The sequence below is a fragment of the Oncorhynchus clarkii genome, chromosome 4 (assembly GCF_045791955.1).
Source record: "Oncorhynchus clarkii lewisi isolate Uvic-CL-2024 chromosome 4, UVic_Ocla_1.0, whole genome shotgun sequence".
Classification (NCBI taxonomy): domain Eukaryota; kingdom Metazoa; phylum Chordata; class Actinopteri; order Salmoniformes; family Salmonidae; genus Oncorhynchus; species Oncorhynchus clarkii.
The window spans coordinates 70,963,450-71,107,628 of NC_092150.1; the positions used below are offsets into that span (position 1 = coordinate 70,963,450).

General features: G+C 42.5%; 5 protein-coding genes across 12 annotated transcripts in view; 3 read left to right on the top strand and 2 right to left on the bottom strand.

Moving 5' to 3' along the window:
* The first annotated feature begins 2,934 nt into the window (after positions 1-2,934).
* LOC139407820 (pro-opiomelanocortin B) lies at positions 2,935-4,723 on the top strand. The gene is made up of 3 exons (XM_071151685.1): positions 2,935-2,963; positions 3,828-3,960; positions 4,163-4,723. The coding sequence occupies exons 1-3, from the start codon at positions 2,935-2,937 to the stop codon at positions 4,721-4,723; spliced, it is 723 nt and encodes a 240-aa protein (XP_071007786.1).
* Positions 4,724-23,073: 18,350 nt separating this feature from the next.
* On the bottom strand, positions 23,074-83,913 carry LOC139407219 (EFR3 homolog Bb (S. cerevisiae)). 5 transcript variants are annotated; one of them, XM_071150794.1, is made up of 24 exons: positions 83,381-83,913; positions 82,574-82,723; positions 64,995-65,071; positions 62,538-62,665; positions 62,208-62,358; positions 57,516-57,637; positions 43,041-43,190; positions 39,269-39,403; positions 35,716-35,794; positions 35,219-35,354; positions 34,884-35,045; positions 34,575-34,686; positions 34,445-34,499; positions 34,118-34,290; positions 33,695-33,770; positions 33,407-33,568; positions 32,992-33,123; positions 32,832-32,899; positions 27,901-28,028; positions 27,475-27,566; positions 27,292-27,340; positions 27,017-27,123; positions 26,794-26,843; positions 23,074-26,073 (listed from the first exon to the last, which is right to left on the bottom strand). In XM_071150794.1, the coding sequence occupies exons 2-24, from the start codon at positions 82,578-82,580 to the stop codon at positions 25,968-25,970; spliced, it is 2,457 nt and encodes an 818-aa protein (XP_071006895.1). In that variant the 5' UTR covers positions 82,581-82,723; positions 83,381-83,913; the 3' UTR covers positions 23,074-25,967. The 5 variants fall into 5 exon arrangements, with proteins under 5 accessions (XP_071006895.1, XP_071006894.1, XP_071006896.1 ...); XM_071150793.1 differs by lacking the exons at positions 82,574-82,723; positions 83,381-83,913 and adding an exon at positions 81,126-81,404 and having other exon boundaries at positions 25,723-26,073; XM_071150795.1 differs by lacking the exons at positions 82,574-82,723; positions 83,381-83,913 and adding an exon at positions 77,750-77,812 and having other exon boundaries at positions 25,723-26,073.
* A 28,154-nt stretch (positions 83,914-112,067) lies between these two features.
* On the top strand, positions 112,068-125,491 carry LOC139407220 (poly (ADP-ribose) polymerase 1). The gene is made up of 21 exons (XM_071150798.1): positions 112,068-112,301; positions 113,827-113,989; positions 114,131-114,246; positions 114,482-114,696; positions 116,957-117,047; positions 117,219-117,335; positions 117,491-117,667; positions 118,180-118,336; positions 118,619-118,759; positions 118,906-119,145; positions 119,290-119,491; positions 119,699-119,894; positions 120,077-120,205; positions 120,344-120,550; positions 122,545-122,673; positions 122,772-122,870; positions 123,228-123,380; positions 123,616-123,743; positions 123,839-123,900; positions 124,032-124,149; positions 124,447-125,491. Exons 1-21 carry the CDS (start codon positions 112,179-112,181, stop codon positions 124,526-124,528), a joined length of 3,045 nt encoding a protein of 1,014 aa, XP_071006899.1. The 5' UTR covers positions 112,068-112,178; the 3' UTR covers positions 124,529-125,491.
* On the bottom strand, positions 114,933-115,868 carry LOC139407455 (adenosine receptor B1a). The gene has a single exon (XM_071151250.1). The coding sequence runs from the start codon at positions 115,866-115,868 to the stop codon at positions 114,933-114,935; it is 936 nt and encodes a 311-aa protein (XP_071007351.1).
* A 2,573-nt stretch (positions 125,492-128,064) lies between the features above and the next one.
* The window catches only part of LOC139407221 (lin-9 DREAM MuvB core complex component), a 16,446-nt gene continuing 331 nt past the window's right edge, over positions 128,065-144,179 (top strand). The window contains exons 1-15 of one of the 4 annotated variants that reach the window (XM_071150802.1): positions 128,065-128,150; positions 131,296-131,328; positions 133,347-133,432; positions 133,777-133,881; positions 134,128-134,258; positions 134,346-134,471; positions 134,760-134,917; positions 135,062-135,195; positions 135,468-135,593; positions 142,183-142,284; positions 142,371-142,451; positions 142,572-142,697; positions 143,001-143,183; positions 143,261-143,358; positions 143,517-144,179. The exon at positions 143,517-144,179 is cut by the window's right edge and continues 331 nt beyond it. In XM_071150802.1, the coding sequence (XP_071006903.1) occupies positions 128,123-128,150; positions 131,296-131,328; positions 133,347-133,432; positions 133,777-133,881; positions 134,128-134,258; positions 134,346-134,471; positions 134,760-134,917; positions 135,062-135,195; positions 135,468-135,593; positions 142,183-142,284; positions 142,371-142,451; positions 142,572-142,697; positions 143,001-143,183; positions 143,261-143,358; positions 143,517-143,622 (1,623 nt within the window). In that variant the 5' untranslated portion in view covers positions 128,065-128,122 and the 3' untranslated portion in view covers positions 143,623-144,179. Of the gene's footprint in view, positions 128,151-131,161; positions 131,329-133,346; positions 133,433-133,776; positions 133,882-134,127; positions 134,259-134,345; positions 134,472-134,759; positions 134,918-135,061; positions 135,196-135,467; positions 135,594-142,182; positions 142,285-142,370; positions 142,452-142,571; positions 142,698-143,000; positions 143,184-143,260; positions 143,359-143,516 lie in introns of those variants that run through there. The other 3 variants (XM_071150803.1, XM_071150800.1, XM_071150799.1) reach the window with 3 other exon arrangements.

Genomic DNA, 144,179 nt, shown 5'->3' on the forward strand with positions numbered 1-144,179 from the left:
GTCCGGGTTAGGGAGGGATTGGTCGGTAGGGATCTCCTTGTCTCATCGCGCACCAGCGACTCCTGTGGCGGGCCGGGCGCAGTGCGCGCTAGCCAAGGTTGCCAGGGGTGCGGCTGGCTTCCGGGTTGGATGCGCGCTGTGTTAAGAAGCAGTAAGGCTGGTTGGGTTGTGTATCGGAGGACGCATGACATTCAGCCTTCGTCTCTCCCGAGCCCGCACGGGAGTTGTAGCAATGAGACAAGATAGTAGCTACTACAACAATTGGATACCACAAAATTTGGGGAGAAAAAGGGGTAAAATTCAACAAAAAAAAGTACGTGGGCACCCCTTCAAATTAGTGGTTTTGGCTATTTCAGCCACACCGTTGCTAATAGGTGTATAAAATCGAGCACATAGCCATGCAATCTCCATAGACAAACATTGGCAGTAGAATGGCCCGTACTGAAGAGCTCAGTGACTTTCAACGTTGCACTGTCATAGGATGTCACCTTTCCAACAAGTTAGTTCGTTAAATTTCTGCCCAACTAGAGCTTCCCCGGTCAACTGTAAGTGCTGTTACTGTGAAGTGGCAATGTCTAAGAGCAACAGAGGCTCAGCCTCAAAGTGGTAGGACACACAAGCTCACAGAACGGGACCGCCGAGTGCTGAAGCTCGTAGCGCGTAAAAATCTTCTTTCCTCGTTTGCAACACTAACTACCAAGTTCCAAACTGCCTCTGGAAGCAACGTCAGCACAATAGCTGTTAGTCGGGAGCTTCATGAAATGGGTTTCCATGGACGAGCAGCAGCAAACAAGCCGGAGATCACCATGTTCAATACCAAGTTACGGCTAAAGTGGTGTAAAGCTCGGTGCCATTGGACTCTGAAGCAGCGGAAATGCGTTCTCTGGAGTGATGAAACACACTTCATCATCTGGCAGTTCGACGGACTAATCTGGGTTTGCCAGGATAATGCTACCTGAATTCATAGTGCCAACTGTAAAGTTTGGTGGAGGAGGAATAATGGTCTGGGGCTGTTTTTCATGGTTCGGGCTAGGCCCCTTAGTTCCAGTGAAGGGAAATCTTAATGCAACATCATACATACATTATACAAAGACATTCTAGAATATGCTGTGCTTCCAACGTTGTGGCAACAGTTTGGGGAAGGCCCATTCCTATTTCAGCATGACAATTCCCCCGTGCACAAAAGCGAGGACCATACAGAAATGGTATGTCGAGATCGGTGTGGAAGAATTGTTCCAACATCTAGATGTTCCAACATGTTCCAACTTCCCAGAAGAGTGGAGGCTGGTATAGCAGCAAAGGGGGGACCAACTCCATATTAATGCCCATTACTTTGGAATGAGATGTTCGACGAGCAGGTGTCCACATACGTTTGATCGTGTACTGTATCTCACTACACTGACACTCCAACACTCAAACACGCACACACACACGGGGACAAACACAAAACACACACACATGCATTTTGACACCACACACATGCACACACATGCGTTCACATTCTTCGCATACACTGTTGCTACTCTCTGATTATTATCTATGCATAGTCACGTTACCCCTACCTACATGTACATATTAAATTATTTACCTCAACTAACCCGTACCCCCACACATTGACTAGGTACAAGTACCCCTTGTATGATCATTTATTGGGGTATTTCAAAAAATTGTTACAGCTTTGAACCAGCAATCTGCTGTCTTACAGCCCTGATAGTCTGCTAAGCCACCAGGAGAGAGCTCATCTGTTTCATTCTGTACATAAAGCTGTTCAGTCACAGACACAGCAGGGGTTCAAACTGTGGAACCCAATTCCTACATTTGAATATAAAAATTGATTTTATCAAACAAAACTATGCCACATTTGATCTCTGGAACCCTCAGGATTACAAATCTGAGCAAGATTACTGAATGTAAGTACATTATGTACCTTCAGAGGTGAATGTATCAAACCAGTTGCCGTGATAAAAGTTTTTTGTTGTTGTACAGTCTCCTCAAACAATAGCATAGTATTTTTTCACTGTAACAGCTGCTGTAAATTAGACAATGCAAAATAAAATTAACAAGAATTTAAGCTATGTCTATGTCCTGGGAAATGTTATTTTTTACTTACAACGTCATGCTAATCACATTAGCGCACGTTAGCTCAACCATCCCACGGGGGGACACCGATCCCGTAGAGGTTTTAATCAAAGAATTATGTCTCATATTTACCTTTGCAATTGATATAGAAAAATAATTAATTCACAAGTATCCTCTCTTTCTTTCAAATCCCAATGTTTCCATTGGATTTCCCTTTGCATTGAAATCCTTAAATTAAGATTGAAATTATGGCTATAAGATTCCAACTATGTCTTACTCTTAGTACATATTCACATCTATTTACACCTCACCACAATCGATCAGGCAGTAATAAAAATGTTATATGATTTCTGAAATCAAGTTTGTAGGGAACTAAAAGTATTGTATATATAATTGATTGGTAGAGTAAGTAAATAATAAAGTGTACTTATTTTTCTAGATGTAGTTATCCTCTCTCTGCAAAGACAAACATCACAACCTGGAACTCTTAACATAACGCTGTAAACAGCTTTGTACTTGTGTTAGTTCCATCCTAGTGGTGTGGTGGATTCATTCCTGGGATAACACTCCAAAGATCCCAACTAAATGTTTTGGGAACTTTTAAATAACATTCTGATTAAGGCGAGACAAGTTTCCACAGACATAGATCTATTGAGTTTGTCAGAGAATTCCACAGCAGTAAGAATGCCATGATAAAACACTCAGTTACATTGTAACTCAATACTTTGTTCCTTTTTTCAGTCACTGATTTAGTATGTTCAGTAAAAGTATGTTGTATGTTTAGTAAAATGTGTTTCTTTATTATTTAAAGGCAACGCATTCCTGCCTTCATACAGTACCTGGTGTTAGTACAGTATGTTCGGAACATTCTTGCAAAATCAGAGGTATGTTAACATCCTACTACAAAGATTGTATAATCATCAACACAACTGGACAGATTTTGTGTTACTATAATTTTTGAGTGGAATGTTCTTAATAATATGTTCTGGGAACATTTACAGAACCAGTTATGGTGTGCTGGAATCTTTTTCTGAATGAAAATACATAATTGGATGTTCTAGGTTCTATTATAGAACACCTGGATGGTTATCAGTGATGGGATGACTGAGGTACAGCCACAAAGTTAAGGATATAGGGAGAAGGAGCAGTGGTTTGTCAACTTTAACTTGTGCTAACTTAAAGATAACAGGGGGCAATAGACTAGGGGAGATGTGTCACAAGGCCAGTGAAGGCTGCCTCCCATTCAGAGGCTTCCTTTGCACATCTTCCACAATATTTTATAGAAAATGTTCCAGTGTATGTGTGGGACAGGGGCATGAATGAGCTCCATATCTGTGTTGTGTGTGTGTGTTCACAAGGGCACTGATACATAGGAGCAACCGATAAACAAAGGTCAGCGAAGTCATCTTTGATAAGAATGTCTGAGCGTCACATACGTTGGGTGATAGAATTCCAATGGTATGGGTTCTAATCCATCCTTATAGTTTGCCCTTCACCAGTTTACCTGTGAATACTGCATTAATTCACTTTTGTGTCAGGGATTATTTCAGATTGATGCAGGACACGATTAAAGTTGATCAAGAGGAAGTAGAATTGCTGGTGAAATGACCACAAACTCAAGCCCTATTCCTCTATGCGCCTCATCATCTGCAGTCTATTTTCATGACGTGTTTCTGATCAGAATTAAATAATTGTACATGTCTTTGTCATTGGCTAATCCTCCCTGTGCCTCTGTGTGTCTTGTGCAGTGTTAGGTTGAATATGGTGTGTGCGCCCTGGCTGTTAGCGGTGGTGGTGGTGTGTGTGTGCAACCCCGGGGTGGGAGGGCAGTGCTGGGATAGCTCCCACTGCAAAGACCTCCCTTCAGAGGACAAGATACTGGTGAGTTAGAGTTAAAATCATCACCTTCATTCAGTAATCATCATCAAAATCAGTATAAGATTTAATCATCATCTATAGCAATTTTCATCAGTCACTATTCATGGATTGTTCTTTATCCCAACCATCCATATATCACTAAACACTGTTCCTGTCCATCCATTTGTATTGAACTCCTGTCTCCTGTTCTTCTTCCGTCTGGCAGGAGTGCATCCACCTGTTCAGGTCTGGGCTCCAGGACGAATCCCCAGAGCCCAGATCGGCTGCCCAGCAGTCCACTGAGGAGAGCCTCTCCCTGGGCATCCTATTGGCAGGCCTGACCTCTGGAGAGAGAGCCCTGGATGCTGACCCTGAGCCCCACAGCGACAAGAGACACTCCTACTCCATGGAGCACTTCCGCTGGGGCAAACCCATTGGGCACAAACGCCGCCCCATCAAAGTCTATGCCTCCAGTCTGGAAGGGGGGGACTCCTCCGAGGGCACCTTTCCCCTGCAGGCACGCAGGCAGCTGAGCAGCTGGGAGGACGAGATGGTGGGAGCTCTGGGGAACCAGGGGGCCAAGGCTCAGACCAAGGTAGTCCCCAGAACCCTCACTGTGACGGGGCTGCAAGATAAGAAAGATGGGTCCTATCGGATGGGTCACTTCCGCTGGGGCAGCCCAACCGCTATCAAGCGCTACGGTGGCTTCATGAAGCCATACACCCAGCAATCCCACAAGCCCCTGATCACGCTGCTCAAGCATGTCACCCTTAAGAACGAGCAGTAGAGGAGGGCAGCAGGAACAAGGGATAGAGGGGAGGGAGGGGAGGGATAGGATGAGTGTAGTAAAGAGGAAAAGATGAAAGATGAACTGAATGTTTTGTAGACCAGTGGCAACTGTTGAAAACTAAGGGTCGTATTTAATCTGTAGCCAAGTTTCCAGAGTAACACAAAAAAACAATTATAGCTCCGCAATATAAAACAATGAAACAACAAATAAGTCCCCAAAAAATGTCTTATATACATTTCAGACAAGATATGATATGTTACCTGTAAAAAAGATAAGGCAATGTTCCCATTCAAACAGCCCCTTATTTACAACTTATTTGCAGGTATGCCCTTTTATACATATCAGTGGGTAACTGGCAAATTGGGAGGGTAGGGTGTGCCGTTAGACAATCGAAGTGTTAATTAATTTACCTGCAAAGAAGCGGAGAACCATAATGTACACAGACCTGATACCTGTATTTTGGTTAGAGGGTCTGTGAAAATAAAGGAATCATGTCTAGGTCTTTAGGTGGGTTTTAAATTACCATGTTTTTTTTAACCCTTACCCCTTTCAGAATGACAAAAAAAGCTTGTACTGTATAAAAAGCTGGCATGGTAAAATAGTGTGATTTTTGTCTGTATATGAAAGGGATATTAGCATTGCCCTAGATAGCCCATAACGGTTTTGATTGAATAGGGCCATTGATAGCTGTAGAATACATTTATGGCCATGGCTTGAATGCTGTATGAGAAAGTATAAATTGAAGGAAGTACTTAGAAAGTCTTCGGTAACAGTGACCATACTGAATACTGTGTATAGATGACAGACTGAGGTAGGGAGTGGGGTATGAGAGAAGATCATTTCAAATGGAATACTATTTTTCCTCATTATTTTTATTGAGATAAATTGTACCATATTGTAAATGTATGTATTAAACAGATACTGCTTTGTGGCAAGCAACACAAATGACTTCCTTTTTTTGTACTGTACATTACGTTTATTTGAGGTCTACCAAACAAGCAACCAAGATAAAATCAATGGTGCTGTCAATATACAGGTATAGGCAGTGCTGATTTTAGCATGTACATTTTGGTGGGGCAAAAATAAACAAGTGGGGTGCATGCCAGCAAGGCCACAACACTAAACAATACAGTAATTGCACTATAACAGTGAAAACGGTGCCCACAAACTGTTCAGGCCTACATAAAGTTGTCCCAACAGCAGTCCCAACATCTTACCACTGCTACACCTGCCTTGTCTGGCAGCAAAACAGTATATTCAGCCTCATTGACTGCCTTTAAAAAAAATATAGCTGATATGGCTGACTTGCTTAAACAAATGTGGTTTCTACGAACAATTGAGATGTACAAACTATGATATAAGGGGACGACAAGTGGATAAGATGCAATCCGTAATTTCAATTAAGACATTAATGAGCGAGCTAGGATGTACGTAGTCAATATCACTATTTGTTTAGCACTATTGAAATGTACAGCGACAGAATTCAGAACATGGGCTGTTCTTACAGTGTTCTCCCTGTACACCAAGTATGAACCATAGGATAAATAAAGGGGGATAAGGATAAATATAAATAAATAAAGGGGGATAAGCAAACAATGAAAGCTCTTACAATATTACATCACTTATGCAGGAGCATACAATACATTTTTGGACTCAACTTGTTGTGCTGTGCTCACTTGAACAGGAAGGTGGCGTGGCGGTCCATCAAAGTCTGGCATTCTCAGAATTTATTGTGCTTTCAAAACAACTGGGAACTCGGAAAAAAAATAAGGTTGAATCATGATGACGTCATTGATCTTCAGGTCGCAGCTGTAGAAAGAGACCGGATTTACAATTCCGAGTTGGATGACCGTTCAAAACGTATTTTCCTAGTCAGAGCTTGTTTATTCCCGACTTCCCAGTTGTCTTGAACTCACTGAAGTCAAGTTTTCGCAGTTCCGAGTTAACAGTTGTTTTGAGCGCGGCACAAATCATGCTTCATTGACTTGGAAAAGAGCCCCTTAAGCCCAGATTTGGGACCACACAGCCATTCCACTGAATAGCAGGCTTGTGATTGCTTTACAATGCTTACAGTTTGCCACTGTCACTGTTTCCTTCCAAGCAATTAATTGTTGAATGTGAATGTTTATGTCCAATGGCTGAATACGTTTTATCTATCATTTCTCTTCATTATCTCTGTCACGTCTGCTCTCACTCTTCCCTCCCCTGGCGCTTGAGGGCGCCAGGCTGCCCTGCATCACGCACTCCTGTCATCAATTACGCACACCTGCCTTCCATCGTCACGCGCTTCAGAGATATTGGACTCACCTGGACTCACTTATCATCTGTTTATTACCTCCCCTGTATTTGTCAGTTTGCCTGCTCTGTTCCCTGCTGATGCATTGATTATTTTTTGTCTTTGTTTTCTTGTATGCTGACTCTGTTCCTGTCTCGTTGCATGTCCGTTCCTTATTAAATGTTTGACTCCCCGTACCTGCTTCGTCTCTCCAGCGTCAACTCATGTGACAATTTCTCTTCATATGACAAGGATTAAAAAGGATTTGCCAGTAGATTGTCGACTTGATTCATGATGATGACTGCTTGTCTCACTTGCTAGCTAAGATTTTGAAAGTATGATGTTGACATGATCAGTCCAATCAAAGCTACTTTACATATAACGTGATATGATGTGATTTTATCTGTGGCCAATGACCTTGAGTCTTATTGGATGGGCACTTCTAATGTAACTCTATGGCAGCACCTAAAGGGCTAGAATTTTCTAGCTCTACCCTTAGACTTGGCAGTGACATTGTGTCCCCATGAGTGACAGAACACTTAGCCAATCATGTCATAACGCTCCGTATTTTCTGCTGGCTTGCCCCACCACCACAGAAAGCACAGAGCTAGACTGAAACACCTGATTTATGGAGCTGCCTTACTCAAGAAAACAAAAAAGAGACAATGTTTGTATGCGGCTTTATTAATTCAATGATATGTACTTTTTCTTTTGCATTGATTGCAAACTGATATGTGACACACACTAACTTTCTCAGGCCTTTTATATACAGTGCCTTGCGAAAGTATTCGGCCCCCTTGAACTTTGCGACCTTTTGCCACATTTCAGGCTTCAAACATAAAGATATAAAACTATTTTTTTGTGATGAATCAACAACAAGTGGGACACAATCATGAAGTGGAACGACATTTATTGGATATTTCAAACTTTTTTAACAAATCAAAAACTGAAAAATTGGGCTTGCAAAATTATTCAGCCCCTTTACTTTCAGTGCAGCAAACTCTCTCCAGAAGTTCAGTGAGGATCTCTGAATGATCCAATGTTGACCTAAATGACTAATGATGATAAATACAATCCACCTGTGTGTAATCAAGTCTCTGTATAAATGCACCTGCACTGTGATAGTCTCAGAGGTCCGTTAAAAGCGCAGAGAGCATCATGAAGAACAAGGAACGCACCAGGCAGGTCCGAGATACTGTTGTGAAGAAGTTTAAAGCCGGATTTGGATACAAAAAGATTTCCCAAGCTTTAAACATCCCAAGGAGCACTGTGCAAGCGATAATATTGAAATGGAAGGAGTATCAGACCACTGAAAATCTACCAAGACCTGGCCGTCCCTCTAAACTTTCAGCTCGTACAAGGAGAAGACTGATCAGAGATGCAGCCAAGAGGCCCATGATCACTCTGGATGAACTATAGAGATCTACAGCTAAGGTGGGAGACTCTGTCCATAGGACAACAATCAGTCGTATATTGCACAAATCTGGCCTTTATGGAAGAGTGGCAAGAAGAAAGCCATATCTTAAAGATATCCATAAAAAGTGTTGTTTAAAGTTTGCCACAAGCCACCTGGGAGACACACCAAACATGTGGAAGAAGGTGCTCTGGTCAGATGAAACCAAAATTGAACTTTTTGGCAACAATGCAAAACGTTATGTTTGGCGTAAAAGCATCACAGCTCATCACCCTGAACACACCATCCCCACTGTCAAACATGGTGGTGGCAGCATCATGGTTTGGGCCTGCTTTTCTTCAGCAGGGATGGTTAAAATTGATGGGAAGATGGATGGAGCCAAATACAGAACCATTCTGGAAGAAAACCTGATGGAGTCTGCAAAAGACCTGAGACTGGGACGGAGATTTGTCTTCCAACAAGACAATGATCCAAAACATAAAGCAAAATCTACAATGGAATGGTTCGAAAATAAACATATCCCAGGTGTTAGAATGGCCAAGTCAAAGTCCAGACCTGAATCCAATCGAGAATCTGTGGAAAGAACTGAAAACTGCTGTTCACAAATGCTCTCCATCCAAGCTCACTGAGCTCGAGCTTTTTTGCAAGGAGGAATGGGAAAAAAATTCAGTCTCTCGATGTGCAAAACTGATAGAGACATACCCCAAGCGACTTACAGCTGTAATCGCAGCAAAAGGTGGCGCTACAAAGTATTAACTTAAGGGGGCTGAATAATTTTGCACGCCCAATTTTTCAGTTTTTGAATTGTTAAAAAAGTTGGAAATATCCAATAAATGTCGTTCCACTTCATGATTGTGTCCCATTTGTTGTTGATTCTTCACAAAAAAATACAGTTTTATATCTTTATGTTTGAAGCCTGAAATGTGGCAAAAGGTCGCAAAGTTCAAGGGGGCCGAATACTTTCGCAAGGCACTGTATACTGTACAGTTAGTGAAAGTCTAAACACCCCTTGCACAGTCTTCACATTTTGCTGTCTTAAAATTAAATCCAAAAATGTAATATTTTTTTTTCCTACTGATCTACACAACCTACTCCACATTTTCAAAGTCCTTATAAAAAAATATACAAAGTTTACCACACAAAAAATATCAGAAAAGGTATGATTTTATCCCAGCTACAACATTTTGTTCCTTAAAAGTTATGGGACTGTAATTTTTTTATTTCCCATTGTTTCTGGGAACGAAGCCATACAGTGCATTCGTAAAGTACTCAGACCCCTAGACTTTTTCCACATTTTGTACTGTTATATTTTTTTCCCCATCAACCTACACACCTACCCCATAATGACAAAGCAACAAAAAAAGCTGAAAAATATAATTTCCATAAGTATTCAGACCCTTTACTCAGTACTTTGTTGAAACACCTTTGACAGTGATTACAGCCTTGAGTCTTCTTGGGTATGACGCCACCAGAATGACACACCTGTGTTTAGGCAGTCCTCAAGCTCTGTCAGGTTGGACGGGGAGCGATGCTGCACAGCTATTTTCAGGTCTCTTTCCAGAGATGTTTGATCTGGATCATGTCCGGACTCTGGCTGGGCCACTCAAGGACATTCAGAGACTTATCCCGAAGCCACTCCTGCGTTGTCTTGGCAGTGTGCTTAGGGTTGTTGTCCTGTTGGAAGGTGAACCTTCGCCCCAGTCTGAGGTCCAGGTTTTCGTCAAGGATTTTTCTGTACTTTGGCCCGTTCATCATTGACTCGATCCTGACTAGTCTACCAGTCCCTGCCGCTGAAAAACATCCCCATAGGTGCCTTTTGGCAAACTCAAAGCGGGCTGTCATGTGCCTTTTACTGAGGAGTGGCTTCCATCTGGCCACTACCGTAAAGGCCAGATTGGTGGAGTGCTGCAGAGATGATTGTCCTTCTGGAAGGATCTCCCATCTCCACAGACGAACTCTAGAGCTCTGTCAGAGTGACCATCAGGTTCTTAATCACCTCCCTGACCAAGGCCCTTCTCCCTCGATTGCTCAGTTTGGCCGGGCGGCCAGCTCTAGGAAGTGTCTTGGTGGTTCCAAACTTCTTCCATTTAAGAATGATGGAGGCCACTGTGTTCTTGGGGACCTTAAATGCTGCAGAAATGTTTTGGTACCCTTCCCCAGATCTGTGCCTCGACACAATCCTGTCTCGGAGCTCTACAGATCATTCTTTCAACTTCATGGCTTGGTTTTTGTTCTGACATGCACACATCTGTCAACTGTGGGACCTTATATAGACAGGTGTGTACATTTCCAAATGATGTCCAATCAATTAAATTTACCACAGGTGGACTCCAATCAAATTGTAGAAACATCTCAAGAATTATCAATGGAAATAGGATACAGCTGAGCTCAATTTCGAGTCTCATAGCAAATGGTCTGAATACTTATGTAAATAAGTTATTTCAGTTTTTTATTTGTATTAAATTTACAAAAATGTCTAAAAACCTGTGTTCGCTTCATCATTATGGGGTAGTGCATGTAGATTGATGAGGAAATGTTTTAATTGAATCCATTTTAGAATAAGGCTGTAATGTAACAAAATGTGGAAAACGTCAAGGCCTCTGAATACTTATTAACGCTTGTTCGCTTGCCCGGTGCAAGTGAAAAAAACATTTACGTTGTCTGATGGACATTTACGTTGTCTGATGGACATTTACGTTGTCTGATGGACATTTACGTTGTCTGATGGACAAAAGCAACAATATTAAACAATTAGACTCCCCCGATCAGAATTGGATCAGTATCCTCCGAATGCAATGGGTTGCACACTGTTGTCCCAATCTCTGCAGAGCGCATCGGAGTATAATTATTGTAGGCCTGCATTGACAGGCTAAAGAAGCCTTTCAATCATGGAGTCGCAAGATGCGTTTTTGAAATAAAAGCCTAGTTTAGTTTGGTCAGCAATGAAGATCCTGGAAAAGTCATGGTGTGTGCCTCACCTGCGTGTGCCAGTGGGCCGTTGCCAGGGGAGGGAGAACGAGAGAGAGACATTGTGCTGCATGTAAAATAATTACAGTGGGGCAAAAAAGTATTTTGTCAGCCACCAATTGTGCAAGTTCTCCCACTTAAAAAGATGAGAGAGGCCTGTAATACACTTCAACTATGACAGACAAAATGAGAAAGAAAAATCCAGAAAATCACATTGTAGGATTTTTAATGAATTTATTTGCAAATTATGGTGAAAAATAAGTATTTGGTCAATAACAAAAGTTTATCTCAATACTTTGTTATATACCCTTTGTTGGCAATGACAGAGGTCAAACGTTTTCTGTAAGTCTTCACAACACACTGTTGCTGGTATTTTGGCCCATTCCTCCATGCAGATCTCCTCTAGAGCAGTGATGTTTTGGGGCTGTTGCTGGGCAGCACGGGCTTTCAACTCCCTCCAAAGATTTTCTATGGGGTTGAGATCTGGAGACTGGCTAGGCCACTCCAGGACCTTGAAATGCTTCTTACGAAGCCATTCCTTCGTTGCCCGTGCGGTGTGTTTGGGATCATTGTCATGCTGAAAGACCCAGCCATGTTTCATCTTCAATGCCCTTGCTGATGGAAGGAGGTTTTCACTCAAAATCTCACGATACATGGCCCCATTCATTCTTTCCTTTACACGGATCAGTCGTCCTGGTCCCTTTGCAGAAAAACAGCCCCAAAGCAGGATGTTTCCACCCCCATGCTTCACAGTAGGTATGGTGTTCTTTGGATGCAACGCAGCATTCTTTGTCCTCCAAACACGACGAGTTGAGTTTTTACCAAAAAGTTATATTTTGGTTTCATCTGACCATATGACATTCTCCCAATCTTCTTCTGGATCATCCAAATGCTCTCTAGCAAACTTCAGACGGGCCTGTACTGGCTTAAGCAGTGGGACACGTCTGGCACTGCAGGATTTGAGTCCCTGGCGGCGTAGTGTGTTACTGATGGTAGGCTTTGTTACTTTGGTCCCATCTCTCTGCAGGTCATTCACTAGGTCCCCCTGTGTGGTTCTGGGATTTTTGCTCACCGTTCTTGTGATCATTTTGACCCCACGGGGTGAGATCTTGCGTGGAGCCCCAGATTGAGGGAGATTATCAGTGGTCTTGTATGTCTTCCATTTCCTAATAATTGCTCCCGCAGTTGATTTCTTCAAACCAAGCTGCTTACCTATTGCAGATTCAGTCTTCCCAGCCTGGTGCAGGTCTACAATTTTGTTTCTGGTGTCCTTTGACAGCTCTTTGGTCTTGGCCATAGTGGAGTTTGGAGTGTGACTGTTTGAGGTTGTGGACAGGTGTATTTTATACTGATAACAAGTTCAAACAGGTGCCATTAATACAGGTAACGAGTGGAGGATAGAGGAGCCTCTTAAAGAACAAGTTACAGGTCTGTGAGAGCCATAAATCTTGCTTGTTTGTAGGTGACCAAATACTTATTTTCCACCATAATTTGCAAATAAATTTGTTAAAAATCCTACAATGTGATTTTCTGGATTGTTTTCTTCTCATTTTGTCTGTCATAGTCGAAGTGTACCTATGATGAAAATTACAGGCCTCTCTCATCTTTTTAAGTGGTTGAACTTGCACAATTGGTGGCTGACTAAGTACTTTTTTGCCCCACTGTATATACAACAAATCAAATCACATTTTATTTGCCACATGCGCCGAATACAACAGGTGTAGATAGACCTTAGTGAAATGCTTACTTACAAGCCCTTAACCAACAGTGATTAAAAATAGATAAGTAAAAAATTTAAAATTAAAGTAACAAATAATTCAACAGCAGCAGTAAAACAACAAGTGAGGCTATATACAGGTATATTGAGGTAATATGTACATGTAGGTAGAGTTAAAGTGAAAATGCATTATAAACAGAGAGTAGCAGCAGCGTAAAAGAGGGGTCTGGGTAGCCCTTTGATTAGCTGTTCAGGAGTTGTATGGCTTGGGGGTAGAAGCTGTTACGAAGCCTTTTGGTCCTAGACTTGGCACTCTGGTATTGCTTGCCGTGTGGTAGCAGAGAGAACAGTCTATGACTAGGGTGGCTGGAGTCTTTGACAACTTTAATGGCCTTCCTCTGACACCGCCTGGTATAGAGGTCCTGGATGGCAGGAAGCTTGGCCCCAGTGATGTACTGGGCCGCACGCACTACCTTCTGTAGTGCCTTGCGGTCGGAGGCCGAGCAGTTGCCATACCAGGCAGTGATGCAACCAGTGGTGCAGCTGTAGAACCTTTTGAGGATCTGAGGACCCATGCCAAATCTCTTCAGTCTCCTGAGGGGAAATAGGCTTTGTCGTGCCCTCTTCACGACTGTCTTGATGTGTTTGAACCATGATAGATTGTTGGTGATGTGGACACCAAGGAACTTGAAGCTCTCAACCTGTTCCACCATAGCCCCGTCAATGAGAATGGGGGCATGCTCGGTCCTCCTTTTCCTGTAGTTCACAATAATCTCCTTTGTCTTGATCACGTTGAGGGAGAGGTTGTTGTCCTGGCACGACACGGTCAGGTCTCTGACCTCCTCCCTATAGGCTGTCTCATCGTTGTCGGTGATCAGGCCTACCACTGTTGTGTCATTGGCAAACTTCATGATGGTGTTGGAGTCGTGCCTGGCCATGCAGTCATGAGTGAACAGGGACTACAGAAGGGGACTGAGCACGCACCCCTGAGAGGCCCCCGTGTTGAGGATCAGCATGGCAGATGTGTTGTTCCCTACCCTTACCACCTGGGGGCGGCCCGTTAGGAAGTCCAGGATCCAGTTGTAGAGGGAGTTGTTTAGTCCCAGGGTCCTTACCTTAGTGATAAGCTTTGAGGGCACTATGGTGTTGAACGCTGAGCTGTAGTCAATGAATAGCATTCTCACATAGGTGTTGTCCAGGTGGGAAAGGGCAGTGTGGAGTGCAATAGAGATTTCATCATCTGTGGATCTGTTGGGGCGGATGCAAATTGGAGTGGGTCTAGGGTTTCTGGGGTAATGGTGTTGATGTGAGCCATGACCAGCCTTTCAAAGCACTTCATGGCTACAGATGTGAGTGCTAAGGGTCAGTAGTCATTTAGGCAGGTTACCTAAGTGTTCTTGGGCACAGGGACTATGGTGGTCTGTATTACAGACTCAGTCAGGGACTGGTTGAAAATGTCACTGAAGACACTTGCCAGTTGGTCAGCGCATGCTCGGAGTATACGTCCTGGTAAGCCGTCTGGCCCTGCGGCCTTGTAAATGTTGACCTGTTTAAAGGTCTTACTCACATCGGCTACGGAGAGCGTGATCACACAGTCATCCGGAACAGCAAGTGCTCTCATGCATATTTTGGTGTTACTTGCCTCGAAGCGAGCATAGAAGTGATTTAGGTCGTCTGGTAGGTGTGTGTCACTGGGCAGCTCACGGCTGTGCTTCCCTTTGTATTGTGTAATTGTTTGCAAGCCCTGCCACATCCGATGAGCGTTGGAGCCGGTGTAGTACAATTCAATCTTAGTCCTATATTGATGCTTTGGCTGTTTGATGGTTTTTCAAAGGGTATAGCAGGATTTCTTATAAGCTTCCCTGATAGAGTCCTGCTCCGTGAAAGCGGCAGCTCTACCCTTTAGCTCATTGTGAATGTTGCCTGTAATCCATGGCTTCTGGTTCGTGTTTGCACGTACACTCACTGTGGGGACGACGTCATGGATGCACTTATTGATGAAGCCAGTGACTGATGTGGTGTACTCCTCAATGCCATCGGAAGAATCCTGGAACATTTTCCAGTCTGTGCTAGCAAAACAGTCCTGTAGCTGAGCATCTGCTTCATCTGACCACTTTCTTATTGACAGAGTCACTGGTGCTTCCTGCTTTAGTTTCTGCTTGTAAGCAGGAATCAGGAGTTTAGAATTATGGTCAGATTTGCCAAACAGAGGGCGAGGGAGAGCTTTGTACGCCTCTCTGTGTGTGGAGTAAAGGTGGTCGGTCTAGAGTTTTTTTTCCATCTAGTTACATATTTAACATGCTGGTAGAGATTAGGTAGAACGGATTTGAGTTTCCCTGCATTAAAGTCCCCGGCCACTCTGGATGAGTGTTTTCCTGTTTGATTATGGCCTTATACAGCTCATTAAGTGTGGTCTTAGTGCCAGCATCGGTCTGCAGTGGTATATAGACAGCTACGAAAAATATAGATGTAAACTCTCTTGGTAAATAGTGTGGTCTACAGTTTATCATGAGATACTTTACCTCAGGTGAGCAAAACCTCAATACTTCCTTAGATTTCATGCACCAGCTGTTGTTTACGAATATACATAGGCTGCCACCCCTTGTCTTACCAGAGGCCACTGTTCCATCCTGCTGAAAAATCTGTATGTTAATCATGTCGTCGTTCAGCCACGACTTGGTGAAACATAAGATATTACAGTTTTCAATGTCCCGTTGGTAGGATATACGTGCTCGTAGTTCGTCTATTTTATTATCGATTGATTGTACATTGGCTAATAGGACCGATGGTAAAGGTAGTTTACTCTCTCGGCGAAGCATTCTTACAGGGCACCTGGACCGTCATCCACGATATCTCCGTCTTTTCCTCCTGTCGGGCGTCAGGAAGTAAATCCTTCCCGTCCGACACGTTGAAGAAGAAGAATTCCTCCAGTACGGGGTGAGTAATCGCTGCCCTGATATCAAGAAGCTCTTTTAGGTCATAAGACACGGTGGCAGAAACATTATGCACAAAATAAGTTACAAATAACGCAAAGAAACATACACAATAGCACAATTGGTTACAGGATTGTAAAATGGAAGCCATCTCATTTGCCGCCATTATGCTCAGACTAACTAGATAGGCAATTCAAAACATAGTGCAGTTTGGCTGGTTCTCTCGCTAGTTAACTATTTAGCATGTATCAATGTCATTGTCATGTCCGATGTCCTAAAATAACTTTCTACTAGCACTCGTGTATATCTGCAAATGGCAGACACACAGTTGATACGGGTGCGCAGTTGATGAAACCAATGCTGCATACGCTGGTTGTAAAGCAGGCTCTTCACTTCTCAAAATTTGCTAGGATTCTCCTTTAATCAATACTATGTAATTCTGACAAAGTTAAAAAAACACAAATCTTAGAATAGCCTAATTGACAAGTAACTCCTATGCTTTAAAGATCTCCCTTGAACACTGAATATTTTAACCTTACAAATAGATAAACATATTAACTAGCTACCTTAGCCATTTGATCCCTGGTTTATTGAATAAGGGAATTGTTTTATAAAAAAAAAAAGTATTTGGTTGTAATTGTAATGTTGCAGGGTGTGCAGGCTTTTGATCTAGCCCTGCTCGAACACACAACAATGTAAAGAATCAGCTGCTCAACAAGACCTTGATAAGCTGACTGGTGACTTTGAGCAGGGTTGGATCAAAAGCCTGCCCACCTGGTAGCTTTCCAGATGGAAAGTTGACGGACGGTGTGTTTCATACAGTAGTCAATCAGTGCAGTATTTTACTTTGTAGGGGGTTAAATGCCTTGCTCAAGGTCACAACGGCAGGATACACTGTATAATACATGGGATCCGAGACTAGCAGCCTTCCATTGTCAATACCAGTGATAATAATGAATGTTATTTTGGGAAGTGTTTCCTTGCATCATACAACGCAATTTTCCATCACATGTTTGGCCCATGCTGTTACAGATTTAAATTGGGAACAAGTGACTTGAGCTTTCGGACAAGCCCTGCATAAGTTTCCTGACCGGTAAAACAGAATGTTTTTTAAACGTTATGAGAACGGAAGTGAACATGTCGCCAGTTCTGGAAACATACATGTTTTGGTTGCAGGGAAGTGTTTAAAACATGTTTTACTATGGTCTTCTGAAAGTTTTCCTGGGAGGTTTTATTAACGTTAAGGGAATAGAAATTATAGGTTATTTGAAGGTAATTCTGAGAACATGTTTCAATAATACTTTTAATAACACTGCTAGCTTAATTTAGGTTAACTGTTTTGAACTCCAAGCACATATACTGTAGGACACATGGGCTGCATTTACACAGGCATCCCAATTCTGATATTTATTTCACTAATTGGTCTTATGACCAATCAGATCAGCTCTAAAAAAAAATGTGAAAAGATCTGATGTGATTGGTCAAAAGACCAATTAGTTGAAAAAAGATCAGAATGGGCTGTCTGTATAAACGCGGCAAAGGAAATGAATTTGCTTAGGCATTAATCATGCAAACACATGTATTTTTTATTGTGGCATCAGTGAGGAAGTGAAGGAAACAAGCACTCATTAAGATCAGGTGTGGCCAATTAGTGGGCACGGCCAACACTCCACCCCTTTGCTATTATAACAGCCTCTACTCTTCTGGGAAGGCTTTCCACTAGATGTTGGAACATTGTTGCAGGGACTTGCTTCAATTTATCCACAAGAGCATTAGTGAAGTCTGGCACTGATGTTGGGCGATTAGGCCTGGCTCACAGTCAGCGTTCCAATTCATCCCAAAGGTGTTTGATGAGGTTGAGGTCATGGCTCTGTGCATGCCGGTCAAGTTCTTCCACAAAATCTTGACAAACCATTTCTGTAAGGACCTCGCTTTGTGCACAGGGGCATTGAGATGCTGAAACAAGAAAGGGCCTTCCCCCAAACTGTTGCCACAAAGTTGGAAGCACAGAATCGTCTTGACTGTCATTGTATGCTGTCGCGTTAAGATTTCCCTTCAATGGAACTAAGAGGCCTAGCCCAAAGCATGAAAAACAGTCCTAGACCATTATTCCTTCTCCACAAAACTTTACAGTTGCCAATATGCATTCGAGCAGGTAGCGTTCTCTTGGTATCCGCCAAACCGGACTGCCAGATGGTGAAGCGTGATTCAATGGCCGCGAGCTTTATACCACTCCAGTCAACGCTTGGCATTGTGCATGGTCACCTTAGGATTGTGTGCGGCAGCTCGGCCATGGAAGCCCATTTCATGAAGCTCCCGACAAAAAGTTATTGTGCTGACGTTGCTTACAGAGGCAGTTTGAAACTCTGTAGTGAGTGTTGCATCCGAGGACAGACGACACACACATTCAGCACTCGGCAGTCCCGTTCTGAGCTTGTGTGGCCTACCACTTCGTGGCTGAGCCGTTGCTGCTCCTAGACGTTTCCACTTCACAATAACAGCACTTATAGTTGACCAGGGCAGCACTAGCAGGGCAGAAACTTGACAAACTGACATGTTGGAAAGGTGGCATCCTATGACAATGCTATGTTGAATGTCACGGAGTTCTTCAGTAAGCCTATTATACTGCCAATGTTTTGCTATGGAGATTGCATGGCGGTGTGTTCGATTTTATACACCTGTCAACAACGGGTGTAGCTAAAATAGCCAAATCCACTAATTTGAAGGGGTGTCAACATACACTATATATACAAAAGCATGAATGTTATGTGTAAGCCTCACACCTATGAAACATATGGTTCTCAGAATGTTATGTGTAAGCCTCACACCTAAGAAACATGGTTCTCAGAATGTTATGTGTAAGCCTCACACCTAAGAAACATATGGTTCTCAGAATGTTATGTGTAAGCCTCACACCTAAGAAACATATGGTTCTCAGAATGTTATGTGTAAGCCTCACACCTAAGAAACATATGGTTCTCAGAATGTTATGTGTAAGCCTCACACCTAAGAAACATATGGTTCTCAGAATGTTATGTGTAAGCCTCACACCTAAGAAACATATGGTTCTCAGAATGTTATGTGTAAGCCTCACACCTAAGATAATTCTTAGCGGAAACACCTTTGGCTGGCATTACCACCAACTTGGCACAACTCAGGATCAGGAGTTTGAGGAAACCCCACCTGTCTTCTAAATAATTAACCCTGGTATAGTTTTATTTTTTAGAGAAAATGACAAAAAAATGTTTGCCAAAGACGTACCAGAATGGCTTTCCAATAGGTGTTGAGTGTTCCAATATTGCTTTCCATCAATGACTCCCAACCAAATTTACGGAGTCATTTTTACAAAAACAATAGGTATATGTTGCCCTAAGAGTTGTGCCAAGTTGGTCAAATCTTATTCAAAATGATTCACAGCTGTAATGGCTGCTGAAAGGGATTCTACTAAGTATTTACTCTGGGGTGTGAAGACCCTACGCAATCGAGATTTTTTTTTATTATTATTATTTTTTAAAAAGTTTAACATTCTCTATAATTGTTCTTTCACTTTGAAGATGTGAAGTAGGTTGTGTACATCAGAAGAAAAAAATCTAATTTAACAAATGTTTTGATTTCATTTTAAGGCAACAAAATGTGAAGACTGTGCTGCAAGAGTTGTGTAGACTTTCATCAGGCACTGTATTTCTCTTTTTCTCTGAAGCAGAGTACATTTTCACTAATGAGGTGAGAAGACCGTGTGCTGTACTGGTGGACAGTCTCTCATTCCTCAGAGACACATTCGTAATTATATTCTTAAATCCTTGGTCTTAAAAGTCATGCTTCACTCAGCTGTCAGATATACAGCAGGCTACCCAATAGAGCACTGTCCTACCCTCAGTGGGTATGGTAACACCCTTTAATGCTACAATATGCATTAGAGCTGCTGCCATCAGGATTACCTTTACAGATTCAGAAAGAAACAACATACCAGCATATTTTGGCGACGCCAACATTCGTAAAGTTAATTTATTCGACAACCAATCAAATGACAATCAGGATGAAAAAAAAAACAGCTGAACAGGACAAACATTCAGGATCAGGAGGATACAGTCAGTCAGTCAGTTAATGCTGCACAGTAGTGTTTTAATAACAATACAAACATCACATACTGCAGTCTATCAAACTATGGGAGAGAGAACACCTCACCTATAGTCTGACAATCAGTCACACACAACCGCATGCTGTTGTATTGTGATGGAAAAACCTACGACTGTTTGAAACACTGTAGCCTATTATACATAAATAATTCAATTTCACCTGGAAAAGCTGGGTGAAATCACAGGGGGACATTCTACCACAGTCCAGTCTCACTTCTGAGATGAGCTTTACTCAGAGATAGATAGAGGACTTATCTTTGTATCTGTGGCATTGTAGCATCTGTGACAGCATGGGCAGCACCATTTTGAAGTAGTCAATTTTCTTCATGGTTGTCTGATCCAATGAATTTGGAAGTTCCACCCAGTTGACTACATTCAAATGGTGGAAGCCCTCAACGTCACTGCCAATGCTAAGACGGTCTCTTCTTTTACTAATTGGCAATGAATTATGCTGATTTCTACTACGTAGCTCTGTCTGTTAAAATGTTGCTGTATGTACACCAACTGTGTGGGCGTCCGACTGTATTTGACAATATGTCTACTTCTTACGACATTGGTACTGAGAGACATGGTGCTTCTACAACAGCCATACTACATACAGTTCCATTAAAAAGTGTGTGTTTTTCTTATAATTTCAGCAATGAAGGTTTCTTTGAAACAGAACATCTTCAGTGCAATTGGCAAAGACTAAATTAAATGTTTCATGGAAATTTGATCAGGAAGAAACAGTAACATACATAAATTCAGCTAGATGGTTATTGAACTGTACGTAGCTACATCACTAGCATGCAAAGTCAGGTCCAGCACTCATAAGGCATTTTCTCCATGTACAAGCTGCCTCTGTCACTAGGGAATCCAGTTTAAAGTGCAAAGTTCACAGATTAGATAGTTTGACCTACAGCACTACAATGTAAAGAGCTACATTTACTATACAAGGAAAAAGAGATGAGTGGACAGAAAGGTGTAACAGATCTAATAAGCATTAGATTTACACCAAGCAGAACTGTTGTTGTTTAGTTCAAAATAAATGTACCCACATGAAAAACATAAGTTTACTATAGAATACTACAGTACTTACTATACTACACAATGTAGTATCCCCCGATCATGTGTAGTACTTACTATAGAATATTGAAGTACACTATAGTAAATACTACAGTATTATCTGCCAAAAAAACACTGTAGTGTTCATCTGTTACTGTGACTTGTTATTGGCTTCGTTGGAAGGATAGAGAGCTGCGTGATGCTGATTACATTGTTCTTCATGAGAAGGAGGAAGATGAGTTAATGGACTGGGTTGTAAACTGGGTCTGATCATTAGTTTGGTCTTGGGGTGATGACTGAATAGACAAGCACACACGGATGCACGGACGAACACACACAATGACAAAGTTACTCAGTAAACATGAACCTTGTAAAAATTGAAACGTCAATGGACAATCCGGTAAACTACTGGCATGGGTTGACTTGACAGAGACAATACATAGTAGAAACAAAACCTACAGAACACTGCATTATGGGCAGTTAACACTAATCACAATATGACATTTTGTCAGTGACAGACATCAACTGGTTATGACAGTGACACATATAGAGCACACCCAGTTTACACGAGCACAGTTTACACTAGCACAGTTTGAGAGTCAGTTGACACTAGCACAGGAAGGAAGGAGTCTCACAATGTCACGGGTACAGAAGGTGTCACAGCACCATCCAGGTACAGAAGTCATTTATTAAAACACAGAATATGGACTATCTTCAGATGGGGCTATTTCAGCCTGGAAGGCCAGTCTGTTTCGGAGTTGGCTAAACTGGACTCTAGACTGCCTGATCTGGCTAGTTCAGAAAACCTCAAACCATCATAAGACTTAGAATTATTGCCATTGTACTTTGTTTTGCGACAATCTGTAAGAGCATGAGCTGAAAGTACGAGCCCCAGACACACCGGCAGAGACATTCTTATGAAGCTACTTCTGTGACCAGTATCTACTGTCCAGTCCAGGCTCGTCTCTCTCCACTCACATACAAAGGGCAAACAATCATAACGATGACGTCATCAGTAGGGAAAGGATGAGGAGGATCTGATATAATAACGTGGCACTATCATTGGACTAAACACACTGACTCTAGTTGTAATAAAGGATAATTATGGCAGTATGATTACAGGGAGGGGGGTATGTTGCTAACTTGCTTTCCTTCCTGCAACATCGCTCTGGTGTATTACAGACGTTAAGATGTCTGAGGGAACTACACACTAGATCATCTCTAACGTCTCTGGTTTTAAAACGGCCTGTGTGGCATCGATATGAGTCATAAACATTCATTCTAGTGTCAAAATTGATTACAAAGTGAAATAGGATAAAACCTAGTTTATGAAGTGAATAGGTCATGACTTCCTGAAGCGTTGGGTATGGATTAGGATCATGCCCACTAGCAGCCAGAACCTCCAGACAGTGAAACAGACCTGCCAATTACGCAGCGCCTCAGACTTGTTTACATAAGACAACCCGTCACCAATGTTATGTTGAAATAACCATTGGCCCTAAGCCCTTTAAGGACTGGCCACATGCGGATGTTTTGAAAGTGTCAAACCCCCGAGTCTGACACTTTTTTGGGGCAAAATGAGAATTGAGATGATCTTATATCGCACTTGTATCCCATCTGCAACTCAATTTTGAGTGACTTGATAAGCTGATTGTGGCCTGGTTGTGCTCAATACGCCTTCTAGCTACTACTTGCTAGCTTCACTGACAAACAGAGTTGTAATTTAGCTGGAAAGTGATTTTGGGCACTGATAAACAGCTTGCAGATGAAGTTGTAGACAAGTTATTGTTCTCAGAAATCAGTCCTGAGCGCGCAGCCAGACTTTCCCGACTCGATAGACTGTATGCAGTGCACGGACTAGTTTTTCATGCACATTTATTTACTTGAGATATACTGCACCAAACACCTTAGCTAGATCTAAAATTGCACGACTAAATTAATTACAGATGTTTTTATTAATCTTAAATTAAATCGGACTATTTTGAAGAAGTGGCTGTGTTATTGTACAGTGACTCAGGAGGGACAAACAACAGTTCCTGTCAGGGTACGATTAAGTGAACACAACACACCCACATCAATCCACACCCCTAAGACAACTCTCATTTGACTTCAGCCATGGCCACTGGCATTTCTTAATGAGCAATCTTCAAAATGAGGCTACATCAGGAAGTGCAATCGCACTTTAATATGTCTGAGGGAACTACTCCCTAGACCTTCATCACTCTCCTCCACTGCTCTCTGTCTGGCAGTAACTCTAAACATAATATGGCAGTCTCTTTACAGGCCATCCCTGTTCCAGACACAGTCCGTCCTGATTTGATGCCATGCTGGTTAGTTCTCAGTGGGCTAGCTTATATATATATATATATATATATACACACTCTTAAACATATTAGTAGATATTTCCCTATGGCTAGTCAGTGCAATCTAAAATTATATTTATAGATCTATACACAAACAAAATTAACTAAATTTACATCATGGTTATAGCTAGATATGTAATGTACTCTGTATCCACGTACACAATCTTAATTTGACCCTGCTTCTCACAGCAGGAAAATAATCCAACAGCAACAGGAAATGTGAATTATGTGGATTATAATTATTGGACACTTTTGTAGGGGTTGATACATTTTTCGTTAGGTCAAATCAAGTCACATTTTTAAGTGGAAATCACAAACTTTAGAAGCCTTTTTAAACCTTGAATACACTACAATTACCATTTCCTGCGACAACCCGAGAGATAAAATTAAGATAGCAGATCTGTATATGACAAATAATAAATGTGGGTTGGTTAATTAGTCTATATGGGTCGTTCAACAAAATGAGCACCTTTTGAAATTGTGCATCAATATTCAATTTTAAAAGCCTGTTATATAGTCAATGAAGTGCCCTTTATTATAGACCATATGGAGAACTAAATACATATTTTTGTATATGAATAAAGACTTGCTAAAGTGCCAAAATTCAGCATTTTGACATGTCCTTCCTTGCACCCTCTGACTTCCAGGAAGATTTTAACATACTTAACTCCACAAAGGTTTTCACCATCAAAGCCCTTGTTGCTTTGACAAAGTAATTTCTGAAGATGATCATTTATTTCATGTGATTAGTGATTCATTTTAAGGTAAAAAACAACAACACGTTCCTCATTTTATGGTTAACCCTGTTATGTGAACTGAATATGGTGAAACTATTCCTTTGAAAAAAAACAAAAAACATCAAGAAATGTTAACCATCTAATAGTCAAATCGTAATGTAAGAGCAGGTGATCTGGTTCCCCTCTTTTTGGCCATTTACTGGTGTTTTGTGGTGAAAACTGAGTGGGTCAAGCATAACACGTCAAGCCTGTGACCCATATGGACAGGCTAGAATTTTTTTAACAGAAACATGTGAAGCTTCCATGCAATTGCCCCTCCCTGTTGCACACAACAAGCTTACAATTCCCTTGTAACGGGATTTGTGGCTGATTTAAAATGAAATTGTCAATCCTGTTACTTTATTTGCCACTTAATAGACACTTACTATTTACAGTATTATTTGTATCTCTTACTCTTTACAACAATGTTAAAATGAGGTGAAATCAGAAGTTTCTTTTAACCAAGTTCCACATCTCAAAAGGCACCGTATTGATGGAACGACCCATATGCTAGTGTTTGAGCATGTAAACATAACTGTACACTCTTCAGATCCTTACAAAGTGGGAAAGCTATGACTGGTTTTATGAGCGGTTAGACTGGTTGAATCTAGTTCTGCTGTCACCTGTAGGGCACTCTCACATTTTGGAGGACAGCACACACGTCACACACTTTAACCTTTGCAGTCAAATCATGGATTACAATATACAACATTTAAAAAGCAAGGGGGTAAAAAATACAAAATGAAGATAATTTGGGTCAGCATCAAAAGCACACCCGGCTAACACGCAGTGACACAAACAAATACTCTGGAGTTCTCACCCCAGAGACTTCAAATAAAAACCTAGAAAGACATGAAAAGCACCAAGCAAACACAATGCACCGTCGACTTAGAACTGAATGGTCTGAGCAGGGAGTGGGGATAGTGTTTCAGAAGTAGTCATCCCACTGAAAACTAAAACACTAGATTCCATACATTTTTCATTACAGCTTCCATTGCCAGGTATTTAACGTTGTCCCTTTCCAGTACTGAAAAACAAAATAATTGCAATACAATAAAACTAATGAGAACATTTGATTTTCTTACATTTGGCAATTAGCCATTTTGTTGTTGGTGCACTTTGGGTAGTAATGCATCCAGTGAGGGATAAACTAGGACAACGACTAGACACTAGTAATGGGCTCAAGGGTGGTGTTTAGAGTGGTGGGCATGCAGCAAGTTAATCAGGGGGAAAGAAGGTTAAAACTGGCGATCACTATGTTCTCTCCTCCCTGTTCTATCCTCAGTCCATCCATTGTTCTTCTCCAAGGTCTTTCTGGCTACAGTCTAATCCAAGCCGGTGGCAGTCATATGGGAATTTTAGGATGGGGGGAGGGGTCGAGCAAAGGGTGAAGGGTCGATATCTCACACTGCTGCCTTTTTGTTTGTCTATTTGTTTAGTCTGCGATCACAGTGCAAAAAACACATGGTCAGTCATGTCAGTAGCTCTTGACAGAATGAGAATGGGGAGCAGGGGGAACAGGTCACAGTGTCTGTAGTTGTTTTAACACCTAGGGCTGCTGTAGCTCCACACCCCCTGTTCCTCTCTCCTCCTAGGGTGACCCCTGACCTTTAGGGCTAGTAGACACAGAGGTCAGGGAACTTCATCTCGTAGACGGGCACCGAGCGGCTCTGGGTCTGGCCGTAGCCTGATGAGATGGTGCCAGACGGGCTGGGAGGGGGTCTGGGGAGGGCAGAGAGAGAGAACATGGGGAAGGTGTTCTAAAACATTCCAAATTATGTTGCTCAAGTCATAGAGTGTGCCAGATATTTACCAGGACAGATTGGAGGGTACAATTATATCATACTAAGTGCCTACGGGAATCCTCTGTTCCTTTGGCATGTGGACAGGCATACATTACAGTGGTGAGAAGTATGTATGTGTTTATGTGGGTGGGGAGGGGGTGAAAATAACTTCAGAATGCACCTAACATTATGATATAATTGTACCCTCCAACCTGGCCTGTTAAAAATGTGCAGGTTTGCATTTATTCAGATGAGTAGTCTACCAGAGGCTGCACTGTAGTGTTCAATAGCTGGCACAGCCATCGTGCCAGCTTTAAACCTAACCCTAATACTTAGCCCTAACCTTCAATTAAGACCAAAAAGCACATTTACGATATAGCCAATTTTAAAACAGCTCAATTTTGCCTCCAGGGTGAGACCCTGCCAATAAACGCTAACCTCTGTTAAATATCTGGCTCCTGAGCAACACCATCCCCCCTCCACCCACACAAACACACTCATCATGTCTACAATGTAGACTGAACACAATGAACTGAATGGTGAATGATAACTGAAGAAATGTACTGAGTGAGTGGATGTTTCTGAGCACTTCTAAAGTGGGAATTACATCATCATAGCTTCTGTTTGGACTATTCTTTCTTTTCTTCTTGTTTCTTACCGGATTGTGATCTCAAAGATCTGATTGAGTTTGCTCTGCAGCAATGTGGCCTGTAAAGAACAAGCAGAGAAGAGCATCAGAGTCAGAAATAGAATGAAGCCACAAAATAAAAAATACAAAAGTAAGATAATGGATTGAAAAACTCAACAGTGATATTCAAATCATGCAACGGCAGAATTTAGGTTCTTTAAACATGGGGGTAGAATTATATATTTTTTTTTACCCTGGCACCGCAGTGGGCAGCTATCTCCTCGAAGGGGGCCTTCTGGAACTTCTCCACCACCTGCCTCCTGCGCTCTCTCTCCTGCTCCTCCATCCCCACACTGTCCACTGAGGAGACACACACACTTCGGTATTGTTGTACTGCTGATACAATCACAATGTCCTTGGAGGGACAGATTGATAACGGTCCAATAGAACACTTTCCTGTCAGCTATCTTAATATCCTGCTGCCTGACCAAATGACTCATGAGTGATATAGTGCGGATTGGTACTTACCAATGGCGTTTTTCAGAGTTTCAAATGTGATCTCCTCTGCTGGAGTCCTCTGTAGAATATATATATGAGAGTGAGAGAGTGAGAGTGAGAGTGAGAGTGAGCGAGAGAGAGAGAGAGGGAGAGTGAGGGACAGAAGAGACGGGGGGACATTTTTGGTGTGCCTGTGTTTGTGTTTCTCCTTACCTCCTCTTTCTCTGGGCTGTTCCTAGACTCCACCTCCACCTGTAGTGAGATGGTCTCTCCAATACTCTTCCTCTTGGACAGACGGTCCTCGTCTAGAGAGAACAACAATTTAGCTGAAAAATGACCCACGATGAGTACAATGGCTTGGGATTAAAGAGGCAATCTGGGATTCAATCAACAAAGTGGTCACCCAGTGACGAAGGTACAGTACACACTATTAACTCAGTTGTAGAAGAGGTGCAATTCACCTCTTTTCTATTTCCATTCACTCTACAGGCATGGATCAAAACACAGGCTGCGTGCATTGCTGTTCCAAAGGTTAACCATTTCAGCTGGATTACTTCTCATCACCCATCCTTATTGAAGCTACTGATCTTAGTAAGAGTTGAGCACATGTTCTCGTGCATGTTGAAAGGTGTGTGTTACCTGTGAACTGAGGGATGTAGGGTGTGGCCAGCCTGTCTGTGTTGTAGCCGCTGCCCCCCAAGACTTCTGTGATCTTAGACTGCTGGAACAGAACATCCCCCTCCAACTTCTCCAGAGAGGCAGGGAGCCTGGGAGACGGGAAAGAAGAGACCGAAGACAAACGGTAAGAGAGATGGGGAAGAAAAGAGATGAAAGAAGAGAGGGACAGGACGGCGACAAAATACATGGAAAGACAGAAGGAAGATCAGAGAAGGAATAAACTGGAAACTTCTCCATTTACTCCAGATCTTAAAAAAGACTCCATCTCCCCGATGAAGTATGAAAGCAATATATGGAGGAAAGTAACCCTGCATCCATAAGCTGCACCGCTTTCATCTGTAGAGTTCACAAAAGCCTTGAGGAAGTTCACAGAGCGACAAACAGCAAAGAGCACACACACACACACACACACACACACACACACACACACACACACACACACACACACACACACACACACACACACACACACACACACACACACACACACACACACACACACACACACACACACACACACACACACACACACACACACACACACACACACACACAGAGAGAGAACTTAGAATAGCTCTCTTTAAATGCATCACTAATAGGATTTTCGGGTTGACACGAAAAGGAAGGAAGGTCTGTTAAAAGCTGTGTTGACTGTGGCTGAATGCTTCATGAATCTTAAGTGAAATGTCTTTCTAATGGAAAGAATACAAGAGGGCTGTGGGAAGAACAAGAACCCAGACTACTACTCCTATTCACGGAGTAGTGCTGAGCGATTAGTGAACTTCGAGGTCGGTTCGATTCAAAATTGATTTGATTTGGGTTGAACACTGTAACACAGAATAAAACAATGAATAAAATGAATAAAAGATGGTAGTGACTGCCCATTACTGCTAATCACTAATTAACCATCATTTATTCACATTACTTTACGAAAATATTTCAGTTGTGTATATTACATTTGTTTTAAGTGATGACTATTATTTCATTCCAAGTCTTCATCTCATCTCTATAGAGCTGTTGCCTATGCTGTCTGACAAAATCATTATTTTAGTAGTTCTTCAAAGTAAATAAAACATACTTTTATGATCATGTATTTTCAGGTAGATACCTCGCGGAGCAACAGCTGCTCTATCTCCTCAAAATCTCGCATTCTTCTGTTTCTTCCGTAGGAGGCATAAAAGCAACACAGACCAGACAAGTAGATTCACAATAGATTATGCTCATTGTAGTTAATTACCACATTTTATGCGATAAACTATGTAGAATATTGGCCTGTTGGAAACTCCCATCGCACAGTTCAGGCTGGATCTGATTTATCTCTAGAGAAACTGTGCAATGTGTGAATTAAGCTAGCAGAAAACAAAGAACAAAATGGAATTCAAAATAATTGAACCAATGTTGGTCAATTAGTTGTTTAATTTGTTTTTTTTTTAAACAACATTTTGGGTTAATCACTCAGAACTACCACTGAGACCTATAATATAATATCATACAGTGCCTTCAGAAAGTATTCATACCCCTTGACTTATTCCACAAATCATAATAATTCTCACCCATCTACACATAATACACCATAATTACAAAGTCGAAACATTTATATTTTTTGGCAAATTTATTGAAAATGAAATGCAGAAATATATAATCTACATAAGTAGTCACACCCATGAGTCAATACTTTTTAGAATCACCTTTGGCAGCGATTACAGCGATGAGTCTTTCTGGGTAAGTCTAAGAGCTTTGCACACCTGGATTGTACAATATTTGCACATTATTCCTAAAAAAATTCCTAAAGCAATTTTCAAGTCTCGCCATAGATTTTCAAGCCAATTTAAGTCAAAACTAACTAGGCCACTCAGGAACGTTCAATATTGTCTTGGTAAGCAAATCCAATGTATATTTGGCCTTGTGTTCTAGGTTATTGTCCTGCTGAAAGGTGAATTTGTCTCCCAGTGTCTGTTGGAAAGCAGACTGAACCAGGTTTTCCTCTAGGATGTTGCCTAGATGTCCACCACCATGCTTGACTAGTACTCGGTGTTGTGCTGCATTTGCCCCAAACATTACGCTTTGTATTCAGGAAATGAAGTCCATTACTTTGCCACATCTTCTGCAGTTTTGCTTTAGTGCCTTTTTGCAAACAGAATGCATATGGAATATTTTTCTTCTTAGCTTCCTTCTTTTCACTGTCATTTAGGTTAGTAATGTGGAGTAACTACAACGTTGTTGATCCATCCTCAGTTTTCTCCTATCACAACCATTAAACTCTGGAACTGTTTTAAAGTCACCATTGGCCTCGAGGTGAAATCCCTGAGCGGTTTCCTTCCCTTCCGGCCACTGCGTTAGGAAGGACACCAGTATCTTCATAAAGTCTGGGTGTATTGATACACCATCTAAAGTGTCATTATTAACTTCACCATACTCAAAGGGATATTCAATGTCTGCTTTCAGATTTGCTATAACAAAAGGGGTTGAAAACTTGACTAAGAACATTTCAGCTTCACATTTTTATTAATTTGTAAACATTTCTAAAAACATAGTCCACTTTGACATTATGGGGTGTTGTGTGTATGCCAGTGATACAAAATTGCAATTAAATCCATTCAAAACTCAGGCTGTAACAAAACAAAATGTGGGAAAGTCGTAGGGTGTGAATACTTTCTGAAGGCACTGTAGACACAAATGAATCACTAATCACACAAAATAAATAATACACTTCAGAAATGACTGTCAACACAACAAACGTGAGCAAGAAAAAGGAACTGATCGTAGATAACAGGAAAAGGAGGACCGAACACGCCCCCATTCACATCGACGGGGCCGGAGTGGAGCAGGTCGAGAGCTTCAAGTTCCTTGGTGTCCACATCACCAACAAACTATGATGGTCCAAACACACCAAGACAGTCGTGAAGAGGGCACGACAAAGCCTATTCCCCCTCAGGAGACTGAAAAGATTTGGCATGGGTCCCCAGATCCTCAAAATGTTCTACAGTTGCACCATCGAGAGTATCCTAACCGGTTGCATCACTGCTTGGCATCCGTAAGGTGTTACAGAGGGTAATGCGTACAGCCCAGTACATCACTGCTTGGCATCCGTAAGGTGTTACAGAGGGTAATGCGTACGGCCCAGTACATCACTGGGTCCAAGCTTCCTGCCACCCAGGACCTTTACACTAGGCAGTGTCAGAGGAAGGCCCCAAAAAATTGTCAAAGACTCCAGCCACCCAAGTCATAGACTGTTCACTCTGCTAGCGCACGGCAGATGGTACCGGGGCGCCAAGACCAGGTCCAAAAGGCTTCAGATAAGACTGCTGAACAGCAAATCAACTGACTACCCAAACTATTTGCACTGGCCCCCACACATTTTATTATTATTATTATTTTTTTTTACACTGCAGCTACTCGCTGTTTATTATGTATGCATAGTCACTTGTACCCTACCTACATGTACATATTATCTCAACTAACCTGTACCACTGCACATTAAATCGGTACCCCCTGTTAATAGCCTCGTTATGGTTATTTTATTGTGTTACTTTTTAAAACTTTAAGTAATTTTCTCAACTCTTATTTTCTTAAAACTGCATTGTTGGTTAAGGGCTTGTAAGTAAGCAATTCACGTTAAGTTCTAACTGTTGTATTTGGCGTATGTAAAATACAATTTGATTTGAAAATAACTAGGGCTTGACAATGATGGTGAAAACTAGGGAGAAATTGTGGGTTTAAGTGGGTTAAAATCTTCCTAGAAGTTACCCAGGGTGCAATATTGGGGAAACATTTCTACTTAAAATATCGAAGGGACGCAAGAGGCACTCGTAGTAGAACAAACCATATACAAAAATATAAACACAACATGTGCTGGTCCCATGTTTCATGAGCTGAAATAAAAGGTCCCAGAAATGTTCCATATGCAAAAAAGAGCTTATTTCTCTCAGATTTTGTGCACAAATTTGGTTACATCCCTGTTATTGAGCATTTCTCCTTTGCCAAGACAATCCATCCACCTGACAGGTGTGGCATATGAAGAAGCTGATTAAAAGGCATGATAATTACACAGGTGCACCTTGTGCTGAGGACAATAAAAGGCCACTCTAAAAATGTGAAGTTTTGTCACACAACACAATGCCACAGATGTCTCAAGTTTTGAGGGAGTGTGCAATTTTCAGGCTGACTGCAGGAATGTCCACCAGAGCTGTTGCTAGAAAATGTAATGTTAATTCCCCTACCATAAGCTGCCTCCAATGTCATTTTAGAGAATTTGGCAGTACGTGCAACTGGCCTCACAACCGTAGACCGTGTAACCACACCAGCCCAGGACCTCCACATCTGACTTCTTCACCTGCGGGATGATCTGAGACCAACCACCCGGACAGCTGATGAAACTGAGGACTTTTTCTGTCTGTAAACCCCTTTTGTGGGGAAAAACGTATTCTAATTGGCTGGGCCTTGCTCCCCAGTGGGTGGGCCTATACCCTCCCAGGCTCACCCATGGCAGCGCCCCTGCCCAGTCATATGAAATCCATAGATTAGGGCCTTATGCACACTCTTGGCATTCTCTCGGATTTGTTTAACACTTTTTTGGTTACTACATGATCCCATATGTGTTATTTCATAGTGTTGATGTCTTCACTATTATTCTACAATGTAGAAAATAGTAAAAATAAAGAAAAATCCTGGAATGAGTAGGCGTGTCCAAACTTTTGAATATATATATTATTACATATTTCTGCCGAGAAGCGTTTCAATTGGATTGTCATTGGCTCAATGACTGTGTCATTGTGTAAACGCTATTACCCCCTCCCCCCACTACTCTTGTCACCACTGCTGTCAAAAAACCTAGGGGAAACACAGCTTTACCTATACCAATCTTAACAAAAACCAAAGTGATGTAAACCTACTTGGGGTTTTCTATGAAGACGTCCTCAGGGAGAAGGAAGGGTACCTCCTTCTGTCTCATCTCAATCACCTGGGAGGGAGTGAGCGACACACAAGTCATTCATTAGAGGAGTCCTACATCTGCACATTGCAGGCAGAGAGTGGTCTGATGCACACAGGTACCTCGTGTATGTGCTGACAGAAGGTGGGGACGGTGGTGAGTTGACAGATGAGGTTGAGATAGGCAGCAGAGAGGGCATGGACAGCACAGCGGTTATAGACTGACAGAGACTCCTCGTTGGTTTGAGCCAACTCCTACGGGATAGAGAGAGATGACACTGATAACCTTGGTTCTGGGAGACTTAAATGTGAGTGAGTGAGTGTGTGTGTGTGTGTGTGTGTGTGTGTGTGTGTGTGTAGTTATGAGTATGTGTGTGTGTGTGTGTAGTTCTGAGTATATGTGTGTGTAGTTCTGAGTATATGTGTGTGTGTGTGTGTGTGTGTAGTTATGAGTATGTATGTGTGTGTATAGTTATGAGTATGTATGTATGTATGTATGTGTGTGTGTGTGTGTGTGTGTGTGTGTGTGTGTGTGTACCTGCAGGGCCAGGGCCAGTCTGATGAGGTCCACCACCACCTCTTCGTTGGCCAGTTCCATGCTGATGAGGGCCAGCAGGGTGTAGAGCGTCTCAAAGTGCTGTGGACCACTGCTCTGCTCCTTACACGCCAAGTAGATGTGGCGGTACAACTGCTGTGCATGCTGGGAAATAGAGAAAGAGAGGAGAGTGAGGCAGGAGGGGGTGGCAGATGGAGAGAGGGAGAAAGAGAGAGAGTGAGGAAGGTGAGATGGTGATAGAGAGAGCAAGCTGGTGATAGAGAGGTTTACCTTTTTCATGAAAAGGTTGTCCTGTCGAGAGCACTTATCCACTTTCAGTTTGAGAACAGAGATATCTGATATAATGCTGTAGGAGGAGACAGGAGACTAGCATTATTATATGGACAGATACAGAGAGAGTGAAAGCATAGCGCAGTGCTTCTGTAAGGACAGGTCAAGAAGACAAGATGCCTCAAAATGACAAGTGCAAGCCTGAGGAAAGAATGATAGTGACAGAGAGAGAAGGGATGACAATAAGCCTGACAGGGGAGACAAAAGCCTGACAGTGAAAGATAAGGACAGAGGGATAGAGAGAAGGACAGAGGGATAGAGAGAAGGTATGTCGAGGGGCAGAAATACAGACAGATTGGGGGGAAGCGAATGAGAGAAAAAGTGAGAGTCACACAAAGAGCTAGACCTAAGGAGTGTTCTGACCTGATGCTGGAGAACTTGGGTGTGTTGTCGTGTCTGTCTATAACACTGAGGAGGATGGTGAGCACCAGCAGTCTGACCTCCGGGTCCTCCATCAGAGAGAAGGACAGCAGCGGCTCCAGGAATGAGTTGGGCAGCGCCGTCAGCATGTTGGTGGTCTGGAACCCTGTCGTCACCTGGGGAGAGGGAGGAGAGAGCGTGGTGAGGGGAGGGAGGAGGAGGAAGAAAGATTTAAAGAAAAAAAAAGGAAGATTGATGTGGGCCAGTTGACAGAAACCTGCACACAGAGTTTGGTGACTACTGAGAAGTCTCTAATGTTAAATGTCTCACCTGAACCAGTGACTTCAGCAGCATGATCTGGATCATCCTGGTCCCTTCACAACCCCTTCAAATAAAAAAAGTTGTCAGGAAAGTGTGAGAGTGTGCGTGTGTGTGCGTGTGAGTGCGTGTGTGTCCTCACCCTGAGCCTGCGTTTGTGAGTGCGGGGTGTACCCCTGGTACAGGAATCTTGCCCATGATGAAGAGCATGACCTCGGAGCGCTGGTATGTAGGGAGGGTGTTCGCAAACGACCCTGGAGAGATACAAACAGTTCAAATGAAAGTCAATATTTTGGTAGTTATAGATCTTGAAAACTTGACTGCTGACATGCAAAACATTTTGGGACTATATCAGATAGAGGAAGGTGGAGAGAGATGGTGTGTGTGATTGTCCACACACACACTAGATTTGCAGCCAGTCTCTCCTTAAAGAACACACACACACACTGACCAATAGTCCTGATGACGGCTTCCTGTAGCTGTCTCTCCTCATGTGTTTTGATGATCTTGATTCCAATGTTTCCGCTGGCGTCGTAGGAGCCGGTCAGCTCGTAGTCCACACTGAGACGCAGCTGCCTTAGCAGAGTGTTAAACACCTCCAACACGGTGGGGCCTGACACACACACACTTCATTAGAGAAAGAACCTCTACTTCAGTAGATAGACACTTTCAATGATAACACACCTCTCTCTTGTAGAGAGATTATAATACTGAATGAAGTGTGATCTGGACAGGCAAGCCAGGACAAGGTGTGTGTGTGTGTGTGGCAGACCTCTTTCTACCCACCTACAGAGCCGCTGGAAGCAATGGCTGCAGCCTCCAGGAGGACTTCCACTATCCCAGCACGCACTGTGGCTGAATTCTTACTGTTGGCATCCAGGTGACCTAGCAGCTGCTGGATGACCAGGTGAGAGTGCTGCGACTGGAGGAGGAGGAGAGAGGGAGCGAAACAGGGCAAAAGAGGGAGAGAGAGAATTAATTTCAAACCACTTTATTGGGTCAATATAAAAACAGCCTTACATCAAAGCAACACAGAGAGTGGGAGTGAGAAGCAACTAGGATTTCAGTTGAATTGGGGTGAAAGTACGAGGTTGTTCTAAAAGACGGGGGAGGATACAAAAAGCACTTTAGGTTGACTGACTTTTCTGCTATTTGATCATCCCCAGGTAACAGCTGCCAGAGAGCGAGAGAGGGAGGGAGTGAGAGAGAGCAGGGAGAGAGGGCGGGAGGACGGAAGGAAGGAACGGAGAGAGTGAGGAATAGAGGGAGAAGAGGTGACTCACCTGGATAGAGTACATGATGATCTTAAAGCAGCGGACTGCAAAGGTCTTCCCCTCCCACAGAGAGTGGTTATCTAAGTGCCTGGAGTGAGAGAATGAGCGTGAGAGACAGAGAAGAGACAGAAAGTGTAAACGTGAAAGTTACAAAGTACAGACAAGAGGAAGACAGACAGAGAGAGAACTTGCTGATACAAAACATTCCCCACAGAACCATGTTGCATCTTAGTCACAATACACAGCACTAGTCCACTAATACACAGCACTAGTCCACTAATACGCAGCACTAGTCCACTAAAACATAACAAATCCACTAATACACAGCACTAGTCCACTAATCCACAGCACTAGTCCACTAATACACATAACTAATCCACTAATACACAGCACTAGTCCACTAATACACATAACTAATCCACTAATACACATAACTAATCCACTAATACACATAACTAATCCACTAATACACATAACTAGTCCACTAATCCACATAACTAATCCACTAATCCACAGCACTAGTCCACTAATACACATAACTAATCCACTAATACACAGCACTAGTCCACTAATACACATAACTAATCCACTAATACACATAACTAATCCACTAATACACATAACTAATCCACTAATACACATAACTAGTCCACTAATCCACATAACTAATCCACTAATACACAGCACTAGTCCACTAATACACAGCACTAGTCCACTAATACGCAGCACTAGTCCACTAATACACATAACTAATCCACTAATCCACAGCACTAGTCCACTAATCCACAGCACTAGTCCACTAAAACATAACTAATCCACTAATACACAGCACTAGTCCACTAATCCACAGCACTAGTCCACTAATACACATAACTAATCCACTAATACACAGCACTAGTCCACTAATACACATAACTAATCCACTAATACACATAACTAATCCACTAATACACATAACTAGTCCACTAATACACAGCACTAGTTCACTAACACATAACTAATCCACTAATACACATAACTAATCCACATAACTAGTCCACTAATACACAGCACTAGTTCACTAACACAGCACTAGTCCACTAATACACATAACTAATCCACTAATACACATAACTAATCCACTAATACACAGCACTAGTCCACTAATACACAGCACTAGTCCACTAATACACAGCACTAGTCCACTAATAAACAGCACTAGTCCACTAATAAACAGCACTAGTCCACTAATAAACAGCACTAGTCCACTAATAAACAGCACTAGTCCATTAGCACAGCACTAGTCCACTAATACAGAACTAATCCACTAATACAGAACGAATCCACTAATACACAACACTAGTCAACTAACACAGCACGAGTCCAAAAACACAGCACTAGTCCACTAACACAGCACTAGTCCACTAACACAGCACTAGTCCACTAACACAGCACTAGTCCACTAACACAGCACTAGTCCACTAACACAGCACTAGTCCACTAACACAGCACTAGTCCACTAACACAGCACTAGTCCACTAACACAGCACTAGTCCACTAACACAGCACTAGTCCACTAACACAACACTAGTCCACTAACACAGCACTAGTCCACTAACACAGCACTAGTCCACTAATACACAGCACTAGTCCACTAATAAACAGCACTAGTCCACTAACAAACAGCACTAGTCCACTAACAAACAGCACTAGTCCACTAACACAGCACTAGTCCACTAACACAGCACTAGTCCACTAACACAGCACTAGTCCACTAACACAGCACTAGTCCACTAACACAGCACTAGTCCACTAATACACAGCACTAGTCCACTAATACACAGCACTAGTCCACTAACACAGCACTAGTCAACTAACACAGCACTAGTCCACTAACACAGCACTAGTCCACTAACACAGCACTAGTCCACTAACACAGCACTAGTCCACTAATACACAGCACTAGTCCACTAACAAACAGCACTAGTCCACTAACAAACAGCACTAGTCCACTAACACAGCACTAGTCCACTAACACAGCACTAGTCCACTAATAGACAGAACTAATCCACAGCACTAGTCCACTAACACAGCACTAGTCCACTAACACAGCACTAGTCCACTAACACAGCACTAGTCCACTAACACAGCACTAGTCCACTAACACAGCACTAGTCCACTAACACAGCACTAGTCCACTAACACAGCACTAGTCCACTAACACAACACTAGTCCACTAACACAGCACTAGTCCACTAACACAGCACTAGTCCACTAACACAGCACTAGTCCACTAATACACAGCACTAGTCCACTAATAAACAGCACTAGTCCACTAACAAACAGCACTAGTCCACTAACAAACAGCACTAGTCCACTAACACAGCACTAGTCCACTAACACAGCACTAGTCCACTAACACAGCACTAGTCCACTAACACAGCACTAGTCCACTAATACACAGCACTAGTCCACTAGCACAGCACTAGTCCACTAACACAGCACTAGTCAACTAACACAGCACTAGTCCACTAACACAGCACTAGTCCACTAACACAGCACTAGTCCACTAATACACAGCACTAGTCCACTAACAAACAGCACTAGTCCACTAACAAACAGCACTAGTCCACTAACACAGCACTAGTCCACTAACACAGCACTAGTCCACTAATAGACAGAACTAATCCACAGCACTAGTCCACTAACACAGCACTAGTCCACTAATACACAGCACTAGTCCATCAACGCGCAGCACTAGTCCATCAACGCGCAGCACTAGTCCACCAACGCGCAGCACTAGTCCACTAATAAACAGCACTAGTCCACTAATAAACAGCACTAGTCCACTAATAAACAGCACTAGTCCACTAATAAACAGCACTAGTCCACTAATACACAGCACTAGTCCACTAATACACAGCACTAGTCCACTAATACACAGCACTAGTCCAATAATACACAGCACTAGTCCACTAACACACAGCACTAGTCCACTAACACACAGCACTAGTCCACTAACACAGCACTAGTCCACCAACGCCCAGCACTAGTCCACCAACGCCCAGCACTAGTCCACCAACGCCCAGCACTAGTCCACCAACGCCCAGCACTAGTCCACCAACGCCCAGCACTAGTCCACCAACGCCCAGCACTAGTCCACCAACGCCCAGCACTAGTCCACCAACGCCCAGCACTAGTCCACCAACGCCCAGCACTAGTCCACCAACGCCCAGCACTAGTCCACCAACGCCCAGCACTAGTCCACCAACGCCCAGCACTAGTCCACCAACGCGCAGCACTAGTCCACCAACGCGCTGAACTAGTCCACCAACGTGCAGCACTAGTCCACCAACGCGCTGAACTAGTCCACCAACGTGCAGCACTAGTCCACCAATGCGCAGCACTAGTCCACAGCCCTAGTCCACAGCCCTAGTCCACAAACCTAGTCCACAGCCCTAGACCACAGCCCTAGACCACAGCCCTAGACCACAGCCCTAGACCACAGCCCTAGACCACAGCCCTAGACCACAGCCCTAGACCACAGCACTAGTCCACTAAAACAGAGGGGACCAAGTCTTACATGAGTACTGGTGTGACAGCGTTCTTGATGTTGCCGTAGGCGGCCCGTCCCAGCAGCTCTCTGAAGCAGCGCTCCGTCAGCTCTGCCGGACTCTCCTTCTCTTTCTCCGATGCCTGCAGGGGAGAGGGGGAGCGGCTGGAGAGACCGAGAGAGAGGAAGGGAGGGTGAAAGGAAGGTGAGAGAGAGACCGAGGGTGAAGAAGGACAAATGACAGAGAGAGGGAGAGAGAGGAGGTAGGGAGTGAAGGAGTAAAAGAGGAGCAGAAATATATTTGAGTCAACGAAAACACACAAACGCACGCTTTTGACACACATAAAAATCACACAAACAAGGGTGTTGTGTCCTTACTGGTGTATACTTGCCTGAGGCACTTTTCACTCTCTGTTGTGGTGTGTTTGTGGTGACTGCACAAATGGTGAGCGTGTATGCGTGTACACTTGAATGTGAAAGAGAGCGAGAGTGTGTGTGAGCATAAAGTGTTAATGTGCTTGCGTGTATGTGCAACAGTATGTTTGTAAAATGTGCATGGAAGCCCTCTTCTCCCTCTCTCTCGGGCCCAGGCTTTCCTGTCTTATACATAGTTAAAGCGTTCTCAGCTGAGCGGAAGTCTTCTCTGTTCTACTCTCTACCACGCCTGGCATCAGGTGGTCCTCCAATAACATCATTTATTAACCACATACGCCTTTCTTCTCGCCCCCCCACCACCAGCACCACTGAAGAAGAGGTCATGGGACTTCCCGTCTCTGTATGGGTCCCGTCTCTGTAGAACTCTCTCATTAGCAGCCATGCTCTTACTGTAAACGCCCCAGAAAATATTAGATAAACATACACTTGGAAATGATTCAAAACAAAACAAAATCTGCCACAAAACATGGATAGCAGCATTTTCATCTATTCAACATGTGGGTAATGCTGTATGAAGGTAGAGAAAAGAAAATGATATGTTCCTCACCATTAATGAAACAATGGATACACCAAGAGAAGGTGCACAGCAGATTGGTATCAGCGACCTTTCAATAAGTCTAGCATTTCCTTAACAACAAGTTAAAAACAATCAGTGAAGGACGAGATAAATGTCTCTAATTATGTCCTCACGTTTACCTGTATTTATTTATTTCTGCAAGACCTATTTTCCAGCCTTACAATAAATGAAGATTTCTAGTTTGAATGTCCTTTGAATTACATGATCAAAGTAAGACATAACCACATTGTAGAAATTAATTAGCTAGTGTGCTAGCCCCTGCAGTCCTACTAGAGTTGGCCAATAAGGACAAAAAAAAGATATCACGATAAACTGACAGAATTTTTACGATACTGATAAATTGAACAATAAATGTATAACATGAAATGTGCACTGGTAACTTTTTTATATCACCCTTAAAACTACTACTACTGGCTACTATGAATGATGTGCTTTCAATTGTCCTGTTAGCAATAGTCCATATGAGCAGACTTCTTTCCTTTCTAACGTCACAGTCCTCTAATAAAGGCTACATAGATGACACAATTGCTAGTGCGCTCCACACTGCTCTGTCCCACCGGGACAAAAGGAACACTACAGAAACTGGAGGGCTGAGCACGCCCCCATTCACATCCACCGAGCTGTAGTGGAGACGGTTGAGAGCTTCATGTTCCTCGGTGTCCAAATCACTAAAGACCTATCATGGTGCAAATACACCGTCGTGAAGAGAGCACGACAACGCCTCTTCTCCCTCAGGAGGCAGAGAAGGTTTGGCATGGGCCCTCAGATCCTCATAAAGTTCTACAGCTGCACCATTGAGAGCATCTTGACTGGCTGCATCACCGCTTGGTACGGCAACTGCTCAGTATTTGACCGCAAGGTGCTACAGAGGGTAGTGCGTACGGCCCAGTACATCACTGGGACCAAGCACCCTGCCATCCAGGACCTCTATACCAGGCTGTGCCAGGGGAAGGCTCTAAAAATGGTAAAAGACTCCAGCCACCCAAGTCACAGTCTGTTCTCTCTGCTAGCGCCAGAAGCCATGAGACTGCTAAATGGCTACCCGGACGTTCTGCTTTTCACCCCCTACCTACATCAATCAATCACCTAACCAAACCTACATATTATCTCAATCACCCGCTCAGTGCCGGTACTCCTTGTATTATAGCCTCGTTATTGTGTTTCTATTTTCTTTTGATCCATTTGTAAAAAGAACTGCATTGCTGGGAAAGGGCTCGTAAGTAAATATTTCACGGAAAAGTCTACAGTTGTTGTATTCAGTGCATGTGACAAATACAATTAAATTGTATTTATCGTGATTATCGATATCAGTAAAATGCCTGCGATAAATGGTCGGTTGTTGGTATTGATCATTTTTGGTTTATAGTCCAAGCTCTAAGACCTACTGCTGTTGTCTGTGGCCAGTAATAATAGTTATTAGCCAGTATCATAGTCCCAGTACTACTGCTGTTGTCTGTGGCCAGTAATAATAGTTATTACCCAGTATCATAGTCCCAGTACTACTGCTGTTGTCTGTGGCCAGTAATAATAGTTATTAGCCAGTATCATAGTCCCAGTACTACTGCTGTTGTCTGTGGCCAGTAATAATAGTTATTAGCCAGTATCATAGTCCCAGTACTACTGCTGTTGTCTGTGGCCAGTAATAATATGGAGAGTTCAGCAGGGGAGCTATAGGAGGACACAGCAGGACCAGACAGGGGACTGACTGATCTACTGAGGCCTAAGGAACAGAAGGAGATGGCCTAGGCTCTTTCAAGGTCAACTGTTTGCTCCATCTTTCCTTTGCTGACTATCTTTCATTCTTTCTCAAAAAAGCTGAGGCTCTCTCTCGCTCTCTCAATTCAAATTCAATTTAAGGGGCTTTATTGGCATGGGAAACATATGTTAGCATTGCCAAAGCAAGTGAAGTAGATAATATACAAAAGTGAAATAAACAATACAATTTAACAGCAAACATTACACTCACAAAAGTTCCAAAAGAATAAAGACATTTCAAATGTCATATTATGTCTATATACAGTGTTGTAATGATGTGAAAAGGGAAAATAAATCAACATAAATATAGGACTCGCTCTCTCTCTCTCTCTGATTTATTGGCGTCAGTGTGATTCAGTGCATGTGGAGACCTGCCAAAAACTGGATAGAGGCAGTCTGGCTCTCCACTACCCTCTCCACCCCCCTCTCCCTCTCTCAGCATCTCTGCCACATTGCCCCCTCTTTCCTCTCCAGGACTCATTTGGTCCCTCAGTATTGTAGATGCATTTAATTATTTGTCTCCATCTTTCTTAATCACTTTGAGTCAATCATTACCTACCTCTCTCATCTTCTCTTCCTCCATTCCTCTCCCTCCCCATCTCTTCATCCCTCTATCTCTCCTCCCCTCCCACATTCACTCTGTTTGTCCTTGGATGCAGTGCTGAAGACATGGCCTTGAGGTTAACTGGACTGTCAGTGACATCAATCACAGATGAGTGGATAACAGCTGGCTGGCAGTGTCAACATAAACACCACCTGACCTGGACTAGCAGGCCTGCGCAACCACCCACCCACAGCTACAATGTCCCATCCACAGCAACTCCACCCTCCAGTCCTTGTAGGCCTGGACTTTCAAACCTCTCGTTCACAACATGGATGGGCTATTTGAACATAGACATATGTCTTTCTGTCAGGCGGTCACTTCTCTAAAACCTCTTCGTAGTTTTTTAATATAATTAACTACAAGGAAACTGTTACTAATGACCCTGCCCCTGACCGCTAGCCTCTTGATAACCCCTTACATTGACCCCTCACCTCTCAGTGCCCTCTCCACTCTGCAGGTTGAAGAGCAGTGAGGGGACGATCTTGTCCATGTGCTGGGGATCCCAGATGTTAGACTGTAGGTCATCATTCACCGTCTTCCTCACAACCCCCTGCAGACCATTTATCCCAGCCATACGGATCCTATAAGAGAAAGGGGACAAATGAATGAATCAACCAACCAATTAGTCAGTCTCTTGATATTAATCGAGGATCATTTAATCTTAAAATCACTCTCCCATCAGGAAGATTTGTAACAAAGTAATCAAGTATAAGACAGTACAGGTACATAGATCAATATCTACAATAGGGCTGATCCCATTTAGTCGACTAGTCGATTGTTTGGTCGATAGGCTGTTGGTCAACCGAGATTTCTTTAGTCGAGCAGTTTTTCATGGCTGATTCACGCCCTTCTCAGTCGACTAATCCATTGAGGAGGCCGCGGGGATGCCATGGTCCAAGAAGAAGAGGAGTTTACCGTTCTCATTGTCGGAGTGGACACATTGTTTGCAGAGCTCACAACCTATGCTACACTTGTGAGAAAGTTCTTATCCAGAGCGACTGACAATAGTGAGTGCACACATTTTTTGTTGTTGTACTTTTTCATACTGTAACGACAAGCACCTGATTACACATATAGAAGTATGCCTAGGCAACCTTGCCTGTGCGCAAATGTAAGTCTATAAATGTGGCCATTTGGGGATGTCTGATAGTATTTCTGATTGTCTTAACTCACCACCACTAAAATCAGTTGTGGAGCTTCTCAAAGTAATTTTTTCTTCACCTCAATTAGCAAGTAAACAAACTGTTTTTAGAATGACAATAGTTCCTCTAGGGCTGACCCCATTTAGTCGACTGGTCGATTGTTTGGTTGATAGGCTGTTGGTCGACCGAGATCTCATTAGTCGAGCAGTAGCAAAAAATGACAATAATAATCATCACAGTGTACAAGAGGCCGGTTGTGAGGCCGGTTGCACGTACTACCAAATTTTTGGCTTATGGTAGAGAAATTAACATAAAATTCTCTAGCAACAGCTCTGGTGGACATTCCTGTAGTTAGCATGCCAATTGCGCGTTCCCTCAAAATGTAGGCATCTGTGGCATTGTGTTGTGACAAAACTGCACATTTAAGAGTCGTCTTTTATCGTCCCCAGCACAAGGGGCACCTGTGTAATGATAATGCTATTCAGCTTCTTTATACTCCACACCGGTCAGGTGGATGGATTATCTTGGCAAAGGATAAATACTCACTAACAGGGATGTAAACAAATTTGTGAACAAAACTTGAGAGAAATAAGCTTTTTGTGCATATGGAAAATTTATGCAATCTATATTTCAGCTCATTAAAGATGGGCTCAACACTTTACATGTTGCGTTTTATTTTTGTCCTGTACACACACATGCATAACACAGTAGCAGTCAAAAGTTTGGACACATCTACTCACTCAAGGGTTTTTCTTTATTTTGACTATTTTCTACATCGTAGAATAATAGTGAAGACATCAAAACTATGAAACAACACATACAGGAATCATGTAGTAACCAAAAATATATATATTTTAGATGTTAGATTCTTCATAGTAGTCACCCTTTGCCTTGACAGCATTGCACACGTTTGGCATTCTCTCAACCAGCTTCACCTGGAATGCTTTTCCAACAGTCTTGAAGGAGTTCCCACATATTCTGAGCACTTGTTGGCTGCTTTTCCTTCTCTCTGCAGCCCAACTCATCCCAAACCATCTCAAATAGGTTGAGATCAAGTATTCGTGGAAGCTAGGTCATCTGATGCAGCACTTCATCACTCTTCTTCTTGGTCAAATAGCCCTTACACAGCCTGAAGGTGTGTTTATCATTGTCCTGTTGAAAAACAAATGATAGTCCCACTAAGCGCAAACCAGATGAGATGTCCTATTGCTGCAGAATGCTTTGGAGCCATGCTGGTTAAGTGTGCCTTGAATTCTAAATAAATCACAGACAGCACACCCACACCACCTCCTCCATGCTTCACGGTGGGAACCACACATGCACAGATCATCTGTTTACCTACTCTGTGTCTCACAAAGACACGGCGGTTGGAACTTAACATCTAAAATTTGGACTCATCAGACCAAAGGACAGATTTCGACCGGTCTAATGTCCATTGCTCGTGTTTCTTGGCCCAAGCAAGTGTCTCCTTATTTCTGTCCTTTACTAGTGGTTTCTTCGCAGCAATTCAACCATGAAGGCCTGATTCATGCAGTCTCCTCTGAACAGTTGATGTTGAGATGTGTCTGTTACTTGAACCCTCTAAAGCATTTATTTGGGCTGCAATTTCTGAGGCTGGTAACTATAATGAATTTATCTTCTGCAGCAGAGGTAACTCTGGGTCTTCCTTTCCTGTGGTGGTCCTAATGAGAGCCAGTTTCAACATAGCGCTTGATGGTTTTTGTAGCTGCACTTGAAGAAACGTTTAAAGTTCTTGACATTTTCCGTATTGACTGACCTCCATGTCTTAAAGTAATGATGGACTGTCATTTCTCTTTGCTTATTTGAGCTGTTCTTGCCATATGTATTGGTCTTTTACCAAATAGGGCTATTGTCTGTATACCACCCCTACCATGTCACAACACAACTGATTGGCTCAAATGCATTAAGAAGGAAAGAAATTCCACAAATTAACTTTTAACAAGGCACACCATTTAATTGAAATGCATTCCAGGTGACTACCTCAAGAAGCTGGTTGAGTGTGCAAAGAAAAATAGCTGGTTGAGTGTGCAAAGCTGTCAAAAAGGCAAAGGGTGGCTACTTTGAAGAATATATAATATATTTTATTTGTTTAACAATTTTTGGTTGCTACATGATTCCATGATTGTTATTTCATACTTTATATTTCTTCACTATTATGCTACAATGTAGAAAATAGTAAAAATAAATAAAAATCCTGGAATGAGTGGGTGTGTCCAAACTATTGACTGGTACAGTATATCTACAGAAACTAACCTGTTTGAGTGTTTGTTTAATATCCTACTGATTACGTGAGCTCTAAGCTGTGATTTATTTAACTGCGATTTATTCACAGGGGGTTCTCATCATATGGCACGCTTGCTGCTATTTTGGCTGCGTGGTGATAACCACCTCTACGCAGACGACACCATTCTGTATACTTCTGCCCCCTCCTTGGACACTGTGTTAACTAACCTCCAGACGAGCTTCAATGCCATACAACTCTCCTTCCGTGGCCTCCAACTGCTCTTAAACGCAAGTAAAACTCAATGCATGCTTTTCAATCGATCGCTGCCCGCACCTGCTCGCCCGTCCAGCATCACTACCCTGGACGGCTCTGACTTAGAATACGTGGACAACTACAAATACCTGGGTGTCTGGTTAGACTGTAAACTCTCCTTCCAGACTCACATTAAGCATCTACAATCCAAAATTAAATCTAGAATCGGCTTCCTATATCACAACAAAGCATCCTTCACTTATGCTGCCAAACATACCCTCATAAAACTGACCATCCTACCGATCCTCGACTTCGGTGATGTCATCTATAAAATAGCCTCCAACACTCTACTCAACAAACTGGATGCAGTCTATCACAGTGCCATCCGTTTTGTCACCAAAGCCCCATACACTACCCACCATTGCGACCTGTACGCTCTCGTTGGTTGGCCCTCGCTTCATACTCGTCGCCAAACCCACTGGCTACAGGTTATCTACAAGTCTCTGCTAGGTAAAGCCCCGCCTTATGTCAGCTCACTGGTCACCATAGCAGCACCCACTCGTAGCACGCGCTCCAGCAGGCATATCTCACTGGTCACCCCCAAAGCCAATTCCTCCTTTGGTCGTCTTTCCTTCCAGTTCTCTGCTGCCCATGACTGGAACGAATTGCAAAAATCTCTGAAGCTGGAGACTCACATCTCCCTCACTAGCTTTAAGCACCAGCTGTCAGAGCAGTTTACAGATCACTGCACCTGTACTTAGCCTATCTGTAAACAGCCCATCTACAGTGGGGCAAAAAAAGTATTTAGTAGGCCACCAATTGTGCAAGTTCTCCCACTTAAAAAGATGAGAGAGGCCTGTAATTTTCATCATAGGTACACTTCAACTATGACAGACAAAATGAGAAAAAAAAATCCAGAAAATCACATTGTAGGTTTTTTATGGTGGAAAATAAGTATTTGGTCAATAACAAAAGTTTATCTCAATACTTTGTTATATACCCTTTGTTGGCAATAACAGAGGTCAAACGTTTTCTGTAAGTCTTCACAAGGTTTTCACACACCGTTGCTGGTATTTTGGCCCATTCCTCCATGCAGATCTCCTCTAGAGCAGTGATGTTTTGGGGCTGTTGCTGGGCAACACAGACTTTCAACTCCCTCCAAAGATTTTCTATGGGGTTGAGATCTGGAGACTGGCTAGGCCACTCCAGGACCTTGAAATGCTTCTTACGATGCCACTCCTTCGTTGCCCGGGCAGTGTGTTTGGGATCATCGTCGTGCTGAAAGACCCAGCCACGTTTCATCTTCAATGCCCTTGCTGATGGAAGGAGGTTTTCACTCAAAATCTCACGATACATGGCCCCATTCATTCTTTCCTTTACACGGATCAGTCGTCCTGGTCCCTTTGCAGAAAAACAGCCCCAAAGCAGGATGTTTCCACCCCCATGCTTCACACTAGGTATGGTGTTCTTTGGATGCAACGCAGCATTCTTTGTCCTCCAAACACGACGAGTTGAGTTTTTACCAAAAAGTTATATTTTGGTTTCATCTGACCATATGACATTCTCCCAATCTTGTTCTGGATCATCCAAATGCTCTCTACCAAACTTCAGACGGGCCTGTACTGGCTTAAGCAGGGGGACACATCTGGCACTGCAGGATTTGAGTCCCTGGCGGCGTAGTGTGTTACTGATGGTAGGCTTTGTTACTTTGGTCCCATCTCTCTGCAGGTCATTCACTAGGTCCCCCTGTGTGGTTCTGGGATTTTTGCTCACCGTTCTTGTGATCATTTTGACCCCATGGGGTGAGATCTTGCGTGGAGCCCCAGATCGAGGGAGATTATCAGTGGTCTTGTATGTCTTCCATTTCCTAATAATTGCTCCCACAGTTGATTTATTCAAACCAAGCTGATTACCTATTGCAGATTCAGTCTTCCCAGCCTGGTGCAGGTCTACAATTTTGTTTCTGGTGTCCTTTGACAGCTCTTTGGTCTTGGCCATAGTGGAGTTTGGAGTGTGACTGTTTGAGGTTGTGGACAGGTGTCATTTATACTGATAACAAGTTCAAACAGGTGCCATTAATACAGGTAACGAGTGGAGGACAAAGGAGCCTCTTAAAGAAGACGTTACAGGTCTGTGAGAGCCAGAAATCTTGCTTGTTTGTAGGTGACCAAACTTATTTTCCACCATAATTTACAAATAAAATCATTAAAATTCCTACAATGTGATTTTCTGGATTTTTTCCCCCTCATTTTGTCTGTCATAGTTGAAGTGTACCTATGATGAAAATTACACGCCTCTCTCATCTTTTTAAGTGGGAGAACTTGCACAATTGGTGGCTGACTAAATACTTTTTTGCCCCACTGTACCTACCTCATCCCCATACTGGTATTGATTTATTTGGCTCCTTTGCACCCCAGTATCTCTACCTGCACATTCATCTTCTGCCAATCTACCATTCCAGTGTTTAATTGCTATATTGTAATTACTTTGCCACCATGGCCTATTTATTTCCTTAAATTACCTCATTTGCACTCACTGTATATAGACTTTTTGTTTTCTTTCTACTGTATTATTGACTATGTTTTGTTTATTCCATGTGTAACTAACTCTGTGTTGTATGTGTCGAATTGCTACGCTTTATCTTGGCCAGGTCTCAGTTGCAAATGAGAACTTGTTCTCAACTAGCCTACCTGGTTAAATAAAAGGTGAAATAAATAAATAACATTACTTTATGTTCCTAGGCTACATGTAAGAATTATTCAACATATTGATTTAATTTAGGGGTATACCTATACTAAGATCAGTATTTCTAATAAAATAGTTTGAGTGCATCAGATGTGTAAGCCTAAAATAAATAAATACGCCTCGTTTTAATTGCACTGTTCAATCAATATTGACCAAATAGCCTACAAGTTCTCTTTCCGTTTGACCTATTCTGATATTTTGATGAGAAAAACGTAACAAGCAGTGGACATCTGATGCGCTGTTCGGGTTGGTTGAGCCAAACACAGAACATATTGTACTGATCTTAGAGTTATTTATATGTGCCCTTATAAGGCAGACTAACGCCCCTTTCAGTAGGTAGGCCTACTGTAAATTCAGGAGGATGTACCCGACCAAGGGTGGCTAGGAACTTATCGGCTTCCATTCCCATAAAGGTAAGGTTTAAAGCACCCCTGGACCATTATAATAACTTCGTTTTAGAATTAAATGAGGCAGGCAGATGTAGCCCTCTCGGTGAATCTAAACAGCGTGTGCATGATGTTCCCGGGGTGGCTCGTGACATTCTTCAATACCCAAAGAGGAAAGGAAATAATGCACCCCTCAGCCTTTATGAATTATAAAAGAGAAGAGGCCAATGTAGGTTGCTGTTATTCCGAGCGTGAGGTACTGTTGGTTATTCCGCTTTATTATAGACTGACTGCACTGTCACCAGAGCAGGACTATAGTATAGCTTAAACATTTCCTGCACCGCATGAACTATAGGCCAATATTGAGGTTGCCTAACTGGGACAACACAATACTTTTCTGTTCAGCCATGTTTAGATTTTATTGTCCAACAATTTTCTAAAATGTTTCAAAAAATATCTAGAACTGAATTTTCTACATGGCAGTTTGTGGTTGTCTACGGTAAAGCCCTTGTAGAAAACTAGGGTTCACCTGGTTCAGTATTTTTAGAGAGAGTGCCATGCCCCCAACCAGAGCGGACTGGGTATCTCAAGTGATTCTCTCCCCATTTTAACCCATCTTGAGTTTTACATATTTTTTAAATCTTTGAATTACTCTAGTTTGCACCTCATTGATATTCTCAAAATACCAATAGGCAATAAAGTTGTCAGATAAACAATTTCACAAAATTTGCTATACTGTAATAAAGGCTTTACACTTATCATTAGAAGAGCCTCTCTGGTATTATTTATAATTGATTTAGTGTTTACACTGTTCCAAATTGCCAGACATTGTTTATAATAATAAATAACCCTCCTTTTCCTTGATCTCCTTATTTAAAAAAGATCATCATCATATAATAATAAGAAATGTCATTATCATTAGTATGCTTAGTATGGGATATGTTTCGTATTGCGTCAGACAGCAACATTGACGAATACGCTGATTCGGTGAGCGAGTTCATTAGAACATGCATTGAAGATGTCGTTCTCATAGCAACGATTAAAACATTCCCAAACCAGAAACCGTGGATTGATGGCAGCATTCGCGTGAAACTGAAAGCGCGAACCACTGCTTTTAATCAGGGCGAGGTGACCGGAAACATGACCGAATACAAACAGTGTAGCTATTCCCTCCGTAAGGCAATCAAACAAGCTAAGCGTCAATATAGAGACAAAGTAGAATCGCAATTCAACGGCTCAGACACAAGAGGTATGTGGCAGGGTCTACAGTCAATCACGGATTACAAAAAGAAAACTAGCCCCGTCACGGACCAGGATGCCTTGCTCCCAGGCAGACTAAATAACTTTTTTGCCCGCTTTGAGGACAATACAGTGCCGCTGACACGGCCCGCAACCAAAACATGTGGACTCTCCTTCACTGCAGCCGAGGTGAGTAAAACATTTAAACGTGTTAACCTTCGCAAGGCTGCAGGCCCAGACGGCATCCCCAGCCGCGCCCTCAGAGCATGCGCAGACCAGCTGGCTGGTGTGTTTACGGACATATTCAATCAATCCCTATCCTAGTCTGCTGTTCCCACATGCTTCAAGAGGGCCACCATTGTTCCTGTTCCCAAGAAAGCTAAGGTAACTGAGCTAAACGACGACCGCCCCGTAGCACTCACTTCCGTCATCATGAAGTGCTTTGAGAGACTAGTCAAGGACCATATCACCTCCACCCTACCTGACACCCTAGACCCACTCCAATTTGCTTACCGCCCAAAATCGGTCCACAGACGATGCAATCTCAACCACACTGCACACTGCCCTAACCCATCTGGACAAGAGGAATACCTATGTGAGAATGCTGTTCATCGACTACAGCTCAGCATTTAACACCATAGTACCCTCCAAACTCGTCATCAAGCTCGAGACCCTGGGTCTCGACCCCGCCCTGTGCAAATGGGTACTGGACTTCCTGACGGGCCGCCCCCAGGTGGAGAGGGTAGGTAACAACATCTCAACACCCCGCTGATCCTCAACACTGGGGCCCCACAAGGGTGCGTTCTGAGCCCTCTCCTGTACTCCCTGTTCACCCACGACTGCGTGGCCACGCACGCCTCCAACTCAATCCTCAAGTTTGCGGACGACACAACAGTGGTAGGCTTGATTACCAACAACGACGAGACGGCCTACAGGGAGGAGGTGAGGGCCCTCGGCGTGTGGTGTCAGGAAAATAACCTCACACTCAACATCAACAAAACTAAGGAGATGATTGTGGACTTCAGGAAACAGCAGAGGGAACACCCCCCTATCGACAGAACAGTAGTGGAGAGGGTAGTAAGTTTTAAGTTCCTCGGTGTACACATCACAGACAAACTGAATTGGTCCACCCACACAGACAGCATCGTGAAGAAGGCGCAGCAACACCTCTTCAACCTCAGGAGGCTGAAGAAATTTGGCTTGTCACCAAAAGCACTCACAAACTTCTACAGATGCACAATCGAGAGCATCGGGCTGTATCACTGCCTGGTACGGCAACTGCTCCGCCCACAACCGTAAGGCTCTCCAGAGGGTAGTGAGGTCTGCACAACGCATCACCGGGGGCAAACTACCTGCCCTCCAGGACACCTACACCACCCGGTGTCACAGGAAGGCCATAAAGATCATCAAGGACAACAACCACCCGAGCCACTGCCTGTTCACCCCGCTATCATCCAGAAGGCGAGGTCAGTACAGGTGCATCAAAGCTGGAACGGAGAGATTGAGAAACAGCTTCTATCTCAAGGCCATCAGACTCTTAAACAGCCACCACTAACATTGAGTGGCTGCTGCCAACACACTGACTCAACTCCAGCCACTTTAATAATGGGAATTGATGTAAAATATATCACTAGCCACTTTAAACAATGCTACTTAATATAATGTTTACATACCCTACATTATTAATCTCATATGTCTACGTATATACTGTACTCTATATCATCTACTGCATCTTTATGTAATACATGTATCACTAGCCACTTTAACTATGCCACTTTGTTTACATACTCATCTCATATGTATATACTGTACTTGATACCATCTACTGCATCTTGCCTATGCCGTTCTGTACCATCACTCATTCACATATCTTTATGTACATATTCTTTATCCCTTTACACTTGTGTGTTTAAGGTAGTAGTTTTGGAATTGTTAGCTAGATTACTCGTTGGTTATTACTGCATTGTCGGAACTAGAAGCACAAGCATTTCGCTACACTCGCATTAACATCTGCTAACCATGTGTATGTGACAAATAAAATTTGATTTGATTTAGTACAGCAGCCTTGTATAACCACCACCGAGCTATAGACCTAAGAGTGATTCTGTTGAGTATTAATACCGTACCTTACTTAGGCATATATTTCAATACTTATATACAGTTGAAGTCGGAAGATTAAATACATTTAGGTTGGAGTCATTAAAACTCGTTTTTCAACCACTCCACAAATTTCTTGTTAAACTATAGTTTCGGCAAGTCGGTTAGGACATCTACTTTGTGCATGACACAAGCCATTTTTCCAACAATTGTTTACAGACAGATTATTTCACTTATAAATCACTGTATCACCATTCCAGTGGGTCAGAAGTTTAAAAGGCACAGTTAACTTAGTGTACGTAAACAGCTTGAGAAATTCCAGAAAATGAGGTCATGGCTTTAGAAGCTTCTGATAGGCTAATTGACATCCTTTGAGTCAATTGGAGGTGTACCTATGGATGTATTTCAAGGCCTACCTTCAAACTTAGTGCCTCTTTGCTTGACATCATGGGAAAATCAAAAGAAATCAGCCAAGACCTCAGAAAAATAATTGTAGACCTCCACAAGTCTGGTTCATCCTTGGGAGCAATTTCCAAACACCATGGGACCACGCAGCCGTCATACCACTCAGGAAGGAGACACGGTCTGTCTCCTAGAGATGAACGTACTTTGCTGCGAAAAGTGCAAATCAATCCCAGAACAACAGCAAAGGACCAGCAAAGGACCACGTGAGGAAACAGGTACAAAAGTATCTATATCCACAGCAAAACGAGTCCCATATCGACATAACCTGAAAGGCCGCTCAGCAAGGAAGAAGCCACTGCTCCAAACCCGCCATAAAAAAGCCCGACTACGGTTTGCAACTGCACATGGGGACAAAGATTGTGCTTTTTGGAGAAATGTCCTCTGGTCTGATGAAACAAAAATATAACTGTTTGGCCATAATGACCATTTTTATGTTTGGAGGAAAAAGGGGGAGGCTTGCAAGCCAAAGAACACCATCCCAACCGTGAAGCACGGGGGTGGCAGCATCATGTCAGGAATTTAAGCTTGGTCGCAAATGGGTCTTCCAAAATGGACAATGACCCCAAACATACTTCCAAAAATGTGGCAAAATGGCTTAAGGACAACAAAGTCAAGGTATTGGATTGGCCATCACAAAGCCCTGACCTCAATCCCATAGAACATTTGTGGGCAGAACTGAGGAGGCCTACAAACCTGACTCAGTTACACCAGCCCTGTCAGAGGGCATGGGCCAAAATTGACCCAACTTATTGTGGGAAGCTTGTAGTAGGCTACCCGAAACATTTGACCCAAGTTAAACAATTTAAAGGCAATGCTACCAAATACTAATTGAGTGCATGTAAACTTCTGTCTGACCCACTGGGAATGTGATGAAAGAAGTAAAAGCTGAAATAAATCAATCATTCTCTCTACTATTATTCTGACATTTCACATTCTTAAAATAAAGTTGTGATCCTAACTGCCCAAATTTGTACAAGGATTAAATGTCAGGAATTGAGTTTAAATGTATTTGGCTAAGGTGTATGTAAACTTCCGACTTCAACTGTAGGCTTCTGTATCAATCAATCACTTATTTGTTCATGTCATTACACAGCATACAAGTCATTCACGATTTGAAACAATAAACATAAATAAATAGGCCTAAACCGTTCCATTTCGGAAGTTGCATTCACAAAGGAATGCAACTGTTTTAATCTTTGCTGTAATATATTTTATTTTGTGTTGTTTACATTGTTCCATATGGTCAGGAAAAGTATATTGTAATCTAACAACACCTGTTTGGGACATTCTTTCAATAATCATGCAGCAATAAAAAGGGAAACATGAAATGCTCTGATCCAGTAGAAACGTCAAAAAATGCCTCATTACTTCTTATCCCTTGCACAAATAACCTACAGCTGTGTCTGTCCTGAGCTCACTGGTGCGGGAAACTGAGGGCCCAGAATATTTTATACAATGTTGCAAGTTTGCTAGCAGGAGCTTCAGGCCGGACACAGTTGATAGTTACAATTTTTAAGTTAATTGCTGACATGCCATGCGTAGCCAATGTGATTTATAAGATACTTTCTTCCTGCAGGCTGCAATGTTTTTATTTGTTTGCTTTATGTAGGCTATTTTTACATGGTTGGCAATAGAAGTTAGATTTTTATTTAGACTCAGATAGAATTTAGATTAACCACATGACAATGACTTTGAGATACAAAGACTATTGTAAATTATATGAAACTGTCCCATGAAAATGTACACATGAAAATCATAACGGGCACGCAGATCGGCAGAAATTCTAAGATAAATCGGCACTCGGAAAAGGTTCAAATAGAAAAGGTTCAGGAGCGTAACAGCAGAATCTGTGAAGGCCAGCAGCGGGAGGAGGGTCAAGAACAGGTTTTTTTCCTTCTGGTTAAGCTATCTTGATCTCCGGCTCCCTCGAGTCATATGTGTGTCTTAATTATTTAATCAAACCGTGTGCTTTAACCCTTTAACCCACAGGTGTGATCATGCTACAGTGGTCCCTGCCTGTGTGATTAGAACGCTTATTTAGAGTGTCCAGTTTCCATTGATAAAACAGTGTTTGAGATGGCAACACTTTTTTTCCTCTCAGAAAACAGTTTGTTTGTCCAAACATTACAACATTATGTCCTAAATGTGACCAGTTAATATTTGGATGCAATGTTCGGACATTCACAGAAGTGGCGACAGCATAACACAATCATCCAAACAGGAAATGTAGGCTACATTAGTCCTAGCACTAACAGATGGAAGATTGACCTAACACAAGCGGCCATATTTAGCTAACTCTTGGCTGAAATAAACCATAATATGAATTAGCCAATAGAAATTATTATTTACAATACAATTTGAGTCAACCATTTATAAGAAGAGAAAACAAGATTAGTTTAATCTGTTTGCAGAATGAATGTTGAAGAGGGTGTGTCTACTACAATCATTCACATCCGGAAGTTTACTTGAAAGATGAGTGAACCATCCCTCACCTCATTTTGTTATAACATCTTTGGTCTGACAGACATTTAACGTGACACCCAGAATGCATTGTATAATGTCAACAAATATGGCACCGGCAAATAGTTCAGCATTAGCTCCTCATAATCAGTACAACCTTCAAAAAAGTATTTTCCACACATCATAAAGTGCAGTCGGAAAGTATTCAGACCCCTTGACTATTTCCACATTTTATTACGTTACAGCCTTATTCTAAAATGGATTTTAAAAATACATGTAAAAAAAATCCTCAATCTACACACAGTACCCCATAGTGACAAAGTTAAAACCGTTTCTTAGAAATGTTAGCAAATGGACTGAATAGTTATGTAAATAAGTGTAAATATTTGCAATGACACTCAAAATTTAGGTCAGGTGCATCCTGTTTCCATTGATCATCCTTGAGATGTTTCTACAACTTGATTGGAGACAATTGATTGGATATGATTTGGAAAGGCACACACCTTTCTATATAAAATGTCCCACAGTTGACAATGGATGTCAGAGCAAAAACCATGCCATGAGGTCGATGGAATTGTCCGTAGAGCGCCGAGACAGGATTGTGTTGAGGCACAGATCTGGGGAAGGGTACCAAAATATGTCTGCAGCATTGAAGGTCCCCAAGAACACAGTGGCCTCTATCATTCTTAAATGGAAAATGTTTGGAACCACCAAGACTCTTCCTAGAGCTGGCCACCTGGCCAAACTGAGCAATCATGTGGAGAAGGGCCTTGGTCAGGGAAGTGACCAAGAACCCAATGGTCACTGACAGAGCTCTAGAGTTTCTCTGTGGAGATGGGAGAACCTTCCAGAAGGACAACCATCTCTGCAGCACTCCACCAATCAGGCCTTTATGTTAGCCACTCCTCAGTAAAAGGTGCATGACAGCCTGCTTGGAGTTTGCCAAAAGGCATCTAAAGGACTCTCAGACCATGAGAAACAAGATTCTCTGGTCTGATGAAACCAAGATTGAACTATTTGGTCTGAATGCCAAGCATCACGTCTGGAGGAAACCTGGCACCATCCCTACAGTGAAGCATGGTGGTGGTAGCATCATGCTGTGGGGATGTTTTTCAGAGGCAGGGACTGGGAGACTAGTCAGGATCGAGGGAAAGATGAATGGAGCAAAGTACAGCGAGATCCTTGATGAAAGCCTGCTTCAGAGCGCACAGGACCACAAACTGGGGTGAAGGTTCACCTTCCAACAGAACAACAACAGTGAAGGCAATGCAAGCACCAGCCAGAACATGTGCCAGGGGGAAAAAGTTTGTGCTAGACTGCGCAAATGTCTGCATACTTGATCTGGGGAACAACTGGTGAGGTGCTTGGGCTCTCAAAGGGAGAAGTTTGTCCAGTTCAGTAAAGCCTCATACATAAATTGTCCGCAACAATGAAATGGGCTACTTCTATGTGAATTAATACAACTTGTTATGAAATAATTTAAAATTAACATGTTGAAATATAGCCTATAGATAATTAGCAGGTGGCGTGTGTCTTGGTTTGAGGGCAGTGTGGGTTACCAGTCCTGTTTCGTAACAATCCCATTTTTGAAGTGAGTGCATTCTGACATCACGCACATAAAACAATCTCAGGCTGGGGCGACCGTTAGAGATATTTGGGACTCACATGAGAAAAGGTTAAGCATCAGACAATTCAGTACATATTGTTGATTTTATTAAAACACATAGGGTGTATCTATAAGGAAAAATATACGTTTTAAAATTTCTACCAATCAACTGGTCGAAAGAAAAGACAACTCTCGGTCGACTAAGATTTTTTGTCAGGGACAGCTCTAATCTGCAACATCAATTGATCATCCATATAACGTCCACTCACTTGGTGCGGATGTCTGGGTCCTCGTAGCTGGAGTGACACATCTCGCTGAAGCGCGAAACAAAGAAGTCATAGCTGCGATGATAAGACGCAGTGTCCTCCTCAATGTTGGCAAACTTCACAAACTGAGGGAGGGGGAGAGAGGGAGAGAGAGAGAGGTAAATTAACATGAATCTCCATCAACTGGAGAAGAACGCAATAAATCTGTCTCTCTAACTGTCATATTCTTCCGCTTTCTTTGTCTAATATAATCCCAAATTGAATTTTGCAATTAATTTCTGGGAAAAGAGTAGCACAAAAGCCTCGTATTGAACTGCCAGGCAAAGAACAGATTCTGACTGCCGCTGAAATGCCACCATTTCAACTTTAACACTTTAGCATTTCGTTTCACACCCCTCCCCAATTAACAACTAAACAATGTGCTACTCTTGGGAATGGAACAGAGGGAAGCCTTCCTGAAGCCAACCTGTGGTGATGACTTCTTAATTAGATGCCTGATTAAACTCATTCTAATGGACAAACCAGGCTAAACAACTGCAGGTGACCTTGACCGGACCAGACCAGACACAGAGGCTAAAATAGCACCGTGGTTGTGATGTACCCAGGGCTCTAGGATATCTGGTACCACTGTTATTTCAAGTATGACAATGCAATGTAGTTTAGACTAATGTGTAGTGTCCATTTAAACACAGATAAATACAAGGAATCTGCATACATAGACAGGATATTTGAATTGAACTGATTTAGGCTCCGTGTATTGAGTCCTTTTAGGTGAGTCCTAAAGAGAACAGGAGACCTTCAGTAGCTATCCTGGACCACTGTGACTGTGGTAATAATCTCTTTCTAATCCCCCCCCACTCTCCCTCTGACTCTCCCAATTAAACACCACAGCATGAGGCAAAGACTGATGTGCTGGCTGGTGTATTTAGTAATCATACATAAACACATTACTTTGGGGTCTGTGCTTCTGTGTATGTATCAGTGTATTAGGCGACGTCCCCTCGTCCTGTCCAAACAACGTTGATATAAAGGACACATTAGGCTAGGCTGCAATGATTTTCAAATTTGTAGGGCTATGTTTCTGTTGTCCATAAAAATACTCAGATATCAGTTATATAAGCCTACCTTTTAAAAAGGGATATTATAGCTGTATGAAGTGTATTCTATTGTTATTTCATCTTGATCATCTGGGTAAGAGCTTATGCAACATTCTTCCATTAGGCTACTTTCTGACAGTTTCAGACTGTAAAAAGGATTTCACTATAGTATAGCCTGCCTTAGTAACTACCGCCTTGGTAACTACAGTATAGCCTGCCTTGCGCTAAATCATTTTTAAAATGATGGCTGACTTGGGAAAGTAAAACAGGTCTTCGGTTTCAGGCCGAATGATAAAGGTGAGCCAGCAGACCTGACTGAAGTCACTTGCAGAATTTGCAAAAAGATGATCAATGCAAAGGATGGACGGACAACAAACCTCCAACATTTACAAGTCCATTATCCTGCAGAGTTCGCTACTCTGAACATGCTGGTTTTCCTGAACAGAAACCTTTAGGTAGGCCGAAGACAAGGTGTAAAAAATTTAAATAAATTGCACTATATTTTATTTTTTAATGTAGCCTATAATTAAAATACAGATGCATCTTATTGGAAAGACATATCCTATAGGATAGGCTCAAATATTGTGCCAAAGCTTGAGACTTATTCACACTGTTTTTTTTGCCAGTAATTTAGGTCATTTTTATACTTGTTTTGTTTAGGCTACTTTTTAAAACTTTGTAACGTCTAGGCATTTATTTAGGATTTTTACAGTTCAATATCCTAATAGGTCTATTCATTTTATAATTAGCCATTGTTAATTTGTTTAAGTGTTATAAAGAATATTATAAGTAATCATTAGTTTTATCTGATTGCATAATTAGGATTTGTACAGTTCAATAGGCACAAGACAGACCGGATAACAGGCCTATTTGTTTTTAGTCTAAGACAATGTACAGTCAAGTGTTAAGCTATAAAGAGACTTATAAGCCACATAATCATTTGTTTTATTTGATTGTTGACATTTATATGAACGCACAATTTTGAAGCAATTCAAAATAAAGTAGTTTGTGAGACAAATAATGACAACAATTCATAATTTATAGATGTTTGTTTCCACTTACTGAAAGTGCTGCTGCGGGAGCTTATGCCACGATTGCCCATTGTGCAATTCAAGGATATCAATAAATACTTTGAAAATATTATAAATATAAAATGTATAAGTTTAACTTGTATTGACAGTAACCTATGTGTAGGCCTATATTATTGTCTGTTTGGTTTGCAAGGAGGGATTTTCCGACGGCACACTTTTTTTGCCTACATTTTGGTGAAGTAAAGCAGAAACATACCAGGTTTAAACAAACTAGGTTTAAACAAACTTTGTTTGATTAGTTTATCTTGCAGATGTTTGTTTTCTCTCTTATTATTACGATAGTGTTTTAATTTTGGCTATTTGCAAAAAACCTTTTGAGATGGAACTCTGAGACCTATAGATTCATTCAATGGTTGATTATGAAATAGTAGACTATGCCTATTTATTTTATTTTATTTCACCTTTATTTAACCAGGTAGGCAAGGTGAGAGCAAGTTCTCATTTACAATTGCGACCTGGCCAAGATAAAGCAAAGCAGTTCGACAGATACAACGACACAGAGTTACACATGGAGTAAAACAAACATACAGTCAATAATACAGTATAAACAAGTCTATATACGATGTGAGCAAATGAGGTGAGAAGGGAGGTAAAGGCAAAAAAGGCCATGGTGGCAAAGTAAATACAATATAGCAAGTAAAACACTGGAATGGTAGATTTGCAATGGAAGAATGTGCAAAGTAGAAATAAAAATAATGGGGTGCAAAGGAGCAAAATAAATAAATTAATTAAATACAGTAGGGAAAGAGGTAGTTGTTTGGGCTAAATTTTAGGTGGGCTATGTACAGGTGCAGTAATCTGTGAGCTGCTCTGACAGTTGGTGCTTAAAGCTAGTTATAACAACAAGTCACATTCAAATCGAATGGGGATTGGGGAGAAAAAGGGAAAATCAAGATCTTAAAACAATAAACCAGACAACGGAGTGTCTGCTCAAAAAGGCCCATGATCAACCAAAATCGGAAAGGAGAGGGAACAAAACATGATATAGGTCCCATCTGAATTTTTGCACTGCTTTGGTGCTCTCCGCTCTTTCTACAATCTACATTGTTCTCTTGCAATGTGTTAGTCTAACTACCTCATGTGTATTGAACATTTAGGCTATGGCAAATGTGGAAAAGGCCATTTGGCATGGCACCCTGCTGCGTGCTCACTGCGCTGTTGTGCGCTACCAGACTCCAATGGTGCAGTCAAATTCAAATATGCTAAACCATCGTTTGTGAAATCACAATGTCGTCAACATCAACGATGGCTGTCAAACATTGTCGATAGACAATGTAATCGTAAAATCGTCGAACACTAGTGCGTGTATGAGTATGTGTATCAGTGTGTGTGTAATCCATGGTATCACTAGACAGTGTTGCCAGTGTGGTAAGTCTGTCTCTATGGGTAATGTTATTTCCTTGATACTTCCTGTTCCCTCCTGACCCTGCTGCTCTGACAGCCCTGTCTGATAACACCGACAGCTGCTGCTGGCTGCTATTACACATCATCAACCAGATAGCCATTCTCTCTCTATGCATACCCACGCTCCCCACCTCCTCCCTCCCTGGTAAAAATGTACATTTATGTTTAGATCACAGTCTGGCATCTTCTATTTACATGGCCGTTGCTACATTACATTTCTGTGACGTAGAAGTCTGTCACTGGCCGCGGGCAGCATTTGGTTCTTTAACGCACACACATATTCATCACTCCTCCCTGCGCCATTATACCATAAGTTAACAATGTGGGTCGACACACAATTTAACTTCTGTCTTGGTATATGCATTTCACACTTGTCAATGTTCATATTTGAGAGATACAATAATTATTATACTTATCAATGTTGTGGATGGGCGCATTGTTTGTTTGTTCTGTTCCTCTCTCTCCATCTCTGTAGCTTCCGGGTATGCTGGAAAAGGACCCGAGCTAAGGGAATTGGGTTGGCTTTATAGTGCCTGTCCCAAATGGCTCATTAATGCATATGGGCATATTGAAAGATATTGTCAGTAGTGATGTAATGTTGTAAATGTTATGTTGTAATATTGTTTAAAACCGTGTTGCAATGTATATCCTTTAGTATGTTTAGTTCATGGAAAATGTAGGTTTGTATTGTTAATTGATTAATTAATTAGGGTTAATTGTTCTGAGGGGAGGGGTTAGCCCTATAAAAGGAGCCTCTCTCCAGTCTCTAAGGGGGATTTTTTGGATTGAGCTGTGGATGGGGCAGCATTGTTTTTAAGCTGTCCCATAAGGTAGACGTTGATGGCAGTACTGTTGTTTTCTGTTCCGGAATCACTTGTAAATAAACACCTTTGCACAGAAGAACTTTTGCGGTTCCGCCATCTTTTTATTTTTATAGAGGTTAGGTTATCCAGTTTAGCCATCTGGCCTACTCTACGTGACAATTTCCTACAGAATAGACCTGCAATTATATTTCTTTGTGATTCATTGCAGCCAGCTGCTAGTGTGTATTGTCAGATAAAACCAGACTGTTTATCAAGGTGGGCGTCTTCTATTCTACTCACAGAGTTGGTTCCCAGGATCTGTAGGTTGGGTTTGTCGGCCTCCAGCAGTTTACGGACCATCTTAAGGAAACTCTCCACAAACAGGTTGATGCTCTGACAGTGGCACGCCATCAGCAACTGATCCAGAGCCTCCATAGCTATACACACATACCTGAACACACACACACATGGTAGTTATGCCACACACCATATGTCTTAAGACCATTACATTCAACTAGAATGCAAATGAGAAAGTAATAGCCATGGTGCATTTTGAGCCGACATGGATGACAGTTGACAGATATCTGTGCAGTATATTCATGGCTCCGGTGTAACTGTGGTGTTGCTCACCCGTAGCGGTGCCTAGCCACGTCCCTGGAGAGCCTCTCTGACAGGTAGGCCCCGATACGGTCCAGCTTCTCTGGAGCTGACAGGGCATAGAACGTCAACTTCTCCATGTTAGCCTTCACCAACCCGTCCTACAAACAGACCGAGAGATCGAGGGTGTGGGGGGAGAGAGGGAAAGACAAGAGAAAAAGAAAGGTGGAGGATGAAGGTGGAAAAGGGTTAGGTTTGGGTTCTTGGTTCACTGTCTCCACAGGACAGGAATATACTCAAATCAAAATCAAGCTTTATTTATACAGCACATTTCAGACATGGAATGCAATGCGCTTTACAGGAAAAAAAATTAAAGAAAAATTAAAAACATTTACTACACAATAAACATATGATTTTTTTTTTTTAAGAATGACAAACTGAATGACTAAAAAGCACCCTAATAAAATGCAAAGCTAAAAATGTATGTTAAGTTCTCTTTTAAATATGTCCACCGTTTCAGCCCCCCTCAGGTTCTCTGACAGGCTATTCCAGAGACTGGGGTCATAATAACTAAAGGCTGTCTCTCCATGCCTCATGGTCCAAGGCTTTGGGGTAGTTAAAAGGTCAGTGCCAGAAGACCTGAGGGACCTACTGGGTACATAACTTAAAAGCATGTATTGGGGTGCACAATCGTGGATTGATTATAAACCAATAGAATATTTTTTAAATTAATTTTAAAACTTACAGGCAGCCAGTGCAGAGACCTTAAAAGCGGTGTAATGAGTGCGCTCTGGTCTTGGTCAGTACCCGTGCTGCAGCATTCTGTATGTTTTGCAGTTGACCAATGGCTTTCTTGGGTAGACCAGACAGGAGACCATTACAGTAGTCAAGCCTGCTTATAATAAAAGCATGGAAGAGTGTCTCTGTATAAACCTGAGAGAGAAACGGCTACAACTTGGCAATGTTCCTCATCTGGTAAAAAGCTATTTCGATTATATTGCTAATTAAATTTAGTTCAGAATCTATAATAACACCTAAGTTTTTACCTGGTGTTTTATCTTTATTACCAGTGAATTAAAATGTGAGACTCGATTCTCTCTCTGTGCTTTGGCTCCAACAATAAGTACCTCAGTCATGTCTTGATTTAGATGGAGGAAGTTGAGGGCCATTCAAGTATTTACATCACTAATCCAGTCTAATAATTTATCAGGGGAGCTAAAATAGTCTGGTGACACATAAATGTAAAGTTGTGTATTGTCTGCATATCAGTGAAAATTAATGCTGTGCTTTCTGATAACGCTGCCAAGGGATAACATAAATAAACTGAATAGTACCGGACCCAAAATGGAACCTTGTGGAACGCCACATGTGATATGCATTTTCTCAGAGTTATGTTCACCAAGGGTGACAGAAAAAAAGAAAAAGAGGACAACAACACAAGCATGCGGCCATGCTCAAACTCTCGGTCACACCAACACACACCCCCTCCAGGTCAAACAGTCTGGGCTCAAGGACTAAAATCGTCCACTCCACAGAGTCTGGTGAGATAGCCTCTCATTTACATTTAGACTAGTAATGATCCAATAAAATAGAATGAACTTTGCTCACAGGAATTGCCTCCATTGTATATTGTATTTTGGTATTTTATTAGGATCCCCATTAGCTGTTGCAAAAGCAGCTACACTTCCTGGGGTCGACAAAACATAGTACAGAATGTCAATAGACAAGAACAGAACGACATACTTTTTATAAGGCTTGAACTACAAAATGTGTGGTAAAGCATTGAAAATAATAGAAAGATAGAATTAAAAGTCATTACCAGACATAACTCTATATGATAAACACATTAACCTGACTTTGGTCTATTCTCCCTGACTCTGGATTTAGTGTCTGACTCAACGTTATCTGAAGACACTTTTTATCTCCCCTGCAGCCGTGTGAATGTTATCGGAGAGCTCTGGTTAGTCTCATACACACATTCCAGACACACTGTGAATGATAGAGGGTTGTGGGTCAGTCCCTGGGTGAGGGGATTAGATTAGTTACAGTCTCTGTGTCGGGAGCGTAGAACCCAAAATTAGAAACAGACTGGTTTTTGGGGCATGCAGCACACAATTGACATGCACACGCAGCAGAGAAATTAGGTCTCTGCGTTCTGAAATCAGATGTGTTGCTGGTAACAGATCTGACAGGTAGACTGGGCTATTTTTACAACGTTCACAAATAAATTAATTCAATCAAGTCATTCTCCTTCACAGATATGGTGATATATGTAGAATATCTTCAATAGTGACTTATATTCTCTCATTGTGACAGGACCAGTGAAAGTAATTCAGAGGTTGCCTGCCAGGAATTCACTTGTCTGTCTGTCTAGTCTTTTCAGATCAGTGAAGATGAGAGGAGACCACTAGAAATATTGAAATGGCAAAAAGGTCACAGGATGTAGAGCACATTGCCACAGGAAACAGGAAGTGTCAGTTGAACTCTCACCTCTGGGTCCTCTGGGAAAATGTTGTCCACCAGTCTCTTGTAGCGGGGCCTCAGAGCCCCACAGCAACCACACACCCCTTCAGGAGAGAGGGAAGGAGATACGGAGAGTGGGTGAGTGAGCGAGTGAGAGATGACAGAAAGACGTATGAATTAATAAATCATGTTTGCAACTGCAGATACCTGACCATGATAAACCACCAATAAAATAAGTCCTCCAAAGAGAGTTAGTGAGACTACAGTGAAAGCTCAGGTTGTTGCAGTGCTACATCAAGTCTGTCACCTAGTACACCTTAGTGTCAGCAGCATCCACCTCATGTTGACTGAAGAACACCGTTATTATTGACAGAGTTAAATAAGCCTTGCACAGCTCAAAGATTAATCAAATTTAGACATCCATCTACCCAGGGCTTGGGGGGGAGCGAGAGAGAACGAGAGAGAGAAAAAAAGCTTGGACACAACTACACAGCAGCAATACCAGTTTTTTCACACAGGCTGAGAAATAGATGCCTTTGTTCTAAGCTCCCTTTAAAAGAGGTCAGACATCTGAAGAATGTGGCCACAAAGGCATTGGAGCACAAAGACACACTGAGACGAGAAAGACTCACCAACATTTTTTTTGAAAGACATTGTACACACACATTTTTTTTCTCTCGAAAAGACAGTCACTCAGTGTGCACACACACACAATCTATACATCACAGTCTCACAATTGACAACCTTGAGGAAAGTTGTGTAACACTGCGGAGGGAAGAAAGCTGTGAGAGCGAGAGAGAGAGAGAAAGAGGCAGAGAGAGAGAAAGAGAGAGAGAACACGCTGGGAGCTGATTGGAGCAGAGAACTCGGCAGTGATGAGTCATAGGGCAGGGGCAGGCAACTAGATTCAGCCGCAGGGAGATTGTTTTCAGAGTGGATGGTCGGGGGGCCGGAACATAATTAATCCCAAAAAGAAATTGTTATTTTCAAATACATCTTCATACCTTGATTACATTGAGACAAGATCTCATTTATTTTTTATTTGTGGGAATATTTGTGCACAGATTTCCTAAATTTAACTAATTCCTAGCTGAATTCCTGGTGAGCCCCCCCCCCCCCCCCAACAGGAAGGAACATTCCAGTCCACCTGGATAAACACAGCTGACTGACAATCGCCTGGAATTCATTCAAAGCATTACCACTGGTTAATATATACGCTGTCAAATAAATAGCCTTTCTAATTCATTTTTTTGAGAATCTGCAGTGAACTCTACATAGGAAGACTTCTGGGGAAGCAAGACAACCTTGAAATAAGCTTTTAACAATTTCAAATAGGCTTGCCTAACTGAATGAGAAAAAGATAGCTCCCAAAAATTTGAAGACAGTCAGGCTGTATACAGATCCTTCCTTCCCTTCCCTCATTCTATCCTTCCTAGTTTATTTTCTTCCTTTCATGAAGATCTCCTTGAACATTCCACCATATTGCTTTCACCTAGGCTACCCAATCATTATCAATTAATGGTTGTCAATCATCATCAGCGATCACCTCATAGTGGAAAGAAGGAAGGATGCATTTCAAAATTACTCTCAATAGGCAACTGTTCTGTGTCTGTCTATCCCTCTGTCACATCTCTGAGGTGGTATCCTCAGTCATCCTAGCCTTGGGAGTTAAGATAAGATTTAGGCTTAGGGCCTCTGTCTGTGCGTCGGTCAGTAAAGTTTCTGTCATTGTGGTGTTAAACGCCCCCGTAAGGCTCTGCTAGCTGCAAGCAGCCGCTATCTCCAGCTCTCTATCTGCCCTCCCTGCTGCTATTCTTGGCTTTCCTCCTCTCCTCCATCACTTCCAACTCTAAATTACTCTTCTCCTCTCCTTTACACCCTCCATCCCTTCCTCGCCCGTCTTGGCTGGGGGCCCTGGAGTAGGAGTCACCACTGAATTAATGACTGCATCAGGGTCCCCGGTGAAGAAAGCAGGGAGGATTGAGGGATGGGTGGAGGTGGGTCCTGTGAGTGAGTCACTGAGAAGTGCTACTGTACATACTGCAAGTCTGTCCCCCGAGGAACAAACTTTGTGTGGAACACACACAGTGATATTACCAAAATATAATATCACGGTATAACGTAAATAATATGTTTTTGAATAATAAAACATTTGCTTTATGAGTAGTGAATGATCCCAGGGTATCAACACATACATTCTAAGTGATTTCAATGAGTCTTTCTCCATTCTGATTGTTTTAAACTCTTTTCAATTTAACTTTAAGCAAAAGTAAATTTCTGCGTTTTTTTTTACTTTCTGCATTTCCTGCACTTATTTGAGAATTTCCACACTGCCATGTAGGGCTGCACGATATGGGAAAGCAACAATGTTGATGACAACAATGCTTTTTTCACTTTGCTTCTTAATATAAATCCACTAGTGCTCTGTAATTACACTATTGGTTTGTGTTTTTTTACATCTGAAAATTGTTAGTTTTGTCTTTTCTTATCAAGTTGGACCTAATTTGTGTTAGCCGCTAATGCTAATCACTAGTTACACTTTTTTTCCTACCCTGACACAATAACTACTCCCTGGCATTTTAATTTGTTGTCATGCCAAACAACTGTATTCAAAGAGCCCACTATTCTATAGAATTAGAATAATCATTCTATTTCCATGATTCCAACAGTTTACCCAAATGTTTTGCTCTAAATCGCAAGTCAAATCACAATTGCAACATTTGGTAAACAATAAGGCCTAGATTGTAGCTGCATTGACCATGCAGACTGAACACAAGTGTCTGGTGATCGAGGAACAACAAATGCACTCCTTGAGTGACAGGGGGCGGGGCTAGGTCTGTGTGGAAAGTGGCTTGGAGAGAGAGAGAGCAGAGAGAGAGAGCAGAGAGAGAGGACTCAAGTAGCAGAGTATACTACAAAAATGGACGTTACACACTTTGTATCGCATTTAACAGACCAAACATTCGAATACCGTTACAGAAGTTAAAGTAAAAACCCAATCCAGTCCGTGCATCAATACCGGTATATAGGAAAATACGGTATACCGCCCAGCCCTAGGTGTGTGTAAGGATGTATGTGTGGAGGTTCATAGTTTGGTTGGGGGAAAAGGGTTGCACATTGGGGACTTCTGTTTTGTTGTTGAGGGGGGTGAATAAAAATGTGGTGAATAACAATTCTCTTGACAGCAGTGCAGCATATTGGTGGGTGCTGTACTGAACTAGCCTATAAAGGTGTGGGCTGGTTGGAGGCAGTACGGAAGAGGGAACTAGGAATGGTAGAATCGTCAGGAGAGTATAGGGGGTAGATGCTAGATGGTAGTTGTGACATTGCAGCACAGCGAGGGGTCTCTGGCTGTCCATTCACCCTCACAGTAAACAGGTTTATTACAGCTCTGCGTACGTCATGTTCCTCTGCTCTCCTACACCAACACACACACACACACACACACACACACACACACACACACACACACACCGAGAGCGAGACAAAAGAGAAAGCAAGAAAGGGGTGGAAAGTGCACAGCAAACTCCACAACTGTACAGCAGCCAGTCAGTCTAGGCCCGCGACCCCAGTTTGATATCTGAAAATTCTCGTGACCCCAACCAAGTGAATTTTATTTGGTAATTAACAGCCAATGTTTACTTTTTTATTTGGGGCTATGGAAGTCTTTCTGATGGTCTTCTCATCTCATGCACATACTTTTAATGTGGGGCTATGACAGTCAATTGCAAATTAGTCTGACTTAATATATATCTCACCACCACTAATGAGTTGGGTGTGCTTGATGCATATCGCGAGGAGCTTTTCAAAGTCAGATGGCGAGGTCGCACGTCATCCCTGCTGTCACATCCAACCTGGATCGATATTTGGTTTTAACGCAGACGATGGTGCTTTCAAAACAACTGGGAACTCTGAAAAATATAAGGTCAAACCATGACGTCAGTGATCTTCAAGTCAGAAAGTCGGAGCTCTAGAGGAATGGGAGAAACTCCTCAAATACAGTGTGTCAAGCTTATAGCATCAATACCCAAGAAGACTCGAGGCTGTAATCACTGCCAAAGGTGCTTCAACAAAAGTACTCAGTAAAGGGGACTGAATACTTATTTAAAATGTAATATATTTAAATGTTTTTATTAATTTGCAAAAATGTCTAAAAACTAGTTTTTTGCTTTGTCATTATTGGGTATTGTATATTCCTGAGGGAATACAATTATTTAATACATTTTAGAATAAGGCTGTATAACGTAACAAAATTAGGAAAAAAGGCATCTTAATACTTTCTGAATGAGCTGTATATGCAAGAAGAAAAAAAAAGAACACAAATAGTTTCCTGATCATCCGTGTATATCTCGCAGATATAGGACAGACACTTCAGAACAAACGTCCTTTAGATTTTCTGTTCCATGTCGTGAATCTGTTATTCAATACATTTCTACGGGCTAATAGCAGTAATGCCAAATTAAATATTTTTTTAATACCTTAAGGGGTCTTAAAATTCTACACCAAGTATCATAAGCTATTTGATATGATCATCTTAAAACAATTCCATATGTTAACCCCACCAGACGCACGCCATCAGTCCAGAAAAAAAGTCACAAAAAAAAGCCAATTATTATGCTCACTTAGCTGTGCCTCACAAGTAATCAATCAATGTTGCTTCCTAAGTGGACAGTTTGATATAACAGAAGTGTGATTGACTTGGAGTTACATTGTGTTGTTTAAGTGTTCCCTTTATTTTTTTGAGCAGTGATATATATATATATATACATATATATATATATATACACACATACATACAGTTGAAGTGGGAAGTTTACATACATTTAGGTTAAAGTGATTAAAACTTGTTTTTCAACCACTCCACAAATGTCTTGTTAACAAACTATAGTTTTGGCAAGTCGGTTAGGACATCTACTATGTGCATGACACAAGTAATTTTTCCAACAATTGTTTACAGACAGATTATTTCACTGTATCACAATTCCAGTGGGTCAGAAGTTGACTGTGTCTTTAAACAACTTGGAAAATTCCAGAAAATTCTGTCATGGCTTTAGAAGCTTCTGATAGGCTAATTGGCATCATTTGAGTCAATTGGAGGTGTATCTGTGGATGTATTTCAAGGCCAACCTTCAAATTGCCTCTTTACTTGACATCATGGGAAAATCAAAAGAAAGCCAAGACCTCAGAAAAGAAAATTGTAGACCTCCACAAGTCTGGTTCATCCTTGGGAGCAATTTCCAAATGCCTGAATGTACCATGTTCATCAGTAAAAACAATAGTACGCAAGTATAAACACCATGGGACCACGCAGCCGTCATACCGCTCAGGAAGGAGACACGGTCTGTCTCCTAGAGATGAACGTACTTTGCTGCGAAAAGTGCAAATCAATCCCAGAACAACAGCAAAGGACCTTGTGAAGATGCTGAAGGAAACAGGTACAAAAGTATCTATATCCACAGTAAAACGAGTCCTATATCGACATAACCTGAAAGGCCACTCAGCAAGGGAGAAGCAACTGCTCCAAAACCACCACAAAAAAGCCAGACTACGGTTTGCAACTGCACATGAGGACAAAGATCGTACTTTTTGGAGAAATGTCCTCTGGTCTGATGAAACAAAAATGTAACTATTTGGCCATAATGACCTTTGTTATGTTTGGAGGAAAAGGGGGGAGGCTTCAAGCCGAAGAACACCATCCCAACCGTGAAGCTCGGGGGTGGCATCATCATGTTGTGGGGGTGGTTTGCCGCAGGAGGGACTGGTGCACTTCACAAAATAGATGGCATCATGAGTGAGGAAAATTATGTGGATATATTGAAGCAACATCTCAAGACATCAGTCAGGAAGTTAAAGCTTGGTCACAAATGGGTCTTCCAAATGAACCCCAAGCAGACTTCTAAAGTTGTGGCAAAATGGCTTAAGGACAACAAAGTCAAGGTACTGGAGTGGCCATCACAAAGCCCTGACCTCAATCCTATGGAAAATTTGTGGGCAGAACTGAAAAAGCTTGTGCAAGCAAAGGCCTACAAACCTGACTCAGTTACACCAGCTCTGTCAGGAGGAGTAGGCCAAAATTCACCCAACTTATTGTGGGAAGCTTGTGAAAGGCTTCCCAAAATGTTTGACCCAAACTAAACAATTTAAAGGCAATGCTAACAAATACTAATTGAGTGCATGTAAACTTCTGACCCACTGGGAATGTGATGAAAGAAATAAAAGCTGAACTAAATCACTCTACTATTATTCTGACATTTCACATTCTTAAAATAAAGTGGTGATCCTAACGGACCTAAGACGGGGAATCTTTACTAGGATTAAATATCAGGAATTGTGAAAAACTGAGTTTAAATGTATTTGTATTAAGGTGTACGTAAACTTCCGACTTCAACTATTATATATATATATATATATATATCAGTGCATTCTGATTCTGATAAGTTGTTGTGCTGGTAGTTATGCATACTCCTCATACTTTTCTCATTCGTGTGAGAAAGATTGAGGGGAGGTAGAGAGGAAGAGGGGGATAGAGAGAGCTGGAGAGGGGTTGAAAGAAGGATAGAGTGAGCAGGAACGAAGGAGACAAAAATAGACAAATGGAAGAAGAGAAAGAGAGAGACCAACCTAACCTAAAGAGAAATACATGGACTTAGTACAGACAGACAGGGAGGGAATGTCATCAACAGCTCTTCTCGTTGTCTTATCTGCACCTGCTGTCACAAAGCTGCTCTGTGTTTTTCCAAAGACACGTGGCCTGCAAATGTGAGCAAGTATACCCTAGTCCCCATCAGCACTTTATCCTGCTATCAATATCAGGAAATAGAGAGCTTTTAAATCTTTCCATGGCTGTGCGTGTGCGCGTACGTGCGTGTATGGTCTCCCAAAGCCTTATCCATCTGCTACTTCAACAGAACTGCTACTCACTCCCCTGCGTGAGATTGATTGCACTCTGCTATGTGTACGTCTTTAAAATGTGTGTGTGTCTGAAGTCGACCATGTGAACTGGAGTGGAGCTGGAGCGGAGCGTGCCCAATTTGACTGGAGCGTGGAGCGAGATTCCCAAAGGATGGAGCCTCAAGGCCGCTCCAATTTCACTCCAGTAGTGCTCACTTCACGAGCTCAGGCATGCCCACCAAGGACCAAGAGCAAGAGAGGGAGTGCAGTGATGGTGTCCACAACTAAATAATCATTGTGGAATCTGAAAAGACACTCATCAAATCAAATGTTATTTGTCACAAGTGCCGAATGCAACTGGTGTAGACTAGAGGTCGACCGATTAATCGGAATGGCTGATTAATTAGTGCCGATTTCAAGTTTTCATAACCATCGGAAATCGGTACTTTTGGACGGCGACTTTGCCGATATATATATATATTTTTTTTTACACCTTTATTTAACTAGGCAAGTCAGTTAACTTCTTATGGCTGGGGGGGCAGTATTGAGTAGCTTGGATTAATAAATTGCCCAAACTAAATGGCCTGCTCCTCAGTCTCAGTTGCTAATATATGCATATTATTATTAGTATTGAATAGAAAACACTAAAGTTTCCAAAACTGTCAAAATATTGTCTGTGAGTATAACAGAACTGATATTGCAGGCGAAACTCTGAGGAAAATCAAACCAGGAAATGGCTTCTATTTTGAAAACTCCATGTTCCATAGCCTGCCTTTGCTCCATTTAAAGGGATATCAACCAGATTCCTTTTCATACCGCTTCCTCAAGGTGTCAGTCTTTAGACATAGTTTCAGGCTTTTATTTAGAAAAATGAGCGAGAACGATAACATCGCGTCATTGTATGGCTGGGTGCCAGCAGCGTTTTGTATGCGTAACAGAGTTTGGGCTGCCATTGCCTTTCCCTCTCCTACTGATAAAGACAGTTGAAGGTTGATATATTATCAATTATATATTTTAAAAAACAACCTGAGGATTGATTATAAAAAACGTTTGACATGTTTCTGTGGACATTATGGAAACTATTTGGAATTTGTCTGCGTTGTGACCACTCTTTCCTGTGGATTTCTGAACATAACGCGCCAAACAAACGGAGGTATTTTGGATATAAAAATAATCTTTATGGAACAAAAGGAACATTTATTGTGTAACTGGGAGTCTCGTGAGTGAAAACATCCGAAGATCCAAAGGTAAACGATTAATTTGATTGCTTTTCTGATTTTTGTGACCAAGCTACTTGATGCTAAGTGTACATAATGTTTTGTCGAGCGATCGATAAACTTACAAACGCTTGTATTGCTTTCGCTGTAAAGCATATTTTCAAAATCTGACACGACAGGTGGATTAACAAAAGGCTAAGCTGTATTTTCCTATATTGCACTTGTGATTTCATGAATATAAATATTTTTAGTAATATTGTTTGAATGTGGCGCGATGCAATTCAGCGGTCGTTGATGACAATTATCCCGTTAACGGGATTGCAGCCATAACAAGTTAACAACACATTCTTATTTTCAATGACGGCCTAGGAACGGTGGGTTAACTGCCTTGTTCAGGGGCAGAACGACAGATTTTTACCTTGTCAGCTCAGACTTGGAGTAGTTGTTCCCCTTGCTCTGCATGGGTAATGCTGCTTCGAGGGTGGCCCAAAAAAATAGATCTCTGAAATGTTTCATTAATTTTCTTTCTATTATCTGTATAACATAATAGATTTTGGTCCAATAGGCCTGGCCCATTCCCACGTTCAAGGAGCTTTCCGTTTTGATTAGGTTTTGCCTAAAAACCTTTAGGCCTACGTATAATTATTATAATTTTTTTTCATTCTCCGCATCTCTGCCCAGAAAAAGGGTGTTTAGCATCCCCAGTGGCTCTGCCAGTGTAGAGAGGATATTCTTGTCTGGAGAGCTTGCCTGCTCTCCAGACACCATTGCATGAGCATGAAGCCACAGACTGGCCAAACTCGTGTATCTAAAGATGAATTCAAAAAAGTCATTTTTTTGTTTAAATTGTATTTAATTCTAAGTCACAGCGTACAGTATATGCACAATTTATGGAATTATTTAATACAATGAAATGTTGTTTAAATGCTGTGCGCTTTAGGTCCCTACCAGCCTATTGTGTCGCACTCGCAAGTGCTTCAATGTATTTCTTTGCAGGCTATAGCCTTGAAAGAATAGACAGACAATTTATTTTCGTTCCTTAGGCTCCCTGTCTGGCTCCTGACCAATTTAGAGTGTTTATATGCGGTTTAATATGACATGATATAGCCAATTTGAAATTATGTTCGCTTCTTAAAAATGCACTTTTTCATGTTCATTCAAATACTTTTCATTCAAATCCACATGGTTTGGTTTCAATACTTAAAAATCAACTGGTAGGTCCAGGTAGTCACAAAAATAGATGGGTGTTGGTTAAACTGTGATTTTATTGAATGGAGCGAATTTTTTTTCCTGTGAGTTTCTTTTCCTGTGAGAGCGGAACAGTTTTTAGCAGAGCAGTAGGAAAGGACATGGAGCGCCAGAGCAGAGCAATGAGCGGGATTTCCAACCGCTCACATGGTCTGGTGTGAAGTAAGTGTGTGTGTGGCAGGCCCATGTCCTGAGAAGTATCGTGACCAAATGACGTCATCACACACTCCCTACCTACTGTGCTCAGCACGCTTCACTGTAACCAGTGCATACTGCAAAGATAATCCAGCCCATTATTGTATGCTACATGCACAGCAATCATATACACACTCTGTACTCTGCTCACCATGATGGTTAAAAGCGGGGAGCCTTCAGGGCCATTACATAAGGGGGAGGGGGGGGTAGAGAGAGAGAGAGAGCGAGCGAGCGAGCGAGCGAGAGAGAAAGAGAGAGAGAGAGACACACACCACTTCTTGCTATTTTTATCAGCACAGAGAGCAACCAAACGTCACTAAATCTACAGCCCCACCCAGACACAGACCAAGTAGAGGAGAGTATAATGGTCTGTAGCTCCAGTCTCTGTTAAAGTCATTAATAGGAAATAGAGACAGAGTACCATTGAGTGCCACTCAGGCCACACAGACAGACACAGAAACACGAGAGCCTCCGTCACCGTTTGACATAGACTTCCGTGTGACTTTTGACATTAAATCGATCAAAGTCTGCTGCTGGAAAAACTTGTGTTATGGCGTTACACCCACTGCTATATTGTGGATAAAGAGTTACTTGTCTAACAGAACACAGAGGGTGTTCTTTAATGGAAGTCTCTCAAATATAATCCAGTTAGAATTGGGAATTCCCCGGGGCAGCTGTTTATGTCCCTTTCTTTTTTCAATGTTTACTAATGACATGCCACTGACTTTGAGTAAAGCCAGAGTGTCTATGTATGCGGATGACTCAACACTATACACGTCAGCTACTACAGCGACTGAAATGACTGCAACACTCAAAGAGCTGCAGTTAGTTTCAGAGTGGGTGGCAAGGAATAAGTTAGCCCTAAATATTTCTAAAACTAAAAGCATTGTATTTGGAACAAAACTCACTAAACCCTTAAACCTCAACTAAATATTGTAATAAATAATGTGGAAATTGAGCAAGTTCAGATGACTAAACTGCTTGGAATAACCCTAGATTGTAAACTGTCATGGTCAAAATATATTGATGCAGTAGTAGCTAAGATAGGGATAAGTCTGTCTATAATAAAGCGATGCTCTCCCTCCTTAATAACACTATCAACAAGGCAGGTCCTACAGGCCCTAGATTTGTCGCACCTTGCCTACTGTTCAGTCGTGTGGTCAGGTGACACAAAAAGGACTTAGCCAATTGCAATTGGCTCAGAACAGGGCAGCACGGCTGGCCCTTGGATGTTCACAGAGAGCTAATATTAATAATATGCATGTCAATCTCTCCTGGCTGAATGTTGCGGAGAGACTCTTCATCACTACTTTTATTTATGAGAGGTATTGATTGACATGTTGAATGGGCCGAGCTGTCTGTCTAAACTACTGGCACACAACTCGGACACCATGCATACCCAACAAGAGGTCTTTTCACAGTCCCCAAGTCCAGAACAGACTATGGGAGGCACACAGGACTACATGGAACTCTATTCCACATCAAGTAACTGACGCAAGCAGTACATTTAGATATAAAAAAAACCCTAATGGAACAGAGGGGACTGTGAAGCAACACAAACATTGGAGCACACACACACACGGGTTTAGTGCTGTAGATATATGGTAGAGTAGGGGCCTGAGGGCACCCAGTGTGTTGTGAAATCTGTGAATGCATTGTAATGTTTTTAAAATTGTATAAACTGCCTTAATTGTGCTGGACCCCAGTAAGAGTAGCTGCTGCTTTGGTAGCAGCTAATGGGGATCCATAATAAATGCAACATACTATCACTAGCAGACATTTCCACAGCCAAACACACACACACCCGATCGTAAAGAAGATCACGGAACATACTGCACACCTCCAATTCATTGAACGTGTCAAATGCTGTGTGGGTGAGAGAAAACATGCTGGATGAGCACAGCTAAACACGACACAATATCATTAGGCTATATGTACGTCATTCATCATACCTATCAGTTAAACTATGTACCTTCGGACCTGCATGAACATGATCCATACAGATCTATAGTGTACAGTAATGCACTGAACTGAATGTGAGCTCAAAGACTCGGCATGTGGCATTCATACCACAGCTGAATGAATGGCAGCATATTGAAGCACTATTGGAAAGAATGAAAAACATCCTGTTTTAGCTAAATTAACAGTGGATAGCCATTCATTTAGCTAATGGACCAACATCAATACAGTGATTTATCTCAATAAACAACAGCCTCCTGGAACATAACAACCTCCACACACACACACGTCAATAGCCAGTGTGTGTGGTTGAACGGCAAAATTACATAGCAGTACAGCTAGTAGGGCATGGAAATTGCCAGGGACCTAAAGATTCGATATTATCATGATACGATATGTATTGTGATTCTCATGAATCGCAATTCGATACTGCGATTTCATTGCGATTCGATGTTCCAAACACATTGCTCACTCACCATGTCTGTTGCAGAGGGACAAGAGAGCATGAGAAAACAAGTTGCATTCAGTCAGGGAAATACATAAAAGTGCAAACTATTTAAAAAAGAAGATGGAGAACAAGCTCTAGGATGAATAATACCAGAGTTTTAACGCAGGTACAGCAGACTAGCGCTAGCTAGCGCTCATATACATATATATATTTTAGTTATTTTTTTATTAGATTTTTTTAATCAATACTTGGAGTCAAAGTACCAATATAATATTGTCCAAAAATAATATTGCGATAGGTAACTATGCATTTTTTCCCTGATCGTTCAACAGGGTTGACTGTGTTAGGCTATTACACACACACACACACATGTATTAGGCTAGTGCATTAAGAGTGTGTATCACACACATATTGATGTGCCCACACAAACATGTCAATATACCATAGAGGACCAGCAGACGTATACAACTTCAGGGACAGTATAAGAAGATGACGATAAGCAGCAACTTACATAGTTCACCTAGAACGTACATGATCAGACACAGCTGGACACCTCTTCAGTACCACCACAACACTACAGTTAACGCTATTAGAGTACCATATTTTATACAGTTCCATATGCATACAAGTCACATACAAGTCACATACTAGTCTACATGCATAAAATACCATAGACTGTCCAGAGCAGTGACCATCACTGGGAAGATAAGAAACCATGGATTTTAGAGAATGTAGGAAAACTGGCTCAACGGAGGATGATTGACATTGCGCAGGAGCACACACACACACACACAGAGAGAGAAAAGGATACTTAGCATTCTTACCATACATCGATCACGATGCTGACGCGTTTCACTATCTGCCTGCAGCTTCTCTGATGCGGTCACGGATAGTCACACGCACACACACACACACACTGCTGTGCAAACAAGACACCGAAAAATACACACACACAGTGTTCTTTGGGATTAATACATATGTGCACGGTCATATACACACACAGTCTTGTAGGCACACAAGCTTGCTCCCTGCAATAAAAATGAACACACACATACGCACGCATGTACGAGAAGGATGACAGACAGCATCAGCGAGAAGCGTGTTGCGATGACCTTGGATTTTCCCGTTTGCGCTCCCAATCGCTCAGTCTCAAGAGAATGACGCTGATTTCACACACACGCACACACACCTCCTATCCAATCACAATTCACACACAAGAGAGGGAAAGAGAGAGAGAGAGGGGTGGGGGGGGACAGCTCTGCACCTACAGGGGCTGTGAGGAAGAAACCCTCCACCCACTCACTCTTCAGCTCCCTTGCTCTCCCTCGCTCCCTCTCTCCACCCTCTGCCTGCATCACCCCCCTCATCCACCATCAGTCTTCCCATTTCCTAATTTACAGAAACCCAGCTTAAAACCCCAAAGAGCAAGCAATGCAAATGTAGAAGCAACGCAGGTAGTCTATTATTGAACATGCAACTCCTGTAATGAAGCCGCTAATAAAACGTAATTTTCAAACATTTACCAAAACGCAATTCTCAGGAAAACACAGTTGTAAACAGAACACCTAACGCGAGCGGTTCTGGGATAAAGATGAACATCTCCCTTAGGGATCTCATAGCAACAATTAGGATGGGTTGCTAATATGACTAGGATTGTGCCTTTGGCTTCTGGACAACGTAAGAAAGTTTATATGAAAACCAATCCATTTTATTTTTAGAATAATTGCTTCCACGTTTCTATGGTTGGATTTTGACTAGACTACTTTGAAGCAAGGTAAGACAGGCCTCATAATTTGAAGTGTTCAGGTTTCAGACAATTATACTGCCTAAAGCTGACATTGTAGTGGTTGGTGACGCGCTGACTGCCTGCCTATCATCGTCTATAACCCATGGCGCTCTTTAATTACAAGTTCAGATAGAGAAATAAAAATAGTAGCACTTTTTAAAATTGTGGCCATCAAAACAGTAAACACGGGATTGCATTTAGAATTGTTATTTTTGCGCATTGACTGGGATTATAAAAGCACGTTTCACTCAATTACCAGCTTTGTGAGGAGCTACTCTCACGCTGTCTGACATGTGGTAGTCTATTCCGCTCCTCAAACTAGGCTCTGCACGATATTAGCTAAAAATGCCAACATCAGTATCGGCCGATGTCAAGTTTAATGCCCCGATGTGCAAAACCAATGTCAAAGCTGACGTGCATTCCTATATAACGTAGGTACATGATGTAATGACGGCACATAACATTTTGCGCTATATGTGCAACACAGCATTCCTAACCTAGCCCACAATGTCTGCTGTGTGGATCGAGCAGTCAACAAGTCGAGGGGTCATTTGAAAGAGGAACAAAATTTCAGCGAGCCAACTCAAAGGTGAAATCGATTAAAGCCAAGATAATGGAATACATTGCGCTTGACAATCTACCGTTCTCTGTCGTGTGTGATGTTGGCTTTCGCCGACTGGTCGAGCACCGGTACACACCACCAAGTGCGCTGTTTCAGATGTTGCCCTACCGGAGTTACACAGTAATAGCGTCACTGCTATTAGCTTCATGACATACAGTGGGGCAAAAAAGTATTTAGTCAGCCACCAATTGTGCAAGTTCTCCCACTTAAAAAGATGAGAGAGGCCTGTAATTTTCATCATAGGTACACTTCAACTATGACAGACAAAATGAGAAAAAAATCCAGAAAATCACATTGTAGTATTTTTTATGAATTTATTTACAAATTATGGTGGAAAATAAGTATACTAAGGAATTCCGTTTGGGTTTTTGCGTGCCAAAAAATATACAGTAGCACTGTCAAAGCTGTACAAAAAAGTCTGCAAAAAAGCAACACTGGCCACGAACGATGCGTTTATAATACTGCGTTGGTAATAAAGCATAATTTGTTTGACCGCAACTCCTGGGGTAGCTAGCTTTGGCTTGGTACCTAGCTAGCACCAATATAACCAGCCTGAAAACAATGACCAGTAGAACCTGCAGTCATTATCATTATTCTTAGCAATGATTTAGGAATCCTGCAATGATTTAGGAATACGTAAATGCCAACAAAATTACTTTTTTAACTAGGCAAGTCAGTTAAGAACAAATTCCTATTTACAATGATGGCCCGGACGAAGCTTGGCCAATTGTGCGCCGCACTATGGGACTCCCAATCACGGCCGGATGTGATACAGCCTGGATTCAAACCAGGGACTGTAGTGACGCCTCTTGCACTGAGATGCAGTGCCTTAGACCGCTGGGTCCGTGTGTGTGTTAACTATACTAGAATGCTTAAAAGGCCATTAAAATTGTGAATAGCGGTATCGTTTTTTTTGGCAAGGCTATCGGTCAAAAACGTCATATTGGTGCATCACTAATGAGGACTAATGAAAATACACATTCGCCAATTTAATTCCACTAAATTATGAAAATTAACCTATAGACCGATAAGCATGACCAATCAAATGTATTTTGGGCGGTTAACCGATTAACATGCTTTTTACATTTATATCACAAACCATTTAAAAAAAAAAAATCAATATGATGAAAGTGGCCATTTTAAGCCTTTGAAGACCTACAGCATAGTCCTTATAGTGTACCCTCAAATATGGAGTGTCTAGATTCTGAAATACTATTTTTCAAATACATTAGTATGAATGTCTCAAAACGATCCTTTTTGATTTTTTAAAACATTATATTGTTTGAAACAATATACTCTTCAGACACACAACATTTCCAGAGTTGCTCTCTGGTTCTTTTAATGATATGACCCATTTTTATTTTACATAGAAATGTATATTATAGGTTATAAACCAATCACAGCCCTGCTTTAGGATTGTACATTGAGCAAACCACCAGCACAGGGAGTTCCCTTTGAATCCATTTACCATTCACTGTGTTGGTGATGCTCATAAAATGGATCAGAACTTCAAAATTAGCAGAGCACCCACTATGGAAATGTGATGTACTTGTAGAGTATACTGTTCCAAACAATACGTCTTAAGATGAACAGATTCAAAAAGGGTAATTGAGATATATTAATATTGTACTTGATTTTTTTTTTTTACTGCACAGGTAAACTAGTGTGAGTGTGGAAAAATGCTGAGCCACAGTGAAACAAAAAGACAGTTGTAAGAAGAGAGAAGTGGGAAGAAACTAGAGGAACAGAGAAACAGACACAGAGCGTACGAGGTGGAGATGGGACCTCTTACCCCTGCCAACGCGATGATCCAGGAGGAAACGACAGTCCAGTGTCAGCCTCCGAGAGGCCGGGACATCGGGCACAGGCAGGGGCATGGTGGGTACACACACACACACCGGCTCACACACACTCAAGCACACAGCTAGTCTCTCACACACAGAAGCAAATTCTCGCACAAAAACACACACTGATACACTGGAACACATACAAACACATAGGCTAGGCTATATAAAATCAAGTTCCAATGACAAGACAAAAAAATTACTCTCTAGTCTTGCATACAAATCAGTCCTGTCGTAAATCTACACAACCGGTCAGAGCCTCAAACAAGCCTGTAGTGTCACTGACAACACTAACTAAAGACTGTTCATTTCTTAACACAGAAACACACATATCCATAACCCACCTTGTCAAATCCTTAACACATGGATTGACCACAAACAACACGCCCTTCACACATACGCACCAGCTTAAACCTCAGCAACAAAACACCACACACACACACCCTCCATACAGCTCCAACCAATGTGAAGAATTTCACAGACACACACTCACACAGCCCTTATGGCCTCTGCCGAAGACAACTTGTGTCTCCCTCAGAGTCTCTGTCCTGTGTTTCTTCTTCAGCTAGTGGAGGAGCTAACAGAGAACAGCCTGGGTGCCTTGGCTTTCAGTGCACTATGAGATTAGCGATTAGCCCCTTCTATAGCTGCTCTGCCTCCCTTTCTATCCCTCTCTCATTAATAAACATCTCACTAACACAATGGGCTTCACTATCCACCCTCTGTCTCTCTGTGTGAGAAAGAGAGGGAGGGAGAGAGAGAGAACAAGCTGCATTGCTTGCTGTTTGGGGTTTTAGGATGGGTTTCTGTATAGCACTGTGACATCTGCTGATTAAAAAAACGAGGCCCTTTTTACATTTAACTAGGCAAGTCAGTTAAGAACAAATTATTATTTACAATGACGGCCTACAGGGGAAAAGTGGGTTAACTGCCTTGTTCAGGGACAGAACGACATATTTTTACCTTGTCAGCTCTGGGATTCAATCTAGCAACCTTTTGGATGGCCCAATGCTCTAACCGCTAGGCTACCTGCCGCCCCTCTAATAAATACATTTGATTGACTGATCAGAGAGGCAGCCTTTCAGCTACTTGGCAAGAGGTTTGCCAGCAGACACCAATGCTGGGGAAACGTCTGGAAACGTATATTTTCATACACTGAACCTGGACACACTCAAGACACAAATACATACACACTAGTACACAGACAACCTATCACATAAGAGGGACAGGGGCACCTTCTTGAGTGATTCACAGAAGACTTTGATTAAGCAGCTCAGGGACTTTTCAGCCTCTGCAGCAGTTCAGCTTAGAAATGACCTCCACTGCATTCAGGATGCATAACCCTCTTGTGTACTACAGTATTAAAGCTATTGGGGAAATTGCAGATATTGCTTACCTGTCATATTCAATATTCGTCACCAGGCGTCGTTGTTCTCTACGAGCTGGTTCTGTCTAATCCAGTGTAGAGGTTTAGTTGGGAGAGACCCCCAAAGTAATGCTTTTCCGGGGGCAGACACAAAAGGAAAACCGCAGGATATCCTTAGGCCTGTGAAAAATGTTGTTAGGTTAGCTTGTAGCTAGGTTGTACAGTTGGCACATTAGGCAACTACTGTAAGGAAATTATTGTTAAACATTGGCTAGATGACAATCTGCCTTCTCTGTCTCTGTTCATAGGCTGTTTATACATGCAAATTCTCACTGATGAACTGTCAGCTAAGCTAGCTAACTGGTAACGTTAACCCATGTGTAGCTAGCTAGCATTTTAACAAGTAGGCTGGCCAGCTAGCTAGATTATGATTAACTATAACCAACCACTTTATTAGCTAGCTATCTGACAGCATATTCGCTTGCAAAACAATTAACGTGAGATAGCTAACATATATTGACACATACGCTAGCTAGATGCTGCTGCTAGCCATCATGTCAGTTAGCTAATAATTTCCCCTCTTAACACCAAGTAACTAGTTAATATCAAAGACAGTACAGTAGGTTTGGAAACTCTGCTAATATTGTTAACGTCAATTTGCAAGCACCACGTTATTTTAGCAGTAGTTTGCTTAGCTTGCCACAACAACAGCATTCACACATTTGGTTAGCTAGGTAACGTTAGCTAGTTAATAACGTTAGCTCGAGCTGGCTCATTGAATCACTCAAAGACAACTACAATTGTGAATGAAGAATTGGTCGTAAAAAACGCTCTTACCGTGGGTTGACTTGAGATCATGAAATGGATGATTCGCCGAAAAGTATCCCTAACTTGCTGTCCAGCTGCGTTGTCTATCTTGCTAGCTAGCTACCGTCTTAAACCCCCCGTAGCCTGAATTTGAAGAAGGGTCCACCCAGTTCATCGTGTCAAAGTGTTCAGTCAGATTCTGTCCCGTCCTTTCCCCAAAACGCTACGCACGCTCGAGCTTACTGTGCAAGAACAACGTGCACTTATTGGAGCAGTATCCTCGACATTCTTGACAGATGTTTTCAAGCCATAAATGGCTTTTTACAACAAAAGTGTAAGCTACATTGATAATAATGTAGATATTTAGCTAGCTGTATTATCCTGCAGCCTAACTAAGCATATTATTCGTTAGCTTTTTCTTGAACTTCTATAATTGTCTATCATAATATTTAGGATAAGAAAAATGCAATTGCTTTAGTTAATCTAATATGTATTTGGGCTAAACAAATAAAATGTGTATATGTCTGACTATGGAATGAATACTGAAGTACTGTATCTTCACTGGACCTTGGATGATGCACCACCTCAATAACGGTACATTGATTGTTATTCCAGCTGGGGGCAGTAGTGGGTTCAGCTGCTGCTGCGGCTGCTGCGCGGCTGCTGCTGCGGCTGCGCTGCGGCTGCTGCTGCGCGCGGCTGCTGTTGCGCTGCTTCTTCTTCTTTCGCTTAATAGCGTTTGCAACAATTATATGTTCATTCCGCCACCTACAGTACAGGTGGATAATAAGGATCCAAAAAGGAAAAAAATGCGGGGTAAAAATATCGAATACATTTTTTTAAAGTCCATACAAACTATCAGTAACGAAATGTTAATTCATCTAAATCAGCCTGCTTTTCAGTTTTAATCAGGTCCCTACACAGGCTCAGGATCCTGGGATGGCGGGTGTAATATTTGTGTTTTGGAGAAAATTACAGGGAGTAATTACCGGGAGACGGGAGTACAGTTTATTGTCGTTTAGTAAGAACATTTCGTGCCCTACAGCTCCCGGGCCAATAGCGCGCATGTGCACTTCTATTAGGCGTTGTAACATAATACTGCCTTAATACATTACTGCTTAGTAACAGCATAGTAACTAATATAGACAGATATAGATAACCAATACTACACTCCTCCTCCATAACTTTTAACTTCCAGAGAACAAGGGAAATACATTAGGGAAATACTATTGCAATATCTGAACAATGCATTCATAAGCATTTCTCAACTACTGGGTTGAAGCAGATTTTCCAGAGCCCAGCACAAATCCAGGGGATTATTCTACCCGGAAGATAGATTTTGTACTAATAACTAGCCCAGGTAATGTCCTTTTTCTTTCCTTTTATTAAAATGAAGGTTTAATAAAAACATTTTTAAAGTGTTTGTTTTACTGTTCGTTACCTCCTGAAATAGCTCAATTCACAGGTCAAGCTTTTGAGGTGCCCTTCACTGTCGAACAGGATATCTCCGCTCCTCCTGGGCTTCCGGTGGTGGGCCAGGTTCGGGTGGAAGGTCAGGCTCTGTCTCCCCCGTATGTCCACAGTCAGGAGAATAGTCCTGGGGGGTCATTATTGTTCTTGTTCTCTCGGCATGTCTCTGCTAGGGCGTTGGACCATAGCAGATGATCCACATGAACGTTGACATGGCGATGATCAACTTGGACTTGGTAAGTCAAGGGTCCTCTGCGTTGCAAGATCACACCTGAGTTCCACAGGCACTTGGCGTGTCTTAAGTCACGTACCATCACCCTCTCTCCCTCTTTGAAATCTCTGACTGTCTTTGTGTCTGTCATGAGCTTTCTTCTGCTATAGCTGGTGCTTTGCCACACTGTTTGACGAGTCTGGGTTCAACAATGTCAGACGGGTACGTGGTTGAAGTTTCAGAAAGAGTTCAGCTGGTGTACGTTCCGTTACTTTGTCTGGTGTGTTACGGTAAGTAAACAGGAAATGGGGAAGTCTTTGGTGGGTGGGCACAGACTGATCCTTGAGTCTAGTCCAGGCCTTCTTAAAGGTTTGCTCGGCTCTCTCCGCTGCCCCGTTTGATGCCAGATGGTGAGGTGGTGACAGGATGTGCCTTACTCTGTTGTTCTTGAGAAACATTTTGAAATATTTCGCTGTGGAAAGGTGGGCCTTCGTCCGAGACAAGCTCCTTGACTAGTCCAAAGTATGCGAACAGGTGTCTGAGAAGATTGGCGATCTTCTCAGCTGTAGTCAGTTGAGTAGGGAACACTTCCATCCACTTGGAATAGACATCGACGACAACAAGGAAGTTGTGTTTGTCAATCTCAGCGTAATCCACATGGGTGCGTTCCCATGGTGTAGCAGCCCAGGACCATGGATGGAGAGGTGCAGTAGCAGGCTTGTTGCGAACAGCTTCACAGGTGAGCAGTGGCCTATATGCCGCTGAATGTCCTGATTCATTCCAAGTCACCACAGATAACTGCAGTCGAGTGTTTTCATTCGAGTGATCACTGGATGTCCCTCATGCAGGTCAGATAGCAGTCTCCTCTTGTATTTGTGAGGTACCACCACCCTTGATCCCCACAGAACACATACTTGATCAGTAGACAACTGGTCTTTCTTGTCGATGAATGGATAAAGGTTTTGTTTATGAAGGTTGGCCAGGCTGCCAATGTTAATTCCAAGACTTTTGAAAGCACTGGTTCATTCCTTGTTTCCTCTGATATGTCTGAAACATATATGGGCAGTTAGCCGATGAGAGAGATCTGGAAGACTGCTCTATCATCTTCACTGTTGGTGTCACTTTTGCTTGGTAGTCTTGACAGTGCATCAGCATAATTTTTCTAACTTGGTGACAGAGTCCGTGATGCAAATGCAGTAGGGTGTTCTTCATCTGATGGTAGAACATGTGAGATGACGGCTCCTACTCCGTTTGGAGATGCATCTCAGCTTCATCTCTGTGTTGTACTGGGCAAGCCACTTGCTATCAGGTATGAAGGTCAAATGTCCAATTAACAATGGTTCAATAATCCAACAGGGGCAGGTAATATACAGGTCGAGGCAGGCAGAGGTTAATAATCCAGAGGTTGGGCAAAGGTACAGGACGGCAGGTAGGCTCAGGGTCAGGGGCAGGCGGAGTGGTCAGGCAGGCGGGCTCAGAGTCAGGACAGGCAAGGGTCAAAACCAGGAGGGTGAGACAAGAGAGACTGGGAAAAAGCAGGGACAAAAACGCTGGTTGACTTGACAAACAGACACACAGAGAACACAGGTATAAATGCACAGGGGATAATTGGGAAGATGGGCGACACCTGGAGGGGGGTGGAGACAATCACAAAGACAGGTGAAATAGATCAGGGTGTGTGTGACACTTGCTCTTTAGCAAACGCTGTTTTCAAGTCTTGAATACTTCTTCGTATTGTTTTATTTGAATTAGTACATTTGTTTTATTTCCTCTTTCCACCAGAGGATATAGTCCAGGCAAAAGCCAGTTGTTAGTTCTTAGGTTTTGAAGTCTCTAACCAAACAGCCTAGTATTAAATTATTTTTTGATGTTTTTACACAGTCGTTCAATCTATTCATTCCACGTTGGTATGCTAAACAAATCATTGGCATCAATGATGACAAGAGACAAAAACTTCAATAAATGATGATTTAATAAATAATTTATAAATAGGCAACAAAAACATCAACAAATAATGATTTGATAAATAATGTATAAATAGGCAAAAACCAGCTGATTGTCAAGTTGATAAAGTTATGGAGAATGGCTAGGCTAAAGTTACTTGGCTTTGCTAGTTAGCTAGCCAACTAACGTTAAATCTAACCCACAATCACATCAAGCAGCTGAAATTAAATAAAACTACAGTATGTGCATTTTCATTTGTTTTACCTTTGTTTTTATGTTTTACCTTTGTTTTAATATATTGTCCTTTATTTTAATATATCTAATATAATGATCCTAATAAATTAATTTGCCGTGCCCAGAGAAGCTGTCAGTCTTGTCACTTTCATACGCAAGGTACAGTGGAGATCAAAAAATTTATTGCAACATGTTGCACAGGTCAGACAGGCACACAGCGAGGGTACAAATCAAAGAGCTAGGCAAGATGCATGGGGAAATATTGTATAGATGAATTCATAAGAATGCTGTAAGTACAGAATTTGTTTTGGTTTGCCAACCAGACAAACCAGCAATCTTGCTATAGAAATAGAAGGAGCTCCCAGTGTTTGTATGATGTTTCCCATGCCACAGAGTGTTGTATCTGTTCTATGTGTTATATTTCTACACTCACCGTGGGGATCAGAGTGGTGACAGTGGGCCGTGGGAGAGCAGCCACATGCCAGAAGGAGCCCAGGCAGGAGTTTATAGCATATCTTCATTACTAACAAGCTCAGGTCTAAATCTGGCAACCAGCTCAGTCACAGCTGAGAACCTGCCCCCAGACAGTACCTGTCTCTAACGTTTGGTCCAAGCCTCGATGTCAGAGCACACACCATGTTGAGTTGTGACTGTGTTGGAACTGGTAGAAGGAAGCAGCAGGCAGCAGATGATCCAGATTAGTATGAGTCTAGAGCTTTGGACAGTATTTGTTTTCTTGGGCATCATACTCTTGTTTTTTCAGGACTGAAAGAACATTGTTTTGCAATAAAATATCACATGAATGACCAGATTAGAATGTCCCTGCACCGACACTTTCATTCATTTTCTGAAATGGAATTGGCTCCACCTTATTAACTTCAACACATTTCATCCCCTATCCCCTCCCTCCTTCTTTCCTCTATACTCTGCTCAGGCAATGCAGCCCCACCCTTCCCTGACTCCTAACCCCTCGTGAGCTGAGAGGAGGAACACCCCAGACCTCCTGACAACTCCGATGGTGGAGGTCGGGTCACTTGGAGGTCATCATGGGGACCTTTGCAGAGACGTCGGGGGTGCAGCCCATGCTTCGGTAGCCGTCATGCATCACCACACATCTGTCCCCCGGGCTGCGGCGGAAACAGCTGATGTGGAAAAATGCCGTCATAACACATCATTAGCTAACAGGAGATAAATGAGCATGTGAACTTACATGACACGTACAAATCATCTCTCCTCCTACACTGAGTATTGTTGGCCATGTCTTAACTATACACTCTTAGAATAAAAGTTGCTATCTAGGACCTAAAATGGTTCTTCAGCTGTCCCCATAGAAGAACCCTTTTGGTTCCAGGTAGAACCAATGGAACACAAAGAGGGTTCTTCTATGGGGACAGCTGAAGAACCCTTTTTTAGAAGTATACTGTCCTCATTCCTTGCTTCCTTCCCTTGTATCCTTTCCCTATTGACCACTAATAGGTACAGTGAATGTAGGGGCAGGTGGGACTTGATGACTATACATGTTAATCTCACATTTTCAGAAACTCATCTCAGATCAGTAGTCATGAAAATGGGATGAGATCCAATTGATGTCAATCACACTGTACAGTAAGTGTTGACTTTTAATCCTGCGACCTGAAGTAGCTCTACCAGCAACACTCCTCCCACCAACGAGGCACCTTGCTGGCCGTCATCAATGCCTTGGCCAAACTACACATCCTGGTCCTGTACCTGGTGGGTGGCTGACGGGGTTATTCATGGCAGTGTCTGTAGCGCTGTGTCCTGGTTCTGACTTGTTAGGACTTAATGTCTCCTCAGTGGCTGCGCTATGCTGGCCTGGCTAGTTGGTTGTCCCAGACCACATGTGCTGGGCGGCCTGGCCTGCGGGCTGGAGAGGGACCCAACATGGTGCTGTTCACGCTATTTGCCACCTACACACTGCTCCCACTACCTCTGCTCTGGGCCATGTGTGCCGGCTCGCTCACCTCGGCACTAGAACTACTGAAAGGGGATCATCCGTCACTACAACAAATAACTTTGTTGCTCTCTATTGTTGTCTAGTGATTCTTCTACCTATTGAGAATCCCACCCCATGTGGTAGCTATAAGCAGCTTGCAGCCATCCCCTACTGTACAACTCTCCTCCTCCATTCTTATCCTCCTTGCCATATGTTAGCCATAAGGCTGGTTTACACATCTAACCCTCTCTTATCCTACTAGCTTCAGGTGTTGGCCACAGGGCTGCCATACTTGGGTATGAACACAGCTGGCCTGTTCATCCACTACTTGATGGAACACGCCCAGAGACAGGCCTTCCAGGAGACCCGCCGCTGCATCGAGGGGCGCCTCAAACTGGAGAAGGAGAACCAGAGACGGTACCTACCTACCTTTCCCTCCAAGTAGACAATCTTATTGTTCAAAATGTCAACATTGGCATGTGAAACAATGAGTAGTGTATTTGTGACATAACTCTTGTAGGAGTGGTTAGTGGCATGATTGGTGGGGGGCAGTTTCAAACTTTGTTACTGTTGAGTTCTGAGGCAAGCATATTCAGTCTCCCTAACAGCCCTTTATAGTAGCACAATGTGTTTAATTAAATATTCTGTAGTTTCTTCACAACTGGAAATGGATGTTAGAGGACTGGGTGTGAGGATGTATATCATATCTTTCATTAAACACGTTGTGTTGAATGTGCATATGGATGTACTGTAGATAAGGTGTGAACAGACTTGTTGCGAAATAAATCGACATGACAAGGCTGTATTCGGACTTATGAGGAAGAAGACTGACTGTATTATGGAGACAGCAGAGGGAGAGTGACAGGGGGTGTGTTTCCAAACAGAGTGTATTGTGCTGTCAATCGTGCCTTGCTTCCTTGCCTTGGAGATGATCGCAGACACGGATGCTTTGGAGGACGAGCTCATACCCCAGGAGTTCCACAGATCTACATCCACCAGTATAAATATGTCAGCTACACACACGTGTGCGCACACACAATTCCAGGCAATAGTGTTTTTAGGAAGGACATTCCAGGATTCTGGTTTCGATTATTGTTACGAGCATGCAGAATACCAGGGATTACTGGAGTTGTCTCGTCCAGAAAAAACAAAATACAATTATTCTTACTGAATTCTGTCACCACATGGGAGAGGCTGAGAGGAGCGTAGAGGATTAGGAGGAACATAGAGAGACTCACGCCCATCAGTATCATCTTTAGGGTTACACGTTGAAGTGTTGCAATCTGAATCTGTTGTTTTCAGACTGTCTGATATGAATATTGTACACCGTTATAAACTCTGTTAGAGACTGAGAACCAACCCACAGGGTCTTGGACAAACATCACTAAGTGAATTTGAATAGAAGTGTTCATCTAAGGACACCTGTACTGTTAGGTCTGAGTGGTTTATAACTCCCACATGTGCTGCACACGCACACACTAGACGTCTTTAGTCAGGCCCTTATCTCTTCACTTTTGGTAAATGGGATATGCGCGATCGGTGAATGTGACAGGCTTGTTTCATTCAAAGTAAGTATCAAGATAGTTTTCCTATTGATAACATGCAAAACCGAAAAGTCGCACCGCAAATTGAAGATATGTAAATGCTCATGTTTCCATTTACTGCAATACACACTACTACATGGGGTTCTCTTTCATGACAAATGGCAATACAATTAATGATCCATAGTCTTAAAACAAGTAAACTCCCCTCTCTCTCTACATAACTGTCTCCCTATCGCTCTTCCACCATCTCTCTTTCTCCTTACACCCCCCTTACACCCCCCCTCACTTCCTTTTTCTCTCGCTCTTCTCTCCTCCACAGTATCCTGTTTGCTGACATCAAGGGATTCACTCTGCTCTCTGTGAACCTGTCAGCTCAGGAGTTGGCCCGTACGCTCAATGAGCTCTTTGGACACTTCGACTGTCTGGCTGAGATGAGACAACCATCTGACTAAAAACCCTGATCTCTCATCTGTTACCTGTAGACTGGACCTTAACAGATTTATCCAGCCCTCGCCAGCTGTGGTGTAAAGTACTTTCAAGTATTTTTACGTAAGTAGTTTTTTTTTAGGTATCTATACTTTACTATTTATATTTTTGCCAACTTTTACTTCACTACATTCTCAAAGAAAAGTGTATTTTTCACTCCATACATTCTACCTGACACCCAAAAGTACTCATTACATTTTGACAGGAAAATGGTTGAATTCACACACTTATCAAGAAAACATCCCTCGTCATCCCGACTGCCTCTGATCTGGTGGACTCACTAAATGCATGCTTTGTTTGTAAAGTATGTTTGAGTGCCCCTGGCTATCCGTCAATAAAAAATACATAAGTTCTGGCTGGTTTATAAGGAATTTGAAATTATTTATACTTTTGATACTTGAGTAAAAGTATTTGGTTCTAAATGTAGTATTTTACTGGGCAACTTTTACTTGAGTCATTTTCTATTACGGTATCCTTACTTTTACAATCTCACCATTGAGTCATTTTTCCACCACTGCTTGCCAGTAACCTCTGACCCTTAACCTTTTGCCTGGCATAGGCCCTGAGGCTCAGAGGACAGTGTATGCTTTCACCTAGTTAGTTCTCCTCAACCACAGTGGTCATACTAAGTAAGCTTAACCCTTTATCTTGGTCAAGTCGCAGTTGCAAATGAGAACTTGTTCTCAACTAGCCTACCTGGTTAAATAAAGGTGAAATAAAATAAAATAAAAAAACCCTATCTTTTCCCCTTTTATCTCACTCTCCCTATATTCAAATATCTTCAAATTACTTTCTCTCATCTATTCAGTCTTCAACAACCGAGGGATTGTGTGCTCATGAAACCATTAACTGCAATTAACTTTATCTTGCTCTCTCCATCCCTTCTGTACTCCTGCTCTTCCTCCATCTCTCTCTCTCTCTCCCTTTGTTCTTCATTCACTCTCTTAGTCTCTCTGTCACTGCCCCTCTCTCGCCCTGTCTCGCTCTCTATCACTCCCTGGCCATAGAGGCTTTTATTCTCTATTTTGGTTAGGCCAGGGTGTGACTGGGGTGGGCATTCTAGTTTCTTTATTTCTATGTTTCGATCGGGTATGGTTCTCAATCAGGGACAGTTGTCTATCATTGTCTCTGATTGGGAGTCATGCTTAGGCAGCCTTTTTTGGTGTTTGTGGGTAGTTGACTTTGTTAGTGGCACTATAGCCCTAGTAAGCTTCACAGTTGTTTCTTGTTTTGTTGGCGACATTCTAATAAAAGAAAATGTACGCTCATCACGCTGCACCTTGGTCCGGTCATTTCCACTTAGACGACGGTTGTGACACTGTCTGTCTCTCAATTCAATGTATGGGCTTTAAAGGCATGGGGAAACTCTCTCTGTCCTCCCTTTTGCCACAGGGGCACCACTGTATGAGGACAAAGATCCTGGGGGACTTACTGCTGTGTCAGGGGTCCCAGAGCCTCCGTGTGCACATGCTTGCTACTGTGTTGAGATGGGCCTGAAGGCAGTACCCGGCAGTGCTCCAGTTCTCGCTCCTCCTGCTGGCCTATATGTTGCTGATGGCTTTGGCTAAGGAGTTAAACAGGCCCCTCCAGCGCTACTACAGCTCTGCTGCTGGTTCCATGAGAACAACAAGATGGCCACCATTGTTCCTGTACCCAAGAAGGCAAAGATAACTTAACTAAATGACTATTGCCCTGTAGCACTCACTCCTGTCATGAAGTGCTTTGAGAGACTAGTCAAGGATCATATCACCTCCTTACCTGCCACCCTAGACCCACTTCAGTTTGCATACCGCCCCAACAGGTCCACAGACAATTAATTTCCCATCACACTGCCCTATCCCATCTGGACAAGAGGAACACCTATGTAAGAATGCTGTTCATTGACTACAGCTCAGCATTCAACACCATAGTACCCTCCAAGCTCATCATTAAGCTTGAGGCCCTGGGTCTCAATCCTGCCCTGTGCAATTGGGTCCTGGACTTTGATGGTCCACCCCCAGGTTGTGAAGGTAGGAAACATCTCAACTTTGCTGATCCTCAACACTGGGGAACAACAAGGTTGCATGCTCAGCCCTCTCCTGTACTCCCTGTTCACCCATGACTGCATGGCCGTCCACGCCTCCAACTCAATCAAGTTTGCAGACGACACAACAGTAGTGGGCTTGATTACCAACAACGACAAGACAGCCTACAGGGAGGAGGTGAGGGCACTCGGAGTGTGGTGTCAGGAAAACAAACTCCCACTCAACGTCGACAAAACAAAGGAGATGAACGTGGACTTCAGGAAACAGCAGATTGAGCACACCCCTATCCACATCGACGGGACAGCAGTGGAGAGGGTAGTTTTAAGTTCCTCGGCTTAAACAAGGGCGAACTGAAAAGGTCCACCCACACAGACAGTGTGGTGAAGAAGGCGCAACAGCGCCTCTTCAACCTCAGGAGGCTGAAGAAATTTGGCTTATCACCTAAAACCCTCACAAACTTTTACATATGCACAATTGAGAGCATCCTCTCGGGCTGTATCACCGCCTGATACGGCAACTGCACCACCTTCACCCGCTGGGCTTTCCAGAGGGTGGTACGGTCTGCACAACGCATCACCGGGGGCAAACTACCTGCCCTCTAGGACACCTACAGCACCCGATGTCACAGGAAGGCCAAAAAGATCGACAGCAACCACCCAAGCCACTGCCTGTTCACCCCGCTACCATTAAGAAGGCAAGGTCAGTACAGCTGCATCAAAGCTGGGACTGAGAGACAGGTGTATTTCAATCTCAAGATCATCAGACTGTTAAACAGCCATCACTTAACAGAGAGAGAATGCTGCCTACATAGATACCCGAATCATTGGTCACTTTAATAAATGGATCACTAGTCACTTTAAATAATGCCACTAATAATGTTTACATATCTTACATTACTCATCTCATATGTATATGCTGTATTTTATAACATCTGTTGCATCTTGCCTATGCCGCTCGGTCATCGCTCATCCATATATTTATATGTACATATTCTAATTCCATCCCTTTAGATTTGTGTGTATTAGGTAGTTGCTTTGGAATTGTTAGATATTACTGCACTGCCGGAACTAGAAGCACAAGCATTTCGCTACACTCGCATTTAACATCTGCTAACCATGTGTATGTGACCAATAAAATTTGATTTGAACAGCGTCCACAACCTTCTCACTGTCATCGCTATCAACTTCGGCCTGACCTTCACCGACATGGTGAGTACCAGCCAGGTTTGAGTCCATTTAATTTAAATTCAGTCATTTCTGGACTGGATTTTCAGTTAAAATGCATTTATGAGCAAAATAATTATAAACAAATGGATGGCCTGGTATCAACTTATCATAGAAAGATATTATGAGCACCAATAGAGCTTAGAAAGATACGTGTGGTGAGTACTGGAAGGACAGGGTTTTACTACTTTCATATCAGGAGCTGCATTACTCAATGTCCGTGCTTCACTCCTGCACCGTCCCACTCTTCTGGTGAAAATGAGAAACCTCATGAATTCTACTGACTGTTTTCATCATGTGTCTGATTTGAGGTCCAGCAGGACATGAGGATGGTGTTGTGTAGTTGACTGTCCTGCTTCACTCGTCTGTCTGCGCTGGTCCAGGTGTGGTGCATTCTGAGGGACTCTGCTGTAGCAGGGGACAGACAGGGCCAGCACAGACAAACCCATCCAATGGATTCTCACTGCCTGCACCTACCCAGAGGTTAGACAGACTTCTCTGAAAGACAAATGTGGAGTGTGGATTTATCACAATGTGATCTTACAAATTCTAATACATTTTCACTGTTGAAGATTCACTATACATACACATTTAGCCATTTAAGACAATAAATAACACTGTCCCTTCGCTCTCTCTCGCTCTGTCTCTCGCTCTCTCCTGTGTTCTACAGTTTTTTTGTGTAGAGCGTGGTGACATCCATGGTGACATGTGCAGTGTTCCTCAAGCTGAGTTTTCTTTTGAAGCTAGCTGTACTGCTATTGGTGGTAGCTGTCTACTCTTACTTTATACAGGTGGCATTCCACGTCCTATATGTCAATGAGCAAGAGCAGGACCTCCTCCTACATAAGCACGCATACACATCAATATAACAAACATACCAATTTCACAAAGTATAACAAATAGCATATAACAAATGTCAGGTGGCAGGTAGCCTAACGGTTAAGCGCGTTGGGCCAGTAACCGAAAGGTCGCTGGTTTGAATCCCGGAGCTGGCAAGGTGTAAAAATCTGCCATTCTGCCTTTGCGTAAGGCAGTTAACCCTGCTGATGATGTGGATGTTGGTTGGGTTAAATGCATTCAGTTGTGCAACTGACTAGGTATCCCCCTTCACTCTAAATCAATATTGTGTGTGATTTGGCAATGAGTTGTCCATTACCAGTTGAACACTTGGTTGATTTTTATCACTCAAATTATGTGTCTGTCTCTTCCTTTGTGTGTCACACACACACAGGTCTCCCTACCTCAGGAGGAAGGGCATCTCCATCCTCCTCATGACCATGTTTGTTGTTGTTGTGTTCTACAACAGAAGACAAGTACAGTAACACACAACAGTCCTTACTTTTTATTTCAGTAGAGCTCCCAAGGCATCTTATTGTGTTAAGCAGTTATGTAGCTGCAACTGATGTGTCTAACTAATTCAAATTTATTGAGTCACCATCATCCCTCAGTAAAGTCTATTTGTGATTGGCTGTTCCTTGTCGTCCAGTGGGAGGCGACGGCGAGACTGGACTTCCTATGGCGTCTGCAGGCTCAGCAGGAAGGGGAGGACATGAGGGAGCTGCTGGAGCACAACCGGTGTCTGCTGCACAACATCCTGCCATTGCACGTCGCAAGACACTTCCTAGAAAGGTGCAGGAACAACGAAGTATAGAAAACACCTTGACACCGTATAGGCTACTGAATATCCTGATTCCAAACCAATCCCTTGCACATGTCCATTAGCCTAGTCCCAGATCTCTGTTTTGCCTTGTCAACTCCTATAGTCATTTTTTGGCAAGACAGCACAAACATCTGGGACCAGAGTACCTATCCTCAGGTCTCTGACTTCACAGATCCTTCTGACGAGGAGTAAGAGATATCGGACCAATTTGCAGCGTGGTAAGTGTCCATAACGTTACTTTATTAACAAGAACACTAAACTACAAAATAACAACGTGAAATACTGAAACAAACGAAACAGTCCCGTGTGGCACTAACACGGAAAACAATCACCCACAACTCAAAAGTGAAACCAGGCTACCCAAGTATGGTTCTCAAATCAGAGACAACGATTGACAGCTGCCTCTGATTGAGAACTATACCAGGCCAAACACAGAAATCCCAAATCATAGAAAAAGGAACATAGACAACCCAGACAACCCACCCAACTCATGCCCTGACCATACTAAACAAAGACATAACAGAACTCAGGTCAGAACGTGACAGCTGGTATGGCTTTCCTTTGTTGTCTGGTCAGCCTCATGGCAAGGCCATTTGGATAATGAATTTAAGGTAATTTGTACTACTGATTTTAAGGTAATCTGTGTAATTGATAATTATGATGGAGTTTATAGTTCTTTGACATATTTGTAATGTGAACCAATGAGAAGGGTCTATTTTCCTATGTCCATAAGAGTACAATAATTTTTCTTTGGAGTTTTTCAGAGTAGTGATTTTGATCTGATTATGTCATTTGAAATGTTTTCATCTTTTGACCCGTAGTAGTATTTTTATACATTACCTAGCTAAGTTTTATTTTCCCTTAGCTGTTGTATGCAGTGTAAGAAATTTAACACAACAAGGCTGTGAAATTGATATAATAGTATTATTATATGTTGAGTTTTCTAAAAAAAATCCATGAGTGGAGACAGTGAGACATTTAGTCAATATTTGGAAACAGAAACCATATTTGATATTGACTGTTATGAGAAAGAGTGACAGACCGATAGAAGGGCAGACGGAGAAGTCCTCCCCCGCACTGCGGAGACCTTGATGGTTTGCGAGTAGCAGGAGGAGAGAAGATAGAAGTGACACAGAATGGGTAGATAACAGTTACTGAGTGGAGACCAGCATAGTTCAAATATAAACAGGATTAGATGGCAGAGTGTAAGGCTCTCCTGAGAAATGGAGGACAGAAATAATACCATGACAGACAAAAGACCGAATAAGAATAAAAGGGGAAGAGAATTTGGTTCGCTTAGCTTTAGGATATTAATTCATGGAGAGACTGTCAGCTCCATTGGTTTTAAAAATATGAAAAGTTAGGAGGGGAGGCAGGTATTTTATTTTTTATTTTAAGTGTATGGTTAGTAAATTCGCTAGGAAGAGATATGATGATGATTTTCTTGAAAGTAGTTACCCTAACTAAATTGGGAATGAAAGCTTAGTTGGTTTCAGGAACTAAGGTGTTAGACACTGAGTCATTGCCCAGTGTCTGAGCCATTATTCTGCACAGCAGGATGAAATAGTAGCATTGACTAGAGCCTGCAAAATAAGAAAGGAGAGAATGGTTACTATTTACACAGACAAGCACATAGACATTTAAAACCATACAAAGCAGCACAGATAAATCTTAAAGTAGATAAGACACTTGACAGAGAATTTTTATAGGATAGCCAAGAACGAACGCCCCAGGAAGACTTGGACATGTGGACAATGAAAGGGGCAATCCTACAAGATAAGGTCTGACATAAGGATAATTTACTAATCTTACCAAAGACACTCTTTAGATATGTGGCAATATTGACACATGGGCGGAACCATGTGTCAACAGGGAGGAAGGATGGTAGAGCAGGTTAGGAAACACTGCAGGTTAGGAAAGACGTAGTGGCCTATAGGATAACTACTTTAAAAACAAATTATAATAGATAAATATAGCAAATGGGGAGAAGCGTTCCCAACTTCCTTGGCGGACACGATTATGGTAGTTAAAATATTAGGTCAAGATATTATCCCTAGAGTTGGTTTACTAGGATCCACGTTACCCACTGCAAAGAGGTATGTACACATACAAGCACTGTTGATCACACACAGAGTAAGGAGAAGAACCGAGTACCAACAGGGTCCGGGGGTTACCTCCTTAACGAAGATTCCCTATCCCGACCGCTCATCACTGTGGGTGCTCCTAGAAGTGTGAGTATGGGGTGGTACCTAGCGGACCGACTAAGGGCAGGAGAGGGTTGGTGGTTTTTGGGAAGATTAGGGACTCTGAGCTGCATCATAGTCTTGGTAACCTTTCTGATACATCCAGATCCACCACCTTCCGCTACTAATTATATGACGCTGTTGTCATTGATAAGAAGTAAAAGAGATAAACTATACAATACACTGACCATCAAGGATGGGTGACTTACAGAATAGGAGGCAAAGAAGGTCAAGATGTAGGATTTAAGGTAAACATTAAACAATTCCCTCAGAAAGCAAATACCTTTACAGGGATTGGGTTGGCCAGATTGAAGTACCCGGCCAACCCACCTCGGTTCACTTTAACTCCTGATGAGTACCAGTGTTATAGATACAAGAAGTACACCGAGAACTTAGGTGATTTTAATGGCTGTAAGGCAATTGTTAATTTGACTGACATAGGTTTGGAAGTACAGGAGAAAATTCTTAACCTCACAGCACCTATAACTGATGTAGGGTGGGCTTGAACCAGAAAAGGATGCATACTATATTTAGATTCTTTAGATTTATATTTATATTTATATTCATGCATACTACTATTAGCATCCATCTAGACAAAGCTACTCCCATCCTGGTCAACTCCTCCTGTATCCTTCTTTAGCCTCCTATAACTGGCCTCTGATTACTAATTTGAACTGGTTGGACCAATAACCCCGGGGCGCAAGTTCCTAACCATCCTTTTTGGTAGTGTCTCAGGGAAGTTCCAGATGGATACAAAGCTAGGAATTAAATTAGGTGAAGGCTTTACCATTACGTTTTTTTTTGGTGGTTGACAATAAATGAAAATGTGGATTGGATTAATTACATCTTTTATAATCAACAGAGATTCATGAATGAAACCGGGGATGCAGTAAAGGGGTTCTCTGACCAATTATCCGCCACCTCCCTCATGACCTGGTCAAATAGACTGGCTCTCAATATGTTATTGGCAGAGAAGGGCGGGGTATGTTAAATGATTGGGGTTCATTGCTGTACGTTTATTTTTTAATAACACAGCTCCAGATGGATCCGTGACCAAGGCCCTGGCTGGTTAACTTCTCTAGGATAGGGGGAAGCATTTGGAATTTTGGATGAAAAGCATGCCCAAATTCAACTGCCTGCTACTCATCCCCAGAAGATAAGATATGCATATTAGAAAACACTATTAAAAAACACTGTTAGAAAACACTGTTAGAAAACACTGTTAGAAAACACTGTTAGAATCATGTCTGTGAGTATAACAGAACGTTTGTAGCAGGCGAAACCCCGAGGACAAACCATTCAGATTTTTTTTTGAGGTCACCCTCTTTTCAATGGGTTTTCATTGGGAATCCAGATTTCTAAGGGACTTGCTTGCAGTTCCTACCGCTTCCACTGGATGTCACCAGTCTATAGAAATTGGTTGAGGTTATTCCTAGTGTAATGAAGTACGGCCATCTTGAACAAGGGTCACTTCATGTGTACTGTTTGATAGAGGCGCATGACCAGAAAGCATGCTTCAGTTTGTTTTCTTCCTGTATTGACACAGATCATCCCGACTTCAATTTTATAGATTATTTACTTTAAAAAATACCTAAAGTTGTATTACAAAAGTAGTTTGAAATGTTTTGGCAAAGTTTACAGGTAACTTTTGCGATATTTTGTAGTCACATTGCGCAAGTTCCTGTGTTTTTCTGGATCAAACTCGCCAAATAAAATGGACATTTTGGATATATATATATCGACGGAATTAATCGAACAAAAGGACCATTTGTGATGTTTATGGGACATATTGGAGTGCCAACAAAAGAAGCTCGTCAAAGGTAAGGCATGAATTATATTTTTACTTTTGCGTTTTGTGTTGTGCCTGCAGGGTTGAAATATGCTTTTCTCTCTTTGTTTACGGAGGTGCTATCCTCAGATAATAGCATTGTTGGCTTTCACTGAAAAGCCTTTTTGAAATCTGACATGTTGGCTGGATTCACAACACGTGATTCACAACAGCATCTCCTCCGGCCCGTACCCCTCCCAGTCCACGAGGTACTGAAGGCCCCTCGCCCGACGTCTTGAATCCAAAATGGATCGAACAGAGTACGCCGGGACCCCCTCAATGTCTAGAGGAGGTGGAGGAACATCACACACTTCAGCCTCCTGGAGCGGACCAGCCACCACCGGCCTGAGGAGAGTCACATGGAACGAGGGGTTAATACGGTAATTAGTTGCCATTTCTAACCTATAACATACCTCGTTCACTCTCCTCTGGACTTTAAACGGCCCCACAAACCGCAGACCCAGCTTCCGGCAGAGCAGGCGGAGGGGCAGATTTCGGGTCGAGAGCCAGACCCTATCCCCTGGTGCAAACACCGGGGCCTCACTGGGGCGACAGTCTGTGCCAATTTTCTGGCGCCTTATGGCGCACTGAAGGTGGACGTGGGCTGCCTCCCAGGTTTCCTCAGCGCGCCAAAACCAATTGTACACCGCAGGAGCCTCGGTCTGACTCTGATGCCAAGGAGCCAGAACCGGCTGATACCCTAATACACATTGAAAAGGAGTAAAGTTAGTGGAGGAGTGACGTAGCGAATTCTGGGCAATCTCTGCCCAGGGCACGAACTTCGCCCACTCCCCCGGCCGGTCCTGGCAATAAGACCGCAGAAACCTACCCACATCCTGGTTAACTCTCTCCACCTGCCCATTACTCTCGGGGTGAAAACCTGAGGTAAAACTAACCGAGATCCCCAGACGTTCCATGAACGCCTTCCAGACCCTTAATGTGAACTGGGGACCCCGATCAGACACTATATCCTCAGGCACCCCATAGTGCCGGAAAACGTGTGTAAACAGGGCCTCTGCAGTTTCTAAGGCCGTAGGGAGACCGGGCAAAGGGAGGAGACGACAGGACTTTGAAAACCGATCCACAACGACCAGGATCGTGGTGTAACCCTGTGAAGGTGGAAGATCAGTCAAAAAATCCACAGACAGGTGCAACCACGGCCGTTGAGGAACAGGTAAAGGTTGTAGCTTACCTCTGGGCAGGTGTCTAGGAGCCTTGCACTGGGCGCACACCGAGCAGGAGGAAACATAAATCCTCACGTCCTTAGCTAAAGTGGGCCACCAGTACCTCCCATCAAGACAGCGCATCGTCCGACCTATCCCAGGATGACCAGAGGAGGGTGACGTGTGAGCCCAATAGATCAATTGATCGCGGACAGCAGACGGAACGTACAGGCGACCAGCTGGACACTCAGGGGGAGAGGGCTCTGCACGTGACGCTTGCTCAATGTCCGCGTCCAGCTCCCACACTACTGGCGCCACCAAACACGAAGCTGGGAGTATGGGAGTGGGATCCATGGACCGCTCCTCTGTGTCATACAGCCGAGACAATGCGTCTGCTTTGACGTTCTGGGAGCCTGGTCTGTAAGAAACACAAAACGAGTGAAAAACAAGGCCCACCTTGCCTGGCGAGGATTCAGTCTCTTCGCCTGCCGGATGTACTCCAGATTGCGGTGATCAGTCCAGATGAGAAAATGGTGTTTAGCCCCCTCAAGCCAATGCCTCCACGCCTTCAAGGCTCTTACAACAGCTAACAGCTCCCGGTCCCCCACATCATAGTTTCACTCCACGGGCTGAGCTTCTTCGAAAAGAAAGCACAGGGGCGAAGCTTCAGTGGCGTAACCGAACGCTGAGAGACCACTGCTCCTATCCCAGCTTCGGATGCGTCCACCTCCACTATGAATGGCAAAGAGGGATCCGGATGAGCCAACACAGGTAACGAGGTAAACAGAGTCTTCAGGTGTCCAAAAGCCCTGTTCACCTCAGCCGACCACTGCAAGCGCACCGGACCCAACTTTAGCAGTGAGGTGATGGGAGCAGCAACCTGACCAAAACCCCAGATAAACCTCCGATAGTAATTGGCAAACCCTAAAAACCGCTGCACCTCCTTTACCGTGGTTGGAGTCGGCCAATTACACACGGCTGCAATGCGGTCGCTCTCCATTTCCACTCCTGAAGTAGAAATCCGATGCCATAGGAAGGAGATGGATTGTTGGAAGAACAAGCATTTCTCAGCCTTGACATATAGATTATGCTCCAACAGGCGACCAAGCACCCTGCGCACCAGAGACACATGCTCGGCGCGTGTAGCGGAGTAATTCAGAATATCATTGATATACACCACTACACCCTGCCTGTGCAGGTCCCTGAAGATCTCATCTACAAATGATTGGAAGACTGATGGAGCATTCATCAACCCATATGGCATAAGGTACTCATGACCTGAGGTGGTGCTAAATGTTGTCTTCCACTCATCACCCTTCCGAATACGCACCAGATTGTACACACTCCTGAGATCCAATTTTGTGAAGAAGCAGAGGTAGCGGGTAACTATATTTCACCGTGATTTTATTTAGACCTCGATAATCAATGCACGGGCGTAAACCGACATCCTTCTTTTGGCTGAATGTACCCCTGACGCAGGGATTCAGAGACATATGTCTCCATAGCCACCGTCTTCGCTTGAGACAGGGGATACACATGACTCCTGGGATAAACAGCGTCTACCAGGAGATCTATCGCACAATCCCCCCGTCGATGGGGTGGTAATTGGGTCGCCTACTTTTTACAGAAGGCGAGAGCCAAATCGGCATATTCGGGGGAATGTGCACGGTGGAGACCTGGTCTGGACTTTCCACCGTAGTAGCACCAACGGAAACCCCTAAACACCTACCTGAGCACTCTCGTGACCACCCCGTAAGAGCCCTCTGTGGCCAAGAAACAGTGGGGTTATGACAAGCTAACCAGGGTAGGCCTAGCACCACAGAATACGCAGGAGAATCAATAAGGAAAAGACTAATCTTCTCCTTGTGACCCTCCTGCGTTATCATACCTTAAGGGAACATTTTGACATTCGCCATATGGTTGGTGAGAAAGTCCATATTGCAAATGTACGGTCCCTTACCAGATGTCTGAAAACGTTTGCAAAATTTGCGGACGGCGTCGGGCCGTGCGGCAGGGCCGGATCTATCGGGAAGTCATCAAACGAACTCTCTCGGACATTCGGTTTCCGTTTTATAAAATAATCACATTTTGGTCATTTTTCCACTGTCCCGATAAATCCCACAAGAGGGCGAATGGAATCATATTGCAAATGTACAAAACATCACGAATCACGACGTGGCCTTATCTCCAAAACGGAAAAGACTTCGAAGACGAAACTTGGTGAGCGTAGGTTTGGCATAATGGGCAGTTGGCCCCGAACAAGATGGCGTCTAGGCCTCAACGGTTTTTGAGTTATGGCCATTTTTCTGGGATTAAAGGTCCAAAATGAAAATAGAGCAATCATTTTTCAGCTTCACGTCAAAGTCAAGGATCCTCCGGTGTCAATAAAAAAAGAACCAGACATTTATCTATCGTCGTTTAAGAGAAATCGTACAATGTCAAATTGGTGATGTTCAAAAATAGTTTTTTTTTTAAAACAGTTACAGATCCAGTTGCAGGGTGTTCATACGAATCTTTTTAAAGTGTGCTGCGGAGCTCTGCGAGATTTCTGTGATTTTCTGAGATAACACACTCACCCAACCCTAACTCAGTTCTTAACGTAAAGACTTAAAACTAAGGATTCTGTAAAGGCATACCCCAATCAGGATATGAGTTTATTTATAGCTTCCTGTGCCAACCGGAAGTGCCTTAAATGGTGTCATAGTGGCTGTTTTGAAGGGTTAAAATGGTCAGACCTTTTCAAAGCTTCATGTGTGTGATTAGGCAACCCCCATGAACTGTAAATCAGTCATGACTCCCACAAAATTTCAAAGAAAAACTAAAGCACACACACACACAGCTTGGCAGAAGGGACCCATTGGGGTGCGTAGAGACAGACAGTGCCTGCAATAGTTACCTTTGTTCGAGCTAAAAATGAACCGTCAGACCTAGAGTTCTGAAACTTTAGAAACCTGTTCTAGACATCAGGTCGATAGTGTGTGGTGAGTTAGGTGGCTCTCGAAGGTTCTCGGACCGAGAAACAGCCTCGTACATTTGCAATGACTTCAATTCATTTTGACCATTACGAAAATGACGACATTTAGAAAAGTCTCAGAGACGCAAGACTAGGTGCATTGAAACCGGCTCGGCCCATAGAGACGGACCCCAATGTTTCTGTCCGATAGCTCATTCAAGGACCCCGTAGCAAGGCATGGAAAAAAGTGGATTTTCAGCACCAATTAGGGTCTTGCTCGGCACCAAATGACCTATCGAGCCGAAACTCTGGGGTTGGGGTCGCCTCACATAGACCTACACATAATGTCCGAACTGGACCCGCAAGAACGTAACTATGTGTTTTACGTTTTTGTTATGTTTTAAACTGAAGGCGCTGTGAATTATGGGCCTGCTCTGAAATATGTGATAGTTGGCTTCTAAATGAGTTGGAAAAAGTGGGTTTGGTGTCAGAATGACATCTAATTGACTGATGGACACTGACTTGCTAGTTGACTTTTGTACATTTGCAATATGTTTAAACTGAGAGGTACCATCACCAAAGTGACATTCTGAAATCAACCCTAATGAGCGATGGAGAGGAACCAGAATCACTGCCCAGCCATCCCGAGTTCATCGGGCCAGTCAATTTTGCAGTTCTGCAGGATTTTTGAGCATGACAAATTCGTGATGGTACATGGCCATTGAAACAAATTGCAAATGCACAGTGAATTTGCAAAAGTGAGAAAACATAAACAAATGGACATAATGAAAACAACACAACGAGTGATGGAAAGGAGAAACTATCACTGCCGGGCCATCCTGTGTTCATCAGGCCAGTCAATTTTGCATTTCTGCAGGATTTTTGAGCACGACAAATTCGTGATGGTAAATGCCCATTGAAACATATTGCAAATGCATGTGCATTTGCAATATGATTCAATAGTGAAAAAAACATCACCAAATGGACATGATGACATCAACACAAGGAGTGATGGAAAGGAACAACTATCACTGCCCGGCCATCCCCAGTACATCAGGCAAGTCAATTTTGCATTTCTGCAGTATTTTTGAGCATGTCAAATTTCTTATGACTTTTGACTTCCTATGAAATCATATTGCAAATGGACAAAACATATGCCTTATGCACAAGTAAAAAATAAAAATAAAAATGATGATAATAAAATATGACTAAAGTATGTTGATACAGTTCTTATACATGTGTAATTGACACAAAAATCTAAAGAATTTCAAAAAAACGGTCCAGAAAGCACTTTAAGGGGGTGCTAAGTTTTTGAAAAAATGCACTTTTTCAAAATGTTGCTTTTGGATGTTGACTTGTGTAGCATTTCCAACAGGTGGAGCGCGCTTGCCACCTGTTGGATTTTTAAAGTGTTACATCTGGCATTTGCCATATGGCATTTGCAATCAAATTTGAACGAAACAACGCCGAATTGAGTGGTATTGGACACCGTGTATATGGTTTGTCCAGTGCCAATGACTTCCCATTCATTTTTGTCCATTTCAGGGGGGTGTTCCCTTACATACACAAAGGTGTGGTGACCTCCCTGATAAACCCTGACCCTAATGGTCGACTATCTAAGGCATGAATAGGGAAAGGCATATCCACAGAAACAATAGGGATCCCTAAAGAATGAGATACATTTTTATTAATGAAATTCCCAGCCGCGTCTGAATCTACTAGCGCCTTATACTGGGAATGCAGGGAAAAATCCGGAAAAGTGACAGAGACAAACATTAGTGCAACAGAGGGCTCTGGATGAGAATGGTGCCTACTCACCTGGGGTGATGCCAGAGTTTCCTGCCTGCCTTCTCTATTCCCAGAGGAACCAACCCGGCACCGACCAGCAGTGTGCTCTCTGCGACCATAGACAGCAGTGTGCTCTCTGCGACCATAGATGGTGCTCGAGCTGGAACCCCCTCCGGTCTCCCTGCGCACCATTGCTCCCAATTCCATAGGTTCGGGAGAGAGGGTGCGGGAGGATGGAACAACCAGACCCCGATCTAGACGTCCACGAGTAGCCAGCATGTTGTCCAGCCTGATGGACATGTCCACCAGCAGGTCGAAGGTGAGGGTGGTGTCTCTACAGGCCAGCTCCCGGCGGACGTCCTCGCGTAGACTACAACGGTAATGGTCGATCAGGGCCCTGTCGCTCCATCCAGCGCAGGCAGCCAAGGTCCTAAACTCCAAAGCAAACTCCTGTGCGCTCCTCGTCTCCTGCCTCAGATGATAGAGGTGCTCACCCGCCGCTTTGCCTTCGGGTGGGTGGTCGAATACTATCCGGAAATGGCGGGTGAACTCCTCAATGGTCCAACTCCGCATCCTCCTCTCTACACACAGTGCTGGCCCACTCCAGGGCTTTCCTGGTGGAGGGCGCAACTCTTCTCACGGTCCGATGGTACTGGGAGAACGTGGCCAGATACAAGTTCAGTTTAAGAAGAAAACCCTGGCAGCCGGCAGTATCTCCGTTGTATCCCGTGGGTAGGGATACATGGATCTTATTAGGTTCAGGAGGGGGGGAAAGCGTTCAAGGGAGATCCCGGTTGTGGTGGTGGAGGCGCTGGAGAAACTCCCTGTCTCTCCCAGCGGTCCATATTCTGGACAATGCGATCCATGGCGGCGCTCAGACAGTCAATCTCCTCCGCTTGTTCCCGGACTCATTCCTCCATCTCCCTGAGCGACGTGTAGTCTCCTGCTAACTTCATATTTATGGTCAGAGATTCTGTCAGGTGTGCATAGGTGGCAGGGAAGTCAGGCGCAGGAGAGTCAAACGGAGTGTAAATTGAGTCTTTTAATATAAGTCCGCTTAACATGCTACAAACACTAAATCCGTACATACATAAACGAACATGGCACACCTATACAAAAAAAACAAAATAAAACAACACTTGACATAAAATAGAGGGTTAAATACACAACAGGTAATGAATGGGATTGAAAACAGGTGTGTGGGAAGACAAGACAAAACCAATGGAAAATGAAAAATGGATCAATGATGGCTAGAAGGCTGGTGACTTCGAGCACCGCCCGAACAAGGAGAGGCAATGACTTCGGCAGAAGTTGTGACACTCCCTCCCTCCCTCATACACACACGCACACATTCAAAGTCGCAGTCCCAGAATGAATGGGTGGCACCACCTGAGTGAGCTGGTCCTGTTTGCCCTGGCCATGTAGGAGACCCTGAGAGAGATCAACAAAAACTCTCACATCTTCCAGCTCCGCGTAAGTAAGAGACAACAGACTATACACAGAGAGACTATGCTCAGACAGACCTACGCAGACATATAGGCCTAAACTACATGTTTTATGATGCTCAATTATGATCGATCCGATGGTTGTTCTCTCTGCTTGAGATGACACAGTAGTTCAGTCAAGATGGCACTCTCGCTCACACAATACCCAGCTAGCACATAACATTCCGAGAACCATATGTTTCTTAGAGCTTGGTGAGAGAGTGTGGTTGTCCTATGGTTATTTTTGCATTCAACTTTCCCACAACTTCTTGGGAATGGTGCAGGATAGTTGATTAGCTTTGGAACATTCTCAGCACATTTTGAAGAAATTGATAACCAAACATTATTTTCTTGGTATTTCATTACTTTACCAGAACATTTCCTAAAAGTTCAATAATGGTTACATTTAATAACATGTTTGGTAATGTTCTAAGAACGTTCTTAAACTGGTTTGACATTGGCTATGTTCTCAAATAATTCAGTGAATGTAAAGAAACAATGTACTACTGTGGGAATTTCACTACTTCAGTATATTGTTTCCTACAGGTTTCCTCATGATTCTATTTAAAATGTTGTTCTCAAATTGTTCCAAGAGCGTTAAAAGAAAATGTTCCATTAAAACCTCAAGAAAACTTTAGCAAAGTTCAGAAAATGTTCTAAGAATATATACATTCCATCAACAAAACTTTCTCTATCATCTCTGTTGTTAAGTGTGTTCAGGTGTGTTGTCCACGCCCACTAATTGGCCACAACTGATCTTAATGAGTGCTTGTTTCCTTTGAAATGGATTTTTAAAATGAACAGCTTTGTATGCGTAAAAGAACATGGCATGCTAGTTCCATCCTGGTGGTGCAGTGGATTAATTCCATGAATAGAGAACAAACGATTATAGATTAAAATCTCACTAATGCTGTGTCATAATAAAAAAATGTATGTGTTTGCATGATTAATGACTAAGGAATTGATTTTGTATCTGTCCTATCTGTGCTTGTAGTTCAAGAAAGTGAACCCAAAATAAGCTGACAGTGTTATTAAAAGTCTTATTGAAACATTTAGTGAAAGTTTTAAGGAAGTTACTAAAAATTCAGAGCGTTAATAAAACTTCAGAGGAACATTTTCAAGGAACCAGTGTAAAATGTTCCTAGAACCTCCCTGCAACCTCAAAATAAAAGTTCCCAGAACAGGCTACATTTCCACTTCTGTTCTCAGAAAGTAAAAAAAACTTTCAGTTTTACCAGTCAGGAAACATTTGGCTTCATTCCCACAACCAATGTGAAACCAAAAACATATGTTCCCACAACTTCCAAGGAACCAAATGTGCTAGCTTGGTAAATAATGATTACGGTGTAATAAGCTTAACTTTTACTAAGTCAATACTCATCCAATCAAGCCTCTCCACGTTTATTTCTAACCACAACTCAGGCATCGCTCATGGGCCTGTGGTTGCCAGGGTGATCAGCGCAACCAAGCCTCGGCATGACATCTGGGGACAACGGTGAACCTGGCGAGCCGCATGGACAGCACAGGCGTGAGCGGCCACATCCAGGTGCCTGAGGCCACACAAGGGATCCTGGCTGCCTGGGGCTTCGTCCTGGAGCTGAGGGGACAGATCTACATCGAGGGGGTGTAGCTCTGTCCCCACCCTATACCCCACATTGTGCACCACTATTGTCCAGAGCGATATGAGGATATAGTATATAGTACTGTACACTTTAAAAGGAATTCAGAAAATTAGGGTATTGCTTTCTATTCCTTTTATTTGTGTTATTGTAAGTGAGTGAGCGGCAGGGGAAAGTCCAGACTTACTTCATCTACAGCAGTCACACCCAAAGGGTCAGTAACGGGACTGGGGGGACGGTCAGGGGGGCAATCGGAGGGCAAGAACACCGTGGCAGTGGTGGTGTTTGGCCTGGTACAGTCCAGGAAGAAGGAGAAGCAGAGAGTCCAACAGAGTGTTGTTCAGCTTGGCCTCTAACAGCGGACAGTGCTAGCAGAGGATTCTAGAGAGACCACCAAAGGCACTTCCTGTTTAGGGGGTCATGACTTCCTATGTTGTGAGTCGTCCAGCCCTGGCTCTAAACACCACTGTGGTGGATTAGCTGGTTGATCCTCAGAGAGAGAGAGAATGTATACTGTATGAGATACTGTATGTAGTGATTCTCATGAGAGAAAACTGTACAGAACATGGGACCAAGTACCCCAAGGGATTAAAGTATTTTGTTGGGTCGGTTCAAGGGACACATTGGGTGTCATATTAAACATTATTCAGAGGACTTTCTCTTTGGCCCACAAGACTCCATCTTGTTTTGAACAGGAGGATCCACTGTCAGTCTAAGTTTTACTGAGTTTTAACAATCACCGTTAGGATGATAATAGATTTTTTTTTGCCATATCTACATATGCAGTACATATTTGTTAAATGTGTTTTCATGTTTATTTCTTACCTGACTGAGGCCAACACAGTGCACTAGTCTTATAGACATCACATCTGTGCAAGACAATTTGATTACTATAAGAATTCACTGTAAGAGGAGTGCATTGTATTTACTTACTGATGTCATTAACCCTGCAGTTTACATGTTCGATTAGAGTCCAGACCTTTAAGCCATGATAATAAATGCCTCACTTCATCATCACTGTACCAAGACTAACTGCATCTTATTTTGTATCATAGACTTTCATTCGCTGGATTAATTTAGTGTAAATCAGTGCATTCATTTTTGTAAATGATATACAATTTTGTAATGTTTTTATTACGATGTATAATATCATTGTTAATCGAGAGAACACATTGTTTAAATACATTGTTTGATCTGTGTAGTGATAATAATAAGTGTATTTTGCTACACATTAGATGTCTTTCTCTGCTCACACAGTGGTGAGCAGGACCTGTTCTTCCTTCTCGTCTTTGTCCTAGACTACTTTAGGTTCCCAGCTGCAGACTGTGAATGTTTCGCCTTTACCTTCTTCTCTCGTCGAGAGTTTCAGAGGGTCTTACCATTTTCTAGTCTTGTAGTTTTAGCCATTTCAACATGTGGACCACGGCCTCACGTTCTCTGGTCTGTATTTAAAATCTCAGCGAGTCCTTTGAAGCACTCTGGCCTGAAACGCGGTTCCATCATGTTGACACGAACTCTGAGCTCACTTGGGTGTGGCTACTGACTGGGCACAAGTTTGCAAGAAAAACAATTCTCATTTAAAAGGCTAAAATCACATTGCTATCTTTTCAAAAATAGTGTGAATAGGTGTGGTCAACCAGGTATATCTCACAGCTTATACTAACCGTACTCTTTACTACAGAGTTGTCCTTTGTACCTCAGCAAGTTGCAGCAGAAACATTGTGGCCAGTTTCCCCATTCTGCAGATCCTTATTCCTTCTGGCTGATTTAGAGCGGGCAGAAGGGTGCGGTATTCAGCATTGTAGTGCATTTCTGGGCACAGAAATGTTCCGTTTCTGCCCCATTTCAGCACAGTCAGCAATGTCCTGAAGAGCCCAGATCAATTTAATTTTCATGAAAGGGGAAACACTTTCCTTTGGAGCTACTCAATGACCAACATGCAACAGCCTCCTATATAATATATCTTATGTTATTTGTTCCTGTTGATAGTGAATATTCTAGTCTGTGTTTTATATTGTTTTTATGATTTACACTTCAATGTTTATTGTGTGTGTTGATATAATGTAATAATATGTTTCTGACAGTTTATCAGCTGTTGATTTATGGCAATAAATATTTTGCTAAGAAATATTTCACTGCCTAATTTAGGATATTCACAGACAGTCCAATTATTACCAGATTTTTTTGTTTGTTTTTTGTTATACAATCTTTACTTGATCAGTATTTTGGTGGCTGCCTCTGTTGATCCAGATGAGATAATGGGGAAGTGCGCCATCTAGTGGCAAATTGTTTATTTTGTCTGCCATCACCATTCAGTACAAACAAACAATTTAAAGCTAGAGTCCTTATTCAAACAATAAACAGAGTTAAACAGAGCTGTGGATGTAATGACTGACCATTCATTATATTCAAATTGTAGTTTTAACCATGTTTTGAGGCCAGAAAAATCCAATTGAACGGCCATCCAAATGGTAATTACTAGTCGGAAACTATCATCATGAACTCCCACTTCTCCCGCATGCTGACCTCTGACATCACGTCACCTTCTAATGAAATTACCTCGATTACAACCTTTCCAGGAGTTAAATGCAATAACAAAACATTATTTATAAAAAGCAATCTGTTCATGTTTTTTTTAACACTTTTGGTCGGATCAATTCTTCAACCAGTAAGATTTTAGCTAGCTTTCTTCAACAATCAATCTGTATAAATATTCTTAATTTAAGTCCAAAAAATAGATCTTTAAAATACAACCTAAAAGTACAAATACTATCATTAATAAAAGGTTATTCGTTTGAAATAAAAATGTTTTTTTGAGCGTTGGTTATCGAACTCTGTATTTGACTTTCTATGTCTTTTAGAACATCTTCCTCGATTGCTCTTGTCTGCGTATCTGCGCGGGTACTCTGCACGCGGGCTGCAACTACATTGTAGTGGCTACTGCCAAGCACGTTAGATTTACATTCAATCAATCTAATTTTGTGTATAAACTCAACAAAAATGGCAGATGCACAAGAGGACAAGCTTTACAAAGCTGAATATGCCAAAAGTGGACGTGCTTCGTGCAAGAAATGCAAGGAAAACATAGCAAAGGATTCGCTGCGGATGGCTATCATGGTGCAGGTAACGTAGCTAGAGCGTCTTTGGATTTCCGAGAAAACTGTATAAGTGTGGACAATCTCAGAATCATTAAGAATCACTTATACGGTTGTTGTTTCTGCACTAAACAGCCCATTATTGATATGTTGTGGATTTCCTTTACGAATACAGCATGTTTGTGTTGTCTTGATAGAACTCATTTGCGTTTAAATGGCTTCCGAATGCTTAAATGAGAACGGGCTTTGATTCCTTCGCACCAGCAGCGCATTCTTTTTTGGGTGATTTGCGTAGATGTGATCGAAGTAAATGGAATGCAGATGGTGGGGAGAAGGAAGCAGAATTGTCGCAGGTTAAACACATCCGTTCTAACAGTGGATATTCGTACAACCCGTCGTGATTTATGTATTGTAACAGGCCCGCAATGTGGCTACTAATATCCGATTAGGATATAATTGGCAGTTTTCGCTACATAACAGAAGTTTTCCCTTTTCTGGTTTAATAGAATTGACTGCTAACTAATTTCGCTTCGTATAAACTGGTAGCATAACTATCACACACAACTCTGTTGTGTTAGTCAAATTCGTTTTTATCTGTATTGCAGTTGATTGGTGAAGATGCAATTAACATGTATTGGGGTTAACATCTGTATAAGAATTATACTTAATTTTCTTTTATTTTTTACCTCAAGTGTCAAATACACATCAATAACGGCCTAATATGCTAATTTTGCTGGGGTCATTGAGGAGTTTCGTGTCTGTCCCCAACGGCATCTTTCCCAACGCGTTTCCATGGCAAATCTCCATTAGGTCACACTGCTATGCTTTATCTTGGCCAGGTCGCAGTTGTAAATGAGAACTTGTTCTCAACTAGCCTATCTGGTTAAATAAAGGTGAAAATAAATAAATAAAAAGGTCGCGTTCCACCTCTTTACCGCATCTCTGCTACAGCTAGCGTTATGCCCTTGATTTCCAATAATTCATTAGTTCAATTCAACGACCTGCGGTAGCATCTGCCGCTTTCAAAACAATTCGGAACTTGGAAATCTTTGAATTTAGCGCGTTCACAACAACTGCTAAAAAAAACGCGCTCCTACTGTAGAAAATCGTTTTGAATTGTCATCCAAGGTGCAACTCGGAATGCCAAGCTGGGAACTCGGGGCAGCTTTCTAGAACTCCTACCACAAGATCACTTACGTCATGATTTGACCAAGTTTTTTCCGAGTTCAGTAGTTTTGAATGCACCATATGTCAGTTTGACCCATTTCCAAATTAGCTCAGGGAAAACTTCAGCAACATCGCCAGTGCAGTCATTTGTCATAACACTTTTGAGAGTTGTGTGAATTGTGCCAAGAATTTCACATGAACCAATGTTTACACTTCACAAGTGAAATAAGTGACATAGCTTGCTAGATAAGATGGCAAGTGTGCCTGCTGGTGACCATTTTTTTTGTTACCCTGAGTCATATGAGCCTACAACCTGGACTATATATGTACAATGTAGTGTGATTACCTTACCCACCATGACCCTCCCATTATTGTATTTTCCCCAGTCGCCCATGTTTGATGGTAAGGTGCCCCACTGGCACCACTTCTCCTGCTTCTGGCTGCGGGCGTCTGCCCAGTCTCCTGCAGACATCGCTGGATTCTCTGACCTGCGATGGGAGGACCAGGAGAAGGTCAAGAAGGCCATCGAGACTGGGGGAGCTGCAGGAGGTCAGTCTTTAACCATTAACTTTTCTCCCAGCGTGGAGTCATCTGTGTACCCCTTTGATGTCATCGAAATGGGACCCCAAAAAATGTCATGCTCATTGACTGGAGGTCAGATTTCAAATATGGCTTCTCTCTTCCTCACAGGAAAAGGTGATGTGAAGGGTGGGGCCAAAGGAGAGAAGACTCTGAATGACTTTGCAGTGGAGTATGCCAAGTCCAATCGCAGCACATGTAAAGGGTGTGAGCAGAAAATTGAAAAGGTGAGGAGTCAATATTTAGATCTGTTTATTTTGTACATAGAGATGATCTGATACACATGGCTGTAAAATGAGTAATTACAGTACAGCTATTCCTCAACATCTGTTCAGTGTAAAAAATAAAAATAGAAAGTTTTAGAATATATTGTCAATGTCCATAAATACTTGAATAGGCATCCTACATTAACCCAAATATACACTATCATAACAACCCAAACTCCTCTCCTCTGTGCCCCAGGACCAGATCCGTGTATCTAAGAAGACGATTGACCCAGAGAAGCCCCAGCTGGGGTTGATAGACCGCTGGTACCATACCGCCTGCTTTGTGGGCCGCAGGGAGGAGCTGGTCTTCAAACAAGAGTACAGCGCCGCTCAGCTCAAAGGCTTTAACACACTCAGGGTGGAGGACAAGGAGGAGCTGAAGAGAAGGCTCCCCGCTGTCAAATCTAAAGGGTGAGGCTTTCTCTAATGAAGCAAATAAAGTAGTCTGGTGTCCACAAACTTGAACTTTACTGGAATGTACATAGTGGTATATTAACGTTAGTTAGGAGATGTGTCCCTGATATTCTAGCAGTTCTGTTTATTGTAAAAGACAGTTCTCTGGGCATAAAGACCACCAAATGGTACATAATCCTCACCAGTTGAACATTAAGGAATGGCGAGTCAAGACGGTACCAACGGGTCTTCGGTCAGGTCCTGTGGGTGGTGGTCCTCCCACCATCGGCCGCCTCTTCCCAGTCCCCTAGAGCTCTACAGCAGAGGAAGATGGCCTTAAAGGTGTTCCGGAAGGTCTTCATCTTGTACGCGTACAGAAAGGGGTTAACGGCAGAGTTTGCGTGTGATAGGATAATGGCGGTGAGGAGGAGCTCCAAAGGCACAGGGCAGCCGGGGCAGAGCAGCAGGAAGCAGTTGATGACGTGCAGTGGTATCCAGCAGGCAGTGAAGAGGAAGAGGACGAGGAACAGCGACGTGGCCGTCTTTATCTCCTTCTTCATGCTGGCCGCCCGGGCCGCCTGCCCCTCCGCACCCCCCACGCCGCCCCCGCGCTCTGCTGCGATGCGCCGTACCTGCCGCTTGACTGTCACAAAGATCTTGGCGTAGATGAGGAACATGACCACCAGGGGCGCTAGCACGCAGGCAAAGAAGTTGAAGTAGACCATATAGGTCATGTCCACCACGAAGACGAAGAAGCAGTAGCCTGAGTCGGGCGGTGTTTTGTGCCAGCCCATGAGGGGCACCAGGCCAATGAGGAAAGCCAGCACCCAGGTCACCAGGATAACTAGGATAGCGTTGCGTGGCGTCATGAGCGTGTGGTAGCGGAAGGGCAGGAAGATGGCCACGTAGCGCTCCACAGCTACAGCTAGCAGGCTGAAGATGGAGCTCTGGGTTAGCATGATGAGCACACTTAGCATCAGCAGACACAGGTAGAGGTTGTGGCGGGGCACGCCAACGCCAGTGAGGATGGCGCAAGGGATGGCCAGTGCACCCACGCAGATGTCGGCTACGGCCAGCGACACTAGGAAGTAGTTGGTGACAGTACGTAGCTTCCTATTGAGGCCAACGGCAGCACACACCAGCAGGTTACCCACGGTGGAGAGGGTTGCTATGATTAGTTCAGCCACCATGTACACAACGTTGGGGGACACCACCAGGTCAGGGGGAGGAGGGGTGGAGGAGGAGGAGGAGGTCCAGAGGGGTTGAAGGTATGGGGGGAAGGTTGAGTTGTCGAAGAGAAGGGAGGTTGAGCGATTTAGTGATGCTGTGATCTCTGTCATTTTCCTGAAATTAAAAGGGAAGTCAGACTTGCTTACTGTAACATTGTGAAAATTGTCTTAAAGTGATTCTGATTTAAATGATTCCTTATTGATTTACTACATAAAAATGCAGTTTTGGTAAAGAAAGGGCTACTTACCAAACGGTAGCTAGTCAGAATAATGATCCTTAAAATGAAGAATGTCCGTCTTGTTCTGTGCCTGACTCTCCCTCTCTCTAATGAAGAGCAGTGTTCATCAGGAGGACTTGTGAGAAAGGGAATGCATTAGTATTGATCTGCTGCCATCTCTACAAAGTACCACCTCTCTCCCAACCACTGCTACTGCTATGACCACACACAGGCTTAGTGTGTGCACAAGGCAGAGATGGGTCGTTTTTATAGATTCTATCATAGGAGGTGGATGTTTTTTGGTGTTTGTTTCCTGTCCTGTGAGTCAGTTGGTGACCACTATGGGACAATGTGTTTAAGGGGCAGTGATTTACAGATGTTTAGAGGGACAGGATAGGCCTCTGGGAAGCTGATTAATTTCCCTCCTGAAGGGGAGAGGTTGACCAGAGGGAGGGGAAGTGGGTGACATCCTAATCACCTACGGAGTCACAGGGACGTGTAGTAACTTGAATCATCTCCAGAGACTGGGTGATGTGCGTCTCCACCAGGTGTCAGGACACTAATGAATCTCCCTGATTAATGAAGGTGTCAGGCCTGTTTGACTAACCTTGGATAAGGCTCTGCTCCCAACAGGCCTCATTTACAAAGTTAATGGGGAAGTCCGTGCCTGTCAAGTTCCTTCAGGAAGTTTTCAACAGCAAAACTTTCTCTTGGAGGATGAATTACAGAATAGTGTTATTTGAAATGTTGCTTGTAAATGTTTTGCTTGGTAGATAAATTGGTTCCTGCATAGAGAATGTAAGCCATTTATTTTCCCTGTTTTTCCCTCAGAAAGAGAGAGACTGATGAGGTAGATGGAGAAGGGGCATCGAAGAAGAAGAAGGATGAGGAGGAGAAGAAGAAAGTGGACTTGCAGATGAAGGTTCACTCCTGAAAATTGCAGAAATGCCTTAACATTAATATTTCTTTACTTCATCAAATTAGTAACATAATGTCATTGTTGTCATTTTGTATGTGTGTATGCAACTATATGCCCATATGTTTTGCAGGTGATGTTTTCCAAACCCCCTCTTGTGTGGTTGTGTGTGTACAGGAGCAGAGCCAGCTGATCTGGGGCATCAAGGACAAGCTCAGGCAGTTCTGTTCCACCAACGACATGAAGGAGCTGCTCATCGCCAACGGACAGGAAGTGCCCTCTGGAGAGTCCAATGTAAGGAGGCTCACTGTATCTGTCTCAGTAGTTGTCTTTCTCTCTATCTGTCCATTTCTGCGGTCTGTCTCGTTTAACTGTGTAAACGTGTGTGGTTTGTGTGTCTGTGTGATGGTTCAAACAGCCAGTCAAATCGTGTGTTGTTTAATTGACAGGTGGTGGACAGCCTAGGAGACTGCATGGCCTTTGGCGCACTGAAGCCCTGCGAGGAGTGCCAGGGCCAGCTGGTGTTCAAGAGCGACGCCTACTACTGCACTGGAGACCTCTCCGCCTGGACCAAGTGTGTGTTCAAGACCCAGCTGCCCAACCGCAAGGGCTGGGTCATCCCCAAGGTAGGCCCCCTTCTTTGGGTTCAGAGCGTCTGTAGAGTTTGATGTTCATGTACGCTGCTGCTACTCGCTGTTTATGATCTATGCATAGTCACTTTACCTGTACCTACATGTACAAATGACCTTGACTGACCTGTACCCCTGCACATTGACTCAGTACTGGTACCCCCTGCATATAGCCTCGGTATTGTTTATAAAGTAAATATTTTCCTAACTCTATTTTCTTAACTGCGTTGTTGGTTAAGGGCTTGTAAGTAAGCATTTCACCGTATTTCGTGCATGTAACAAATAGAATTTCATTTATCTGGGTTGTAGGGAAAACTAAGCAAAAAGTTTTGCAACAGAAAATGAAAAAGCCATTTCTTATTGGACAAGTTCACATAGTACCTGCTTGTTTTGGACTGTTTTCTTCGGTGTCGTGCCTAATGAATTCGACAAAGATCTCAGATATAACTCACTATGCTCTTGTGAATGTCCAACTCAACCATCTCCTCCTCCAATCTATTCCCCTGCAGGAGTTCCATGAGCTTCCCTTCCTCAAGAAGTTCAAGTTTAAGAGACAGGACCGGGTGTTCCCCAAGGTGGCCCCTCCCCCAGCCTCTACTGCATCCGCTCCTGTCCCCAGTGCCTCCAGTGATCCCAGTATACCCCTCCCAGAGGGAGCCCCTGCAGGTAAGCAGAAACCAGTAGGAGAATGTGGTGTAGTGGGCCAACTTGTTGGAATGACTTGAGTCATTATCTTCTCATTGTGCTGAGGAATCTGGCCAAAATGGAGATGCCTCTTTTAGAGTAAAACAACAATGATTTCACTCTATTTTTGCTTCTCTATTCTACAGTGAATATATTATCTTGTTCCTAAGTGCGATGCTAGAACATGACCAGCCCCATTCATAGTATTGGAATGGCCATTCTACTCATTCTAATTCTGTCTATATTGGTTCCTCTCCCCTGTAGATAAGCCTCTGACAGGGATGAAGTTGCTGACTGTGGGCAAGCTGAGACAGAACAAGGACGAGCTGAAGGCTGCCGTGGAGGAGCTGGGCGGGAAGATCACCGGCACAGCCAATAAGGCTACTCTCTGCCTCAGCACCAAGAGTGAGTAGCCAATCAATCCGAGGGGGCTGTTGGATTCAACTTTTGTTCACCCTTACAGTAACAAATTACACAGATTTTCAGAAGGATAGGTTGGATTTCTTTGTTTTCCCTAGTTTGACATCTTTGGTGTGCTCTCTTTCTTACAGAGGAAGTAGAGAAGATGAGTAAGAAGATGGAGGAGGCAGAGGAGGCGGGCGTGCGCGTGGTCTCAGAGGACTTCCTTACTGACATCAAGTCCTCGGGCAAGGCCCTGCAGGAGCTGGTCTCCCTGCACGCCATCTCCCCCTGGGGGGCCGAGGTCAAACTAGAGACCCAGGTTCAATCAGCAGCCTCCAGGTCTGGAGCCATGGCTGGCAAGAGCACCAAGAGGGTGAAGGAGGAGGAAGGTACGGAATCGGAAGTAACATTGAGTAACTTAACTGACTGTTATCGTGGAGTATTTTCTTTTTACAAGCTGCTATGCTAGAGTGTATGGCAGTTGGGTCAATTCCACTTTTACAGTTGTAACAATCTAATTTCTGCCTTTTCAGGTGTTAGCAAGGCCAGTAAGAAGATGAAGCTGACTGTGAAAGGAGGGGCAGCAGTGGACCCAGACTCATGTCTAGAGAACAGTGCTCATGTCCTGGATCAGAATGGCAAGATCTTCAGCGCTACGCTAGGTCTGGTGGACATCGTCAGGGGTACCAACTCCTACTACAAACTGCAGCTGCTGGAGGACGATGTGCATAAACGGTTAGTCTATCCTCCGGGTGAAAGGGGGCCACTTCCTCTCATCCCTCTCTCTTTATCCTCCCCATTCACCACTCCTCTCTCCCCCGTGCTACTCTCTCTGCTTTCCCTGTATTTCTCTTCCTCTTTCTCCTACCTCTTTCTTGTCCCTATTTCAGCTCATCTCACCCTTCTCTTTCCTCTCCCTCTGTCTTTCTTCTCTGTGTGTAGGTACTGGGTGTTCCGCTCCTGGGGCAGAGTGGGCACCACCATCGGGGGAAATAAGCTGGATAAGTTCCATGATAAGAACTCTGCCATGGACAACTTCCTGGGTGTGTACGAAGAGAAGACAGGCAACGCCTGGGGCTCTTCCCACTTCACCAAGTATCCCAACAGGTTCTACCCTCTGGAGATCGACTACGGTCAGGTACAGCTAGAACACACAGACACACACAGGACCGTTTGTGTTCATATTTAAGAAACTTGTTGTGCATTTGACTTGACAGGCCAACTTTTAATTGAGAAATGTATACTGTGGCCTTCACCGATTAACCCTGATTGGCCCATCCTATCTCTGTCCCATATCTGATTGGTTGTTTTCCCCACCAGGATGAGGAGGCGGTGAAGAGGCTGACAGCCAGTGCTGGCACAAACTCTCTGCTAGCCAAGCCTGTCCAGGAACTCATCAGGACCATCTTTGATGTGGAGAGCATGAAGAAGGCCATGGTGGAGTTTGAGGTGGGTACTGAGTTGGAGAGTGTGTGTGTGTGTGTTGGTTTTTCTCAATGTGTATTTTTGTCCAAATGTGACCCCCATTTCCACCTTTGATTTCTCTTAATTGAGAATGAGTCATTCATCTTTTGTCTTTCCTGTCAGATTGACCTCCAGAAGATGCCGCTGGGGAAGCTGAGTAAGAGGCAGATTCAGAGTGCCTACGCCCTCCTCAGTGAGGTGCAGCAGGCTGTGTCGGACAGTTCCTCAGAGTCCCACATTCTGGACCTGTCCAATCGCTTCTACACCCTCATACCTCACGACTTTGGCATGAAGAAACCACCGCTGCTCAGCAACCTTGACTACATTCAGGTGAGGACACCTGTGTTCTCTCTCACGCTCATCCTCTCAATCAAATGTACAGTGCCTTGTGAAAGTATTCGGCCCCCTTGAACTTTGCGACCTTTTGCCACATTTCAGGCTTCAAACATAAAGATATAAAACTGTATTTTTTTGTGAAGAATCAACAACAAGTGGGACACAATCATGAAGTGGAACGACATTTATTGGATATTTCAAACTTTTTTAACAAATCAAAAACTGAAAAATTGGGCGTGCAAAATTATTCAGCCCCTTTACTTTCAGTGCAGCAAACTCTCTCCAGAAGTTCAGTGAGGATCTCTGAATGATCCAATGTTGACCTAAATGACTAATGATGATAAATACAATCCACCTGTGTGTAATCAAGTCTCCATATAAATGCACCTGCACTGTGATAGTCTCAGAGGTCCGTTAAAAGCGCAGAGAGCATCATGAAGAACAAGGAACACACCAGGCAGGGCCGAGATACTGTTGTGAAGAAGTTTAAAGCCGGATTTGGATACAAAAAGATTTCCCAAGCTTTAAACATCCCAAGGAGCACTGTGCAAGCGATAATGTTGAAATGGAAGGAGTATCAGACCACTGCAAATCTACCAAGACCTGGCCGTCCCTCTAAACTTTCAGCTCATACAAGGAGAAGACTGATCAGAGATGCAGCCAAGAGGCCCATGATCACTCTGGATGAACTGCAGAGATCTACAGCTGAGGTGGGAGACTCTGTATATTGCACAAATCTGGCCTTTATGGAAGAGTGGCAAGAAGAAAGCCATTTCTTAAAGATATCCATAAAAAGTGTCGTTTAAAGTTTGCCACAAGCCACCTGGGAGACACACCAAACATGTGGAAGAAGGTGCTCTGGTCAGATGAAACCAAAATTGAACTTTTTGGCAACAATGCAAAACGTTATGTTTGGCGTAAAAGCAACACAGCTCATCACCCTGAACACACCATGCCCACTGTCAAACATGGTGGTGGCAGCATCATGGTTTGGGCCTGCTTTTCTTCAGCAGGGACAGGGAAGATGGTTAAAATTGATGGGAAGATGGATGGAGCCAAATACAGGACCATTCTGGAAGAAAACCTGATGGAGTCTGCAAAAGACCTGAGACTGGGACGGAGATTTGTCTTCCAACAAGACAATGATCCAAAACATAAAGCAAAATCTACAATGGAATGGTTCAAAAATAAACATATCCAGGTGTTAGAATGGCCAAGTCAAAGTCCAGACCTGAATCCAATCGAGAATCTGTGGAAAGAACTGAAAACTGCTGTTCACAAATGCTCTCCATCCAACCTCACTGAGCTCGAGCTGTTTTGCATGGAGGAATGGGAAAAAAATTCAGTCTCTCGATGTGCAAAACTGATAGAGACATACCCCAAGCGACTTACAGCTGTAATCGCAGCAAAAGGTGGCGCTACAAAGTATTAACTTAAGGGGGCTGAATAATTTTGCACGCCCAATTTTTCAGTTTTTGATTTGTTAAAAAAGTTAGAAATATCCAATAAATGTCGTTCCACTTCATGATTGTGTCCCACTTGTTGATTCTTCACAAAAAAATACAGTTTTATATCTTTATGTTTGAAGCCTGAAATGTGGCAAAAGGTCGCAAAGTTCAAGGGGGCCGAATACTTTTGCAAGGCACTGTATTTATTAGCAATTGTTACAAAGTGCTACTACAGAAACTGAGCCTAAAACCCTGGAGAGCGAGCAAGGCAGAAGCACGGCAAAGCACGGTGGCTAGGAAAAACTCCCTAGAAAGGCGGGCTCTGAGGGGTGGCCAGTCATCTTCTGGCTGTGCCGGGTAGATATTTTAAGAGTATGTGGTTATTAAGGCCAGATTTGTCAGACCTCCAGCTGTAAATGTACACAGTCAGTCAGTTATCCTGAGGTACTTGAACCAAAGGAGTCTAGTTGACTTTATTTCTAAACTCTTCAGTAAGTAATGGTAGCTGTTTTTAACCCTTTGTGTCCCACTACAAACCAGGCTAAGGTCCAGATGTTGGACAACCTGCTGGACATTGAAGTGGCCTACAGTCTGCTGAAAGGAGGGGCCGAGGATAACAAGAAGGACCCTATCGACATCAACTATGAGAAACTCAAAACCAAGATTGAGGTACAGTAGGGCCTGGTGGTTTTTCAATGCTACTCTCTCTTGTGAATACAGTGCTCTGAAAGTTAAGAATTGTGTTGTATTTGTCATCCACCTTGCAGGTTGTTGACAAGACCACAAAGGAGGCAGAGATCATTCTGCAGTATGTCAAGAACACACACGCTGCTACACACAACACCTACACACTGGAAGTTGAGGAGGTAAGATTTTCCTGAGAAGCTCACATACACACACTTCACAACTGCTTCTACCAGACTCTTATTATGACTGCTAAATACTGCATAATTTAAACACTTGCCCCCTAATATCCCCTTCCCCAAACACATAAATATTGGACTATAAGTTGTGCCTTCCTGTATTATACCTGTGATAAAATGTATATTCTATTCTACTGAGCCATTTACTCTATGTTCCTATTCTTATATTTGATTATTTCTTACTGTTGCATTGTTGAGAAGGAACCTTCAAGTAAGCATTTCTATGGACGGTGTATACGATGTCTATCCCTTACATACGACTAATAAAACTTCTGCGGTGTCTTGCTTCCGCCCTCTCAGATCTTCAAGATCGTTAGGGAGGGAGAGTACCAGAAGTACCGCCCCTTCCAGGATCTGCCCAATCGACAGCTTCTGTGGCACGGTTCTCGTGCCACCAACTACGCTGGTATCCTTTCTCAGGGTCTGCGTATCGCCCCTCCTGAAGCCCCCGTGGTGAGTGTCCTCCTCGCACTACAGCGCCAGCTAATGCTTGGGATGCATAGCGGAAGTTCTTCCTTTTTTGTTTTTATTATAGCTGATCAACATGGGATTATTTTTAGTACCTGGTGACATGGTCTTGTATGCAGTCCATATTTATCATTATATGGCAACAGCACCGGTTCAAATTCAGCTTTACTACGTTGTGACATTTGAAAAACGCTCATGATGTTGTCCTGATACATTCCAGACGGGTTACATGTTTGGCAAAGGTGTGTACTTTGCCGACATGGTGTCCAAGTCGGCCAACTACTGCCACACCTCCCAGTCCGACCCAACTGGCCTACTTCTACTGGGAGAGGTCGCCCTCGGAAACATGTGAGTGACGGCTCAGGTTCATAGAATCCTTTTAATATTCCATATTCTCTGCAATGCCAACTATCGTCATTAATATTTGTTTATCTTTTGTACAGGCATGAACTGAAGAAGGCCTCACACATCACAAAACTACCCAAGGGTAAACACAGTGTGAAAGGTAAGGTGATTTTAAATCATATTTAAGTAATTGAAAAGGCTGTATACAATCATGCAATATGTAGACACATTTATATTACTGTAACTTACTTGGCACTTAACTCATTATTTTCTTCCTTCTCTCCCTGTTAGGGTTGGGTCGAAACGCCCCAGATCCTAGTGCCACTGTCACTTTAGTAGATGGGGTGCAAGTGCCTCTGGGAAAAGGAACCAACACCAACATCGACGACACGAGTCTGCTGTACAACGAGTATCCTTTGCTTCCTCTGAGGGCCTCTGCCTGTCTTCTGAATCTGAGTCTTATACTTTTGCCCATTTTCATCCAAGTGGGTTTATGCACTGCCTTGTCAATAGAATTTAAAACCATCTCTACTACATTGTTATTACACATGTACGAGGTTGAGAGAGAGATATGTGTCCTGTTATCAAGACGAGTTTACAACCTTTTGTTGTATTTCTGTTTGAGGAATGTAACTTGCAGCAAATAATATGCCATACCCCCACACTGTTCCCTAGTTCCTATTTCACTTAACCTTGCCTCCTCTAGATACATTGTGTATGATGTGGCACAGGTGAACCTGAAGTACCTGCTGAAGATCAAGTTCAACTACCAGATGTCCATGTGGTGAACGGGGTTGTAGTTGACCACCACAGGCTCTCCAGAAAATTCCAGCCGACCACCCACCGCTTCCAGCTCCCACCCCACAACAAGAGACATTTTGAACCTTCCCATCCTAATGCAGTGTTCTGTTTTCATTTTGTAGTTTAAAATCTTAGCCACTATACACATGGCTTATTGCAATAGCGGATAGCCTTAAATAGGATAGATGTATTGACCTTGTTTTATGCACCTTAGTACCTGTTTGACTATACTAGGTTGGTATTGGTTATTAAGACTGTGGATCGCAAGGTCAGAGTTCAACAATCAGAATGGCTGAATTAAGGCACCTGTGGAAAGAGATTGTCATTGCAAGACAAGAAAAGCGATAATATAACCAACACTGGTCTGTTAAATGTAAGTTTTTTTTAGTTTACTTGTGTACCCATAGTCCAAGGTAGTATTTCAGGTAAATGCAAAGCTGTTTTTTAAAGTTTAAAAAAAAAATATTACTCTTAAAACTGCAATTTTTCATCTATGGTCAGTTTCAAGGGTTTCAACGGGCATAATGAGATGTTTCCCAATGAGTAATTTCTCTTCACCCAGTCCACTCCATTCCAGCCAAAAGGTAGTAGTTGGTAAATCGGCACACCCTGTGAACACATACAAACCATGGATGACACTTTACTAGAACTTACTAGTAATAGAACTGTTAAGATAAATACTTTGTAGACTGTTCGTAAGGAGTCAATACTAAGTTTGACCTGTATAATATGCTTTGTTTTTTTCTATATGCTTTGTCTCTCAATCTCTTTGTCAAGGTTGACCCTGTGAAAAATAGGTTTGTGCTGACAGCGTTTAGACCATGTATTCTATAAATAAATGTTTGACTTGGAGTGGTGAGAGACTGTTGGTTTTGTTCTATCCACTGTATTTTTTTCCCCACCACTCAGAATAAAGCATTTTGTAAATCTTACCTTCTTACAAATGGCAACTTTGAACTCCTGTATTTCCATTGTCTAAATTACAAATATTGTTTGTTGCCCTTGTACAAAGTCAACCCATCACATGGCAGGCATTCTTGTCATTACTTGCTTTATGATGTCTGGAGAATTCATGTTGGGAACTAATTTGTCATAAAACACCCCCAGTTGGCCCACTTACTTCATTTGGGTGTGTCCTCTGAGCCCTGTGTTACAAAGGGGGGGGGCAGATTTGTTTTTTTTCTGCTTGTTGCTCTGCTGCTAATAAAGGACTAGTAAAGGCCCAGTGCACTACTTTTGTGCATTTGTAACTTGAGTCTGATAATTATCTGTACTAAACAGTTAATCTGATAATTGAGGAATATAAAAATACTTGCTTTATATTTTCAAGTGTCTTGAAATACTTTGCAAATGCAACTTATTTCTATGTGAGAACTAAAATGGTCTGTTCATTCCTTTTCCATTTTAGTAGATACTTTTATCCAGAGCAACTTACAGTAGTGAATGCATAATGTCATACTTTTTCATACTGGTCCCCCCTTGGAATCAAACCTACAACCTTAGCTTTGCAAGCACCATGCTCTACCGACTGAGCCACATCACAAACCATTTGATCAATTACTGTTTTTGCATAGGTTTTTTTCAGTGATGGAAAGCCTACAGGTACAAACCTAGATGACCAGCCAATGTACAATACAGTAATGTATTACATTAAGTGGTTTGTAAGGATGGAAAATGAATACTGCACAAAAAGTGTTTTCCATGTTATTTGATTGTAAAACTATATTTTGATTGCATGTTTTGTGTCTTTGACCATAACTTTGCACCTTTTGATGTAAATGTTTGAGTACAGGGTTTTGTTCTTTCTAGATTCCATTAGAATGACAATTGCAGAGAAAGGGATGGGACAACTCTTTCAATTCCAACTACTGAATTCTGTAAGATACTGTTCTTAATTATACAACTAACTTTTTATGCCAAAGCTGAGATGCTGAAGATTTATTTTGCCTGCACTACTGACTTCTATATCGGTCCGCTAATACCAGTGGTGGAAAAAGTACCCAGTTGTCATACTTAAGTAAAAGTATAGATACCTTTCTATTAAGGTAAGTCAACCAGTAAAATACTACTTAAGTAAAAGTCAAAGTATTTGGTTCTAAATATACTTAAGTATCAAAAGTAAAAGTATAAATTATTTCAAATTACTTAAATTAAGCAAAGCAGATGGCACCATTTTCTTGTTTTTAAAATGTACAGATAGCCAGGGGCACACTCCAATACTCAGACAAGTCTGTCAGTTCAGAGGCAGTAGGGATGACCAGGGATTTTATTTTGATGTGTGAAATGGACCATTTTCCTGTCATGCTAAGCATTCAAAATGTAACTTTTGGGTGTCAGGGAAAATGTAGGGAGTAAAAAGTGTGTTATTTTTTTTAGGAATGTAGTAAAGTAAATGTTGCCCAAAATATAAATAGTAATGTACAGATACCCCAAAAAACTGCTTAAGTAGTACTTTAAAGTATGTTTTACTTAAGTACTTTACACCACTGGCCAATACTAGTAAAGGCACAGTGCACTACTTTTGTGAATCTTTTTTTTTTTTTACATTTGTATTTTTTTATTCTGATTTTTCAGGGGGGGCTGCAGCACCCTAAGCATCCCTACTTCCCACAGCTATGGTTGATGAGCTTCTGCATGGTCCAGTAACTCATGAAGCCCTCTCGTTAATGTATCATTGTCTTGTCAAGGTTAATTATACAGGGATATCTATGGAGTTTTTTTCTGCCTTCGGACAGCATGTTAGCTCTCGAGAACTCCAAGGGGGCTTACAGCCAGTTCCCCTCTTGGGTTCTCAGCTGAAGGTATGGACCACAGCTGGCTCCATGTGAACTACAATCTTGACGCTCTGTTTAACATTTAGAAACATTATTAATCATCACTTGCGATACAGTTTTGGAAACCTTTGGAACATAACTTTTATATATGCGAGAACAAATATTTCAAATACAAAGACAAACTTAGTGTACTTGTACTCAGTTTAGCAAAGTTGCACCAGGATTTGTTTTGAAACAGCATTGGCTACGATACATCCTCATCCTGCCCTCGCATTTCCATTCTACCATTCCATTCAATATTTCCTGGTGCAACTTTGATAAACTGCATACAGTAAGTGTATATTTTGTATAAAAAAATATATATATATATTGCTCATATGAGGTGGATTTGCATTTAAACAGAGCATTTGGCCAGGGCCGGGCACTTGCCTCATGCAGCATAATAGCTATGTGGAATGAGTGTTAGTCATGTGCTGCCACGCAGTTGTGGGTGAACAGGGAGTACAGGAGGGGACTAAGCACGCACCCCTGAGGGCCCCAGTGTTGAGGGTCAGCATGATTGGATGTGTTGTTTCCTACCCTCACCCTCTACCATTTCCATGCCATATTGGCTTAGATAACTAAATGATTGCTACCCAATTTAAGCATCCCTTTACATAAACAGTTTACATGATAATAATAATGTTACTGTTTATTATCTAGGTGTAAACATAAATTCAGTCCATAAAAAATTGCCCTGCAGACACACTGTCCCAGAATGCATCTTGACAATATGGTCTTTGAAAAAAGCAGCGCGGCTAATTCAAGATGGCGGAGATGGACCAGCTAGACGAGAGTAAGTAATAACACGAATTTAACAAGACTTTTAAACTACCAATATAATTATGTGAGGAAATGTTTACTTTAGAACCTTGTATGTGTAACTGTTATTAACTGAATACTTGTCGCACTTTTTTCCTGAAGCGTTTGTAAACTAGTTTTCTAGACGCAAGCGCTAGTGAGCTAACGCTTGTTAGCAAGTTAGCTTGTGAAGCTAGCTGCTTACCGAGCTAACAAGCGTTAGCTCACATTAGTACGCTAGCTAGCTGCTCTAAAAATAATTAGGCGATTGTCATTATGGCTAACTAAAGGTTTGCAGGCTTGTTTGTTGCCCGTTAGCTATCAACCCAGAAATCTAACGTTAGCTAGCTGAGCTTTGTTTGCTTACTTGATTTCTGAGTATTTGTATCAACAAACTTACTTAGCTACATTTAGCTAACTGTTAACGAGTTACATACATTAAACACTGTTCCCTAAAATACATCATTTGTATAGGTGTCTTGCTGTTTAACATCTAAAAACAAATCGCCTATTCAGCAGTCTTATCTGTCAAGACACTGACAGAACAGCCTTCTAATGGGTGATGTGAGGGGTCATACTGCTGGCTAGTTGTCATATTTGTCTAGTAACTGTTCTAGCCACAAACTGCCAATTTCCTCGGTATTTAACAAACATCGATTGTAGAGTTGAAATATAAACTGTCAGACCACCTGCTATTCTTTCTATTTGTACCTAGCTAACTACCTTTGTCAATAATTGACCTTGGGTTATTGGGTTAATAAAGATCACATTCTCTCCAATGAGCATTATTTTGTCACAACACTTAGTATTTGCATATACAGATGCCCCTGGGCTATATGGGGACTGCTGACTGGAGCTCATCTCCTCCTCACTATGACACACCACATTTTTGGATTCTCAACAATATTACATTTTATTGACCTATGGGTTTTCTTATATAGTGCCTGTAGAAAGCCCCCCCCCACCCCCCACCTTCAAAATAAAATGTTCACCTTTTGTTGATTTATAGCTGGAATAAATACATTTCCACCCCCATTGATCTACACATCCTACCACACAACTTCCAAGTGAGAAATATTCTGGAATGTTTTAGAAAATCAAAGGGGTTGGACACGTGTCCACCCCCTTTTAATATAAATCTTAAATTAGCTCAGGTGTAACCAATCACCTTAAAAATCACACACCAGGTTATTTAGTCTCCACCTGTGTAGTTATTTGTGTGATTTCATGATGATTTCAGGATAAATTCAGCAGTTCCTGTATGTTCCCTCTGCTGGGTTGGACATTGCAGAGCAAACACTTAACCATGAGAACCAATAAGCTTTGAAAAGAACTCCAGGACAAAGTTGTTGAAAGGCACAGATCAGGGGATAGGTATAAAAATAAAAAAATTAAAGTCCTAAAATATCCCTTGGAGCACGGTCAAGATGATTTTATTAAGTGGAAGGTGTATGGCATCGCCAAGACCCTACCTAGATCAGGCTTTCCTTCTAAACTGGATGACTGAGCAAGTAGGAGACTGATCAGAGAGGCTGCCAAGAGTCCAAAGGCAACTTTGAAAGAGCTGCAGGCTTTTATGGCCAAGACTGGTCAAAGTCTGTAAAAAAAAAAAGGGGGGGGGGGGGGGATACCCTCGTCAGTTGCATAATGCATTCAACCGAAATGTCGAACACAATTTAAACTCCTCTGAATCAGAGAGGTGCGGGGTGGCAAGAAGGAAGCCATTACTCAAGAAAACCCACCTTGAATCCTGTTTTGAAGTATAAAAAAAAAAAGCAGTGTCAGTGTTGTGGTCTGACGAAACTACAATTGAAATGCAAAGCGTTACGTTTATCAGGATGAAAGGAAAAATTAATCGAGCAATGTACAGAAAAGTCCTTGAGGGAAAACCTGCTGCCCTCTGCACGAAAGTTGAAACTGGGATGGAAGTTCACCTTTTCAGCATGACATCACAATGACCTGATGCACACAGCCAAAGCTATAGTGGAATAAAAAGGTAAATTTCCCAGTCAGAGTCTGGACCTAAATCCAATCGAAAATGTGTGGCATGACTTCGATTGCTGTCCTAATGAACTTGACAGAGCTTGAACCGTTTTGTAAAGAATAGTCAAATATCGCCAAATCTAGGCACTGACAGAACAAAAATTGTAAAAGTTCAAGGGGTTTAGACTTTCCATAGGCACTGTACATTCGGTTTATTGGGAACACCCATCTAGTACTGGGTCGGACCCCTCGTTGCCTCCAGATCAGCTATAATTCTTCTAGGAATGGATTCTACAAAGTATGACTTTGAAATGTTTCTCAGTTGGTATCAAGGGACCTAACGAAATATTTTTTTTCCCCACGTGATTACACCATCGCTACCAGCCTGTACTGTCGACACCATTTAGGATGGGGCCATGGACTCATGCTGCTTACGCTAAATCCTGCCATCATCGTGCCACAATGGGATTCGTTAGACCAGGCAATGTTTTTCCACTCAATTGTGTTGCTCATGTGCCCACTTGAGCCGCTTCTAGTTTTTAGCTGATAGGAATGGAACCCGGTGTGGTTTTCAGCTGCAATAGCCATCCGAGACAAGGACCGGTGAGTTGTGCGTTCTGAGATGCCATACTGCGCCGTTATATGCCTGTTTGTCGCCTGCCTGTTAGCTTGCAAGATTCTTGCCCTTCTTCGACCTTGCTCATCAACATGCTGTTTTCGTCCACAAGACTGCCGCTGACTGGAGGTTTTTTGATTGTCACACCATTCTCTGTAAACCCTAGACACTGTCGTGCGTGAAAAGCCCAGAGGCCAGCCATTTCTGATGTACTGGAACCGGCGCACCTTCAACTGACCACAATACACATTCAGTCTAAGTCACTCGTTTATCCTATTTGTAACGTTCAACCAAACAGTAACTGGATGCCTGTCTGCCTGCTGTATATAGCAAGCCATGGCCACCTGACTCACTGTCTGTAGGAGTGAACCATTTTTGTGAATGGCCACTGAGTATGTAAATCCAAAATCATGAATAAAGTCACTCAATCCTCAAACACCATCAAATGAGAGAAAGGATGAATAAGATTGCAGGATTTTGTTTAAGTGGAGGACAAATTCCATGTCAGTCTTGGATCATTCCTCTCTTCTCTTGATTGCAGGCTCTTCAGCAGAGGCGCTAGTCAGTCTGAAAGGTACTGTAGCTTAACACATTGCATTTATTATCCCTGTCTGTGTATGTAACCTATGTATTGCATATACTGCATGCCCACGTTGACTGTTTTCCCCAAAAGGTTGGAGATGTCAGTCCCTCATTGGATTAGGAGTCTTTAAAAGTCTGTAATTACAAGCTTAAAAATGCAACACACCGGTGATGTGTCAGACTCGGAACTAAGCCCATTTGAACTCTTAACTTGTCAATTGTTATAGTCTTAGACCATCAATGTGCTTTATTCACTGATGTCATTGTCTGATGTGGTAAGTATGTACTTCTAAGTAGTTAACTCTCCTTTCCTGTAAGACTACTGATTGCAGAATACTTAATAGGAGAAATCAATAACGTGGAAACCAGTCCTTTCAGCTATGGCAGGGCTTGACATTAACTTTTTTTAGCCACTTGTCCTTTGGACAAGTAGGACTGATTTTGTTTTTTACTTGTCTGAAACCTTAAGTCACACCATGGGCCAAAAAGGTGACACAAAATTGTGTTGTATGATACAAGGAACCACTTCACAATAACATTCATTATTATTGACAATGGAAGGCTGCTGGTCTCTGATCCCATGTATACAGTATCTCCTGGTTATGTGTCCTTGAGCAAAGTGCTTAACCTCCTCCCCCCATAAGATACTGCACTGATAAGCTGTCAACCCTCCATCTGGAGAGCTACCAGGTGTGCATGCTTTGGCTCCAACCCTACTCAAAAAAACACACCAGTCAGCTTATCCTGTTGAGCAGCTGATTTAAAACATTTGGCGTAAAAGCCTGCACACCCAGTAGCTCTCCTGGAATCTCTTGGAGGATGGTTGGTCACCCTGCAACATTACTTTTTATGTATTTTATAAAATGAGTTACTTGTCAATAGGGTTGGGCACTATCCATAACTTCATACTGTCCCTGTTGCCACCCTGGGATATACGGTATTAATGGTAGTAACACCATAGGGGTGCTATTTTTTAAATATTTTTTCAAATGTAAATAAAGACCCAAAAATGTCACTTAACAGAATTTTTACAAAATGCTAACAAGTAACGTTACTAAGGAATCCCCATAGCGGATGCTAGGTTAACACGGAAGTCCAGAGAGGACATAAGAATAAATGTGGGGCATTTTAAGCCACGAACAATACTTTTCCAGAATTACATGGCCGGTATTGAATAGAGGAGAATCATAGCCAATTTTGAGTGCTTGAGGGACAGTTTTACAACTGGAGTAAGAAGCAATGGTTTCATCAACTGTCTGTCTGCCGTTGGCGGATATACACGAGTGCCGCAGGAAAGTTATTTTAGGATATCGGACATGACGATGACATTAATACATGCTAATAGTTAACTAGTGAGAACCAACTATACAATATGTTTTGAATTGGTCATCTAGTTAGTCTCTATGTCATTATTTTACCTGCTGCACAAATGGCTCTCCCTCTCCTCTGGCAACTGCCCGCTGGCGCAACCAGGATTTTCATTGCTGACCAAAAATGTGCTATAACTGGGCAAATAACTCACTAATTAGCAATGAATATCAACAAATGTGCACACGCGGCTCGCTTTGATCTCAAAAATGCATCTCGCGACTGCATGATTGAAAGACCGCCCATGCCTGTTAATGTAGGCAGGCCTACAGTAATTATACTCTGATGCAATTTGCAGAGATTGGGAGGACAGTGTGCAACACATTGCATCCAGAGGATACTGATCCAATTCTGATTGAAGTAGCCACATTTGATTTTTTTCAACATTTTTTGTTGCGTGATTTGGATTTTTTACTTGTCCATTTGGACAACCTTATTGCATTGTTTTTGTCTGACAATTTAATATATTTCCCTGGGCAAGGGGAAACGTGTAATTTTGAGCCCTGTATGGTCATGAAGTAAGAATACTAGGAAAGGAAGACATTTCAGAGTTTTGTGAAACAGACAATGAGAGAGCAGTGGTGATTTGTAAGATGCAAGTTTAATCTATTTTTGATAACGCCATATTTTGTGCATCTCCAGAGGGCAGTCTGTCAAATACTTTGAATGAGAAGCAAACAAAAGCTCACAACACGAGAGGAAGACACACCTTGGTGTCCATGGAAACGGTGAGTTGGCCAATCTAGCACTTCATCACATCTATCCTTTGAAACTCTAGGTCTTCTATCGATTTATCTGGTGACTTAATCACTGTTAATTAAGTGGACACTGATAGTCTTATCAGAACTTCCCATTAGCAGTTTGTCAAAGTTACCCTCACTGTTATGATTTGCACGATCAGTTCTACCTTGAAACTTAATTTTTGTTCTAAACAAATCAGTGCCCCTGTTTCATCATAGATGGGGTAGGCGTGTGCCATAAGCAATACTATCTGCACATTTGAGAAGAAAAAAAATATTAAGCATTGACATTATTCTCACCGATATGCTGACCCTCCTGTCCCTGTGTCTAGCCCACACGGAGCTCCAAGAGGAGCAGACTGTTCAGAGAGGAGGAGGAGCAGCGCCTCCCATCCAGATCCCCTAGAAGGAGCCAGAGGGTCACCTCTGTACCCCAGGTATAGCTCCGGCTCACACAGCTGGGAAAAGCAAACCCTGTTGCTTCTGTAAAATAAATGCCTTGCTTTTGGCCAGCATCGTTGTCCTATCCCCCTCTTTGCAAATACACTACCTTCTTTCAACTCAGAGGTGACAGCATTGCCTCCTATAGATCAACTACTATAGCTCAGGATAACCCAGATGTGCTTTTGTAAACTATTTGGTGACTTCATTATTGTTAATTTGTTTTGATTGTTTTCTTTCAGAAGTTTGCTAATGTGACGACCCCAGATAAGAAAGTGTCTCAGAGAATCGGGCTGAGGTTGAGAAACCTTCTCAAACTTCCTAAAGCACACAAATGGTGCATCTACGAGTGGTTCTATTCTAACATAGATGGGTAAGCTACACTACCACGACAGCTGTATAACTTAAACACACCCAGTGTGTAATTCCTTTGACCTCTGACACCTTTTCCTCCACCCAGACCTTTATTTGAAGGTGACAATGACTTCTGCCTGTGCTTGAAAGAATCCTTCCCCAACCTGAAGACCAGGAAGTTGACCCGTGTGGAATGGGGTACAATCAGGAGACTGATGGGGAAACCCAGACGGTATTGTTCATTATTACAGCACATTCTCTTTTTAAAGACTGACCTTCCAAATCTGGTTTGCATTAATGTATTTTTCTGTTTCCTTTTGAAGTGAGTAGATTGTCCCCATGAATATCCCGTTGTTCTTTTTTAATTATTTTGAATCACCAATGATACATCTTATGGACACCATGGATTCTCAGGGAAATATCCTGGAATGTTAAAGAAACCTTCCTTGGTTGTCTTTCACGCACACCAAGTATACCAACTGTTTGTGTAAAATTTACTTAGTTAAATGTTCCCCTTTAGGTGTTCGTCTGCGTTCTTTGCTGAGGAGCGGACTGCGCTGAGGCAGAAGAGGCAGAAGATGCGTATGCTGCAGCAGAGGAAGTTTTTCGACGTGGCACACTGCAAAGACCTCCCCGACGAGATCCCCTTGCCGCTCGTCATAGGAACCAAAGTCACTGGTAAAACACTGTAGTGATGGCAACCGAAATGACTTGTTAAATACCAGCAGCCCCTACCCTAAAAGTAGCTATCAGCAAACCTGTAGTCATAGCACCCAAAGTCCCCTTTAAATCTCCAGATTAGATGGATTCTGTGTGTTCCAGCTCGTCTTAGGGGAGTCCATGACGGCCTGTTCACTGGGCAGATCGATGCCGTGGATACGGGCGCTGCCACTTACCGTGTGACCTTTGACCGGAATGGGCTGGGCACACATACCGTGCCTGATTACGAAGTGCTGGTACGCCTGGTCTTCATTACTCATTCAGCATTGACATGTTAGAATGAGGGATTCTGACCTCGGCAAACATCAAACACACAGAGAAACCGGAGTCTGTCCATTTCCAGCAGTGCTGTTGTCAACTTAAAAAGCAAAACATTTAGAAAATCCTTCAATCACACACGCTACATGGAAATCACAAGGGAACAAGAAAAAGACGATGCAATAAATTACTTCCTGCTGTATTACCAATGATATGGTTGATTTAAATCTGTTGTTTTTCCCCCCTCCAGAGTAATGAGCCCAACGAGACCATGCCCATCTCAACCTTCGCACAGAAACTGAGACCCTCCCGCTTCCAAAACTTCATGACCCCTCCCAGAGTGACCTACGCCTCCGCCACCACACCAGTCCTCATGGTAAGAAGGAAACGGTGCACATTGTACAGTACCAGTCAAAATTTGACACGCCTACTCAATACGGGGTTTTTCTTTATTTTTACTATTTTCTACATTATAGAATAGTGAAGACATCAAAACTATGAAATAATACATGGAATACTGTACTAACCAAAAAGTGTTTAACAAATCAAAATATTTTATTTGAGAGAATTCAAATTGCCACCCTTTGCCTTAATGACAGATTTTCACACTCTTGGCATTCTCTCAACTTGCTTCATGCAGGGATGCAAACTAGTCACCTTTCGGTGAAATTCGCCTCAAAATAGGTGACCTACGTGATTCGTGTAGATCCGATGAGAAAAGTTTGTGCGGGTGTGCTTTGGATCACCACTGGCTGTAAGTGAACGAGTGATGCGCCTTTGGAGCAATACTGGCTGTATCCAAGGTTCAGCCAATTGTTCACATAACAATAGAATGCAGCACGCTACTTAAGAGAGACACGACAACCAATGTGCTAGTTACGGCATCAGCGTATGCTGAAAGAGCGGAGAGTGGAATGGCAATTTACCAATTACAGCAGGGCGTCCCCTGAACGATTAGAGGTAGGAGAGAAGCCTGACCACCGAGATGGGGGTGAAAAGGTGATGAACCGCACTTCATGCGCTGTAACCGAAAAACACCTGGCATTTGGAAAATTTAAGCTGAGGGAGAAAGTGTGGCGGAACAAGTATTGTTTAGAGGTGAAAGAAACGCCTATTTAGGCGAGGTGCTGGCTAGCGGAGGGGAATGCTTACAAAAATAAAGGAGAGCCGCACACTCTAGGAGCTCAGGTGCAAAAATATTTATGCCCAGCGTTTCGACAGACAAGCTGTCATCAGGGTATAATGACAAACACTGCAGGATGACTCATTTATATAGTGTCAAGACACACAGGTGTCTAATCATGGCCGGGTGTGGTCTGATATCATTGGTTCATCCGCATATTAAAATAACATACAAAAAACATAAATGGATAGCGTACGATCATAGATACAATTTGGCTACATACGCCTACAAACATTTACAATAGCAAAATCACAAGAATGACTTCAGATCAAAGTCTACGTTGAGACCGAAAGGAGCACGGGTCTTTAAATTAAAGATCCAAGCAGCCTCCCGTTTTAACAATAAATTGTCGAGGTCACCCCCTTCTACGGAGGGGGACATGTTCAATGCCAATATAACGTAGAGACGAAATTGAGTGGTTTTCTTCCAAAAAGTTGGCCGCAACTGGGTAAGTTGAGTTTTTGCAGCTAATGGTGCTACGATGCTCCGAGATACGTACTTTTAAATTGCGCTTTGTTTTATCCACACAATTTTATCCACACAAAAGGACAAGTTATAAGATAAATAGCACCCTTAGTGGAGCACGTGATGACACCTTTGATTGGGATCTGTTTCCCTGTTTGGGGGTGTTTGAAGGATCTACATTTATAAGTGTCATTACATTGAGCACATTACACTTGTAGTTTCCATCCGTTAGGGGCGCAAATAGACATTGTGCAGGGATATCTTGGTGGTAAATCAGAGTTTACCAATTGTGAGATTTCTGCCCCGTGAGAATACGACCAAGGGAAAGTATCGGTAATGTGTTTTCAGACCATCATCGGATCTTAGAATGTGCCAATGTTTGTTCAGAGCACTTTGAATAGCGGGTAGTTTGTTTTTGCGAGACTGACCTTGAAAAAGGTTGTCTCGTTTTGGGACAAGTATTGTTAAGTATATTGCTACAGTAGCTAGATCGAAGTTGACGTTGGCTAGCCAGAAAAATGTTGAGCAATATTAGCCAACTTAACTGGACACATAATTGAGTTTATGGTGTGAAAATTAGCTGACTAATAAGGTCAGGCAGCTAACGTTAGCTTGTCTGATGTTGTAACGTAACCTAACCATTCGCTATAGTATTAACTGGTATACGACTCCTTGCCGATGTGCCGAAAGCGAGGGGGGATTATTAAATGTTTTACTCGGTGAACATTATTTTGGCACACATGTAGCCTTGTGCACTTGATCGACGTCTACTATAGTTGCAACTATAATAGAGCAAAAATAGAATTCCTGATTCATTCTATTTTCACTTTAAAACTTCTTATGGCTAGGCCTCGACAACATTCCGCTGAAAAGGCAGCACGCAAAATTCAAAAATATATTTTTAGAAATATATAACTTTCACACATTAACAAGTCCAATACACCAAATGAAAGAAACTTCTTGTTAATCTACCCATCGTGTCAGATTTCAAAAAGGCTTTACAGCGAAAGCACAACATATGATTGTTAGGTCAGAGCCAAGTCACAAAAACACACACAGCCATTTTTCCAGCCAAAGATAGGAGTCACAAAAAGAAATATATAGATCAAATTAATCACTAACCTTTTGATGATCTTCATCAGATGACACTCATAGGACATCATGTTACACAATACATGTATGTTTTGTTCGATAATGTGCATATTTATATCCAAAAATCTCAGTTTACGTTGGCGCATTACGTGCAGTAATGTTTTGCTTCCAAAACATCTGGTGATTTTGCAGATAGCCACATCAAATCCCAGAAATACTCATAATAAACATTGATAAAAGATACAATTGTTATTCACAGAATTAAAGATACACTTCTCCTTAACCTCTTCATCCTACCCCCTCCTTTTTCGAACATTCTGTTAAAAATCGCGCAACATTTCAGCGTCCTGCTACTCATGCCAGGAATATAGTATATGCATATGATTAGTATGTGTGGATAGAAAACACTCTGAAGTTTCTAAAACTGGTTAAATCACGGCTGTGACTATAACGGAGCGTGTGTTTCATCGAAAAGCGCAAGAAAAACTGGTCACTGAAAGCTGAAAAAAGTATCCATGCGCCCCTTTCATGTATTGTTTAAAGGAAACCAAATTTAATATGGACACGGATGCAATTCCTACAGCTTCCAAAAATGTCATTTTCATTGACAAAAATCCTTTGAGACATTACCAATAGATCCGTCATTCCATCCAGCCTACAACAATCGATTTTGGAAGATTGAAAAATGGACATTGTTTTCTTGAGTAGCTGCTATTGAATACAGATCGCCCAGTGATCAATTTGATCGCTTATTAACGTTTACAAATACACAAATAATAATGTCAAAGAATATAGGCAACTTATATAATTTTTAAAAATGATGTTGCGTGTTGGAAGAGAGCTTTTTTCCTGAAGCAGACAGGCTATACAAATGGATATTTTGGGCATACTTGGACGGATTTAATCGGGAAAAAGACCAATTTGTGATGTTTATGGGACATATAGGAGTGCCAACAAAGAATATCATCAAAGGTAATGAATGTTTTATATTTTATTTCTGCGTTTTTGTGTAGTGCCGGCTACGCTAATTATTTTGTTTACGTCCCCTTCAGGTATATTGGGGGTGTTGCATGCTATCAGATAATAGCTTCTCATGCTTTTGCCGAAAAGCATTTTAAAAATCTGATGGCTAGATTCACAACGAGTGTAGCTTTAATTCAATACCCTGCATGTGTATTTTAATGAACGTTTGAGTTTTAACGAGTACATTTAGCATTTAGCGTAGCGCATTTGCATTTCCAGGTGCCTACTTGAGACGTCTGCGTCTCGGGGTGGTATACATAGGGGTGGTATACATAAGACAGCCCTATTTGGTAAAAGACCAAATCCATATTATGGCAAGAACAGTTCAAATAAGCAAAGAGAAACGACAGTCCATCATTACTTTAAGACATGAAGATCAGTCAATCCGGGAAAAGGTCATTAACTTTGAAAGTTTCTTCAAGTGCAGTCACAAAAACCAAGCGCTGTGATGAAAACTGACTCGCATGAGGACCGCCACAGGAAAGGAAGACCCTGAGTTACCTTTGCTGCAGAGGATACGTTCATTAGTTACTAGCCTCAGAAATTGCAGCCCAAATAAATGCTTGAGAGTTCAAGTAACAGACAGATCTCAACATCAACTGTTCAGAGGAGACTCTGTGAATCAGGCCTTCGTGGTGGAATTGCTGCAGAGAAATCACCACTGAAGGACAGCAATAAGAAGATGCTTGGTCCAAGAAACACGAGCAATTGACATTAGATGGGTAAAAAGTTATCCTTGGGTCTGGAATCCACGTGGCTTCGTGAGATGTGGTGTGGGTGAACAGATGATCTCCATGTGTATTTCCCACCGTAAAGCATAGAGGAGGAGATGTTATGGTGTGGGGTGCTTTGCTGGTGACACTGTGTGTGATTTCATTTAGAATTCAAGGCACACTTAACCACCATGGCTCCAAAGCATTCTGCAGCAATACGCCATCCCATCTGGTTTGCGCTCAGTGGGACTATCATTTGTTTTTCAACAGGACAATGACCCAACACACCTCCAGGCAATGTAAGGGCTATTTGACCAAGAATGAGGGCGATGGAGTGCTGCATCAGATGACATGGCCTCCACAATCACCTGGCCTCAACCAAAATGAGACGAGTTGGAATGCAGAGTGAAGGAAAAGCAGCCAACAAGTGCTCAGCATATGTGGGAACTCCTTCAAGACTGTTGGAAAAGCATTCCGCTGGTTGAGAGAATGCAAAGCAGTCATCAAGGAAAAGGGTGGCTACTTTGAAGAATATAAAATATATATTTTGATTTGGTCATGGGTGAACCTCAGCCACGCTCAAGGTCCTAAACGATATATCCGCCATCGATAAGAGACCTTACTGTGCAGCAGTATTCATCAACCTGCCTAAGGCTTTCGACTCTGTCAATCACAACATTCTTATTGGCAGACTCAAATGATTGTTTAAATGCCTTGTTAACTCAAATGATTGCCTTGCCTGGTTCACCAACTACTTTGCAGACAGAGTTCAGTGTGTCACATCGGAGGGCCTGTTGTCCGGACCTCTGGCAGTCTCTATGGGGTGCCACAGGGTTCATTTCTCGGGCCGACTCTCTTCTCTGTATACATCAATGATGTCGCTCTTGCTGCTGGTGATTCTTTAATCCACCTCTACGCAGACGACACCATTCTGTATACCTCTGGCCCTTCTTTGGACACTGTGTTAACTAACCTCCAGACGAACTTCAATGCCATACAACTCTCCTTCCGTGGCCTCCAGCTGCTCTTAAATGCAAGTAAAACTAAATGCATGCTCTTCAACCGATCGCTGCCCACCCATCCAGCATCACTACTCTGGACAGTTCTGACTTAGATTATGTGGACAACTACAAATACCTACGTGTCTGGTTAGACTGTGAACTCTCCTTCCAGACTCACATTAAACATCTCCAATCCAAAATTAAATCTAGAATCTGCTTCCTATTCTGCAACAAAGCATCCTTCACTCATGCTGCCAAACACCCTGGTAAAACGATCCTAGACTTTGGCGATGTCATTTACAAAATAGCCTCCAATACCCTACTCAACAAATTGGATGCAGTCTATCACAGTGCCATCCGTTTTGTCACCAAAGCCCCATATACTACCCACCACTGCGATCTGTACGCTCTCGTTGGCAGGCCCTCGCTTCATACTCGTCACCAAACCCACTGGCTCCAGTTTATCTACCAGTCTATGCTAGGGAAAGCCCCGCCTTATCTAAGCTCACTGGTCACCATAGCAGCACCCACCCCTAGCATGCGCTCCAGCTGGTGTATCCCATTGGTCACCCCCAAAGCCAATTCTTCCTTTGGCTGCCTTTCCTTCCAGTTTTCTGCTGCCAATGACTGGAACGAACTGCAAAAAACACTGAGGCTGGAGACTCATATCTCCCTCACTAGCTTTAAGCACCAGCTGTCAGAGCAGCTCACAGATCACTGCACCTGTACATGGCTTATCTGTAAATAGCCCATCCAACTACCTCATCCCCATACTATATTTATTTATCTTGCTCCGTTGCACCTCAGTATCTCTACTTGCACATTCATCTTCTGCACTTTTTACCATTTGTGTTTAATTGTTATATTGTAATTACTTCGCCACCATGGCCTATTTATTGCCTTACCTGCCTTATCCTACCTCATTTGCACATGCTGTATATATACTTTTCCTACTGTATTATTGATTGTATGTTTGTTTATTCCATGTGTAACTCTGTATGTGTCCGAACTGCTTTGCTTTATCTTGGCCAGGTCGCAGTTGCAAATGAGAACTTGTTCTCAACTAGCCTACCTGGTTTAAATAAAGGTGAAATAAAAACATTTTTTAATACTTTTGATTTTGTTAAATACTTTTTTGGGGTTACTACATGATTCCATATGTGTTATTTCATAGTTTGTCTTCACTATTATTCTACAATGTAGAAAATAGTAAAAATAAAGAAAAACCCTTGGATGAGTAGGTGTGTCCAAACTTTTGACTGGTACTGTAGTTTCATCACTTCTAATCATTCATTTCTGAATGATCTCATCTGGGATACTGGTTAGGTATTGTCTTTACAGTGTTATTTGTGATAATTTGAGATCACTGTGAATGTTACATGTACTTCTATTGCTATAACATGATTATGACTGACCCTTTGTCTCTCAATTTAATTCAATGTTGCTTTGCTTATTTGCCATTGGAATTTACACATATTCCTGTGACAGGACAATGATCCCCTCATCAGCCAGTCTCCATGGAAAAACAAACTCCCTGGAGCGGACGGGGACACGCTTGGAGGGTTCCCTGTCAAGTTCCTCGTCCAAGTGGTCAGTCTTCCTATATTGACTCTGCTTCTAGGATAATAGAGCATAATGTGAAGGTAAATGTCCCACTAAGAATCTCTCCCTCCTAGACGAGGCTCTCCAAGATCCTCATGATCAAGAAAGAACACGTCAAGCACTTGAAGGATATGAACGCAGAAGCTGAAAAACTGGTAGAGTCTCAGAAAATACAAAATCTGTATTATGACAGAATATGTTCCTAACAGTTTATTCCATCATAGAAATGGTAAATATATACAACTTAACATTAAATTGTGCTGTGTGTATTGTAGAAGTCGTGCTCGATGCCTATAGGCCTAGAGTTCCAGAAGCGTTATGCCACCACAGTACTGGAGCTGGAGCAGCTCAATAAAGACCTGAACAAGGTGCTGCACGAGGTCCAGCAGTTCTGCTACGAGGTGACGACACACTGGCACATCTTTCGATCTAATCTCAGTAAAGGGGCTAAATTTGATTGTCTTGCAGCTAGACGTGTAACAGATCGCCTTACCTCCGAGTGTATTTAGCAAGAAGGCATGAGACGAGCAAAACATCACCAATAGTCATTTTTAGATTATCATCAATGAAGGCTGTCTAATGACGATACACTGATAAATTGCATATTTGTTTCCAAAGCTTAAATGAGCATCTTTCTCTTTGGCTGGTCCCAGAACAGTTTATACAAGAATATGAATCGACACATGTCCCTCTGTCCTCTCCAGCTGGCCCCAGATCAGGGCATGGCTCCTGCGGACCGGCCCACAGAGCTGCGTCAGCGCTGTGAGGAGGAGGCCAAGGAGATGGTGCAGCAGACCAACACCCTCCGTGACGACCAGCAGTGCGTCTCCAACGCCAGCCTCACACACCTCATCTCAGGCCTCACTGCCTTACTGCTGCAGATCAAGGTTAGTGTATGGTGCGCGCACACAGCATCACAGCACTACTCTATTTGTTTGCCTGAGCATGTATTTGTTTGTTCCAGTGTCTGGCTGAGGGAGGAGATCTGAACTCCTTTGAATTTAAATCACTCACTGACTCTCTGAATGACATAAAGAGCTCAATCGACCCCTCCAACCTCAGGTGAGTGCCTCTACAGTTCACATCCAATCTGCCCAATATTTCATCCTATTTAGCGCTATGCGAGGAGATGGATGACTGTGGTGGAAGACTTCAGAGGAAGGGATAGAAGATGGTGGGTGCATGTTCACCTGGTCTTAATGTTTGTCTTGCCTGTGCAGTTGCTTCCAGAACAACGTAGAGATTCACGTAGCCCATATCCAGAGTGGTCTGAGTCAGCTGGGAAACCTACACGCCTTTGCAGCCAACAACACCAACACAGTCTGAACACACACAAAGAGTGCGGCCTGGTCAGCATCAACTAAGTGGAACATGCACACTATCTCGAGTGACTGTGAAAGAAGAGGTCGGTTTGTGGCTCCCCTGACTTTCAAACAAAAAGCCCCCACTGAAATGATCTGGCTCAACATGTAGGCTGTTTCTGAGGTTGTGGGGAAATATCCTTACTTTTCTCACAGCTGTCTGTCATCCACCTTTGATTTTATTGTATATATGTCTTTGAAAATGACTTGTTTACTGTAATGAACACAGACAAAATGTCATGTCAAACCTACCCTGGTCTATAGACTAGACTTTGGTCACTGCAAGAATTCACAACACAATTTCTGTTGTAGATTTATTCTATGGTCTCATGTGCCAAACAGTACTTCAAGCAGTTTCTATTATAATCCATATTTATTTTTAAGAGTTGGTGATAAAACAAGATTTACCATTTGGAGCTTCCCTTTGTGAGTCAATGTTTTGTGTTCCTTTACTCCACTGGTAGTAAGCACAGGGTAGGCTAAAGAATGTTTTGTAAAATTGTTTATTGTAGATATTTGTAC

Coding starts and splice junctions, on each gene's coding strand:
- LOC139407820 (XM_071151685.1), top strand. CDS start 2,935: ATGTTCGGAACATTCTTGCAAAATCAGAG. Junction 2,964..3,827: donor ACATTCTTGCAAAATCAGAG/GTATGTTAACAT, acceptor TGTCTTGTGCAG/TGTTAGGTTGAATATGGTGT. Junction 3,961..4,162: donor CTTCAGAGGACAAGATACTG/GTGAGTTAGAGT, acceptor TCCGTCTGGCAG/GAGTGCATCCACCTGTTCAG.
- LOC139407219 (XM_071150793.1), bottom strand. CDS start 81,321: ATGTGTTCCAGTGTATCAGTGTGTGTTTTTGTGCGAGAATTTGCTTCT. Junction 33,124..33,406: donor GACTGGCCCTGGCCCTGCAG/GTACACACACAC, acceptor TCTATCCCGTAG/GAGTTGGCTCAAACCAACGA. Junction 27,341..27,474: donor ACAGCCCAGAGAAAGAGGAG/GTAAGGAGAAAC, acceptor TATATTCTACAG/AGGACTCCAGCAGAGGAGAT.
- LOC139407220 (XM_071150798.1), top strand. CDS start 112,179: ATGGCAGATGCACAAGAGGACAAGCTTTACAAAGCTGAATATGCCAAA. Junction 118,760..118,905: donor TCTCTGCCTCAGCACCAAGA/GTGAGTAGCCAA, acceptor TCTTTCTTACAG/AGGAAGTAGAGAAGATGAGT. Junction 119,492..119,698: donor GAGGACGATGTGCATAAACG/GTTAGTCTATCC, acceptor CTCTGTGTGTAG/GTACTGGGTGTTCCGCTCCT.
- LOC139407455 (XM_071151250.1), bottom strand. CDS start 115,868: ATGGTGGCTGAACTAATCATAGCAACCCTCTCCACCGTGGGTAACCTG.